The sequence below is a fragment of the Maylandia zebra genome, linkage group LG22 (genome assembly GCF_041146795.1).
Source record: "Maylandia zebra isolate NMK-2024a linkage group LG22, Mzebra_GT3a, whole genome shotgun sequence".
NCBI lineage: Eukaryota > Metazoa > Chordata > Actinopteri > Cichliformes > Cichlidae > Maylandia > Maylandia zebra.
In genome coordinates, this window is record NC_135187.1 from 34,237,829 (window position 1) to 34,366,300 (window position 128,472).

General features: G+C 41.9%; 4 protein-coding genes across 11 annotated transcripts; 3 read left to right on the forward strand and 1 right to left on the reverse strand.

The window, feature by feature from the left end:
- Positions 1-2,075: 2,075 nt before the first annotated feature.
- Positions 2,076-22,296, forward strand: si:dkey-240h12.4 (death-associated protein kinase 2). The gene is made up of 12 exons (XM_004560955.3): positions 2,076-2,440; positions 9,051-9,224; positions 10,671-10,892; positions 11,109-11,247; positions 11,341-11,470; positions 16,744-16,792; positions 17,004-17,030; positions 17,291-17,443; positions 18,681-18,726; positions 18,812-18,901; positions 19,788-19,874; positions 20,794-22,296. The coding sequence occupies exons 2-12, from the start codon at positions 9,163-9,165 to the stop codon at positions 20,872-20,874; spliced, it is 1,086 nt and encodes a 361-aa protein (XP_004561012.1). The 5' UTR covers positions 2,076-2,440; positions 9,051-9,162; the 3' UTR covers positions 20,875-22,296.
- Positions 22,297-32,403: 10,107 nt separating this feature from the next.
- On the forward strand, positions 32,404-57,136 carry asns (asparagine synthetase). 2 transcript variants are annotated; one of them, XM_004560956.5, is made up of 12 exons: positions 32,404-32,545; positions 33,549-33,804; positions 42,057-42,294; positions 42,365-42,550; positions 42,638-42,739; positions 46,390-46,517; positions 46,643-46,769; positions 47,122-47,228; positions 54,276-54,376; positions 54,930-55,011; positions 55,090-55,245; positions 55,768-57,136. In XM_004560956.5, exons 2-12 carry the CDS (start codon positions 33,556-33,558, stop codon positions 55,975-55,977), a joined length of 1,686 nt encoding a protein of 561 aa, XP_004561013.2. In that variant the 5' UTR covers positions 32,404-32,545; positions 33,549-33,555; the 3' UTR covers positions 55,978-57,136. The 2 variants fall into 2 exon arrangements, with proteins under 2 accessions (XP_004561013.2, XP_004561014.2); XM_004560957.3 differs by lacking the exon at positions 32,404-32,545 and adding an exon at positions 32,837-32,856.
- A 117-nt stretch (positions 57,137-57,253) lies between these two features.
- tac1 (tachykinin precursor 1) lies at positions 57,254-61,030 on the reverse strand. 5 transcript variants are annotated; one of them, XM_004560960.3, is made up of 6 exons: positions 60,768-61,030; positions 60,537-60,674; positions 59,715-59,817; positions 59,609-59,632; positions 57,810-57,866; positions 57,254-57,734 (listed from the first exon to the last, which is right to left on the reverse strand). In XM_004560960.3, the coding sequence occupies exons 2-6, from the start codon at positions 60,651-60,653 to the stop codon at positions 57,685-57,687; spliced, it is 351 nt and encodes a 116-aa protein (XP_004561017.1). In that variant the 5' UTR covers positions 60,654-60,674; positions 60,768-61,030; the 3' UTR covers positions 57,254-57,684. The 5 variants fall into 5 exon arrangements, with proteins under 5 accessions (XP_004561017.1, XP_004561018.1, XP_004561016.1 ...); XM_004560961.3 differs by having other exon boundaries at positions 57,254-57,731; positions 60,537-61,030; XM_004560959.3 differs by having other exon boundaries at positions 60,537-61,029.
- A 41,728-nt stretch (positions 61,031-102,758) lies between these two features.
- On the forward strand, positions 102,759-113,471 carry LOC112430268 (interleukin-21 receptor). 3 transcript variants are annotated; one of them, XR_013095257.1, is made up of 3 exons: positions 102,759-103,566; positions 106,676-111,674; positions 111,842-113,471. XR_013095257.1 is itself a non-coding variant. In XM_024798508.2 (2 exons), the coding sequence occupies exon 2, from the start codon at positions 106,700-106,702 to the stop codon at positions 108,092-108,094; it is 1,395 nt and encodes a 464-aa protein (XP_024654276.2). In that variant the 5' UTR covers positions 102,759-106,425; positions 106,676-106,699; the 3' UTR covers positions 108,095-113,471. The 3 variants fall into 3 exon arrangements, 2 of the variants coding, with proteins under 2 accessions (XP_024654276.2, XP_024654275.2); XM_024798508.2 differs by having other exon boundaries at positions 102,759-106,425; positions 106,676-113,471; XM_024798507.2 differs by having other exon boundaries at positions 106,676-113,471.
- The last annotated feature ends 15,001 nt before the right edge of the window (positions 113,472-128,472 follow it).

Consider the following 128,472-nt stretch of genomic DNA (forward strand, 5'->3'; position numbering starts at 1 on the left):
ATTGGGAATGGCATAGGCACCGATCGGTTTTCTGTCGCCCATTTGCTGGGAGTAAGGGCGCCCTCCGTTTGTGAGGTGCACCTGCTGCATGCGGCACAGGGAGGAGAGGGCGGGGCGGCGGGGGAGTCTCAGGCTGGCTGGAGCAGCATCTAATAACCAACCCGCAAAATAAAATAAAAAATAAAAACAAACCAACAAACAGGAAAACACCAGACATCATGATACAGACTTATAATTTGCATCGATGCTTTTTTGAAATTCTATATGCGAAAAGTGAGCACGAGAGCCCTCGGTGCGCCTGCTCGCTGCTGAAGTCAAAGTAAACTTTATTGTCATCTCCGCTACATACAGTCCAGTATATAGAGACGAGACGACGAGGCTCCAGTTACAGCAGTGCAAGTAAACAAACAATAAATATAAGAAGAGTAAGAAAATAAATATACACTTTAGGACTCGGGATAAAGGATCAATAACAATTTAAAATTTATCATTCAGTTTGATGATTTAAAGTCTCACACACAACCCGTCGAAAGGGGAGGGGCCGGCTGCTTCCAGATAGAGCGCATTTCAATCATAATGATGTAAATCCAAGCCCATTATGTATTCATGATTTGAATCCTGGGTTGTGCGATATCCCAGAAATAAACCCTAGACAAAGTGAATCTGTGAACTAAGGTGTAGGTCTGTAATGTTATGTTGTGGTGATCCTCAGGTTGAGGGATGGGTGTTCCTACTGGAGTGCAAAATTAAAACCTATGGAAGATGGACAAGAAAAGTTCAAAGCCATCAGGTACTCAGTTTAGAAAAAAGAAGTAGAGGCGGAGAAATGAGCAAAAGATGCAGGTAAGCAGATGTGTGATTGGATAATGGCAGGTCATCCTGAAACAATCAGAATCAGAATACTTTATTAATCCCCAAGGAATTTATGTGGGTTACAGTTGCTCCAAGAAGAAATGGTAAAAAATTGTAACAGTAACAGACTAAACTCCAAACAATACATTATGTTACAGATTTTACACATTTAAGAAATAGCATTAATATATACAGATCACTCAATTATAAATATCAAGGATTAACAGAGGTGATTACAAGGAAATTGACGAGAATATTCCAGAGTAGAAAAGAGCGTGTGTAAAAAGGATGTAATTGCAGTGTTTACAGTGTGTTAGATGGAGGAGTTGTACAGGGAGATGGCCACAGGCAGGAATGATTTCCTGTGTCATTCAGTGATGCTTTTTGCTAATCTCAGTCTCTAACTGAACGAGCTCCTGTGACTAGCCAGCATGTCATGGAGTGGGTGGGAGGTATTATCCAACATTGTCTTTATCTTGGACAACATCTACCTCTCAGACACCACCCTAACGGAGTCTAGCTCCACCCCCACAACATTACTGGCCTTGTGGATCAGTTAATTTAGTCTGTTGGCATCTGTGACCCTCAACCTGCTGCGCCAGCATGCAACAGCATAGAGGATAGCACTGACCACAACAGAGATACAACAACATAACATTAATTAGTAGGCAGAGGGGGTGTTCTCCCAGGGCGCTAAATAGGCTAGGACCGCAACTGATCTTGTACATTACCGTTTGTACTACTCTGGTCACTATGTTGTATGTTGCACTGCTCTGTCAGTACATTGCGGTGCTAATATGGCACAAGACACATTCCACTCGCACACATTTTCAGACTTTTAATTTCAAATTTCCAGATTGTTTTATTTAATTTACTTAATGTATATAATTCACTACTTACTGTATATGATGTCCTCTTTATGCACAGTCGAGGAGTGTTTCAGGACAGATTTCATTTCAGTTGTACTCCTATAACTATGCATGTGACAAATAAAGAATCTTGAATCTTGACGTTGGCCGCTTACATAGGTTAGGTCCTAGGCTCTATAGAGGTTCCCCAAAGAACTCTAAATCAGTTGAATAAATGATTAAGAAACTAGATGAATGGATTGATATTTCGTTATTACTCTGCCCACTGAATAGTATTATAAAGCTGAAACACCTCAAAACTTAATTTGCAGTTTCCGCCTTTATTTTGAAGGTGTTTTCAAACCGGAAATTTTTCTCTTATTACCTGTTATGTGACGGGTGGACGTGAAATGTAGTTAACAAAAAGCTTTTTACTTTATTGACTCTTAGTAGGTGCCCTGAACGCCTCTCCAGGTCGCTAAACTCGTATTTACGGTAAATCGGACATGACATCAAAGTGTGGATAGTGGTGGTGTTTTCCGCATTCCCCAACTGCCTGCGAGCTTCAGGGCCAAGCACACGGCGAAACGGCATTTATGTTCCAGCCTTTCCAGGATCAGGGCAGGAACACATCCGCGAGATACACCGCTTTTCCTGGGAACGTCTTACCTGGAAGCCGGACGGTGAACCTGGGCAAGGAAGCGCTGTGTTGTTAAGGCTGCTTGCAATACGTGTCGATGGTTAGTGAGCCAACAAATTTCTCAGCTGATTTTTTTTTTCTTTTTTAGTGGCATCTGTCTTCTTTGAAATATTGAAAGCATCTGTAGTTATTTTTAAACTGTGCCATTTCGTGGGACAAGTTGTTTTGTGTTGTTTCCCTCCTTTAGAACGGATGGATTTTAGTCTGTTTTTCTACATAAAACATGTCCCAACAGGCTGAGGTCGTATAGTGCCTTAGGCTGTGCAGTCTACACATTATTTTTATACTGTTACTTGCAAAGAAGTTATTCTGTAAATTAACCAATGGATAGTTTTTATCGGTTAACTTCATACAAAATACATTTTAGTACATTCAAAGGGCGTCAGATCTCTGTACCCACAGCGTTTCAAACTGTTTGGCAGGTATCGGGCGGGTTCTCCAAAACCAGCCTGATCTTATGTATGTTCATTATTTATTGCAGATTCTAGCTTGAAGGGTGGATTTAGGATGAACTAAATAGGATTCTAAATATGTGGCGTTCCCAAAACCACAAAGGGTGTTCCCTTTCTTAAAAAAAAATCTGCTCTGGGGGGAAAAACACTTAAACTTTAAAAAAAAAGGGGGGGGGGGGGGGGGTATACAATTTTTGGCTCTTAGACTGTTTGTCACATTTGGTGACTTTGTTATTGTGGAAAAACTCATAGTGTACCCTTGGGAACGTTTGGACAAATCACATTCCTCGAGCAAAGGAGTCAGAAGTCACATCACTTGAACAAATGACCAGTTGACAGGAAAGAAAGATGTTGAGGAGATTCTTTAGGGATAGCTGTCTTACAGTTAATGTGCGTTGATAGGTTTTTCATACTAGCATGATTTATAGCACCTATGCATTCGTGTAAAGTCATCTTTAATCTGTGGTAGCTGGCTCACCTTAAGAGGTATTTGGGTTTTAGATAAACACTGTACTAACTGTACTTTGTTTGCTTGTATTTGGTGGTGGTGTTTGCCTGCAGTGCACTACAGAACATGACCTCACATCAGTGTACTTCTGGCAGTAGATCAAGAAAATACTGTACATTTTCTTTCTGCGAAGTTGTGGATTATTATTTAGAAAACTGCAGATGTTTATTGCAGATGATGCATGGCGTCACTGTGGGGGAGCAGAGGATCATCTACATAGCGGTTTATCATATTGTTATTACTCCGACTCAGTGTGACAGTTGCCCACACTGTCTCTCTCAGCCACTCTCTGCATTGACTCAATGTCCCAACCTTTGCTCCACTTCACACTCTTTTAGCTAGCCGTAACTACAGGCGATTTGTGTGTATGTGTCAGTTTGCAGTCCGCTTTTGCCTTTGTCGGGATCTCCTGACTGAGGTCCATATCTAAGTCTCTATCTGGGGAACTTTTCCTTTATGTATATCATCTAAGTAATCATCAGTGAATTGTGCTCTGAAAAAAAGGAAAAGAAAACAAATGAAATGATGAAACAATAATAACCACTTTGGTGTTTACCAGCTTGCTGAAATGCGCCGTCATTGTGGGAACTCCTAGAGCTTAACTTGCTGCTAAGTCATGTGCAGAGAGAGAATGACTCAAGCAAATGGTCCAGAATTGCAACGGGTTGGACTAGTTCTGCTTGGTCAGTTTAGGCAAGGCGCAGTGCGACAGAAGCATCACTGACAAATGGCAGTCAGTCTGCTTAGATATCGGCTGAGTACCCAATCTATTTAATACCAAAGCTGTACAGCGTGAAACCGCTTTACTGCTTTGCTATGTTGCATCTGCCGTAGATTGTTTGGAATTATTTACAGATCAGTTAACCAGCTTAATGAACTGAAATGTATGCATGTCTGTTCCTTTTTGCAAAATCGTCACTACATTTTCCAGATCTGCATGTGCTTTTCTGCATCCACTTAAATAAAATAACAAAATTGCTGTCACAGAATTTCTAAGACTGTAGAAAAACAAAACAAGTTACAGCAACTTTCTTTAATTTTAGTTTAATTTTTTCATTTTTTTTTAAATAACATAGAGAATATCACAAAAACGACCATAATTCAGACCCTGCGGATTGAGCCTGTTGGGACCATAAATGTATTTTCTGCAGTGAGTTTTGAATCTTGTGCCTGCAGTGACATTCCTGTAGCTATTACCGTTCTCGTCATGCTTGGTGAAATGACCAGGGTCGGACAACGTTTGAAAGATTGTGATTGTTTCTTTTAGCCAGGAGACATGATGCACAAACTGACATCCACATTTTATTCACCCTTCCCTGTATGTTTCTTTCATTCTGTATCATATGGGGAAGTACATCAAAGTGTGTAGAGAGAAGTTTGCGACATGCATCTGATGTCATGGTTTCTAGTACAGAGAGTTGTGAGAAGAGAATCAATGGAAGTGCCACAAGCAGACGAGAGAAGTCGTTATTATACAGCACCTAATAAGATAAAAATCCTCAAGCCCAGAAATCGAACCTGAAATGAGGAAGTGCCTCACGTGTGACTTGTGCTTCTGTGAAAGCTGGTGATGCCACTAAGAGGCTTTCATTTTCTCCAGTCTTTAATCAGTTTAAGCTTCTACGTACGTAAAGTTATTATGGGAAACTGCTAAATTGTTTCTTGCTGTGCTTCCATTTTATGTTAATACATTTTATTTTCTGAAATATTGTAAACATTTTTTAGAATTGCAAAAAGTATGATGGCAGTGTACTGAATGAACACGTAAAATACTAAAAATATACAGCTGTAACATTAAAACTACCGAGGGTGTGAGGCGAATGTCACTGAGCTCATTCTTCTACAACAATACAAAGAATTGTAATCCTACGAATCCATGGCATCTAGTATACTTGTCAATGTTATCACAACACATTCCACATATACAGATTGGCTCAAAACTGTCAAGAAAAGAGGGAGACACATGAGGTGGTAACTGAGAAAATATGCATATATTTTCTGAAAATGTCAGTAACACAATGGAGAAGTAAAATATTAATGTTTGTATCTTTGTGTAGTTTTGTTGTAGTTTTCTTGTGACAATCCATTATCCCTGAAAAAAATTGTTAATGAGCTTAGAAACGCAGCTTGTTAATATATGAAACTGTATCAATAACAAACAAGCATAGCTGAATTAAAAGGCTTGAGCAGTGCACGACATGGTTAACTGTCTCCACTGGTTTAAATATGTAAATATTAGAGATGGCATGATACCACTTTTTTATGTCTGATACCGATATCATAAATTTGGATATCTGCCGATACCGATATGAATCCAATATAGTGTTTTTAATCAATAAAACTGTTTTTTTAATATCTTGTTCATACTCAAGTTTTAAAAAACAAAACACCAAAGCTATTCTGTTAAACCTGTATGCAAGAAATACACTGCACCCAAAATATTTCATAGTTCAGCAATACTGAGCTAATAAACTTAAACCTGCTCCGTCCTCCCTATTCTGGTATTTTAAAGAGTATTTAGCAGAAATATTAAACAACCTAACTAATAGGGTTGCCAACTCCCAGCAAAAATAATAGGAAACCACCCCCCACCTCATGATGCTTAATTGACGTAATCAACCTTAATTTAATGCATGTGTTTAAAAAAAAAAAAAAAAAAAAAAAAGGACAGAAGTCAATTATTTTTCAAGAAATATTAAATAGATTCAACATCTTTCTTCAACAGAACTGCAGACTGCACAGATGGTTCCCAAAGGAAAAAGTACTATAGCTTACTAGGGTATGTTAGACTTAACAGTTACTATATACAGTAATGGATTTCTACACATTTTACATCAGATTAAAACTTTGGTTGTATTATTCAGATAATTATTTATTAAAAGCTCGACATTTTAACTGAGAATAAGAAAGAAAAGTATGTCTTTGTGCCCCCTTTTCCCTGTTCATGCCCTATCGGCCCCCCTGGCTAAACTTTGCTAGACCCGCTCCTGCACAGTTACCAGCCGTGTAACTGTGTGGACCAAAAACAAGCAAGAGAGACTCGCACAGAAAAGCCGATCAGCTGATCATTAATCAGTTTCACAATTGAAGTAGCAACAGGAGAGGGAGGGAGAGAGGCAGTCGCTCCATATATTGGTTGTTAAGCTTAACGCGGGAATGCTTTACAAACATTCAGAGATGAACTTACACACTTGCTTTACTTCTTTCTTGGATAACTTTCTTGGAGATGAAATGCTGGTTTGGTAGCGAGGCTACAAATGCTCAACTAGACCACCGACAGGTCTCGCACGCCACAGTCGCTCTATGACGAGACGCATACTGCTCCGACAAGCTAAGGTTATGAGCTGAGTTACGCCATGTCGCAAGTTTTGTGAGGTGCTGTTTTGATATTTAATGGATTGGATTACATTTTTTATTTCTCTGATCCAGTCATTTAGGTCAGTATCGGACCGATACCAATACATAATATCGAATCGGTCCATCCCTAGTAAATATGTGTGAAAAATGAAGGCGTCTGGACCAAACAGCTAGTTAAACTTACTAGTGATTTCTCAGATCAGAATCAGAATCAGAATACTTTATTCATCCCGAGGGAAATTAGGGGTTACAGCAGGCAGCACGCTAATGGCGCATGCGCACTCACAAAGGAACCTTCTGACCAACTTTACACAAACATCACATTGGGCAGACATGTCAGAAGGTAGGCTGATAGGAAAAAAACAACAAAAATACACTACATGAGGTAAGAGGAGGAGAAAAAAAACTCCACTCAGACTGAGCTCCTAGTGGGAGAACAGTTTGATAAAAGAAAAAACACCTCAGCACAAAAGCACATGACTATCAATACACCATAGAAACACGAGACAAGCAACAGGGGCGGGTAAAGGGTAAGAGAGAGCCGGCGTAGACAGCGCATCCGGTCCTGCAGCATCTGTGCTGGTCCAGTTGACTGCTATCTTCCCCGGTAGGGCACAAGCATCGAAGGCGTTGGAAAGGGAGGGGGATGAGTGAGTGCTTATCAGTGTAAGTGTGTGTGTGCGCGTGTCCATAGTTTAGCTGAGACAGTGTCCTTCGGCCTATCAGGCTAAGTAAACAGTCCTCCAGCCAATCCAGGTGTCCTTCATGGGGCGGGAAGAATAGTCATCACACAGTCGTTATCAGGGAGTTGTTTTGGTGGGCTCCAGCCTTGGGCCTGCAGCTGGGGCCGTGGTGTCCAAATGTTGAATATTGTTGATTTCTCCTTTGTGAGCAGCTCGAATTCTAGCACTCCGAGGCTGGTCTCTCGATCTCCCGTTGAAGAGCTGCGAGCCTCCCCATGATGGTATCAAACTTCTGTTCCGTGGTGTTGTCAGTCTTTTGATTCTGAGACCTCACAACTGCAGTGATCCGTTCCGCGATGTTTTCCAACTGTCGCTCAAGGGTCTCATTTTGAGCAGGCCTCTCTCTGATGTTTCCCCTCATACGCTCAATGGTGTTGTTTTGAGCCTTCACAGCAGCTGTAAGCGTCTCCAAGGTGTTGACCATATTACGTTCGTTGTGAGAGGTCGCACCTCGTCCCGTCGCTTCGAATCCAGCGGGCAGCCTTGTGGGGGTTTGAACAGCCGGTTCCGCTTTCTTATTTCTCTGATAAACCAGGGCTAAGCCAACGCCGATCAGCATGAACCCTGTTATCATGGTTCCGAATAGGTAGATATCTTCAGCGTCCTCGATCGACAGTCCCGCCAGGCACACGGTCCTCCAGTTCTGCCACCCGTCCATCGTGTAACCGGCAGGGAAAGTCCCTCCAGGGCACTCAGGCTCTCCCGAGCCCTGACTTCTCGTTGAGAAAAGGGTGTCAATAGCACTCAGAGACCAGATATACTAATCTTAATGTGCTGGTTGAGCCTGTGCCTGTTCCACTTGCCTAAGGAATTTATTAAAACTTTTCACACTGCACTCCAGCTTGTATACACGTTTGTCGGGTTGGTTTGTAAGAGGAAATGCTTGCTCGTAATGATCTGTTACGATGATAAATTCCAGAAGCTCATCTACTGGCTAATGCTGATTCTGTTTCCACACAAACTGGGAATCTCAGAACTTTGAATGCAGAGCCAGTGGCAGCATACCTTGCATGCTAATCTCCCATTGGTCTCCCATCAAACACCAGATGTTTATCTGGTCTCTCAGCTTGTCAAGCTTCAGGCATAGTTAACGGGACACAGATATGCTCATGAAATAGAAGCACACAGTTTTCAGTAGGATCCAAGACAAGTAAAGCTTCCAGTAACAAAAGCCAACTGCAGTCAGAAGATGGCAGTAATGTAAAGGATGGGTGGAAGTTTGATGGCAGAACGCTGTTTCAGATTAAAAAAGATCTTTCACATTAATTGTTTCTGATTTCCTGATTTGACCGGGCAGTCGCTGCTTAGTCTGCTTGTCTGTTGGAACACCGCTGCGTTACAGTTTTATTTATGAGTAGATAAAGTATTCATCTTGAACTAGATGACTGGGAAAAGTTCAGCATAAACACATATTGAAGAACCCTGGAGAAATTATTACGTCTGATTTTTTTTTTTTTTTCTTGCTAGCAAAATGTCGGCTGTATGTATCAGATGTATGCACTGTGTTTGTGTAGTTGTCACAGTACAAGACATTGTGTGGTCTTTTGGAGAACATAATTTTCTGTAATATTTTCTCTTACTCAAACTCAGGTCCAGCTTTGATGTTAGAGTTTGGAGGATCATGAACCCCTTGAAGCTCCATATTAAATAGTTGGCAGTAGGCAAACCTATAACCAAGGTGACCAGTGTGAACCAAAGGAACATGGCTGTCTTCAAACCTGAGAATGTGGAAGACTTCTATGAGATTGGGGAAGTTCTGGGAAGGTATGGATGCAACTGTTTTATGCTCTAGTGTGTTCCAATAGGTGCTCCGCAGTACAGTGATGTATGGTGAGGACATGTACAGATTTGTTTCTTTTGAATACCAGCATATTGGATTTGAAATAAGCAGGATTTCAGCCTTAATTTGATGGTGCTGATACCCCAAAAAGCTCTCTGAGTAATAAGGTAAAACAAAGAAGAAACGATAATCCTATGTTAACTCACAGTCATACAAAGTGAACGATTTACATGCATTTAATGCAACCCATACCAGACTATTGCAAAATGACCACAGAAACCTCTGTGCTTGTGGGCTTAACAAACTTCCCATTTTGAGCAATTATACTGCAATTCCACTATAAATTATTAATCACAATAGGAATAAAAGCTCTCAGAGACATCAGTCTCCCAGTCATGCCCAGTATACTGTAACAAGAGCTGTGTCCTCTGCTTTTTTTAATGCCTGCCTACAATAACCTGCAGCCTTGTACCACGTATGGTTGGTCTGAAACCATATTAACGAGGTGATGCGTGTGAAAGTAAAATTCCCTGTTCCCATAGTAGCAATCACGGCAATATCGCACTATGGGATGCAATTCAACTCAGAATCATTTATCTCATTCCACCACTCCTGATTGGCTGGTGATTGCAACAACTACGTCAGGCAGAAACTCCCACCCTTCAGTAGCTTGTGCTATTACATAGCCATTATTGAAACACCTCTTCAAGCTTTGGCGCATATCTCAACCTATATTAGGCTAGCTAGCTATCTTACCTGTCCATAGACAGGAGTGTTTAGCAAACTTCCTGTCGCTGGGTGCTTGATACCTTTTGCTCGTCTCTGCTGAAACCAAGTCTGCACCATAGATTGGGCGTCGTGCTCTCCACTAAGGCGGTTTAGTTAGTACGGTTTACCACACTAGCTAACACTGTTGTCCTTTTCTGCTGAAGTTAGTAAACCAGCTAACTCGTTGTCCTTGTTGTTAGCACCATAGATAGTGAAGGTGGACAGAAACTTGCAGAAACTCCGGGGCTTGACTCTAAGCCCAACACTGTGATGAGGAGGAGGGCATACCAACCTCTCCTGCTCAAAGCATGAATATGCAAAACATGTGCAAATACTCTGTGTGTCGGCTAAATATATCGTGGCTCAGCATCATAACAGAAACCACTGGATCACGTTATGCAGGGAAGAAATTGCCCCTGGCCACCTGAGCGGCAGAGCAGTTACTCAGAGTTTTTCCGAAGCTAATACTCTTGTGTAAGGACCACCTGTTCAGCAGCAGAAGGCTGTGAGGATATGGTGATTAGGCCTGACCCAAATGTCTGGGAAGACTATTTGTTTTTACTTTAGCAAAAAAAAAAAAAAGTCATATTTTTCAGGACACGGGATTTTTGATGCATGCCAGGCTTGGTGTTTTTTGTGAATTCTGTCCTTCCCCTGTACAGTGGGCATTTTGGCCAGGTTCGCCAGGTTCGGGAGCGGACCTCTGGGAACTTTTGGGCAGGCAAATTCCTGAAGATTCGGAAGGTTGCATGCAGCCGTCTTGGCCTGGACAGGAGCAGCGTGGAGCGAGAGGTGGAGATCCTCCAGGCTGTCCAACATCCAAACATTGTGGCTCTCAAAGATGTTTTTGAAAGTCGCGCTGAAGTGGTGCTCATTCTGGAGCTGTGAGTTGACAAATATCTCCATAAAGCGTAAACACTTCACTGTTCTACCTACAAATTTAAACCTGTTTTCTGTTAATGCAAATCCTCCCCCTCCACCATAACATATGGGAAACAAACCATAGTATGAGAAAATATATATTTGCTACCCTATCCTGTTCTGTACAGGGAAAAAATGAAATGTTTAACAAGTGTCTCATTAAAACACTTCCTGCTTAGTGTCAGTGGAGGGGAGCTGTTTGACTTTATTGCTGAGAAAGAGAACCTGTTGGAAACTGAGGCCATTGAATTCATGAAGCAGATACTGGAGGGTCTGAAATTCATACACTGCAAAAACATTGCCCACTTTGACCTCAAGGTAAGTATACTTAGTTACATCTATCTTTTATATTGTGGAACAGAACATTTTCAAAGTCATGGTTTCCAACATAACAATTTTCGCCACATTCAGCCAGAAAATATCATGCTGTCAGACAAAGTGTCAAAACCTCCCAACATCAAACTCATAGACTTTGGCCTGGCTCACTTGTTTCACCCGGGAGAGGAGTACAAGAGCACAAGTGGTACTCCACAGTACATTGGTGAGTATTAAGCTGTATTAAAAAATGGTATTTGGCATTATGTTTTGGTGAAATGTTAATTATCAGTTTAGTTTTATTTTACAATGCATAAAACATGTTTTTATTCTCTGACCAAAGATCATCCAAATCTTTCTTTAGTGTGACTCATGTTTGCTGTCACTGGTCTGGTATAGCCTCACAATTGTTTCAACTTTTGTTGGGTTTTTTGCTTTTTCCCACGTTTTAAGGTTTGTGCCTTTCATGAAACTGCTGTAAAGATGACCAAAATAAACTGTTTTAGTTCAAGTAATGTTATCTTAACCTACTAAGAACTTTCCATGTGTGTTTTTGTGTAAGGCACACTAGATGCTTCCAATCAGTGACAGTCACAAGGTTTAGTTGGTCTTGTTGTTCATGATTACCCTGTCTTTATCCACTGAAATAAATCGTTGTTTGTTCTGATGAGCTTTGGTGCGACTTCCAAACCAGTTCAGCAGTCTGATCACCCAGCATCCCAATATGCTGATGTAGCGACATCCATATCTTAAATATAGGCTGTGGTCAAGCATTGAAGAATTATGTTTAAAATGGACCAAGACTCCATATTCAATTCAATTTTATTTATATAGCGCCAAATCACAACAAAAGTCGCCTCAAGGCGCTTCATAGATACAGAGAAAAACCCAACAATCATATGACCCCCTATGAACAAGCACTTTGGCGACAGTGGGAAGGAAAAACTCCCTTTTAACAGGAAGAAACCTCCGGCAGAACCAGGCTCAGGGAGGGGCGGGGCCATCTGCTGTGATTGGTTGGGGTGAGAGAAGGAAGACAGGATAAAAGACATGCTGTGGAAGAGAGACAGAGGTTAATAACAGATATGATTCAATGCAGAGAGGTCTGTTAATACATAGTGAGCGAGAAAGGTGACTGGAAAGGAAAAACTCAATGCATCATGGGAATCCCCCGGCAGCCTACGTCTATTGCAGCATAACTAAGGGAGGATTCAGGGTCACCTGGTCCAGCCCTAACTATATGCTTTAGCAAAAAGGAAAGTTTGAAGCCTAATCTTGAAAGTAGAAATAGTGTCTGTCTCCTGAATCCAAACTGGAAGCTGGTTCCACAGAAGAGGGGCCTGAAAACTGAAGGCTCTGCCTCCCATTCTACTTTTAAATACTCTAGGAACAACAAGTAGGCCTGCAGAGCGAGAGCGAAGTGCTCTAATAGAGTGATATGGTACTACAAGGTCATTAAGATAAGGTGGGGCCTGATTATTTAAGACCTTGTATGTGAGGAGCAGGATTTTGAATTCTGGATTTAACAGGAAGCCAATGAAGGGAAGCCAAAACAGGAGAAATATGCTCTCTCTTTCTAGTCCCTGTCAGGACTCTTGCTGCAGCATTTTGGATCAGCTGAAGGCTTTTCAGTGAGTTTTTTGGACATCCTGATAACAATGAATTACAGTCGTCCAGCCTGGAAGTAATAAATCCATGAACTAGTTTTTCAGCGTCACTCTGAGACAGGATATTTCTAATTTTAGAGATGTTGCGCAAATGAAAGAACGCAGTCTTACATATTTGTTTAATATGTGCATTGAAGGACATGTCCTGGTCAAAAATGACTCCAAGGTTCCTCACAGTGTTACTGGAGGCCAAGGTAATGCCATCCAGAGTAAGAATCTGGTTAGATGCCATATTTTTAAGCTTTTCAGGGCCGAGTACAATAACCTCAGTTTTATCTGAATTAAGAAGCAGAAAGTTAGCGGCCATCCAGGTCTTTATGTCTTTAAGACATTCCTGGAGTTTAACTAATTGGTGTGTGTTATCTGGCTTCATGGACAGATAGAGCTGGGTGTCATCTGCATAGCAGTGAAAATGTATGCTATGTCTTCTAATGATGCTGCCTAAGGGAAGCATGTATAATGTAATCCAACAACATTCAGTCTGGGACCACACCAATGGACTTTATAATAAATGTAGGCGCTTTACTTTGGCTGCCTTAGTGGAAACAATGCTGGAGGAAAAGGAGGGAAAAGAGCCAGGACCCTCTGAATTCACTGCACCACCCCTTCCTTGGAGCTGAGCCACACCCCACCATATACCCACCTCCGAACTCAGGCCGGGCATTTCCCATTCTGAGAGTTTTTGGCTTATGTAATCAACCCCCTTTTTGAAAAAGCCAAATAAAAGTGTGTGGAATTGGTAAAATCCGTACAGAGTGGAAACTCTGGAGACAAGGGAATATGCCAGTAGCACTTAGTCAAATCCAGTGTCATGAAAAAATGAGCAGTACCAAACCGGTCCAGGAGTTCATTGACCCATGGCATGGAATAAGCGATATGCTGTGACCTCAATCATCTTGCGGTAGTCAACACAGAACCCAATAGACCCACCTTTCTTTACCACCACGGAACTATGGAGGTATACCATTCGCTGTGTGACGGAGAGGAACCGCATTGAGCAACCAGATTTCCCAGGACATTTGTCTGGTACTTGGCCTGGTCCTGGGGCTTCCAAGTTGCTGTCGGTGCACTGTTGTCTGCTCCCGCTCCATGGCAGCCAGCTCTGCGACCGCACCGGCTGCATGGTTCGTGGGTCCGATATCTTGTCCTGGGTAGTTGGGCGCCACTGTAACACACATTTGTGTTATGTTAGGTTCCTGGCGTGCTGCTCAGATAGTGTAGGCGTGATCTGATGATGATCCCCAGCTGTGTTGGCCAGCCTGTCCTGGAACTGCCCTCTGTACCCACTGCACCAACCCTCTCCACAGCTGAGCCGCAGACCACCCTGCGTGCTATAAGAACAGCAAAGCATGCCATACTGGAAAGATTCTACATTTCTTCTGTGACCCTGGTAACACTTTATGGCAGAGGATTCAAAGATAACAGATTATAGGGCTGCTCCTCCACTTTGTGACAACAACCTACACTGTCTAAATTACAATAACATTTTCTGTAAATTTGCAACATATAATACCACCACTACACCAAAAGCCAGTCTTCACCCTGATCAAAAAGAACTGAATCTCAGCGTTGCTAATATCTGTAAAACCCCGAAGAGAGTGAACGCACCAGGCATTCCAAGACGAGAACTGAGAGTGAGTGTGCTGACCCATGGGCAAATGCGTTATGGACATCTGTAACACCTTGCTGGTCTGTCACTATCATTCCAGTGACACAAAATTCACTGTCACTTTTTTTTTAATGACCACTGTCCTGTTACACTAATTCCCATTACGATGCGCTTCGAGAGACTGGTAAAGGACTAACTACATTATCTCCTCACAGCCCCCTGTATTTGAATCATTACAGTTTGCTTTCCAGCTGAACCCCTCCATTGAGGTCTTTTTTTCTTTTCACATGGGCTTGGCACATCTGGAACGGTCACGTGCAAATGCTTTTTGTTGCATTAAAAAAGTGCCTGGATGAATGGGTAAATGAATAGTGCCTTGAGGCAACTGTTGTTTGGCACTGTATAAATGACATTGAATTAAACTAAAATGAAAGTGGGTGAATGAAGCAAGTTGTAAAAAGCGCTTTGAGTGCTCAGAGTAGAAAAGTGCTATATAAGAACCAATCAGTTTACACATTATAAAGACCATAGATCATCACAGGAATCACTGGTTTACATAGTGTAGAGGGTGCCACACTGAAGTTATTTATGTTTTGTGCTTAGATGTAGTTCCATATTGCTGTTTTTCTTTTTTTAGATATAAAACTTTTTGCATTCATTAAATGACAGAAACAAAAATCATAAGCTACACTGTTTTAGAGATGCTTGTGGTGGAGATGTCTGTTCATGACTCATTTTATCAGAATGTTGTTGACTTACAAAAGCAAACTTTTCAGTTTCCTGCTCATCTTTTACATTGCTGGCATGCAGCATTGTTATGAGTTTTTGCAGTAAGTTTCTAAAGATGGAAACACTTAACATCAAGTTGTTGGGAAACTATCCCTGTGATAAGATGATGAAGGCTAGATTCATATATATTTTAAAATCACCTGAGAAATTTTGACTTTTTTTGTGTGATGGACATTAATTATGGTAAATGGCCTGTATTTATATAGCGCTTTACTAGTCCCTAAGGACCCCAAAGCACTTTACACATCCAGTCATCCACCCATTCACACACACATTCACACACTGGCTACATTGTAGCCACAGCCACCCTGGGGCGCACTGACAGAGGCGAGGCTGCCGGACACTGGCGCCACCGGGCCCTCTGACCACCACCACTAGGCAACCGGTGAAGTGTCTTGCCCAAGGACACAACGACCGAGACTCTCGAACCGGCAACCTTCCGATTACAAGGCGAACTCCCAACTCTTGAGCCATGATCGCCCCGTTACTTTCAAATGTTTACATTGGCTATTATTTTGTGATCACAGCCAGTCTGATTTTCAGTGAGGGAGATAAACGTACGTTTTGCAATTTATTAGCAATGTAGATGTATTATTATTATTATTGTTGTTATTGTTGTTGTTGTTGTTGTGATGCATGCACAAGCATCCAGCTAAGAAAATTCCAAAAAGTTGATTCTGTTAATCTGGATGTGGCATACACATACCATTCTAAATTCATATAAAACTGAGTTTCTTGTACTCGACCCCAAAAATCTGAGAAATATGGTAGGTGACCAGTTGCTTAATCTGAATGGCATTACATTGGCTTCCAGTAATACTGCAAGGAATGTTGGAATCATTTTTGACCAGGATCTGTCCTTCAGTGGGCTTATTAAACAAAGGTTAGGACTGCTTTCCTTCATTTGTGCAATATCTCTAAAATGAGAAACATCTTGTCTCGGATGGTTAAAATGCATTAAAATGTGTTGATGATGCACAATCATCCAGGTAAGTAAACCAAAAAAGTTGATTCAGTTCATCTGGACGTAGCGTTTTCAGTGGAAGAAACATTTCGTCAGTCATCCAAGTGACTTCTGTAGTCTCTGCTGACTGGAGGTTTGCCCAACTGTATAAACAGTACATTTGCAAAATGACTGAACCTAACACCATTGATGAACAATGGGCTGTGAGGTCAGATCGTTGACATGCAAATTGTCATGTGAAAATAAACAACAGATTCCTTATAAGGCTATCACACAAACTTAAAAGTGGAGGATAACAGATCCTGTGTTTATATCTGACTTTACGTGCTTAAAAGCTGCCAACAAAAGTGTTTGTTGCAAGTTTAAGGAGCTTTACTTCTGCAAATATTCTACTAAAGTTATTTAGAATCGAATCATCTAAGTTAATAACCAACCCAACACAATTTCTCTATCTTTCTCCACCTCTGCAGCCCCTGAGGTCATCAGCTGCCAGCCTCTGAGTACAGCAGCAGATATGTGGTAAGCATTCAGCTCCAGCGTGTTCAGGCCTGTCGTGAGCATTACTCTCTGCACAATATTTGAGTTGGTCACAGCAGAATAAACACAATTATACAGGATTTAAACAAAACTGAATCACTGTGTTTTTCTTACATGTTGTCATACAGTAGAGTTTTTTTTGTTTTTAATTTACGCTTCATGTCTGCCTGTGCCTTGTTTCATGTTTCTTCAGGAGCATTGGAGTTATTACCTACATATTGTAAGTTGTAAGTGTTTGTATGTTGGGTGGCTTCTAAAGTACATAATTTATGGATTGTATACAAACATCTTTTGATTGTATTTGGGCCTTTAAAAGTAAAGGTAAACTTTTTCAGTTATACTAGATGGGAAATTGAAGAAAAAAAAAAGAAAGAAAGAAAGAAGGAAAAGAAAACTATTAATGTGTTTTAATGCTCAGATGAAGATGTCAGATGTTGACATGTTGTAGTTTCACTACTAAAGTGTATTGTCTTTTCTCAGATTGAGTGGTTTGTCACCATTCCAAGGCGACACTGATGAAGAGACTCTGGGAAACGTCATTGGCATGAAATACGAGTTTAATGAGCACTACTTCAGCCTGACAAGCCCCATGGCGAAAGATTTCATCCAGAAACTGTTGATGAAGAATCCAGAGTATGTCATAAAATACAATATTTTACTTGGGCACATTAGTCTGAAATTTAATGTATTCCTCTGTTCAGTGATTAGGGATGTAATAGTGAACATCAAGATTAGGACTTCATGTCAACTAGTCCCTTCACACTAAGCACCAAGTATCCAGAGTCTAAATGTGGCTGTCCAGCTCGTTGGTGTGCACTGTACACCAACTAATGAGACACAGAATGACAAACGGAACAACGTTTGTCAGAAAGATTGGGGAAAATTTTCTTTAAGCAAACATCCCGGTGTACTTAAGACCCAGCCACACTGTCAGACAAAAACTGGTTCATCCTAAGGACAAAACACAAACTAAACAACGTAGTGCATGCTGTGCAGTGCAGTAAGGAGTGCTCAGACCTCTACATTGGTGAAACCAAACAGCCCATCCATAAACACATGGCACAACATAGAAGAGCCACCTCGACAGTGCAAGGCCTATCTCTCCACCTAAAAGATAAAGATCACTCTTTCGAGGATGCCAATGTTTACAGTTTGGATGCAGAAGACAGATGGTTTTAAAGAGGAGTAAAAGTAATTTTACATTTTTATGACAAGACAAATGCATTCATCTACCAAAGGTCATGTGAAATACACTTAAATCATTGTTATCTTAATATTCTTTAGTTTGTTTGACAGCATCCAAAAATCATGGAATGTTCTGCCAAACTTTGTTTTCCTGCTACTTTAGTTTAGTAGTTTAGGTTGTAGCAAAAATGCTTAAGGATTATTACAATATATTAACTAATAGTCCTTTTCCATTAGTACCTACTCGGATTAGATTGGCGTGACTTAGATTTTTTTTTTGGGGTACCTGGTGCCGGGTACATTATTAGTACCTACCTAAGTGATCCAAGGCAATCCGAAAATGTGACGTCAACAGACTGCATTGGCTAGTCAGTATGGTCACTCTATGAGTCATGCGAGCATCTCGTTTACATAAATCAAAACCGCCGTTTTTGAAACCCGGCAACGAGAGAAATGGCCTGATAAAAAGCCATACATCGAGCAGTAGGTACCGTTGCCTCCATGTCCTCCGTTCATGTTGCATACAAATAACGTCATGGGATGTTCGGCCGTGTTGTACCTCATGCCATTAGGTGAGGTTGTTAGTAATTTAAAACGGATCAGTCTGAGTAGGTACTAAAGGAAAAGGACTATAAAAATAAATAATGATCTCTCATCATTCCTTACACGTCAATGCATATTGCAGAGACAGAATGACAGCTGAGGAGTGTCTGCTTCATCCATGGATTAAGGTTAGCACCAGTCTGTCATTTCTTCTGCACTACTTTTGTTGTTGTGTTACCGTGTTGTCAGCCATACATGTTGTCATTGTTTCAGCCCATCACACCTAAACAGGTTGCCAAAAGAAATCGATCCTCAATTAATATGAAGAACTTTAAGAAGTTCAATGCCCGAAGGAAGTGGAAGGTGAGTCTGGATATTTATGTTAAGAGACATTTTAAAGCATATTTTTGTGCGTTAGACCAGCAGTAAAACCAAATTAATCCATGTATACACTTTTAAAGTTCTGTAGCTGGTGTGGGCGAAGTTAGGATTCAAATTTTATTATATTATATTTATTATAGGATAGCCACCTTTAGCTCTCGCCGAGCAGATTGTAACAAGCAGCCAGGAAAACAGACTGGGTGGGTTACCGTGAGGAGAAAGCGTAGTCCTAAACAGAAGGCCAGGGTACACTACCAACCTGTTCACGTCTCTAACAGTTTTTGCCCAGTCTGGGACACACCCACCGAGAAGAATTCTCTGGTTCCTGGTGATACTGTTTTGAGACACGTGAAGTTAGAGACACAAGCAACCATAAGGAATTGTCTTCCAGAGGCCATTCATTGTTATCAGGATGTTCTAAAATCTAAAACAAAATCTTATTGTCCAGGACCTCTGCTACTCCTAGCGTACCCTCACTATATATTTGTGTGCATTAGCCCTGTCTGGCACCCTCCTTAGCAATGGTTAAATCCTTATGTAATAAAGAGGACATATGTTGTACCGTAAAATACTCCATCATGGTTACATGTTACGAAAAAGTATTAAAAAAAATACCACTTACGAGGACATTATTCTGCTACTTTTGTATCGAAATTTAAAACGAATGAATCAGGTAATTCTTTGTTTTTATATTCATCAGGTCCCAATCAGCCCAAATAGCAAAGAGAAATTAAAAATGCCATGAAAGAGTTTGGGTCTTAGGAGGTTAAAGTTCACATAATGGGTTAAAAATGAACGTTACCTTAGAAGATACTGAGCTGATGTTATTTGTGATGGATGTAAAACATTCTTCCCTGTCACCTTCTAGATGTCTTACAATATGGTGTCGGCATGTAATCGGCTCGTAAATTTGAGACTGCCGCGTAAAGACACCCTGAGTCCAGATCCACTACAGGTGAGACATATTTAACTGAAAAGTGGAGTTAAATTAAATGGAGAATCTAAATGTGAGTGCGAGTGGTTGTCTGTCTCTGTGTTAGTCCTGTGTCAGGCTGGTGACCCGTCCAGCTGTTACCCTGCCTCTCACACTGGTAGCTGGGATAGCCCCCCCCAAACCCTCAGTCAGCCCTGTAGTCCATATGTCAAAGTGTCCTTGGGTGAAGTAATGAACTTTAAAACTGCTCAGATGTCATCAGTGTGTGTATGGTACTGTTGGTACAATAAAATACAGAACAATACACTTTTTCAGTTCATTCCTCTTCCTCAAATTCTTCATCTTCAGGGTCTGAGTTTAACAGTTGGGTGATTTTGGCCCGTAAGCACGTCTCATTATGGGGTCCTTATACACACACCATAATGTTACATTGAAGCAGAGTACGTATGACTCCGCGAGGCTCCTGACTACGGTAGCCGTAATGCTCCAACAAGCGGTGCAGCTGTATAGCTTAGCAAAGTCGTACTAAAACATTTTGACAGATTTGTGAGCGTCGTGTACCACGTAAAGATGTTTCAAGGTCAGTAAGCACAACCAGAGTGTCGATTTCTGAGAAAATTAAAGGATTTTAAGTGTGCCTTATAGTCCGAAAAATACGGTAAGTACTTTATGAATAGGTGTATGTGGCTGTTATTGTTAAGTGCTATTGATAATGTGCATGAATACATTTCTGAGTTACAAAAGGTGGGAGTAGAAAATGTTAATATGTGGATGGAGTCAAAGAAATAACAAAGACTGTTTTAGAAGTGTAACGTCAGAGTAGAAGTTAGGTACATGTTCAAATGATATAATTCAAATCTGCAATACAAGCTTCATGAGGCACAGTCACGTAGATTTGTAAGTGAAAAGTGCTGACAGCTGTAATGATGCTTTTCTGCAGCGGCAATGTGAAAGCGACGTAGAGGACACTGAGAGCAAGCCGGCCTCGCTGCTACGGCGAAGACTCAGCAGCAGTTCATAGAGTTGAGCAGAGGAATGCAGAGCAGTCCAAGCTGAAGATGAAGATGAGGCTCCCTGAAACCAAATGATTTCTGTTACCTTGTTCGAGTGTAATGGGTGACCTAATGTTGTTACACACTCGACATTTCAGAAGTGCCTGGAACAGAAGCGTGTCCTCATTTGAAGTGTGTTTCTTTACGAAAGACATTTTAAAAAAAATCAGTTGGAAACTTTGGGTGGGCTGTGTAATAATGTCTTCAATGATGCTTTATCAGCTGTAATGTATGTGGATGGTTACGGTTCTTGAAATGTCTCTGATAACAAAATGTGGCCAGAAAAGCTTTTTTCTGTGCAGAGCAACCTCAAACTCATGTTATACCCGTGTCTTCCACGCCTTATTCAATGACGGTAATGCTTCATGTCATCAGCCAAATGGAAATGCTCGGCCTGTTTTTAATGTTACCAAGTGATGTCCAACAACTATAGACTACAACATGACTTATACCTGATTTTGGACAGCTCATGGCAGCGCTGGCAAACACAAATACCAATGTTTTCATTACCTGTTTGTTTATGTTGAAACTGCTTCGCTAGTGTTAGGAAAGCATCCCCGTGTCTTTTCTAAAAGACTGCTTCACATAATTAACAAAAATGTGAAAGTTAGAGTTTTTCCTGTTTTAGCAACTGCCTCCATTTTTCCGGCTGTTATATCACAGTTTTACACTCGCTCATAAACAGCTGTTGTTTTTACAGTTTTTCAAAGTAACCACTACTGTCATTTTCATGTTTGTGTAAGGCTGAAAACATTGGAAGGTTTTTAAAAATGTAATTTCTTACATCTCACCAACTACAACTACCCGAGATGAACAGACTTCAATCTACTGCTATTATTGTTAGGTTGTAAGTGTTTAAGATTTTGTACTGCAGATGAAAATATACAATCATACTCTGTTCTTAATAACTTATAAGCACTGCATTACTTCTCTTGTGATGTATCATTTTGAAATGGCTTAATCATACACGTGCATGTCATTACATACAACAATTTGTATTTTTAATGTCATTAAATGTCTGTTTAATGACATGTCTGCTGGCTTCATCCGAGACTTGAACAATTAGTATTTTTAAATACTGCCAAATTTCTCACTTTGTCTTTTTCTCAGCTGTGTCTGCCTATTTAGGAACTTTCTTTTAGCTGCTGACGTTACCATTAATACCGTTTCATGACAGTAATGAGCTATATTTGGCTATGTGACCCTGTCGCACTTCTTTTAACTAAGAATCAGGAAGTTGTCTTCTTCTGCGATGTTGTGTTTACAGACAGCATTTTAATCCTTTTTCTTTTCTGGGTGTAAATGTGACAGGGCTCGGTGCTGGTTCAAACTGTATAAGCTGCTTCAAGCATTATTTGTGAAGAGTCACATTAAATTACTAAAAACATTAACTAATAATGCTGAGATGTATTATTTTAACAAGCCTTAATTATTTTCTAAATAACTGAAAGGAATTAAAATTGAATTTATACTGAATTTACTGATGCATAACCAGAGACCCAGAAGAATTAGTTTTGTTTAGATAAGTAAGAAAAACAATCTTCCCCAAAATTGTTTATTTCTTTTTAAATCTTCTTTCTCTTAAAATGGGCACCAGGTCTTATTTTATCATAAAGTGATAAGATGGCTGAGTGAGACAGAAACACATTTTACTCAGAACTGTGGAAGTGAAATCAGGAGGTGACGTGGGGGAGGACTGTACCAGAATATACGGGTAAAATAAGTACAGAACATGTCACCAAAGGGGGGGAAGAAATGTTTTGAACACGCTTGCTGAAGTGTATTTAATATTTGGTACAAAAGTCTTTGTTGACCGCGTCAAAACACCTACTGTGTGGAGAAACTAGTCAGATGCTCAGGTGTGATTTTAGCCCGTTCTTTGTGGAAGAATGGGCTAAAATCACACTTCTTCTTCTATGAACTATGAGTTTTAGTTCTTTCCATAGATGTTCATTTGGATTGAGGTCAGTTGATTGGCTGGGTCATTCCAGGAGCTTTATTTTCTTATTCTGAAACCAATGGAGAGTTTCCTTGGCTGTGTTTGGGATCATCCACCCTTATTTCATCTTCATCATTCTGGCTGCAGAATTTTGCTGATTTTTCTTCCTTCACTTCCAAACCATGAAGTTCCCACCTCCATTGGTAGAGTGTGTTTTTTGGGGTGATTTGCAGTGACGTGGTGGGTATTATGCCATCCAAGGAGTTCCATTTTGGTTTCATCTGACCAGTTGATATTCTCCCAGTATCTCCCAGGCTTGCGTACCGGCCATGGTAGTTGAGTGCGTGACATACTGTTTGCTTTGAAACATTCGTGCCTGTTGAGGTCTTTCTGTAGCTCTCCCCAGGTGGTCCTTGGACAACTCTGATAATTAGTTTCATTCCTCTGTCTGAAACCTTGCAGCGAGCACCTGGTCGTGGGCGATTTCTGGTGAAATTATGTATTTTCCACTTCCAGATTATGGCCCCAGTAGTAATGTGACACACTGTACTGTACTGTACTCTACTGTATGTGTTGAGAAATCCAGGAAGTCTTTTATGAAGCACTTCTTGAGGTCGAGTGAAATTACTGATGACGTTTCAGAAAGTGGTTTGGGTGCTGGTGTGATTTATGAACATGTAAAGCAACAATGGATTCCTGCAAAATGTGCATATCAGCGTTAGTTTCACCTGTGATACAGAGGAACTTGCTTTTATGGAAACTGCTGAAAGGAGAAGGGTTTCCTACCGTATGACAACACTGTCAACTCATCTCTCTCGATAACATACTACCCATCACTACTATTCACAAGTCTGTTCTTTTTTTTATTCCAAGGTGAAGTTGTAATGTGCCAAGCAACGTGGGTACAACATCATGTGATCTATGGGAATCACTAGGCAGAGGTGCATATAGCCAAGCCTATGCAGGCTTGCTGTGTGATACTCGTGCTTCTCAGCACCATGTGTGAGGCTTTTCTCCAAAGCTGGAGATACTCCCAAATAGAGAAACTGGGTGAGTCGAGCACAGTTGAAATTTCTTTTATTTCTTAATAAAAAGGAATAAATCACACTGGAACTTTTTAAACATAAACCTATCATGTCAAAGGATTTACTTAAACATTGAGTGAAATCTTACTATAAGTGTCAAAAAACCTTCGACATTGATAGACCTTTATTACCATCACTTACACATCAATCACAAAAATTCGATGAAAAAAAAAAATCAAGTTTTGTTTATTACATTTCTATTTGCCCTGTGAATATTGTGGGTCAACTGTAATCAGAGCACCACCTGCTTGGTGGTTGTGGTTGGTTGTTGGCATTGTCCTGTTTTCATGTTTCATTCTAAAAACTCAATTTCAGTTTGGGTGAAATTCAGTTGATAAAGACACTAAACACAGTTTATTCCACGTTAGGAATATATATTGTTAATTACATAAAGGATAAAAGAAGCACTCCAACTATTAGCATGTGAGTTAATTTAACTGAAAAGGTTCCCATCTAGATCCTGTCATACCTTAAAACTTCAGATCCCTGCATTAAAAGGTTCTTCATATTATGGATGGTACGAGCAATCGGTCACACTGTCCCTCCTCAAGCTCCTTTAAAGCTGATATGTGCTCCTCTGAGTTTTCTCTGAGGGACTCCGCTTCCACAGTTCTGCTTCCTGAAGTGTAGACAATGGTTGAAAGTGTGAGGTAGAAAACCCTGCTGCTACAAAGGACAGTGAATAAAAGTTTTGTTCTTGAAGGGATAAAATTCCTGTGCATTTCTGAAATCCTACAAAATCAATGTTAAGACTCTCAAACTGAAGAAATATTATAATTTATAATTGTGGCATCAATAGAAAGCCCAGGAGCGCAGCAGGAGTCATATCAATTGCATAAATTGCTGTTGGAAAATAATAATATGATATAATGTGTATGAGAAATGTATTTTACACAATACATGGGAGCGCACACTCGTGTGTGTTTGTATTTAGAGCCCATTGAAAAGACAAACATGACAAACATGTGACACTGATCCTCTATAATAAGGCACATTTAATCTTTTAACACTTAAGAAAAAAATAAAATAGCCCTTTATTGTTATTATAGATAATAACAATAAAGGGCTATTCAGAAAGAAATTGTCGGTGCTCCACACTGACTGTGCTGGATTCAAGCAAAACACAGAATTCAGAACAGAGGGCGAGAAGATAGGACGGAGAGAAAGAATACCAGATGGAATAGATCAGTGGTTCTCAAATTTTTCACAATAAGTACCACCTCGTAAAATATATGGCTCTTAACCCTTATGACCAACATTAAGGTACAGTAGTATAGGCCTATTTAACACCACATACAGTCTACACGAGAAAACTTTATTTGTTATATGAATGTTATTTATTTTAACTGTCATAAACAGGATGCGACAAGTGATAATAACACCAAGTGTACTGCATTAAAACATTCACAGCAGGTAGGATATCCGGTCTTCAAGTGATGATGTGATAAACCCTGCTTCCTGTTTTTAACACGTTTTAATCTTGTTCTATTTAATCTCAACAAGCCCCTAAAGAAAGTCAGTGATCACTGTCGGCCTCTCTCAGTTTTTATTACAACTATTACAACCATGCAGCAGTATATTAACGACTAACCTCATATTGTGGATGGATTTTCTCAGTTGTTCTCCTGACTGAAGTTTGGTCTGTTTACAGCATCCTGCCATGCGATTACATTTGTCTCTAACCATCAGGAACCCTCACGTTAACTTTTATGCAGTGGAAAAAAGTTAGCGTTCATTGTCCAGCCTGACTGTTTTTGTGTTATGCTAACCATGGCTGTGTAGCTAGCCACCACGTAGCCCATCATTATAGCTGTGTCCCAAAACGTAGGCTGCATCCTTTGGAGGCCGCATTTGTAGACCAATTACGTCACAGCAGCGAGACAAAGGCTGTCCCAATTCGTAGACTCCTCCAAATGCGTCCTCCTTTTCCCCAGATTTGAATGATGGGTCGGGCATATACTTTGTGGCCCACCATATCCCAGGATTCATAGCGCGGCCCAGCCAATTCCAGTTTCCAACAATGGCGGCAGCTGCTTAGTTTTAATATTACTTTTATTACGCTTTCTGGGACACAAAATAAACTTTGAAGATATTTTCAGGCGAGAATGTAGCTGTGCAAACTTCAAATATCTGCTCAGTTTAAATATCTGCTTGGTTTATCAAGACATCACATATTTGCAAAAGTGCTCCGATGTTTTCAGAGACATCTGTCACCCACCAGCTCGACAGCTAGCTGGGGGTTCAAGGGTCACTAGAGCCGGTGAGAACAGCGGACTCCCAGCTTCATCGTTTTCAGACCCCCCCGGTCTTTTGCTACTCAGGTTAAACATGATATATAAGTCACTCAGATAACTTTTGGTTGGTTTTATTTGTTCCGGAGTAAATCGGTTCGACTGAGATCACATTTATTAGATTATTAGAATAAATAAAACTTTATTAATCCCTCGGGTGGGTTCCTCCGGGGTTTTTATACAGCTGAATAAACGTCAAACTGAAAACTGATTAAACAGAAGTTTGAGATGGTTGAGAATTTATGGCAGTGTCCTGTTATATTTTAGATAGCAAGGATCAAGCGGCTGACTTTATTAAACTCCACGGAGACGGCGGTGACACAAATCTGAAGGCTAGACCGTCCCATTTCTTTCTTTTTTCTTTTTTTTGTGTCCCGTTTGGATCTTTAGCCGTCAGAATTGTTGTCTGAAGGCCAAGAAAGATGCCAAGCAGATTTATTTTACCAAGTGGATCATCATGGCCTTGCCATATTGGTCCATTTGATTGACCTTTATTATAATTATGTTAATTATTTGATTTTCGGTTGTTACAGACGGGACAGACATGACTGGGGGATAGGACAGGGAGAAAGAATGAAAGAGAGGGAGAGAAAGAAAAATAGAGGGGAGAAGAGACGGTGAGAAAGGGGGAAGAAAAAAAAAGACAAACAAACAAAACAGCTGGATCACCTGTATGGAGATAAGAAAAAACAGAAGAGAAAACAAACAAGAAAGAGCAACATAATAAATACAACATCATCACAATAAACTAGCTAACAGTAGATAACAGTAGATACTAAATATTACATGGTATTGTGCAGCACGCAAGATTTACAGCGCACAGTGTGCTTTGAGGCAGCAGCCAAGAAAGTTGTAGTTTGTGTCTGTGAACACCTGTGTGGATCAGACCGCTTGTATTCAAAAGGTTTCTCCATGTAACGATCTGCTAGGGAGTGTGGGGAGCCATAGGGCATGAAGCAGGTATGGAGGAGATCCAGGTCCCAGACATCCAGAGGCCCCAGAATACAAGGACCTAAGGAGGACCACCATAGGGGCAACCGTGCCACCCTCCTGGGAAGAGCTGAGGAGAGCCCCAAACGAGAGGTCACCCAGCAGCCACGGAGCAGAAGCCAGAGGGGGTTGCAGTGACGGACACGTGGGCTCTGCCGGCAGCCAGCTGGCCTGAAGGCACCCCACCCCCCGGAAGGGACCCAGCCGAGCCACAGTCGCCAGGCCCCGTACCCGGACCCAGGAGATGTAACCCTTCTCTCTGGGGTGGAGGAAAGCAGACCGCCTCCTTATCTGCAGTAGCAGGGAGGCCCCGCATCCCAGACCCCAGTCTGATGGCCAGCACCTCCTCCCAGCCCCCCAGACGGTTAACAGAACGGGTGTGAGTGAAGACCCCAAACCTCCCTCCACCCGCTCAAATGTAGTGTTGCTGTGTGCTGTTCTAGACCGTCCCATTTCACAGCCTCGCACCAGCCTTCTTGGTCTTTGAAGGACCCGGCCGATGTAGACTGCAAAGGCCGGATCCTCTGAAGGATGCAGCCTAGGTTTTGGGACACAGCTTATATACCAGCTAGCCCAACTTCAGTAACCCTACAAACATCACTGCTGTTTAGTTTTCTGTCTTCATTTATGTTGGAAGTGATATCAGAGCCGTACGTTTGAATTTTTCAGAAATCCCTCAATCAGAAATGGTATATTATTTAGTCTTAAAATTTTTTTGAGACTTCCTGCGTACCACTAGAGGGATCCATGTACCACCAGTGGTACACATACCACAGTTTGAGAATGACTGGAATAGATAACCAGACAGTCAAAGGAAAGAAGTATTTAGACATGTGTTCTTTGCTTATTCACAGGTCATAAATCATATGTGCTATAACAATATTGTCATGTTCTTGCATTAACAATGTTTGATATATTTGAACATTTTTCCAGCCTGCTTTCACACAGTCTGGTAACTAGATGGAGATAATAACTAGATATCTTGTGCTCCACGTAAGCTGCACATATTCTTTCTTATTGTAATTGCCATTTGTTCTGTTCCAGCTGTATGGTGAGTCAGAGTTGTGCAGTTTAAAGGATAATTCAAATAATTTCAACATGCTTCTCTAAAGGCTAGAGTTCAGTTTTACTCCAAAAGTTTTACAACCAAAAGAGTTTTACTCTTCAATATCAAATTCTCCAGCGAGTCCTATACAGTTAATATTTTGTTTGTTTGTTTTTGTTTAAAACATTTTGTTTAGTGCTTGTATGAATTTGCCAGGTGGAAAGGTGATCGCAGCTGTTCCCAGTTATGGTAACATTATATATACTTATATATTTATTTTACAAAACAAACTGCTTATGACAGCTACTGAAGAAACAAACAAACGAAAAAGCCCCCAAGCATAAACATTTACTTGCAGCAAGCATAGAATAAAGCTGTTTGTCTTCACTGTCCACTTTTAACTTTACAACCCATTTTTGTTTTGCTTTCTGTCCCAGCCAGATTTACTTTTTCTTTTCTTTTTTTAGTTTGTGTTTTAGTCATTTGACTTTTTTAATTTGTTTGTTTTAGTTATATTTTATGTATTTTTATTATTAAGCTTAATTGTACAGCACTTTATGTCCGCTTTGGTTGTTTTAAAGTACTTTATAAACAAAGATGCATTGATGGAAAGCGACTGTGGTCTGACGATCTCATCACTATCAGTCCAATGTCGCCACCTGGTGGTATGCAAGGAAATAGAGCCTGAGCACTGCGTTTTTTGAAGCCAGTATTTCTGTACACATTATAAATTCCTTGTACCGATTTATTCACACATCTACAAATTTGATTACACACACGTGACTATGAGTTCAATTCAGTTGAGTTTATTCATATAAACTCCCACCCGACACAGGAACAGTTTCTTTCCCCTCGCCATCTCCCTCCTAAACAGTTGAACTGTCACACTGCTCACGCTGCTAGACTGCACTTCGCGTACATTCAGTGGTATTCATCTCATTTCATTTCTGTAATCCTGTAATCCTGTAATCCTGTATTTTACGTGTATATATATATACATACACACACATTTCATAGAGGCGTTGTGTGCTTTCCAATAGGACACGTAAAAATGGCAGTGGACATTCCAAAGAACATATTTATTGATATTTATTGAATAGTAGGATTTGGTTCATATAACACTAAACATGGCTTGAACAGGATGGCTGCCACTATATTAATGTGACAGACTATAAATCTGTTCTCCACTGTTGGATTTGATGCTGCCACACACCCTTCTCGGTCTGTGCTTCGAGTACTCTGACAATTAGTATGACTCAGCCGTTGTTTCATGTAAACTAACATAATCATTCTGTTGTAAACAGGTTTCTGTAAGGTAGAGTAAATTAGTTTGTTTATCAATTATTAATTCATGTACTACTACTTCAAAGAGAGAGACCTAATGTTTAACAATTCCCATTTCACTGTTTTACTCTTTAGTGCAGTTGTGGAAACTCTTTTCTGTCAGTGGAAAGAAGTTACATATTTCCCTGTTTCTATATATGAGAAAGAAAAAGCTCCATTGACAAAGAAAGAACTCTATCAGCATGAAACTTTGGACTTGAACTGTTAGAAATAAATGTGTAAGATTACATAAAAGCTTCTTGCAGCTCATTGCTCATCAAAACCTTTCCATAGTAGAAAGTGAAAGACAGTTTTCAAAAAAATGTTTCTCGGTCATTTGATTGTTTATTACTTAATTACTTTGTGTAGTATGAATGGTCATATGGGAGGTTTTTAATCAGTAGAAAAAGCTGTAAAACTTTACACTACAGTTAAAAGTCCAAAGTTTCTGCTTGTGCTTGTTTGTGGTGAGCAGCAGATGAAACAAGTTAAGAATTATAAATGGCTACAAGTGCACACTTAGGCCTGTGACACTCACTGAGACACTCTGAGCCATGGCTGTGTGCTACATGCAGACATTTCTGAAAATCTGCCATTCAAAGACACTTTGTATATAGTTTCTTTTTTGTAATACTCAAAACTAAACTGTAAATTTAGTCTTTTTCAAGGGAGCAGTTTTTTGTTCAGTCTTTTCTAAAAAAAAGTATTTTTATGGATTCACTACTAGTGCTGGACAACTTTTATCCTCCACAATGGAAAATGGCTGGAAATAAAAACAGATATCACTTTAACCAGCTCAAAATTGTATGAATTCCACACATTTGTGGGCCTCGTTGCCTCACTGTGACGTAACTGGCCATCAAATATGGCCTTTGAAGGATGCAGCAGCTGAATTGGGACAGCTTCTGTCTCTCCCCCAGGTCCCAGTGTCCTACTGAAATAGGGGAGGTGTGATTAGAAGATGAGTACTGTGTCAAACAACCTCCACCAACACCGCACCCTGAACCCACTGCTTCACCCTTCCCCTGCATCTGAGTCACAAACCACACACCACCAGATACCCCCATCACCCAGGCTTTTCCTGCCTGGCCTAGCCTACCCCCTATGTAAGCCTTTAGTGAAGGGCATCCCAGAAGCTAATAACAATGGGAGTAAACTCCCTGTGGCGGGTCTCACATTCTGATAGTTTCCAGCTTATGTACACCACGGGTCAGCTGACCCCACCTGATGGGACAAGACGGCCCTCAGCCCTCTTTGAGGCATCAGTCTTCAGGATAAAAGAGAGGGAAAAGATCGGCATGTGGCGCAGGGGTTCACCACAGAGGGCCTTCGTCACCTGCACAAACACTGGCTGACACTGCTCCATCCACCGTACCAGATCTAGGGCACCTTTCCAGATGAGATTGGTCAAGGGGCTGGTCAGGTCTGCCAAGTTCAAGTATTAGCCAGCCAGCCCCAGGAGGGTAAGGGTGCAATGACTCACCTGCCTACCTCCCACCGAAGATGCCTACTTGGTGAGGTGTTCCAGGCATGTCCCGCCGGGAGGAGGCCCAGGGTAGACCCAGGACACACTGGAGAGATTGTATCTCTTGGCCAGTCTGGGAACGCCTTGGTGTTCCCCCAGACAAGCTGGAGAAGGTGTCTGGTGAAAGGGAGATCTGGGCTTCTCTGCTAAGGCTGCTGCCCCCCTGCCCCGGCCCCGGATAAGAAGATGATGGATGGATAGGGAGTTTTGGTATTTCATGATATACCCAATGATAGTTGTGCTGGCTATATACAAAAACTGTGCTGAAGATTGACTGATCTTAGAAGTGTTTTTAGTCCCTCAGACTTTCGTGTGAATATAGAAATTAACATAAATGAATATTATTTATTGAGGGTTCCTTTGTCACTTTAATAGTCAAAGTTAATGCTCAATCACTTCCAAGATCTCAAACCTCAAACCGTTTATTCCAATAAAGTGAAGTGCAATTTCAGAGCAGAAGACAGCATCTGTGGTATATTTTAGAGAGGAGCCATTTTACAGCTTCTTTCTCAGAGCTTAATAAAACTTGTCAGGACAAAACCTGCAACAGTATTTGATTATATCACAACACAATTTTCAAGTATGATGCAACTTTGCATGCAGCTGCAGTGTCAAGCTAGAAAGGAACAAATGCACAGGATTTTGAACATGACCTTCAGAATGAAAGCCTTTGGAAAATAAACGCTATAAAAACCAAGACTGTAGTGCGGCTGGTATATGGAAGCAGCGTTTAGCTGCCTGCACTTTCATTACTTTATTAATTAATACATTTTGTTTGTTTTTATGGGTACAAGTGTTCATTATGAATCATACCACACAAGCATTCACAGCATGAGCTAGTTTCCATTGGAAATACATTTACAAAACTAGATCTGCAGGTAGATGGGATCTAAGCGGCGAAAAAGACCAACTTTGCTGCCAAATCAGTTTCCCACCGTTTGTGACAGACTGCACAAGAAGAGAAGCCATGTAGGTGGTGCAGAGCGCAGGTGTGGCTTTAGTGTTGCAGGCGGACACAACTTTGTCAGCTACTTCGTCAAACAACCCGTTGCTAGAAATAAATGAATAGGGAATTTATCAAAGTAAAGCTCAAGATCTCTACCTAGTTTTCACTTTATCATTTTGAAATCGTCTAATTTTATGATTTAATAAATTGCCTACCATGTCTATCATATCTACCAAGCATCCATCCAATTATTATTTTTCTAGTTTGTGCTTTTCATAATACATTCTATTTTTCCACGTTTTTCCAACATCTTGATATCATTGTAGAGCCATTATTGTGCCGTGGCTCTTATTTTGAAGATGCGGTTACTTATCCGGTGAAATGCCTTCGCGGTGTAGCTTTTTTCTCCCTTTTTTCATTGAAACGTTGCGTCATCTTAGCCACAAGTATTCAAACAGTCTATGCCTTTCTTTGCGGAAGTTTTAAGGTGAAAACGGTAAGCTGCATTGCGTTCTTTGTCTTCATCAAAAGCTTGTGCCCAGGAATGAGGCTTTCCACTGGGAAGCGTTCACAGCAAAAACATGCTGGGAAAACTGCCATGTGTAATTTTACTTAGATATATTACAATTTTAAAAGTATATCTCATATGCTATGTGAATGTTGAGCACTGTCCAACTGTGTACAGTGTTAATAAAAATTCAGCGTATCCGAGGCACCCAGCAGACTGGTTGCTATCACCAGTTAATCTGGAACACCGGTCCGACTACAACACCGCAGCTGGACGAATGGTTCAACTGAGCACGCGGCGTACGTTAGAAAGCCACAAATAGTTTCCGGATATTAGTTGTTGTAGCTGAGCATATTTTTAATTGGTAGGATTATGAATAGCGCTTGATGGTAGTTGTATTAACTGAAGACCGTTTCTATCACAGATAGGTCTATTGTTGTCTACTATCTAATTATCCAAAGCCCCCCAGTTGTTTCGTAGTAACTGTTAAAGTTTATATTACAGATTGAGGCAGGAAAGGTGCGTCCGAAGCAACCAGAGACTTCAATTCGTGGCTTATTAACTCAAACGCTCCCAACGCACACACACTGTGTTCAGCAGCACAGTCAGTTGTACAGCGCGATCTTCGTCCACCTCACATGTTTAGTTTAAAACGTGATTGAAGTCAAATTCGAAAATCAGTCTGCTGTGTTCATGGAGCGTGGGAATTCTGTAAAGCATGATAATGTCCTGTTACTTAAAACCCATTGTACTAGGAACAATGAAGGATATTTTGTTAGGGTTACGTTATTGTTAAGTTACTGTTTGGCTGTGTTAGAGATCCGAGAGGTAGACTCTGAGCTTTTTGAAGTTTCATTTTGAAGCTGGTGACCAAATCCTCCAACTCACTGCGTTGTATTTGCATATCGTCTCTTTTATGTAGGCATTTCTAGAAATCTAAACTCTGTGTAATCTCTTTGTAAGCTACATGCCTCTTTGTTTTTGTCCACAGCTGCAAAATGTGTGGTATCTGGGCTTTGTTTGGCAGCGACGAGTCCATGTCAGTTCAGTGCACCTGTGCCATGAAAATTGCTCACAGAGGCCCTGATGCTTTCCGCTTTGAGAATGTTAATGGCTTCACCAACTGTTGGTTTGGCTTCCATCGCCTTGCCATTGTGGACCAGCTGTATGGCATGCAGCCGCTGCGCATCAAGAAGTTTCCTTACATGTGGCTCTGCTACAATGGAGAGATTTACAACCACCAAACAGTAAGACTTCTGCTCCTTTCTGTTCTGAAACTTTAGTGGTTGTTTAAAGAAGTATTTTTCTCGAGCAGGGGATACATCCAGTTATCACATTACTGCAAACTAAAGTCTCTAGTAGAACATAATACGCTCTAATATAAATGATAAAAGGACTGATTCTTATTTAGCGCTTTTCTACTCTACCTGAGCACTGAAAGTGTTTTACACAACATACAAGTACTTTTTTTCCCTATGCTTAAATGCTATCTGTCTGACATTCACACACACTGACAGTCTGATGAATGTACTGGAGAGGAACTTGGGGTTAGTATTTTGCCCAAAGATATTTGGCATGTAGATTGGAGCAGCCTGGGATTAAACCACCAACCTATCCAATTAGTAGATGACCTGCTCTACCTCCTGAGCTACGGCCACTGCATACATGAACATGTCATTTAACAAAGAATTGTCTGGGTGCATTTATAAGATGACACCCACTGTTCAAACCAGGTCCATGTTCATTCAGAAGATCGTGTTCACTAGAGTTTCTTGATTCAACAGCATATTGTCTCCAGATGGTGATAAAGGCCTAGGCTTTCTGTTCTTTAATGTGTCAGAAGTGTCACCCAATCATCAGTGAGAATATAGAAATTCCTTCATGCTTATAATACTTCCAGTTCTTTACGTGTGTGACACATACAACAGGGATTTATATGCTTGATTTTAAATACAAATTTTGCTCCATTTTCAGAAAGCCTGTCTGATAACAGCTGGGTGGTATGGTTGCCACCAATAAATAAAACCAATCTCATCTTTTGTGCATGTTAGGAATGCACTATTGTAACTCCTGTTCTTTCTATAGGCTTTGAGTATACAGTGGAAAAGTATTTGCCTCTTTCCCAGTAGAGCTGGGCCATATCATACCGTTCACGGTAATACCGGTATATAATGTTGGGCAACAATAAGAAAATGAAATTTCACGATCGAATATGGGTAAAACGATCATGCGCAGTGCCTTTGTTTTCATACGCACATGGTGGAAAAAGCATGGCGGCGACGGAGAATGAGAAGGGCGAAAGCAGATCGTTGAGTGAAACGATGAACCAGAACTGGTTTGTAAAAATGCTGCAACTTCAGTGGTGTGGAACTGGTTTGGCTTTCATCTGTCAGATACACAACAAAGCACTATTTTTGGTAGAGCATGCTAGCGGGCCGTCGTTATTACCGTGTTGTTTGGAAAATACGGCGCACTTAAAATCAATCCTTTGATTTTTCTGAAAGTCGACAGTGCCCCTTATAATCCCGTGTGCCTTATGTATGAACTCTGGTTGTGTTTACTGACCTCGAAACGATTTTATGTACACGGCGCTCGAAAATCTGTCAAATGTTTCAGTACGACTTTGCTAAGCTACGAAGCCGCACCGCTTAATGGATTGTCGGAGCATTACGGCTGTCGTAGGCGGAGCCTCGCGGAGTGATACATACTGTGCTTCAACATAATGTTACCGTATTGTGTGTGTATGACCTCTTTTTAAGTTTTGTGGATATTATACATGGTTATGCTGAGGATATGTCGGCCAGTTTCCACTGGAAAGGCCTTTTGGTTAAACTGTCAGCGAGGAATTTGCATTTGCACTGTTACATTTTATATAACTTTAATGCACATAAAAAACAGCTGCTTGTTTAAGTGAAAATACATAAAGTTGTGGAGTTGTAAAGCATTTTGTCTAGTGTCAATTATATCGTCAGTTATATCGTTATCGCAAATTTTCAAATGTATATCGTGATAAATATTTTGGTCATATCGCCCTGCTCCATTTCCCAGTTTATTATTTGTTTTGCATATTTATCAAACTTGCATGTTTCAGATCATTAAACAAATTTTAATACTGGACAAAGAATAGAATGGAATAGTTTTTTATTGTTATTGTAAATGTATAATGAAATTGTGGGTGCTCCACACCAACTGTGCATGGTAAAGAGATAAAGTGTTATATACAGCAAGAATAAATAACAAACAAGAGGAATATATATAAAAACAGGAGAAAGGCACACATTAGAAGACAGGTTGCAAAGTGCTTGAAAGAAGCGCAATGGACTTGGTCTGACTAGAGTCTGTGTGTGAGCGGCTCAGTTATGAGGGTTACTCAGACTATGGCTATGAGTGGGTGTGGGGTTGGATGCAAGGGGTATCCTGCGATGGCCTTGGTTTCAGAGGCCAATGATTTTTTTTTTTTTTTTTTTTTTGGGGGGGGGTGGCAGTTTCAATTGCCCTCTGCGCAGCCTTCCTGTTCTGAGTTGTGGCTGCTGTGTACCAGACACGCAGGCAGTAGCAGAGCACACTCTCCAGTGAGGAGTGGTAGAAGGCCAGGACCAGCTTCTGGTCCAGGTTGTTCCTCCTCAGGACATGGAGGAAGTGCAGCCACTGCTGGACCTTCTTTACCAGGGTGAATGGTGTTGTGGGTCTAGATGAGATCACCAGAGATGTTTGTGCCCAGAAACCTGAAGGTGGTGAAACATTCTCCATTTATAATGAGAGGGGAGTGGACCTGTCTATGCCAGCTACTGTCATGACAAGTTCTTTTGTTTTAAGGATGTTTAGTTTATTTTTGGGGAACCAGAGGTACAAATTCTACAAAGGGCGACCGTGGCTCAGGGGGTTGGGAATCTCATCTGTAACCGGAAGGTCGCCGGTTCGATCCCTGGGCTCTCTGTCCTGGTCGTTGTGTCCTTGGGCAAGACACTTTACCCTACTTGCCTACTTGTGTTGGCCAGAGGGGCCGATGGCGCGATATGGCAGCCTCGCTTCTGTCAGTCTGCCCCAGGGCAGCTGTGGCTACAACTGTAGCTGCCTCCACCAGTGTGTGAATGTGAGAGTGAATGAATAGTGGTATTGTAAAGCGCTTTGGGTGCCTTGAAAAGCGCTATATAAATCCAATCCATTATTATTATTATTATTATTATTATTATTTATAAGCCCAACCACTGTGGTGTCATCAACATACTTGATGATGATGTTGGTTGGGTGAGTTGGTATGCAGTCAGAGGTGTACAGGGCGTACAATAGGGGGCACCCCTGTGGGGATCTGGTGCTGAGTGACAGTGGGGGTGGGGGTGGGGGGTCTGACTGATTGAGGCCGGTTGGTGAGGAAAGCTTTGATCCAGTACCAGGTGGCAGGGGGAATCTGAGGGTGGGCCAGTTTGGTGGTAAGGATGTCTGGAATTAAGGTCTTAAACGCTGATTGATTAAATGATTGGGGAGAAAAAAAAGTTATCCAAAACTATCTGGTCCTATGTGGAAAAACTGTGACCTATTCCTGTTTATGCCATCTTTGGCAGCAAGAATTGTAATCAAGTCTTCGAGATAGTGGGGCATTAAAGTGTTTGCACCCTTACCGATTTCTTATTTTTTTATGTTTGTCACACTTCAATGTTTCAGATCACCAAACAAATTTAAATATTAGACAAAGATAACACAAGTAAACACAAAATGCAGTTTTAAAATGAAGGTGTTTATCATCGAGAGGGAAAAAATCAAAACCTACATGGACCTGTGTGAAAAAGTGATTTTCTCCCCTATAACATAAATAAAGTTGAGTTACATTTCTCCAGCCACACCGAGGCCTGATTACTATCATACCTTCTGAATAAAGAAATCGCTTAAATAGGACCTGCCTGACAAAGTGGAGTAGACCTCAAAAGCCAGACATCATGCCATGAGCTAAGGAAATTCAGGAACAAATGAGAAACAAAGTAATTGAGATCTCTCAGTCTGGAAAAGGTTATAATGCCATTTCTAAAGCTGTGGGACTCCAGCAAATCGCAGTGAGAGACATTATCCACAAATGGCGAAAACAGTGGTGAACCTTCCCAGGAGTGGCAGCCGACCAAAATTACCCCAAGAGTGCAGCATGACTAAGAGGTCACAAAAGACCCCAGAACAACATCCAAAGAACTGCAGCCTTCACTTGCCTCGGTTTATGTCAGTGTTCAGGATTACAATAAGAAACTAAGATAAAAATGGCCTGAATGTCAGAGTCCAAAGACAAAAACCACTGCTGAGCAAAAGGGACATGAAGGCTCATCTTAGTTTTGTCAGAAAACATCTTGAAGATGCCCAAGACTTGGGCATCTGCAACTTCAGATAAATATAAGAAGTTGAAATGTTTGTAAGACGTGTGCCCGATTACATCTCGCGTAAAAGAAAGGCAGCATTTCAGAAAAGGAGCATCACACCATCAATAAAATGTGGTGGTGGTAGTGAGATAGTCTGGAAGACTTGCTGTGCTAAATTCTGCTGTCTATCAAAACATCTGAAAGGAGAATGTCTAGCCATCTGTTCGTGACCCCAAGTTGGTTGTGGGCAGCAGGACGATGGTCCAAAACACACCTGCAAGTCCACCTCTGAATGGCTTAAGAAAAACAAAGACTTTGGAGTTTGGCCCAGTCAAAGTCCTGACCTGAATCAGATTTAGATGCTGTAGCATGACCTTAAAAAGGCGGTTCATGCTCGAAAAACCCTCCAATGTGGCTGCAAAAGATGAGTGGGCCAAAATTCCTCCACAGCGCTGTAAAAGACTCATTGCCAGTTATCGCAAATGCTTGATTGCAGTTGTTGCTGAACAGATTCTGTTCATCTGGACAGAGCGTTGTTACGGCCCTAGCAGGGCCTCCTCCTGAAGGTGCCTGTGTGGGCGTGTCCCACTACCTCTTCTGCCGGAGGTGCCACCTTTCCCTTTTGTGCAGCTGACTCTCATCAGTAATTAAAAGTATTTAAGCCCAGGGAAAGGTGAGCTCTGGGCCAGAGTGCCATTAGTGTGGTTACAGCTAGTGAGCTGAGTGTTTTGGGGTGTTTCCAGCTAGTGAGCTGCGTGTCTGTGTTTGCAGCTAGTGAGCTGCACTCTTTTTGACTTACTTTGTGCTTTATTGACCAACGCCTGAGTTTTGTTTGTTTTCTTAAATGGTGATAGCGGCTCGTCCGTCTCTTTTAGTTAGTATAAATTGAAACTTTAATAAAACTCTTTAATTTACCCTTTTGCCTCCTTGACTCCTTTTTCTGACCCAGTCACTTTTGTTACTTCCCCCTCCCTGCCTAGACCCCTCAGGGGAACGTAACAAGTGGCGGCTCATCCGGGATAGTTGAAAAGGGAGTTTTGAGTTGGAATTGGTATTTGATTATCTTGCTTTTTTTCACCTTTAGAGATTCAACTTCCCAGTTAAGTTAGGTGAGTGTCCAGCTGAGCTTATAAAGTTCTTCCTTCGGGCACTCTTTTGTTATTTTGCCTTTTTTATTTTCGGAGTAATCCTGGGCGGGGATTCGTTCCCTGTTGGGGGTAGGCAATTCAGGGCTCCAGTCGCTGAAGTTTCGCCTTTCAAGTTGCCTCGAGCCCGGCACGCTCCAGAAGATAGGTAAAGTTTGTTGTGCTTAGGAACTGGGTAAGTTGTGTTTGTTTAATGTGTATACTGCAAGAGGTAAGTTGGTCAGTTAAAGTAAGTTGTGTAGTTTTCCATTAATCGGTTAATTATTGGGTAGTCTGAGTGAGTTGGCAGACGGGTGTGGTTGTGTCTAAATTAGGGTGTGTTTTCTAACCCTTCTCCGGCCCCCAAAATGGCTGATGCAGCCATCAGTGCACAGGTGTCTAGAAGCTCGTTTGTAAGCAATAACATCCACCTGGTTCCCGTTTTCTGTGAGTCCAGTGTTGAGAGCTTCTTCAGTGTGTTTGAAAGCATAGCAACTGCATTACAGTGGCCTGAAGACGTGTGGGGGGGTGATGTTGCTGTGTAAATTCACAGGTAAGGCTCAGCAAGCTTGCTCTGGTCTGTCTAGGCAGGGCAGCCTAGTTTATGAAAAGATTAAAAGTGCCGTCCTCCAAGCCTATGAAGTTGTGCCTGAGGCCTATAGGCAGCATTTTCGAGGTTTGGAGTTGGCACAGGGTCAGTTCTATCTTGACTTCGCTAGGGACAATGCGAAGCTCTTTGATAGGTGGTGCTCTGCAAGCCAGGTTAACAGTTTGGGGTTGTTACGTGAGCTCATGCTTGTGGAGGATTTTAAAAACTCTGTTCCTGAGTGTATTGCTCTTTATTTAAGTGAACAGAGGGTTTCCACTTTACAGCAGGCTGCCATACTGGCCGATGAGTTTACCCTAACTCATAAAACAAATGCGGTAGAATGTGACATCCCTTCTCACTATAATACATCTTGGAGAGCTAGGAGGGAGCCAGCTAACGAAGCTGAAAAAGTTGTGGATTCGAGACCCAAAACGAAGCTTTGTTTCTTCTGCCACAAACCTGGACACCTTGTTGCTAACTGTTTGAGACTGAAACTCAAACAGAAAGCACACTCAAAGCAAAAAGGGCCTGCTTTGAGAAAAGTCAGTCGTGGCTCTCAAACCGACAAGGTTGCCAGGCCTATTAAGAGGCTACACTTGGAGCACAATTGCTCAGTAGTGTCATGTAGTCAGTGTAAGAGGTCAACTAACCCTGAGCTGCTGCTGGTTGACAATGTCCCAGTTCCTCAAAATGACCTGCAGGTGGACAGATCATGTATAAAACCACCAGTAAGACCCGCAACCCTGGCTAACAAACATGCCTGTACCGGTGACTTGAGGAATAGTCTGCAAAGTGTTTCAGTAAGGCCCACTAGCTGCCTGCTGGGTTCTCCACATATGATGGTCCAAAGCCCTGGCTATCACATGGGACACTGTTTCGAGGGTCTGGGGCCACTCTCTGTCAATGTTGTGAACCCACTGAGATGGGGTTGGCAGTTTCCGCAGGAAATGCCTAACCGTTGCTATGGGGTTTGGTAGGTGGAAAGCCTGCAATTTGTTGATGCGACGGTTACGGACTTGATTTGTGGTTTTGTTTATCATAATCATTTGACAAACAACGGGTTTGTATTTATGGGGGGGGGGGTGTTACGGCCCTAGCAGGGCCTCCTCAGGGGAACGTAACAGCGTATTCAGAAAAGGCTACATCTAAGTGAACAGAATCAACCTTTTGGGGTTACAAATGATCTTCTTGTGGACAGTGCACTCCTCTGTATTTGTCCTGTGAGACGTCACTGCAGTGTTCCATATTGTTGACCGTAATGTTGTTACAGACATTAGAGGATGCAGGAATTAGACACACTAATACTTACATCCTCTCATATACTCCCATTTATTCATGTAAATGAGGAGTGGTGGAAGCAAAACCGCAACAGTAAGAGGGAATGTTTATGTTTTTGTGAAGCGTAGTTTGGATCTTTTGCTGCTGGTTTGGTCAATATTGTTTGGAGAGAGATAAAACTAACAGCTTTAGAATCAGCGCAAAAAGGGCGTAAACACAAAGTGCGGTCCCGCCGAAACATCAGAATCAGCGACCTGTCGGCTTTCAGCCCCGACCGTGCCGTCGGGTGAGAAAGGCGACATCTCACTGATTCTGATCTGGCGGGTCCGAGCTGTGTGTTTACATTTATGTGCAGAATCCGTGTTTCTGCTCTCATTCACTGTTTTAGCTGTTTGGTGGTTTTTTTTTGTGAGGTTTCACCTGAGTTTCTGGCATTTTGGGCAAAATAAATTTATATTAAAAAATCGATTCAGGATTTTAATGAATCTATATCACGTTATCCGAGCTAGAATAGATTTTAATCGATAAATCGATTATCAAAACCCACCCCTAGTGCCAAGTCATTAAAGAAGCAAGCTTGCTCACTTGCTCACTGTTCACGCTGATTTGGTGCTATATAAACAAAACTGCCTGACTGTATCCTCATTTGAAGTCAGCAGCACTCTATTCCTGCTGACAAAGGTTTGCTTCATGGCCTCACTGTGTTCCTCCAATGCCTGCGTTTTTGCTTCAGCTAGAGCCACATCCGGCTTTGCCTTTTGCCATTAGCTTAATAGGACTCGTACTTCAGTTTAACTGCTCCCTTCGCTTATGGTGTCTTCCATCTTGTTTGGCGATAACTGCCATAACAGGCACCAACCACCTTGTGGCTGCAGCACTGTACTGCAGCTCTGGCAGTGGGGTGCAGAACATGACTCAATGTCCCTAGCCTCACTTGGGATGGAGCTCTGCCAAATCTGGGAATTAAAGATCGGGGCCTCACACTCCCATTGCACCCTCACTGCACAGACCTGGGTGTGCCAGGTACCACAATCCTCCCCCACCTGTTTCTTAACCTAAAGAGACAGAAGCAGTTCTCATGGCCATCTGGGGAAATTCCAGAGTGGTTAAGGGTCCAGCCCTACTAATGAAAGTTAAAATGATCATTTTGTTGCCATTTGTTCTTTCAGCTGAGGAAGCAATTTGAGTTTGATTGCCAGACTAAAATGGATGGTGAGATTCTGCTCCACCTTTATGACCGCTTTGGCATTAAGAAGATGGCTTCTCTCCTGGATGGTGTATTTGCTTTCATTCTTCTGGACACTGCCAACAGAAAAGTGCATGTGGGAAGAGATACGTATGGTGTTAGGCCTTTGTTCAAACTCCTCACAGACGATGGATTCCTTGCATTGTGCTCGGAGGCCAAAGGTAATGGGATGGTTTATATTGAATGTTGCTTCTTTATATGTTTGCATTACTAACCTTATTCTGATCACAGGCTTGATAGACATTACCCATGGCATGGGTACTCCTGCCAGCATTGTCCCCTTCCCCCCTGGGCACTTTGAGGTCTTTGATTTAAAGCCAAGTGGCAAAGTTCAGTCTATTCAGATGGAACAGTTTCACTGCTGCAGACAACAGCCTTCTCATGCCATCTATGATACAGTGGAGAAACTACCTATAAGTAAGAGTCTATTCACCACTTTAAACATCAAGCATTTCTAGTGGTAGATGGTATTTGTGAAGGACATTAAAGAGTTTGTCTCCCTAGGTTTGGATGAGGAACTGGTGAAGAGCAACATCAGAAATCTGTTTGAAAATGCTGTAAGGAAACGTCTCATGGCTCACAGGAGAATTGGTTGTCTTCTGTCAGGTAACATCTGCTATGTGGAGCACAACGTGTGTGTGTGGGTGTGTGTGTGTGTGTGTGTGGGTGTGTGTGTGTGTGTGTGTTAATCTTATGTCCTTTTTGAAAGGGCTTGCATTTTCATTTGGCTTCTGTGCCTTGAGACATGCTATTCTGCTTTAGCGCCTAAGAGTAGGCGTTCATACATAGACATATTCTGTGTGAGTAAGTCGACCTGTCTGACAGTAACATTAACTTCACTTACATGTGATGAGCTTTCTGTTCATTCACAAGTGAAGAAGTGTTTTATTTGCAATTCATCGCAATCCAATTTACATATAGAGTTGTGGTTAAAAGTTAACATACACTGATCATAAGCATTAATGTCATGGTCATTTTGTACATGCAGCTTCTCAGCTGCCCTCTCCAGCTTGCGCACAAACCACACAGCTCTCTCCTCTGGGCCCCGGCAGCTACTGAAATAGGGAAGGTGTAGTAGATGGGATGGATGACAGCTGTGACAGCCTCTTATGGCACTGCCCGCTGAAGTTAGAATCATCCCAGAAAAGTTGATTCTGTTCATCTGGACGTTGCGTTTTCAGTGGGAGAAACGTTTCGTCACTCATCCAAGTGACTGAATGCAGATAAACAGGACATTTGCATAATGACTGAAACTACAGCCAATGGCAAACAGTGAGCTGGGAGGTCAGTTTCTTGATCTTTAATATTCAAATTCTCATGACCATTGATCATCAACCACTGATCAAAGATCATTAATCAATGGCCATAAGTACTATTCACAGAGAGTTGGGGAATGGCTGCAATCACAGCATTGTAAGATGGCGAAAGATGCACCCTTAGGCCCCCTCCTCGATTCAGAGATGGTTCTTCCCTTTTCATGTAAATGACGTCCTTGGCTCCCCGCTCAAACCTGCGTTCCTCCCTGTCCAGGAAGTGGACATCCTCATCAAGAACTGTATAGTATGCTCAACTGCACCAAAGAGTAAAACGGTGAAATGTGGATTTGTAAACATCAGGTCTCTTCCTGCTAGTACACGAGTTTATAATTGATCAACATAGTTTACTTTGCTTTAGAAAAACCTGGATACAGCAGGATGATTGTGATCATTTAAATCAGGGGTGTGAAACATCTGGCCTGTGGGCCAAATACAATTACTTTTGGCTTGTGAGATAATTTCATATGTCAGTTATTAATGGCCCATCTCTAGGTGGGAGCCGAATCTTTTGGTATTTATTTTAATGGGCACACCATGCAGCCAATCACATGCAAAGACAGACTGAGATCGTGCCATTATGTGAAAGAAGGAAGTGGGGCGGACGTTCTGCAGACAGCAAGTGTAGCAGAAAGAAACGAAAACTTAAAGTGAGCAGCATCTGGCTGTATTTCAGTGATACTGGAGACTGCAAAACTGAGTGTGGAATTTCTAAAATTAGGAGCTGGCTAAAGTGATATCAGCTTATATTTTCAGCCATGTTCCATTGTTAATGAAAAAAGGTTTCAAACTTGTCCAGGCCTTAAACCTTATGTGTGTTCTCCCTAGTACTGAATGCATACCACCCCCTCAAAACTGGATTCATTTTATACATTTATTTCTTACAATACAACTCCAAAGAGTTGTTGACAGATTCCTTTCCTTTGTCACAGCAGCTTTATCTGTATCATGTAGAAAAACTGAACTTCTTTACACTGACAGAAAGGTTTCAGTGGTCTGACCCACTTAAGGTCGAAGTGGGCTGAAATGACTTTGACACCCCTGGTTTAAATGAATCGACACCTCTGAGCCATATTGTTAGAATCCTTGGAGCAGCTTCCATTCCATCGTATTAAACAACCAAAGACCAAACAGTTCCCAAACTATTGTGATTTTAGCATCCATGTGGATACTGTAAATCAGCGGTCTCAAACCTTTTTTGCGCCACGGACCGGTTTATGCCCGACAATATTTTCACGGACCGGCCTTTAAGGTGTCGCGGATAAATACAACAAAATAAAACTAGTACCGGTACCGAAAAAAAGATTTATTCATAACACACATGAAAAGACCCAGGAAAACAGAGTTAACGATAAAAACAATAAAAACCCTGGAAACTATACATTTCACACCTGAGCCTCAACTCTCACGGCCCGGTACCAAACGACTCACGGCCCGAGGCCCGGGGGTTGGGGACCGCTGCTGTAAATGACAGCCTCAGAATGGGATTTAAACTGTTATTAAACTCAATGGGCTTCTCTTAAAATGTAAAAAAAAAAAACCCCACTACTTTAATTACACTTTAATCACAGGGATGAACCAATCATGACCTCTGTTTAACTATGCTTAATATTAATTTTCTCCAACTGTACAGAGCAGTAAATTATTTAATTTGGATTATGTTACTGATAATTGAAAGATGAAGGATATTGTATTAAGATAAAGATAAAATTGTGGAGTAAGTCGAAAATCCAAGTCATAAACAAGAAAACAATAATTATTATCAGTACTTCATTTTATATTTAACACATGGCTAAAAATACTGAATAGTTCTTTTACAAATGTAAGCATTTAATCAACTCCATAGAAAAACGATAAATGCTTTAGATGTGTTTCAGTTCACTTTTCTCGTTCAGCAAAAAAGCTAAAGTCTGTTTTGGGCTCCAACTGATTTATCCACCCAGCTCTCTTTAATAAGCTCTCCATCAGAAAACAGTTTGTGTGGGATATGAAACAACTTGCCTTGTCAGCTGCATCCCTGGATGTGTGTAGATTTGTAACAAAAATAAAAATAAATCATTGTTGGCTTTGCAGTGTAGCTAGCAAAGCATCCGACTCCTTGACCCGCAATTCATCAAACAAGTTCTTGTATTTTTCTGCATGTTTGGTCACACAGTGATTTAAATCGTAGTCCTTAAAAAAACTAAGCTCACAGCTTTTTCTTTGACTTCTGTAAGTAAATCATTTTCCAGTCCAAGCCTTGTTAGAAATGCAGCATTTGTTATACAATCTCTTGCTTTTTAGTCTTGTTCTCCAATCGATCTTTTTGAGTTAACTTCACTAATTACTTTCTCCAAACTTTAAAAAACATTTTTTGTGTACAAGTACTGCTCAAAGAAGACCTATTATTAAATAATGCTTCGAGCTTAAATGCAATCAGCTTATCTCTGTTAACGGGCTACATACCACAGGCCTTCAAGCTTGCAGTAATTAAACCACTACATCACTTGATTCATCTTTAATTTTTTCTCAAAAATTCTTGAAAGAGTGGTTATAAAACAGGAATGGTTTAGAACTAATCTCTGCTTGTCCTCCTAATCCTCAACCAGGTATTTGATAGTGTTGACTATCATATTTTATCACAGCGATTAGACCTTCTGTAGGTATTAAAGGTACCGTGTTTGAATCATATCTAGATATGACGTAGATATAGATTCCAATTGTTCCCATAAATGAGGAGTCCTCTTCACACACACAGGTTAATTTTGGAGTTCCACAGGCTTCTGTGCTAGGTCCTTCTGTTTACATTATAGTAGCTTTTCTTAGATGGTATCATTAAAACACACCGCATGCATTTTTTACTTCTATTCAGATGATGCCCAACTTTATCTATCCAATTGTTCTCAGCATAGAACCCTCTGGAACTCCAGATATAGAATATAAACGTATATTACTGTTGTTCAGGTGGTCTGGACTCCAGTTTGGTTGCTGCTACACTTGTAAAACTGGCCAAAGAGGAGAAGCTGCCATATCCCGTTCAGACATTTGCAATCGGATCAGATGACAGTCCAGACATCGTAGCTGCTCGCAAGGTTTGTCCCTCACTTATAAGACCTGTTTCTAACTTATAACTTAAGCTTATAACATTGGCGTGTGTCACGGATCACTTAAAAAAAGGTCTTGGTGTGTTTTTAATCATCAATTGGTGTTTTGTCAGGTGGCCACTCATATTGGTAGTGAACACCATGAGGTGACGTTCACTGTAGAAGAAGGTATTGAAGTTGTGAAGGATGTCATCTTCCACCTGGAGAGCTATGACATCACCACAATACGTGCCTCTGTGGGTGAGTGGAACACAAAGCACTTTATATACAGTGCTGTGAAAACGTTTGTCCCTTCTTGATTTTACTTTCTTGCTTATTTGTCATACTTGTTTTACATTGTCAAATATGTTTTAAAATAGTTTTTTAATTATTTTTTCACTTATTAAGGGAAAAAGTTATCAAAATTTACGTGGCCTTGTATCAGGGCACCACCACATGGGCGTCGGACATGTAGGATATTAACTGTAATGTAATCAAACATAACAGCATTCTAGTTGTATATTATACATTCAGTAGGTTGTGATTTGTTTTTATAAGGGTACATGAGCAGGAATGCACTTGACTCTACACTCTTTTACTATTAACTGTACAGGCATGTACTTGATTTCAAAGTACATCAGACAGAAGACTGACAGTGTGGTGATCTTCTCTGGAGAGGGTTCTGATGAGCTGACGCAGGGATACATTTACTTCCACAAGGTGAGTTTGATGGTTTACCTTTGTTTTTTCAGGCTGATTTATCTTAAATGTAATAGAATTGTGACAACACATAAACTTAGTACAAAAATTAATGAAATTTGTGTAACAGTGCTTCATAAACCTTATACTATGGCCATCTCAAATCTTCTCTGCCAATGCCAAACTGCTTACTGGGCTACTGATAATTGAAGTCTGAAGAATATTGGCAGTTTAAAAATGTATTCATTTAATAGAGAGTTGCTTTAGTAGAATGTAGAAGAGACATGCACAACACCCTGGCACCACCAGCTTGGTCACACACTTCTGTGGGATGGCGTCCCATTCTTTGTCACAAGTAAGCCAGTCTGGTTATGTCGGTCACTGACATGAGCAGCAAACCTAAGCACACCCACAAGTGTTCAGTGGGGTTGAGGTCAGAACTGCAGGCAGGCTACTTTATCGTTTCCACTTCCACATAAACCCTTCTCTGTGGGATCATGTGTTGTCACTGGTCGTAGAATCTTATCTTGATAACTCGACGCATTGATATATCCTCCTCTGGTGAAAAGCATTGTTTTTCCATTGAGGGAAATGCCACCCCATACACTTCATCCTCCACACTTGGACAGCACAGGCTGAATCTAGACTCATCATGTAGCATAACACTCTTTGTGGTCCCGGGGAAAACCAGAGCAACACAAACATGACTCCCATGGTCCCTGCTCCCAAGGAATGACTCCTGCTACCTCAGTTTGCATTCCCAAACAGAATAGTTAATTTATATTCAGAGATAGAAACCATCAGGTGAACACAGTCAAAACAACAAACACAACAATGATGCACTGGTTGTGATATTGTTTCCCCCTCTTAAAAATAAACAGTCCTGATAGCGACTATCACGACCACAACAGGCATAAGACAGGATTGTTTCCAGTGTTACATTTCTTGCAATTTGCAGCAAATCATGTGCCACAGACTTTAAATAATGCAAATGTGAATTACAAATTTTCATCTCCTGAAAGTGAAACTCTTACCAATTCATGAGTCATAAGACCAGCCACAAAAATACTTTGAGTCACAAAACTGATACTGAGCCTCTTTAGTAAACCTAGCAGCCACTTTATTAGGTACACCTGTTTTCACTCTACAGCAGTAAGCTATTTGCTGTATGTCATGAGGTTGCAGACTGAACTACTTTCCAGATCATTTTGATATTGGTTGCCTGATTTCATAATTATTTCTGTTATCTTTCTTTTGCCTGCTGAAGATTGTCAGTTCGAGTACAGCGTGGGGTATTCATCACCTTTACATTTCTTCTCTTTCTCACTTTGTTAGTTTGAACATACAGTAATGGGCATAGGTGGGAAGTAACAAAGTACAAATACTTCCTTATTGAACTTAAGTACAATTTTCAGGCATCTGTACTTTACTTATACTTTATTACGAGTTATTGTTTTGGGTTTTTTATTTTTACCCCCTACATTTTCAAAAAAAATATCTGTATTTTCCACTCCTTACATTTTAAAGCAGGCTCATTAAGACATTTGAGGGAAGTTATTATTTCATGTTACTGCCGCCTTCACACATCAAACTGATTGGAGCGTGAATAGTAATGCATGAAAGGCAGGATGTAGCATAAAAAGAGATCAAAGAGGCACAATTGTGGGCCATTGTCAGTGGTTAAAGTGGATTGTTTTCTTTTTCCTTTCTTTCTTTTTATTCCTGTCACAAAACTGGAACGACTGCAGGTGTCCATAAGTTGCGGTTTGGGCACCTTGGCATCTAGCGTACCCTACAAAAGGGCGAGCATAAAGGGAGTGACATTTTTTTAAGTGACAGGTCATTTCAAATGCAGCGTTTGTATCAGCCCAACAAACATCAAACTGTTTGTGTGCAGTTTGTCGTACAGTGTGTTGCAGCTAAAGGTACAGCTGCTGTTTTTCACAGGGAGAGAAAAGAAAGAGCAAACTTGACTCAGGACCGCAGAGGAGGAAGAGATTGGATTTAAAGACAACGGCTGCTCAGTGGTGTTTGATAAACTAGTTTAAATCTTATATGCAAGTCCTCATGTCTTTAAATAATTTCCACAATTTTTTGTACATGTGCAATGACAAAGGGCTATTCTGTTCCAAGTCAGATATTGGGTCTGTACATGTCACACTGTTTTTTCTTTTTTCTTTTCCATGTTGTTTAATGTGCTGAAAAACTGACTGTTATTTTGAGGCTCAGTAGAAAATCCTATGTAGGTTAGTGTAGGATAAACAGGTTTATTTGCTGTACTGTGATGCACAGTGGCCATCTAGTATTAAGTTAATATAAACAATACTATCAGTGTAGAGGATGGAAATTGGCCAGGACAATTCATAAAACATCTGCTCACATCTGGTTGAATCCAGGTGTATAAATCCACAAAGAGCTGCAGGTCTGCTGATCACAGCCTGCACACTAAGAAAATCTACTGGAGCTCTCAGTAGAAATTGTGAGTTGTGACTCTTTTCCCTGTGCTGAGCCATTAAAACTGACTTTAGGGTTTCCACCACCTGCTGAAAATCACTGTAACTACTTCTGTAGTAATTTTCCTGTTTAGAGGCAAAATCAGTCTCTACAATCTACAGAGAATAGATATTTATTATTATTATTATTATTATGTGGTCGCTCACAGTGGACATTGATGGCTTCTTAGAGGATCATCAGGGGTCCTTTTGTCCCTCTGTGGGGGGATACTCCCACTAGATTTATATCTGGGACTCTCCACCATTTGACCTTAGAACTGAAGAAGCTTCTCGGATGAGAGGTGAAACGTCTTCAAGCAACTTAAAGAAGTCCAGACGCTTTTCTTTGCAAGCTCCTTTGACTACGATGACCTGGATGACTGAGAACCTCCACAGACATATTTATACAATGCTAAATCACAACACCAGTTACCTCAAGGTGCTTTATATTGTAAAGACCCTACAAAAACCCCAACTGTCAGATGACCCCATATGAGAATGCATTTGGCAACAGTAAGAAGGGAAAAGCAGGACAGAGGCTTAGCCTTAACCTTCAGCCTGTCAGACAGATCAGACACTGATGTTGGATGAACAGGTCTGGCTGGCAGTCTCCCCTCTAATTCATCCCAAAGGAATGCTGTCAGCTTGAGGTCAGGACTCGGTAGGTCAGTCAAGTTCTTTCACACCAAACTCACTCATCCATGTCTTCCTTTGTGCACTGGTGCGCAGTCATGTTGGAGCAGGAGGGAGGCATCCCAAAACTCCCACAAACGTGGGAGCATGAAATTGTCCAAAATGTGTTGGTATGCTGAAGCCTTTAGAGGTCCTTTCACAGGAATTAAGTTGCCGAGCCCAACTGCAGTAAAACAACCCCAGACCATAATGCTCCCTTCACCAACCACTTCTGTGGCAGGTAGGAGGCACGACAGGACCACGATCCAGCATTCGGTGACTTTTTACTCTTTATGTAACTCGGCTGCTGTTACAACATGCCTCGGCTGCAGCTCCCTAGATGCCAGCCACAAGAATACACAAACAAAAACATGACGTGACCCAGTTTAGTCTATTAACCTGGCGAGGTGTGATTTTGGATGCCCTGCAGGTGCATTCGCCTATCCTGCTGCTGCACCGATTACCACGCCCCGCCACAACTTGGCACAGTGCAGGCAGACAAGTACTGTTCTCCTGGCAACTGCCAAACTGCTGACCCCGCTCTGATTTTAAACAATCTACCACTTTGTAGATGAGCTGCTATCGTTCACAGTCGCTTCCACTTTTTATAACACCACTAACAGTTGGCTGTGAAATATTTAGTGGCAAGGAAATTTTGCAACTGGACTTGTTGCACTAGGGATGGGTATCAAAAACCGGTTCTTGTTGAGAACCGGTTCCCACTGTTTCAATTCCTTGGAATTGTTTGCCATTTTTGCAAATGATTCCCTTATTGATTCCAGTCGCCCCGAATGACGTCACCACGTTGCGGAGCGTCATTTACCTGGCAGGAAACATGGCGCCTAAGCGGCTCAAACGCTCAAAAATTTGATTATACAGTGGGGCAAAAAAGTATTTAGTCAGCCACCAATTGTGCAAGTTCCCCCACCTAAAATGATGACCAAGGTCAGTAATTTGCACCAGAGGTACACTTCAACTGTGAGAGACAGAATGTGAAAAAAAAATCCATGAATCCACATGGTAGGATTTGTAAATAATTTATTCGTAAATCAGGGTGGAAAATAAGTATTTGGTCAATAACAAAAATACAACTCAATACTTTGTAACATAACCTTTGTTGGCAATAACAGAGGTCAAACGTTTACTATAGGTCTTTACCAGGTTTGCACACACAGTAGCTGGTATTTTGGCCCATTCCTCCATGCAGATCTTCTCGAGAGCAGTGATGTTTTGGGGTTGACGCCGAGCAACACGGACTTTCAACTCCCGCCACAGATTTTCTATGGGGTTGAGGTCTGGAGACTGGCTAGGCCACTCCAGGACTTTCAAATGCTTCTTACAGAGCCACTCCTTTGTTGCCCGGGCGGTGTGTTTTGGATCATTGTCATGTTGGAAGACCAAGCCTCGTTTCATCAAAGTTCTCACTGATGGAAGGAGGTTTTGGCTCAAAATCTCACGATACATGGCCCCATTCATTCTGTCCTTAACACGGATCAGTCGTCCTGTCCCCTTGGCAGAAAAACAGCCCCATAGCATGATGTTTCCACCCCCATGCTTCACAGTAGGTATGGTGTTCTTGGATGCAACTCAGTATTCTTCTTCCTCCAAACACGACGAGTTGAGTTTATACCAAAAAGTTCTACTTTGGTTTCATCTGACCACATGACATTCTCCCAATCCTCTGCTGTATCATCCATGTGCTCTCTGGCAAACTTCAGACGGGCCTGGACATGCACTGGCTTCAGCAGCGGAACACGTCTGGCACTGCGGGATTTGATTCCCTGCCGTTGTAGTGTGTTACTGATGGTGACCTTTGTTACTTTGGTCCCAGCTCTCTGCAGGTCATTCACCAGGTCCCCCCGTGTGGTTCTGGGATCTTTGCTCACCGTTCTCATGATCATTTTGACCCCACGGGATGAGATCTTGCGTGGAGCCCCAGATCGTGGGAGATTATCAGTGGTCTTGTATGTCTTCCATTTTCTGATGATTGCTCCCACAGTTGATTTTTTCACACCAAGCTGCTTGCCTATTGTAGATTCACTCTTCCCAGTCTGGTGCAGGTCTACAATACTTTTCCTGGTGTCCTTCGAAAGCTCTTTGGTCTTGGCCATGGCGGAGTTTGGAGTCTGACTGTTTGAGGCTGTGGACAGGTGTCTTTTATACAGATGATGAGTTCAAACAGGTGCCATTCATACAGGTAACGAGTGGGGGACAGAAAAGCTTCTTACAGAAGACGTTACAGGTCTGTGAGAGCCAGAGATTTTCCTTGTTTGAGGTGACCAAATACTTATTTTCCACCCTAATTTACAAATAAATTCTTTACAGATCCTACCATGTGGATTCATGGATTTTTCTTTTACATTGTGTCTCTCACAGTTGAAGTGTATCTCTGGTGCAAATTACTGACCTCTGTCATCATTTTAAGTGGGGGAACTTGCACAATCGGTGGCTGACTAAATACTTTTTTGCCCCACTGTACTTTACGAGAACAGATGACAACAGGGCAACTTGCAATACTTGCAAAGTAGATATTTCATTTAAGGGAGGAAACACTACGAATATGCAAAAGCATTTGCTCAAAAAAAACCACACGATAACCTCAAATGAATGTCGTGTTTTTAATTCCGCTCCGGACTCGTGAATCTCAACCCAGCAGCAGCGGTAACGTTTGCACGTCCTCTCCCGTTAATGCGGCAGGTAAATAATCAACAACAGTGCATATTATGTTAGCGCGATCTGCCTTATTACAAAACCTGCCATTACTGTGCATTTAGGTGACCATGATGAGACAGACAGAGGCTGGCTCAGATGCTGGCAGTTCTCGCTGCAGTCTACCTTTAGCGTCTCCTTTCAGGCCAGGATAGACGAATGTCACTGAGCAGTGACTCAGTTTGTGGTAAAAGGCTTGCACCCATTTGCCACAGCAGATGCCCCCGATTTTCCGTAAGTGAATGTGTTTAATTGTAGGCAGGGACATTACTGGATATTCTTGTGTAATTGCCACAGAACAATTTATGTTATACTTTGTTATTGCTACAGAAGAATATTTATTTTATTATTTTACATTTACAATTTTTTTTTTTTTCCTGGGGATCCTGTGACACCCTATTGAAGAGCTGTAGGCTGGATCTCTTAAGATCTCACTGTTGGGTTTGTAAGGCCATGTTACTCCTAAATTTCTATCTTGTTCAAAGAGAAGATATAAAACAAAGTTCTAAGCTAATCGACCTTAGTGTTCTCCTTTTTAAAAAAAAAATGAATCGATAAGAGAATCGAATCGTTAAACAGAATCGAAAATGGAATCGGAATCGTGAAAATCTTATCAATACCCATCCCTATGTTGCACAGTTGGAATCTTATTATGGTACCACTATGGAGCTCCTGAGTGCGACCAATTCTTTCACAAATATTTCTAGAAGCAGTCTGCATGCCTAGGTGCTTGATTTTATAGTGACTGGAGCACCTGAATTCATTGATTTGGATGGGTGAATGAATACTTTTGACATGCTTGGATCACTTCTCTGGAATTCCTGTTCTGACTTGCATGTGGCTTCTCAAACTTGTGCAGAAGAAAGACTTCTTTTTTTTTTAAACTGATCTGAATACAGAAATCTTTATGCTTTGGGATGATTATACTTCTCAAAAAATCTGGACAACCTTACAAAGTAGAGCAAATCTAAGTTCATTGCATTTGTTTTTTTCTTTTGACGTTTCATTGCTTTAAATAAAAATGATTTTAAATGATAATTACAGACAAAATATACGAAGCACTTTTGTTAGCCAGAATTGTCAGACTTGTGATCCAGAAATATTACAACGTCTGAAGGAAAACTTCAGACTGAACCTAAAGTTAGAATGCCAATCGAAAAGGATTCATTTAAACATGGCTTTATTTCTCCTCTAGGCTCCAACACCCAAAGCTGCAGCAGAGGACAGCATTCGTCTGATGGAGGAGCTCTACATGTTTGATGTTCTCCGTGCTGATCGGACCACTGCTGCACATGGGTAGCCCTTCTTTGTTACTCACTAGCCCTGCCCGAAGAATTAAGACCGGTAACTGAAAGAATCTAGCAAAAAATAAAAAGGGAACATTGCACTTTGCCTGTTGTTGGCGATAATTTTCTGCTGAAAAAATGTCCTGTAATTACAATTACTTTTTTCAGAATTGGCTGTAATTGTTTGTGCAACAGCTTTTCAGAGCATGTAGTGCTCATGAAGCATCTTTAATTTGACCATAAAAAGGGGGGGAAAAAGGATGGAGGGTAAAGTGGACAGCAGGAATTCAGCTGGAGAGCTTTGGTGGTAAAATAACTAATGCATTCATTTTAACCATTGCCAAAATGTCAGTGATTAACCAATAGTGGTCACCAAATAATGCAACCAACCAATAGGGTGACGCTGACTATTATTCAAATATAGTAATAAAAATTAATGACAGAGTTCTGATTAATAGCATAGACCTATTAGTAACCCTGTCCTGTACTCACACAATTTGATAGAAATTGATTTTGCAATGGACTATTTCAGTTCAGGCTCATTTCGTGTCGCTCTCTTTCAGCCTGGAGCTGAGAGTGCCTTTCCTGGACCACAGATTCACAGCGTACTACCTCTCCTTGCCTGAGGAAATGAGGGTTCCTAGGGTGAGTCTGTACAATATTGGTGTCCACACTATCATGCAACTTTGCTTTGTAATAGTGTATTGTGTCCTGTGAAACCAGGATGGAGTGGAGAAGCACCTTCTGAGGGAGTCCTTCAAAGGTCTCGACTTGATACCTGATGAGATTCTCTGGAGGCGTAAAGAAGCCTTTAGTGATGGCCTGACATCTGTGAAGAAGTCCTGGTACACGTACCTGCAGGAGCATCTGGAGTCAATGGTAATATTTGGTAGAGAAGCCTCTGACTCGGTCCCATTCACAGTAAAGTTTTTATGTTAACATTGATTTCGGCCTTCTCACAATCTAGTAAATCTCGACTGATTTCAGGCAGATTTCAGGTGGTGCAGACACCCAGGTTTGTGAATGCAATAACGCAAGAACAAGGCAACGTAGGAAATTTTCAAATTCATAACACAGGTGCACTTACTAAAAATCAGAATTCCAAGCTCAGTGCAATGGCACCACTTTGACAGAATAAAATATTTACTTTAACTTAAAATTTTGCATTTAAAGTAAATTTAAATTAGAACGGGCCAAGAATCCACAGAAAATTAATCAAATACACTAATCACGACAGCGTTAAAATCTTTAATTAAACCGCAGAGAGAGGTTCAGTAAATTGTAGGTGTTCCTCTTAGCTCTGTATTATGACATTGCTCGTTAGTTGATGTTGATGCTTTGATTGATTGAACAAAGTTTGCGAGTGACCCGTCTGTTTTGTTTTGTTGTTGTTTTTTTTAGGTGAACGATGATGACATGGAGGAAGCTTACAAGAGGTTCCCTCACAATCACCCATGCACTAAAGAGGCCTACTACTATAGACAGGAGTTTGAGAAGCACTACCCAGACCGTGCTCAGTGGCTCTCCCATTACTGGATGCCGCGCTGGATTGATGCCATCGATCCATCAGCCCGTACCTTGTCCATCTATAAACCTGAGAAAGACCAATGATTTGTGTGTTTGAGGGTGTAATTACAGTTAAAATTTCTTCCGCTGAGCTGAGAGAACGAAGACAAAGCTCTTCTGCTTTTAAGATTAGGCTTCAAACTTTCAGATTTTCCTTTCTGATACTGACTAGCTGGAGATGGATCAGGTGAACCTGAACCATCTCTTAGTTACCCTGCTATAAGCTCCAACTGCTAGTGGACTTTCATTGAGCACTTCCTCACTTTCCTGTTTTCACTTGCCTGGTGTTTATATGCCACTGTTGTGCATCAAACTGTCAAACTAGAGCCGCTACTCCACCACGTCGAAAGCAGCCAGTTCTGGTGGTTCGTGGATCCGACTAGAATGCCTCCTTGGTGGGACCCCGGACACGCTGGAGAGATGATATATCTTTCCTGGCCTGGGACCGCTTTATTGTTCTCCAAAAGAGAGGTCTGGGTTTCTCTGCTTAGGCTGCTGCCCCTGCATCCCAGTAGAAGAAAATGGATGGATGGAATTGGATCTTTGGCGTGCATACTGGAGGATCAAACCGCCAACCTTCTGATTAGTAGATGACCTGCTCGACCTCCTGAGCTACAGGGTGTAAGGGTGGTATCATGTTTACACTATAACTGACTGAGGTCAGTAAGTAGTGTTATCATGCTGCTACCTCCCAGCTTTTGACAGCTTTGGTTGATTCTGGTAGTTTGAATTGGTTTGGTTTGCTTTGGTTTCAGTTTGTTTGGCTCTTAATCACCAAGCTAGAACTGCAGCATTGTTGGCGCTAACTAGCATATTATGCAAGTGTTTTGTAAAAGGATATTTTTCATGTTTGGCAGAAGTGAGACATGCGTAAAAGATCTAATCATTTTTTTTCATGCTTGACTATGAATGACTATTCAAACAGTTTGGGAACTAGGAGTTAGACATTTCATATAACTGTCCCACCCATGGTCACATTTGAAAGTGGATTACAGGAAGAGATCACTAATATCTGCAGTCTAATGTAATTTAATAACCATATGCTACAGCAAGGAAATTGTATCCAACCTTAGTTTATTGAATCATGTTTGCACTAGGCAGTATTGCATTTGTATTTCTCTCTTAACTAATCTTTTATCTGTCTCTATTTTTCTGTGTTTTACATTAATTGACGCTAAAATAAAATTTCCTGTTGCAACAGAAACTGTTTACTTCATTTATATTTCATGCAGTACCACTGTTTACCATCAGAGTCTGCCCTAGCACCATCCATCTAGATTAACTGAGTACTGATTTGCACTGTACAAGCTTAAGACTGAACCAGTGATAAAATAATTTTAATACAATTTTTAACATTATTTTAATACATCACAACATATGCAGATGAAGAACAAGGCAGCTTCTATAAGTCACTCGAAAGCCAAAATGAGCACCTGTGCTATTTTGTTGTATTAGCAAAAAACAATCAGTTGTGAGGCACAATGAAGTGAAACTATCAGCACATTGTTCAGAAAACTGGCAGGTGGTGGAAATTAACATTTATAATGACACTTCCTCAAACTCCACTCTTTCTTCTACCGAAACAGATCAAACTGACACAAATACAGAACTGCTATTTCACTACAGTATGAAAAATGCAATCTTTTAAATGAGCTAACAGCTATATGCGGTTTGGAGAAAAACAAAACCAACATCCGGTCCTCGTGCCGTGGCTGAAGAATATTTGATGAGAAGCAGAGAGGTGACAGCTGTTTAGCGGCGCTTGTCATACATCTCTATTGTGTTCCAGTTATAAGACTCTGCTGAAAAAGGGGAAAATGTCATCTTAAGGATTCAGTTTGTTTTTCAGAAAATGAAACCTCGTTAAGTGAACTGACCTGGCTCCTCTTGGCTCCTCTTCCCCATCAGTCCAACGAAGGAGTTCACTTTATGTCCTTCATAGGAAAGACATTGAGATAAGACAACACTGAATGTCTCATTCATCTAACTACAACAAGAAAACTGTAATGTCTCTTGAGCCATCGACAAAACAATGAATTGTGTCTTTCTGGTTTCTTTCTGTTAGTATTAAAGACTTTCTGTTGAAACATGAACAGTTCAACTGAACGGCCACATGTCCACATGATTGTTTTACAGCAGGTCCTGCATAACAGGGATAAATTAGCTGTCTGCTTACTTACGCTGCACTGAGTGCATCACTGAGTAGGTGACTAATTCAGATGAAACGCAAACCATGACAGAGGAAAGAGAAAATCCCCTCCTCCTCATGGCTCTTTATCTTTCCCCTCTTTGTCTCACACAGGCGTCTCCCCTGGACCACCTTCTTTACTCACTAATTAATGAGTTCAAAGAACATTAGGAAAAAAAATCTTTGGTGGGTGTATGTTAATTAAACCCTGGGAAAGTGTGCATTTCTTGCCCACAGACACAAACACGGTGGGCAAGTGGAATTTGTGCTTTTTCTGCTCCATGCTCTGTTTGTGGAACAAAGGCCTTCCACTTTTGTGGAGCGAGCTGATATCTGTAGAGCTGTCACAGCTGTGTACACCTCTCCACCCACTGTCTCCGTACATTTATAAACTCAATGTATTTTCTTTTGCCTTTAGTCTCAGTCAAAATGCACATTATTAGAGAAAAACACACAAGTCCATCTGACCCTTGCACACTTGCCTTTGCTTGTGTGTCTGATATTAAAGAACCTCGTCCCTTCACACACTGAGGAAAGTTCCTGTTAAAGCTTAAACACTGACTCTCCCATAGTTTTCCTGGCAGTAAAAGTGTATCTGGGCTTTTATGGGTTAATGTCCTGAATGCTTTTTAATGCCCTTCCATCCATTTAAAAGGGTTTATTTCATGGATGAGACACGAAGCAGAATCTGTGCGACCTGTATCTACTAAAAGGCTCAGGACGTTACATTTGTAAGGCTTTGCTGTTTACATCACTTGCCATCACTCTGTGGTGGCAAGTGTGGTGTTCTATGCAGGAGTGTTCGGCAGGATGAAAGCTGCTAATGTCAACAAACTGAACAAATTAATCTTAATCAAGACTGATTCTGGGAGTAAAACTTGAAGACTCAGGTAGAGGTGTCTAAGAGGAGAATGCTGAAGAAATCCCTCACCATTATGAGTAATACATCCCACCTGATGTATACGTCTCTGATTGGTCGCCACAGAGCAGTCTCATTTTACCACATGGGAGGATTATTACATTATCACTAGTAATTTATTCTCTATTAAATTAAAAGTGATACTGTAACAGGATTACTTATAATTCACACAAGTGATATGGTGGTAAATTCAAAGTGATTATTTAATTCTTGTTAACTTATCACTGTAATAGATGGTTGTAGCTATTCATCAATTTTATTTGGCAATAATATTCATATTTGCCTATTTCCACTACTGTACATACTGATATTTATATTTGTTTTAAAATCGTAATTTTTTATTTAGCTTTATTTTTACCTGAGCTTTATTTTGTTATGTTAAAATTCATTTTTGCGTTGTGCATGCTGATTTGTGCACAAATGAGCAGCGTACCAGCTTGCGCCAGTCAAAGCTCTGAGGTAACTGGCCACATATCTCGAGCTATTGGCAAAGGGGTTAGGTCTTTTTGTTCCGAGTTTTAATTAAAGAGCAGGAAAATTGCTCTAGCTATAAGGACTTCAGGACTTACTTTTGCGGGTGATCTGTGTGTTTGCTGTGGGAGGATGAAAGTAAAAATGAAAGGTTAGCATAACTGATGCATAGGAGAAGTACTTTTATTAAGAAATAGCTCTTACCCATAGAGCGCCTCCCCATCAGACCGATAAACTGATGTGGCTTTGGCTTTCTTGTCAGTCTCAGCAGGGCTTCTCTGAACGGGTTGTCGGAAATCCAGCCATTCTGAGTGGAGGGAGAGAAGCAATGCTTACACTGAGAGGCAGAGTGGAGTGAGAGTGGATCTTATCTTTATAAAAATTTTGCGTCATCAAACTATACCTCAACTGTGTTAATACCATATCTACCTGCTCGTGTCATTATAACAAGAGAATAAAGCGGAATTCTGCCAGAACCTTATCTTAATCAATATTAGCTGAAAGACCCACCCACCGGTCCACCCACATAAAATACACTGAGTAAAGCAGAATGTATTTGGATCTTTTCTTGCCATTTTCTGTTTCCATCTCAGGATTATATTCGTGCAGTACGCATCATTGTGACTGGCAATATGGATCTTTGCGCTACTAATGTCCCGCACAGAGTGACGATGCCCATTATGACAAAGTGCCGACAGTCGCTCCTAAAGTGTGATTAAGCTAATATATAAGCCTTTATATACACCTGTTCAGTAAATTTGTGTATACATGTAATTTTAATATCTTTTAAAATACAAATATGCAACCTACAGTGTGACGCTGGGGTTTAACATACTTCTGTAAAGGGATGTCTTTGTTCTCACAAAAAGCAAGAAAAAAAACTTAAGTCAAACTAATTTCCTTATGCCTGTTAGGCGGTACATAAATTTATTCTGCTTTCATCCACTGAAGGAGACTAAAAGATGAGCTACTTAAATAGTAGTATTTATGAATTATTAAGGAGAGAGTATAAGTCTGAATAAATACCTGGATTTGATTAGTGCTCGTCCAGTAATCAGTGTCCTCTTTTGGGTCATTTTCTTCGCCGGAAACTTGGGCGGCGGTGATGAGAACCATTAAAACTGCTACAAGCAGAGACTTCATGATCTCGCAGGTTTTCTCTCACTGTACAACAACAAGCACTCTAATGCCCAATGTATCACGATAACAGTTATCAGCAGAAATAAAGCGAGGTGAATGAAACAGGTGTGTGAGCACCAGAAGGAGCTGGAGTGTGCGCTGTTTCTTCCTCAACAAATCAACAGTAGTCCATAGCGCGTAGCCCGTGTCACAGCACTATCTCCAGCGCTGTCTGCGCACTCAGCTTCTGGAGCTGTTTGTTTCGTACGGTCTCCGATCCGTACGCTCCTATATACCAGTGTGAATAGTGTTGCTAAGTAACGCCTTAGCAGTACTATGATTACTTGAGTGAAGTTTCGGTAAGCAGCCTGTTAAGCGCAGTGATCAGAACCTGTTGTGCGTCACCGGACTTCACCGTCACTATTATGAAGAATGGCGGTGACGTCAGAAAGTACTGTTATCCAGCTTTCAGTCACGGTGAAAAGTCCGCTTTTCCTTGTCACAGAGCCAAAAACTTCAAAGTAGCTCCAACATGTCTGGGCCATTTGATTTAACGTTTTTTCATTGTTTGAATACTTTTGATGGAGGCCAGTGTTGCAGGGATATTTCTACCTAATGCTCAGTTTAAGAACATTTGTATTTAACATTTAATTTATCATTTATTCATGAATTTTTATTGCACCAAAGGAGGAGAGTGCGTGAGTGTAGTGCAAAAAGCATCTGCATTATGCAATAGAACTCCTAGCAAGCATCTCCACAGACAGCATGCAAACGCTAAGCTAGCCAAGAAATGGGAGTAATGTAAAAGCTGAGTGTTTGTCAACCCAAGCCCAGCCGCCAGACCCTGAACTTCAGCACGTAACAAATGGATGAACAGACAGACTGCAGCCTCCGTTTCTACAGTACAATCACCGTGGTGATCGTTTGAAGTCTTTCGGGGCTGGTTTTCATCTTTCCCAGAGAGCAAGATGAGATTGAATTAATGTTGATTTTTCATCTGAATCCTCATTATGGCACAAATATACTAAAATCCATATTAAAACAGATGACACATGGCAGTGTAACAGCAATGACAGTGGAATAACATTGATTCAAAGTTGTCGTGTTATAACTGAATGATTATTGATCTGTTTATAGTTGACCAGGGGACAACAAAGGCATTGAAAAGTAATGGATTCATAGTTGACCGGGAAATGAAAACTATTATCAACTGTTCCATTGGACCCCTCTCAAAGTCATTCATCTATGGCTGACTGGGAAATTATATTGAAATTAGGTGAATTTATAGTTGACTGGGAAAATGTATTGAAATGCCATTGACTTACACTTGAAAAGTTGCAAAAAAACCCCAACAAGATGGCAGTGTGTACGGACATATTCAGCAGCACAGCGCACCCAACTACTGTGCACCTTTTGGGGTTTTTGTGTTTTTTATGCCTTTTCACTGCGTCCTCCTGCAATGCACTGAGGACTTTGTATTGTTGCCTCTACTTTTAAGATTAGGCTTAAACTTTCCTTTATGGTAAAGCATATAGCACCAGTCCTGAAGCACATAAGCACAGAGTCCAATTCAGACCTGATCCAGCTCTAGCAGCAGGACCTGGAGACCTTCATTCACTCTGTCCTTTTCTATATTAAGTGCTGTGCAGAGAATGTGACAGTGACTAAAACCATTTGGGTTTTTCCGAAGCGAAAACCTTGGATGATGAGTGAAGTAGAGGCTCTGATCAGTATGTCGGATGTGCCACGCAATGCTCAATTACATTGGTGGGAACTACTGCGTTAGCGCAGTTAGTTCGTTAACGTGTTGACGCCGTCCAGCCCCACGTACGGGGCGATCCGCGGTAGCTCGTTAACGGAGATTTGCATTAACGTCATTTTAATGAGATTAACGCTGACAGCACTAGTGGGAACACAACGAATATGACTGCACATTTACGCCGACATCATCCTAGTGCAAAGACAAGTGGAAGCAGACAAAAACAACATGCATGCTACAAACTTTACCCGAGTCATTTAGACAGCCGTTAGCACAGGATTCTCCTTATGGAGACCTGATATGTTTAATATGCTGCTGAGAATATAGCCCAGAAGAAGCGTATAGTATAGCTTTTATTTTGGAAAGAGCCATTTCTCTGTAATAAACTCTCTTTTCCAAAGATGAGTGATTCCTCAATCAGATACAGGGCTCGCAAAATCGCTAGCCCGACGTCCTGGGGCTAGCGATTTTTCCAGTCAGGCTACCAAAATCTATCTCTGCCCTGCCCGTCGGTGAGTGCATTTTGAATACAAACCTTGAATGACAGAAATTATTACAACCACTGAACTTCAGCTCTTTGGAAAACACCTGCAACACACAGCATGTATACTTAGATAATCAAGAGTGGCATTACAGCTGAGTGAATGCCACCCCCAGCCCAACAGCCACACTCTGAACACTCACTCTCAACATAAAACAAATGGATGATCAATCAGGCTGTTTCTTCCTGTTCATGTTTCTAAAGTAGCGATCACTGTAACAATCACTGTAAGTCTCTTTATGCTAGTTTTCGTCTTTGCTTTGTGCTGTGGGCTTTGTGTAATACCAAGAGAAAGCTCATATGTGTGGCCTCATAAGTACAGGGATAAATTATGAGACAATGCCTTTTAGGTCATTTTATGGCATCACATTAAAGTAATTTAATGAGTAATATAAGGAATTACTTTCTCCTGGGAGTAATTAAGCACTGTGCTGCATTATTTTTGAGAAAAGTGTTCAATGTAATATGTGCAATAATTACTTTTTTGGGTAATGACCCCAACATCCATCACAACAAAGAGTGGAAATACCTCCAACACAGAGTCACTAAATTCTTATCAGTCCTCATCACTAGGTAACTCAAACATAACTCAATTTTAAGACCACTGCCACTTTACTAGGCACACCTGATGAGCCATCACATCATTAGTGAAGCTACAGACTGAATCTGCCAGTAGCAACAATCCCAATGCCATTTCTCTAATTGCATGTTCTACTTTGATTTGTAAAATTTGGTTTACTATGTAAGAAATGCATGTTGGTATACATATGTCAGAAGCAAGATTTTATAAGTTCAGAATGGGTAATAATTTATAATTTACATAAATTACACATTGAGAAGGCAACTGACTGAGTCACATAGGTGTGTATCGCAATTTTTATTTTATGCACCAGTGTTTCACACTTTATTTTTTTAGTTGTTCTTATTTTTGTTGTTCAATATAAGAACCTTGTTCCTTACATTAATATCATAAACTTTTTTTTCAGGAGTGGATCCATTACCAGATCTCTGCATGTTCAGAATAACAGAATCATACACAAAATGTAATATTGAGGACACGCCACTTGTGACCATAATGATGGCCGGGTGCAGGAGGGAAGTGTTCTGTCTTATGAGCTGGTAGCCTTGACCAGAGATGGCAGTATTTAAGACCAGTGCTAACAACTAGTCCTCGCCAGTTTGTCTTCTAACCCATTTTGGATTTTGGCCAACACATTTTAAGTTCCTGTTTTGCCTACCTTGTGTCTCCTTGTATTTTCTCCATTGCTCCAACCTGGCAAGAACCTAACTTGCGTCGACGCTGGTCACTCCTGTGAATCTCACACCACTGGCTCATGCTCTGTTTCCGTTTCTCTTCGTCTGCTTACCCTCTTGCCACATTCACCTTGGATCACTTTATCTCTCAGGCTGGACTTTCACGTCTCATGTTCCCTGAACTTAAGTATTTACCTTGTGTTTGTAAACAAAGCTTTGCTGAAAATCTATTTGTTGTGCCTCCGCCTGAATCTGCATTGGTCCTCTTTTATGCACTGGCCCTTTCCGCTATGATGGTTTTGTGAGGTGTGTCATGTCAGAGGGCAGAGGTCTTCACTTGCAGAGTGCATCATGAAAGGAATAAAGTAGAAAGCAGACACGAGAAGAGTGCCGAAATAAAGCCCACAATAACCGCTGAGTATAGTAGGCTAAGGAATGTTAACTCACTCTGTGGTCTATTCGTTCACCCCACTGCCCTCGCCTCCCTGCATCTCCTGATGCTTACAGATATTTCTTGTCTTGTTGAACTGAAATGCCTCAGTGTACAAAACATTATTGACTGCAAATATGTGCAGATGGAATCTGGTTTGCCTACACTAAAGAAGAGCCATGCGTATTACTGGCAAGTGCAAGGACAACTGCTCATCAGTGGGATGCAGTGGTTGTGTGAGTGTGTGTGTGTGTGTGTGTAGGCACAGGAGAACTACTATGTGCAAAAATTATACACTGATAGACGTGCAAAGACCAATCAGAGAAAAAGCTGATCATTTTTTTTCTGCATATTTATGCCAAGCTACCTGTCTGGCTTATGTAACAAAAAGTGTTTTATTTTATTATAATTTTGATTCATATTTTTTGCATAGTATGCATCTGCATAGTAATATAGTGCATTAGTATAACATTTCCAATGAATTAGAACTATCAATAGAACTCAACTATCAGCACTCAAGTATCAATTGTGCAGTTAGGTTTTGTCAGCTGAGGGGCGGAAACGCTACAATATTGGCCTCAGCTGCAGGCCATGTGGTTTCACTAAACTAATTTTTTAAACCTATGCTGTGTTCTGGTAATTTGACAGCATATATGCAAGCAGTTGTTTATATTGTAGGCATGTGATAAGGCGACGATGTCATCAAAAAGTTTGTTCTATTTTACCTTCAGAATGACTCTCTTCACATGTACTCTCAGTTTGACTATGGCAGGTGTATTCTTAACCTGGTATGCTGGCGTTTGCTCCTGTTTAAATAGAAAAGGTGGGCAGAGCACCTTGCATTTACAACAGCTACTGATTAGAAAGAAATTATATAGCATCAGTGCCATGTCAACCTCTCAGCAATGCATGATTGCTTGGATAGCTCCTTATCACTAAGCGAACCACCATACAGATCAGAGATGAATGTCACTGTAGCTATGTCAAATAAGGCTTTCACGGTGCAGTGGGATTTGTATGAAAAGTACATTTCACTTGGTATGAGTGAATCAGATTGTGTTTGCCACCTCAGCTCTGTACAGTCTAGGATCACCTGGGTATGTTGAGGTGCATAGTGCGCAGAGTTACTTTCGGCAGAGTCAATTGCTACAGACCTCCAAACTTCATATGACCTTTAGATTAGCTCAAGAACAGTGCATAGAGAGCTTCATGGATCCAAGCCTTACATGACCAAGCACAATGCAAAATGTCAGATTATTTAAAGCACACCACCACTGGGCTCTAGAGCAGTGTAGACATTTGGTGGATGGAGATGTTATGGTGTGGGGCTGTTTTTCAGGAGTTGGACTCCGGCTTCTAGTTCCAGTTGAATTCTAAAGGCCTCAGGGTACCAACACATTTTGGACAATTTCTTCAGAACTGCTTTAGAACTGTCTTGTGAAAATTAGCTGTTGCAGTGATGACGATGTAGCATCTTCTTGGTTTGAAACAAAGTGTTTTGTGAAAGCACTGGAAACTACCTAACATGGGTTCTATCAGACTCTATCAGCCTCCAAAACCAATCTTGTGGTTTCTGTATTCCTTAGCAGCCTTAGCATAATCTCCTTAAACATTAGAAAATGTTCTCTAAATCTAGTTTTGCCAAACTGGTGCAGCAGGTCTCTTGGTTGGTACTTATGCATTTCAATTTAACCAAAAGACTACGCTATAGATAGCTAATGAACTGGTTTAGATCAGCGGTCCCCAACCCCCGGGCCTCGGTCCGGTACCAGTCCGTGAGTCGTTTGGTACCGGGCCGCGAGAGTTGAGGCTCAGGTGTGAAATGTATGGTTTTCAGGGTTTTTATCGGTTTTCAGCGTTATTTTGTTATCGTTTTTATCGTTTACTCAGTTTTCCTTGGTCTTTTCACGTGTGTTATGAATAAATTTTCTTTTTTTCGGTACCGGTACTAGTTTTATTTTGTTGTATTTATCCGCGACACTGTAAAGGCTGGTCCATGAAAATATTGTCGGGCATAAACTGGTCCGTGGCGCAAAAAAGGTTGGAGACCGCTGGTTTAGATTATTGCCCATTAAAGTGATCACAGACCATACTTGGACTCCAGAAAGTCTCACACAATATTGTCTCATATTTTATAGGTTTGCTGAGCACACACAAACACACAGTTCCATAATCAACTACTGTGTGTTGCATTTAGTTCTGCTTCCTTTGTATTATTTCCTTTGTTCTTTTTCAGGTCATTTATTAACCTCCTCTTGTGTGCTCCCTTTTCTAAAGAAGTTTGGATTTTGTTGGTTTTTTTCCCCCTCTGTGGATACTTTGCATGCATCTTAATTAAAGGTTAGTTTTCAGTTTGACTGCTGGTTTCTAAGTAGTCACACCCAGGTCTGACTACTGCCACACCTGTTCTCAATAAAGAATTAAAAAAATCACTTTAAAAGGACATGCCTGACAAAGCAGGGTCGACCAAAAGATCCTCAAAAGACAGACATCATGCAGCGAACCAAGGAAATTCAGGAACAAATGAGAAACAAAGTAATTGGGAGCTCTCAGTCTGGAATGTATCATAAAGCCATCTCTAAAGCTATGGGGACTAGTAAAGCGCTATACAAATACAGGCCATTTACCATTTACCATTAGAAATATATTAAGGCAAAGCTGGCCTGCATGTCAGAGTTCCAAGACAAAAACCAGTTCTGAGCAAAAGGAACATAAAGGCTCATCTCAGTTTTGCCAGAAAATATTTTGAAGATACCTAAGACCTTTGGGAAAATACTTTGTGGACTGATGAGACAAAAGGTGAAGTTTTTGGAAGGTGTGTTCCATTACATCTGGTGTAAAAGCAACAGAGCATTTCAGACCATCAGTCTGATGGTCTGGAGCTGTGTTGCTGCCTCAGAACCTGGAAGACTTGGTGTGGTAAATGGAGCCATGAATTCTGCTGCCTACCAAAACATCTTGAAGGAGACTGTCTAGCCATCTTTTCCTGACCAGAAGCTGAAGCACACTTGGGTTCTGCAGCAGGACAATGATCCAAAACAGACTTTGGAGGACCTAGTCAAAGTCCTGACCTGAATCTGATTGAGCATGACCATAAAAAGGCGGTTCATGCTCAAAAACCCTCCAATGTGGCTGAACTAATTGAATAACAAACCCCTTCATTTAGAAGCTGTGTTTTGTGCTTACTTGTTTTAGTTTTGTTTAGTTTTTAAATTTGTTTAAAAACTGTGACAAACATAAAAACATTTTCACACCACTGTATTAATGTGAGCAGGCAGCTGCCGGTATTCTTCCCTAAAATTATCCAAACCTGTTCTCATCTGCATGCTAGTGGCAGACCAGCCAGTTTTGATTGGTACTGAACAGTGAACACAAGTCACACCAAAGGACTGGCATTGTTTGTTCTGTTCTGTCCTGAATTGATGCCTTTCTACAGTCCTATCCTGATTTCCTCATGTCTCTTGTAAAGCCCAACTAATTATGGTACTTTTCTGCAATTTTAGGTCCAATTAATTGTATTATAACAGTGTTTGGCCATATTAGTAGGTCATTTCAATATTTTTCACATGTAACTATATTTAATGTCACAGTGTGTAGTAGGACTCAGGTGCAGAGCGGTGTTCAATGCAAGGAACAACGTTTATAAAGTCACCAGGTGCAGATATATACAGTGGGGAAATAGCGGGGGTCCAAAGTCCAAAGGGAAAGTCTGGGAAGGGACTCCTCCTCACTCCTCTCTTCACACACGTTCACACGTCGGGTCGGTCATGGGTCCAGGGAAAGTGTCTCGCACAATCATCCAGCAATGAGACTGTCTGCGTCCCAGCCTTAAGTGTCCAACCCGTAATTGGAGCCTGATGAGACACAGGTGTGTGCGCGCCGAGGGCAGGAGCCTGCAGTGGGCTCCGCCCTGGCGGGGAGGCAAGAGGAGAACGTACACAAAAACACATGTGGCCTTGTGGGGCTGGCCGGGCAGCCAACGCGAGCCTCCGGCGACCCACCAGACTTACCTGGATGCCTGCGATGAAAGCATGAGAGCACGCCTTTGTCCAGGATAGCTGCCCGAGGCACCCAGGAGCGTTCCTCTAGCCCGTAGCCCTCCCAATCTACCAGGTACTGGAATCCCCTACCCCGGCGTCAGGAGTCCATGATGCGTGAGATGTTGTACACCAGCTGGCCATCCACGAGCCAGGGGGGCCTGGATGGAGGGCACAACGGGCTGGAGAGCACCAGCTTGATCTGCAACACATGAAACACATTGTGAATGCGCATGTTGCGAGGAAGCTTGAGGTGTACAGACACAGGGGTGATGATGGCGTCAATGGCAAAGGGACCAATAAACTGAAGTGACAACTTCTTTGATTCAGTCCATAATGGCACAAAGCGAGTGGACAGCCATATCTGTTGGCCCACAGCATACTCTGGAGCAGGCGTTTGACGGCGAGCCGCACGCATCTTATTCTGTTCTTTGGTGCGGAGCAGAGTCGCCCGCCAAGCCCGCCGGCACCTGCGGAGATGAGCCTGCACAGAGGGGACGGTGTGCTCACCTTCAATGGTGGGAAGCAGAGGCGGTTGGTACCCCAAGGATGCTTCAAAAGGTGAGCTGCTTTGGAGAAACAATTGACAATGGTGAGTATAGTGGTGTGACCTGCAGAGGGTGGCAAACCGGTGATGAAGCCAAGGAGATGTGTAACCACGGCCGAATTGGTGTGGGGAGGGGCTGGAGAAGTCCTGGTGGAGGATCTGAGGACAGACAGCGGAAGGCACAAAAAGGCATCCTGGAGGGCTGGTTCCTGGATCCGGCTCCAATTCCTGTGCCTCATGGATAAGAGATTCTAAGAGACAGCCCCAATCACACAGGCAGCCGGGAGGATGGTCCCGGGGTCCGATTCCCACTCCGAGGTGGAGAACTGCCGTGAAAGGGCGTCTGGCTTCACGTTTTCGGGAGTGTAAGTGATGGTGAAGTTAAAGTGAGTAAAGAATAAAGCCAACCTGGCCTGCTGGGAATTGAGACGCTTGGCCGAACGGAGGTACTCCAGGTTCTTGTGGTCTGTCCACATGATGAATGGCTGTGCTGCCTCCTCCAACCAGTGTCTCCACTCCTCCAGGGAGAGTTTGATAGCCACGAGCTCATGGTCACCGATGTCATAATTGCGCTCTGCAGGAGAGAGACGTCGAGAAAAGACAGCACATGGATGGAGCTTACCCTCCTCCTGCTGGGACAGGACCGCTCCAACCCCGGAGTCCGATGCGTCCACCTCCACAATAAACTGCCAAATGAGATCCATTGATGGAGAATGGGTGCTGTGGAGAACTTGTTTTTGAGCAGAGTGAAAGCACGCTGTGCGGCAGAATCCCACTGAAACGGAACTTTGGGAGAGGTAAGTTTGGTAAGCAGAAGAGCAATCCTACTGAAGTCACGGATGAATCGTCTGTAGAAATTTGCGAAGCCCAGGAAGCGTTGCAACTGCCGACAGTTGGGAGGAACCGGCCATTCCACCACCGCTTGCACCTTCTCCAGGTCGGTCCGTAGGTTCCCCCGCTCGATAATGTAGCCCAAAAACGCCACCGAGGTCACATGGAACTCGCACTTCTCCCCCTTCACAAAGAGCTGGTTCTCCAGAAGACGTTGAAGGACCTGCCGCATACAGCTGATGCTCAGCAAGCGTTTTCGAAAAAATGAGAATGTCATCCAGATAGACAAACACACAACGGTTAACAAAGTCACGGAGCACATCATTAACCATGGGCATCACAAGATATTCAAAGTGGCCCAAGGGAGTGTTAAACGCAGTCTTCCACTCATCTCCCTCCCTAATCCGGAGACAATGCATGTGACAGTTAACACTCTACCCCATCACTTTTCCTTTCTCCCAGTCAATATGCGGGTTATGGAGCACGAGCCAGGGATGACCCAACACGAGCGGCATGAGTGGTGCTTTGAACGTGAAAAAACAAATCCTCTCAGTGTGGTTGCCGGATAGGGAGAGGGAGAGAGGCTCAGACACATGAGTTATGTCGGGCGGGCGTTGACCAGATAGCGCGTGAACACTGAGCGGCGGGGGGGTGTAGATGAAATTTTGCTCTGCACTGGAATCAATAAGCACAGACAGAGGCAGAGACACAGACGGTCCTGAAGCAGCTGCATGATATAAGCAATTTTAGTCCCATCATTAGAAAACGCTTGAGGTTGCTGTCGAAACTGAATTGAGTGAGAAATCCGGCACATTTACCAACTTCTCCAGTAAAGGGTCTAGGAGTGGGAAGGAATCTGTCAAAATGAACTGGTGTGGGTGTGGAGGCTGACACACTTACAGTGGGAGCTGGTTTGGCCGGTGGAGACATGGTGGCAGGTGGAGATGCCGGCAGAGGTGTTAACTGGGCCACGGCTTGTCTAAGGCTTGTAAGCTCACCTCTGATGTGAGCAAACATTTGCTCATGGCGCTCCAAGATTGCTATCAAGGTGGCAAGAGTAGGAGTGGAAGTCGCTGGGTCTGCTGAGTCCATTTCGTGGCTGGATGATTCTGTCATGGTGTGTAGTAGGACTCGGGTGCAGAGCGGAGTTCAATACAAGGAACAACATTTATTTACAAAGTCACCAGGCGCAGATATATACAGTGGGGGAATAGCCCAAAGGGAAAGTCTGGGAAGGGAATCACATTCACTCTCACTCCTCTCTTCACACACGTTCACACGGGGAAAGTGTCTCGCACAATCATCCAGCGATTAGACTGTCTACGTTCTTGCAACAAAGATTATAAATCTTTGTTGCAAGAGAGAGATTAAGAATCTTTTTTGAAAGCGTGTGCATGATCATGACAGGCAGCAATAAACTAGAATATTTTCTGATGACAAAGAATAAGTCAAATTCCCAGAGAAAATCTGTGCAAGCACCAGTAACAAACTACTAACAGACAGAGGCGTGCGGGGTTCAAACCCAAGACATTTCTGTTGTGTGGCAGCTGTGACAACTACAGAGCAACAGTCTTCATGACACCTATTAGAGTCCTTGACTCAGTAGGTCATAACAAAACACACAGTTTTGTTGTGTGCTGTGAATACAAACAGTGGCTTTACTTCAGTAAAATAATTTCTGCAATGCACTTCTTTTCCTTTGTGGCTAAATTGCTTTCAGTGCTGAGTTTGCTTGCATGAACATTGCTGTGACCTTCTGATGGAGATGGTCCCCTGGGCTTCATCTAGATAATGGATGCTCACTTGTGGGCGGGGGAAGATGTGAAAGGAATATTGATAATCCACTGTCTGGGATAAAGAGGAAATGAGCTTCAGCTCAGACACAGAATTTGCTGCATGGACAGTAAATATCAAGTAAATGGTAATATTTTGACTTAATGTGATTTCAATAGGTAAAATTTTTTATGCCAAACTGAAAATATTTGTACAAATGTATATTGTTTTGCAGATTAGCACAACAGAATATAATCCTGCCATTAGAAACAATTAGAAAACCATCAATGAGTGATTGTTTAATAGCATTTTTAATTTGGGAGTGTTGTGCTGAGTTAAACTGACCATTCAAAGTGTTTATATCACCCATTTTTGTCTCTGCTCTCACAGATGTTGATTGTCCTGTTATTACAAATATTAAGGCTTTGCAGGATACTACTCTGGATACTTTGGCTCCTCCTAAACAGAAAGCCTCAAATCTGAAGTGCTCGACTCCCTCGCATAACTTTAAAACGGACATCTTATAGCAGATAAGCTGTAAGCTGGAGAGGAAATGGCATCTTAACCAATTTAGATGATCTTCATTTAGCTTAGAAAAAGCACTCGATAGAGCTAGGACATCTTACGATCCCTTTTCAGCACTGTAGCCATAACCAGCTATGACTTCATTAATCTATCGACAAATAAAATTTTAACCAGAGGAAAAAATAATCCATATTGTATGTGACTGCTTTCAGTACTGCTGACATTTATTTATGCTTTTCCTCTCTGATTGCTCTATTCTGGGTTGCTTCCTCCAAACCATCAGCACATCTATTCATCAGCGACTCCATTCCTACAAAACTGCTCAGAGAAGCCATACCATTGATTAATGCTTCAATCAATGATTAATCTAACCCTATTAGTACTTCAAGGTGGCAGTAATTAAGCCAATACTTTGAAAGCCATCACTTGACCCAGCTGTCTTAGACAATTAGAGACCAATCTCCAACCTTCCTTTTATTAAAAAAAAAAAAAAGAGCAGCTGTAAAGCAGCTAGCAGATCATCTGCAGAGGAATGGCTTATTTGAGGAGTTTTAGTCAGGTGTCAGAGCTCATCACAGTATAGAAGCAGCTTCAGTGAAGGTTACAAATGATCTTTCTATGGCATTTGAAAGTGGACTCTGTGCTTGTCCTGTTAGATCTCAGCTCAGCATTTAATAAAGTTGACCACAATATTTTATTGTAGTGTTTATAGCATGTGGTAGGTATTAAAGGTACTGCGCTGCAGTGGTTTGAATCATATCTAACACTCTCAATTCCATTTTATTTACAAGGCACCAAATCACAATCGCCTCAAAACGCTTTAGATTGTAAGGTAGACCCTACAATAATACATACAAAGAAAAACCCAACCCAGTGGGAAGGAAAACCTTTTAACAGGAAGAAACCTCTAGCTGAACCAGGCTCAAGGAGGGATGGCCATATGTTGCAAATGGTTGGGGAGAGAGAAGGAAGACAGGATAAAGACATGCTGTGGAAGAGAATGCTGAGCTGAGGTCTAGCAGGACAAGCACAGCGTCCACCATCAGAGGCCATAAAAAGATTTTTTGTAACCAATGTTCCCTCTAAGCTGCGCGCGTGCGCAATTGAGCACTGCTGGCACGAAAATCTGCGTTGCGCACAGAAAAAAAATCTAACCTGAATTGAAATTAAAATTAATACTTTAACAAATCTGTTTTGCAGTGTCAGTCAGTGAGTGACTGGCTGCTCCCGTATGGGATCAGAACGATGCCACCTTATCCCATAGTCCAGCCAATAATGCAATTCACATTCGTATATACGCAGCTAATCAACGTGGTTGACAGGCTATGACAGCGTCCTTATGTGCCGACACCGGTGGCTGTAGCTCAGGTGGCAGAGCAGGTCAGCCACTAATCAGAAGGTCGGTGGTTGGATCCCAGGCTGCCTCCTGGCTGCATACCAAATATCCTTGGGCAAGATACTAACCCCCCGTTTGCCTACTGGTGGTGGTCAGAGGGCCCGGTGGCGCCAGTGTCCGGCAGCCTCGCCTCTGTCAGTGCACCCCAGGGCAGCTGTGGCTACAATGTAGCTGCCATCACCAGTTTGTGAATGTGTGTGTGGATGGGTGAATGACTGAATGTAGTGTGAAGCACTTTGGGGTCCTTAGGGACTAGAAAAGCAGGCCATTTACCATTTACCATTTTAGCTGCTGTGGAGTGAAGCCACGTTAATGACAACGTGTACGACCATTGGAGATGTGAGCAGGACAGATGGAACAACTGACAGAAAAAGTGTGGACTTTATACCAGTTTTTAAATTGTGTTGATAGGCCACGTAAAACCAGAGCTATGATAAAAATATCTGCAGTGTTTGGTTTTCTTCCTGAATACTGTCGTTGTTTATATTTACTGCCGGAAGAAACAGTAAAAACGGCGTTTTATAAGGAAAACGCTTCAAAGCTCCGCCTGTGAGCAAAAACAAAACCAAATATACCCCCACCCTTTCCTATTGGTCGAAAAATGTATCATGTGGACCAATCAAAAAATGATATGGCAACATGGCATTTAGTTGTTTAGGACGGGGGGAAGGTTTAGGTGACGGCGGTGTTTTGAGATTTGAGAGATTTTCAACATTTAGTGCAAATCTTGTGTAGTTAGTGTGTAGTTAGTGTGTAATGTAGTCAATAGTTTTGTTGTGTGTGTCAGAACAATGAGGCGACTGCTGAGTGTTACAGGTGTTACAGCAGTGACACATCTGCTGCTGTCAGGCCTGCAGGTATCAGGCTGTTGTTCTCCTTCATCTCATAGTGGACAGAAATAATTTTTTGGAGTTGCACAAATAATTTGTGTGGCATCAGATTTGATGCAGAACAGCTGATTGTTCTGTAAATAGTTTGAAATGTTTATTTAAAAAAACGCCTTGGCTGCATTTTTAGGTAAACAGCTGCAAAAAACTTTGTTGTTTGCAAAACTCAGTTACTTTTTTGAAGAAGTAACTATATAATTAATTGCCCAACATTGGTCATTATATACTGTATTTTGCAGACAGAGTTACAGGACTCTCTCCCAGACCACAGACTCATAATACAAGTCAGAGCTTTATTTAAAAAAAAAGAAGAAAAAAGAAAGTTGTTTTCAAAATTGCACAAAATTTTTTAATTTTCATTGTAAGTGGGCTAAAGCAGTTAATTAAAAGTAGTCTAACATAAATTTAAATGGTGTAATTTGATTACTTTAATAAACATGTAACTTGGATGGATTGGATGCTGGTGTGACCACAGTGCACGTCTGCTGTTGCTCACAGTGGTCCAAGGGACGCTCAGGGAGTTTGTGTGTTCGCTCAGACACATGAAACATTAGAGGGAACATTGGTTGTAACCTTCACTAAAGCTGTTTCTATACTGTGATGAGCTCTGACACCTCCTCCGGATAGGAGGAGCCTGGGGCTCGCTCGGGCCACTTCGGAGGTGGCCACTTCGGGCCACCTCCGAAGTCACTCAGGCGCAGCTGGCTGCCGGTGGAGCTCACAGGCACGTCACTGAAACTCCCCCTGGCTTCTGCTCCGCGGCTGCTGAGTGAGCCCTCATCTGGGACTCTCCTCAGCTCTTTCTGGGACAGTGGCGCGGCTGCCCCTCTGTTGGTCTTCCTTGGTCTCTTGTGTTCTGGGGGCCTCTGGATGTCTGGAGTTTTGATCTCCTCCATACCTGCTTCATGCCCTGGAGGACGGGGCTGTGGCCCCCCCCCCCCCCCCCCCCCCCCCCACCCTCTAGCAGATCATTACATGAAGGAACCTTTTAAAAAAAACAAGCGCGTCCATGCTCACAGGTGTACACACGGGTGATCACACCCACAAACTACACCCTTTTTGGCTCCTACCTCAAAGCACACTGTGTTCTGTTGATCTTATGTGCTGCACAATAATGTTTAACATTTAGTATTTACTGTCATATTCCCATATATCATTGTGATGTTGTTTATTCTATTACTCTTGTTCTCTTCTGCTTGCTTTCTTTTTTCTTTCTCAGCAGGTGATCCAGGTGATTGATATATGCATTTTTTTTTCTGCTCATTCTGTTGGTTTTTGTTTTTTGCCCTTCTCCCCCGTCCCTATTCTCAGCTGTTTCTCTTTCCCTCTTTCTTTCTCCCCTTCTTCCCCCCAGTCAAGTCTGTCCCGTATTCAGTAAGTGAAAATAAAATAAACAATAAAAGGTGAATCAAATGGACCATTATGGCAAGGCTGGGATGGTCAATTTGGTAAAGTAAATCCGTTGGGCATCTTTGTTTGCCTTTAGACAACAATTCTGATGCAAAAGAGCCAAACGGGACAGGCCAAAAAAAAAAAAAAAAAAAAAGGAACAGTGTTGGTTAAGTTACTTGAAAAAAGTAATCAGTAACGAATTACTGTAATAAGGTAATAAAGCAATAAATCTTTCAGCCCAATTCTACTTTTTCTGCATAATCCATAATATAAAATGTAATCAAATGAAAAAGTCTTCATGCACTTTATGCACATTGCATCAAGCAAAAATTGAATTATATGCAACAGTCTTTAACTTGAAGAAATTGCTGAACATTTAAACCTATCTTCTGCATATTCCAGCACAGAAAATAAAATATTTTATTTGTGTTTACACTCACTCTTTCAAATAGATGCAAGTAAAACACAGCAGAAAATAAATCAAATCAAAAACTCAGCAGCACTAAGTCCTGTAGCTCTTAAATCTGTTTAGCGGGAGTGGGGTGGGTGGAGGTTTGCCCGGTGCCACAGTGGTCATGTCAGTGGGAGATCCGGGGGTTTCTCTGTGAATTTCACATTCCCGTGGCAGCGTGATAGGTACTTGCTCAGAAGTTTAGGGTTTTTTTTTTCGCTGTTAAAAGAAGTTTCCTTCCCACGCACTGTACAGAGGACGCTAATGTTTTGTCACTTTTTACGGAATCAAACTCAAAGTAATGTGAGTACTTCCACGCTTTAAATGCTGCACGGTCATGCTCTCTCCCACACTCGATGTTGTTGATCTGCACAAGTCTGTTACCATGAACGTCGCACTTGCTTATGTCATTGTCATAAGACAGTCTCACAAACAAAATCACGGTTTTGTAACGCAGTAAAGCAGCGTGCTTACGGGAAAGTAAGTGTAATCTTATTACTTTTTCTGCAACAGCAATCCCTTACTTTACTCGTTAGTTGAAAAAAGTAATCAGATTAACGCGTTACTGCCCATATCTGCTCAGGAAGACAGGGTCCATTACATGAAGCTAAATTATATCAGGTAAATGCAATTCAAACAATGAGATCATATTTCTTTCAAAGCCAGTAATGTAGGGACAGAACAAGTGAAGTAGTAGTAAGTGCTTCACAACAATGTTTCTGAACTGGCACTTCAGTTTATACTGTTTATAACCATTTATTGTCATTAACCCTGGTTTTGGACCTGAATTCAGACTCAATACACACAGTGAACTATTTATAAGACTTTTATTTGCACAGGCGAGAGTAGAAAACGTGGCTAGAGCCAGAGTGAAAAGCAAAGGGAACAATGGAACGGGAATTCTGCAACAGAGGGAGAAGAGGTTACTGAATGGGTAAGGGAGTTTGAGGCTAAGGTGAATACGTTTGAGGTGGTGTTTGCTTACTTCCAGGTCGGGGTATCCATGGAAGTGTGAGGAGTGAAACAGCGAGAGGGAATGTTTTCTGCATTTCCAGAAGCATTGTGACAGGCAGGAGGCAGAATGATGAGCCTAGTAGGAAACAGACCATGGAAGTGGAATCAGAGAACCAGCGCTAGAGAGATTACGACAGGAGGTCAGCCCAGAAGATTGTAACGAGGAGATCTAGACACAGGGAAGGAACAAGCAGGAGTGGAATACAGGTGAACCCTAGTTACCACTAAAGGAAAAACTGGTGAGAAGTAGCAGGCAGCGCTGGTTGAAGAAGCCCTCCTGCTGATTGTTTGCAGATGAGGCCCAGGTGAGATGCTAGAAACTCCACCCCAATGGGTGGACACAAGACGTTCCGGACACCAGGTGGAAAAACTCTCAGACACTCCCACGGAACTGACTTTCTGAATGATGAAGTTTTTTTCATTCCAAGACTGGAATGTTTTTCACCCATTTTCAGTTCAGTTCAATCAAATTAAAAAACATTATTTTTTGTCTTGGTTTTGTTAGTTTCTTTGGTGAGCCTTTAAACACTGATGTATAAATCATTCAAAAAAATGAGCCAAAGTTGGGTCTGGACGAAGCAAAAAACCAATTTTGAATTCTAGTTTTAGGCAATTTGTTACTAACAGCCTGTCACAAGAAGACATATTTTTAAGCCATATCTCCCAAAGAAAACAGAATCTGACGTTTTAAGCCAGGAGCTTGGCATGTTTTAGTATGTGATGGTGTACACAGTGTCCCTTAAAAACAGTCAAAAGGAGAAGTGAAAGACAAAAGAAGCTAGCTATATTTTACTTTCATATCTCACTATATGCACTGTGGAGGACTATTAAGATCTTGTTATGAAAAAACCAAACAAGGCGCAGACTCCCTCCATCAGCAAAGAGACCCCATCTGCTAAGAGAAGCTGGCCTGAAGACTCCCAGAACTGCTGCTTCATATAGCAGCAACATGCTGGACATTTTGGGGTCCACTGTCCAATTTTCATGCATGCCTGTCTCTGTTAGAAATCCTCCATAAAGACTTTCAGGCTTTGTGGGAATAAGTAGAGTACAACCAAACAGTGGAAACACTCACTGCAGAAAAAAAAAGAAAGAAAACAAAGCCCCCAGAGAGTCAATAAAATCCCTGAACGAGGGAATGAACTGGCAAGAAAATAAAAAAATAAATAAAAAATCTAAGAAATTCCTATTGAGCAGAAGGCCTGCAGCATAAGAGAAAACCTAGTTTTTACAGGAATACCAGAGAAAGCAGAGGAAGACTCTGTGAAAAACAGTGAGATAATTTATTCAGACTCACCGGAGGACACAGTAAAAGCCATCTGCTTCCATTGTGTCCACCGCTTGGGAGGAAAGCAAAGGATGCAAACCCAGACCAATCGTGACCAAATTTGAACACTTCAAGCAAAAAGAACTGGAGATGCACTCAGTTGAATTGAGTGGAACAGACTTCAGATTGAACAAGAAGATCCTAGAGCGAAGCAAGGTCTTGTTCCTGATCTGAAACATATCATCCAAGAAGCTGTCATCACGATCGATAAGTTGCATGTCAATGGGCCGCTCTATCGCAACCAGAACATGGCTTTAGTGATCTTGAGGTGATCTGTATCCACACAAACATCTTTTCCTGATTCTTTCTTCTCACTCTCCTTTTCCAATGCGTCAATAAACAATGAATTTTAATTAATTATAAATATTAATCCCGGTCTAATCATTATAGTGTGTTTCATGTTAATAAAGGTGGGATTGAAAGAGATTGAAATCTCCCCAATTTACCCCTCATTACACATGAGAGGGTAAAGGTCTTAACATCCAGCCCTTTTCTGCTAATAGTAAATCATCTTTATTCTTAATCAAAGATGTATTTAAAGTATCCATCCATCCATCCATCCATCTTCATCCGCTTTATCCGAGGCCGGGTCGCGGGGGCAGGAGCCTAAGCAAAGAGGCCCAGACCTCCCTCTCTACAGCCACCTCCAAGGCGTTCCCAGGCCAGCCGAGAGATAGATTTGGAGGTGCTGATCCTCATTCCCGCTGCTTCACACTCGACTGCGAACCGTTCCAGTACGAGCTGGAGGCCCTCACCCGATGAAGCCAACAGAACCACATCATCTGCAAAAATCAGAGATGAGATTCTGAGGCCACCAAAGCGAAAGCCCTCCGCCACTTGGCTGCGCCTAGAAATTCTGTCCATAAAAATTATGAACAGAACCGGAGACAAAGGGCAGCCCTGGCGGAGCCCATCACCCACCGGGAACGAGTCCGACTTATTGCCGGCAATGCGAACCAAGCTCTTGCAACGGTTGTATAGGGATCGAATGGGCCATAGCAATGGGCCAGACACCCCATACTCCCGCAACACTTGATTAGACTTATTCAAAGTATAAGTCTAATTAATATGATGAATGAGAAATGCAGTTTGAGTAATGAAATTTATTGTGATGTTGTGTGTGTGTGTGTGTGTGTGTGCGTGCGCACGTGTGTGTCTGTCTGTATGTGCGTGTGTGTCCTGGGGTTGTTGTACCAGCAGGGAATGTAAAGATGGTGGACAGCCTGGAGCTGTCCGGATGTCTGTGGTCTGTAGTGCTTGGTCAGAATGACTAAGTGATTTGAAAGTTTAAACTATGCTTTAAATCATGTTGAAGCAAGGTCACAAAGAGAGAGAGAGAGAGAGAGAGAGAGAGGTGTAGCTGGACATCAGGTGATTAAATATGACTGGATGTCACAGTTGTTGACATTTAATCGTCATCAACAGGAAATACAGAGATAAGTGCATCTTTATGCCTGGATATGCCCGTTAACTTCTCCAACCTCTGTCCTCTCAAAAAATTTGGTTAAAACAGCATCAAACACACAAATTACATAAAATAATGTAAACACAAAGCACGGTTCACCCGAAGGCATGTGTGTGGACAAGTAACACCTCTAACACCATCTTCCACAATGCACCTTTCTCCTGTTTTACAGAAATAGTCTCAAAGACTATTTTTGCTGTGCATGTGTGTGAGTAATTCTTTAAAAAAAGATAATAAAAAAACAAGTATTTTAGGCATGTAAATAAAGTTAGATAATTTCTATTGCTCAGTATCTAAGAAATTTCAACTCTCACAGACTGTGATGAGATTTGCCAAATTGTGTCAAATTTTAGAACGCCTGGCTATGTCTTCACTAAAACCTTACTAACTTTGGACTGTTTCACTTCAGCAGAATCAGTCTTTGTTGTCATTATGGTGATTCATGACTTTCTGAAGTATATTGTCTACCACAGCATATTTTCAAAGGGGTTATATGCTATAAAATACAAAAAAATTAGATGAGAACAAATTATATTTTTTTAAGTTCCATCCTCAGTTACTTTGACACAATAGCATCTCCATTCAAGCTGTGCACCGCCTACTGGGTATTACTCATAGGATCAGAGAGTGCACGATTTACTGTAATCAGGCCCCATGTTATCTTAATGACCTCATAATGCAGCCTACACCTATTGGAGCATAACTAAGAGGAGGATTCAGCCTCACCTAATGCAGCCCTAACTATAAACCTTACTGAAACTCTTCAAATAAACCATTACTCTGCAGATGATCAGTTAGCTGTTTTACAACTACTCTTTAAGAATTTTTAAAATAAAACCAAGGTTAGTCTCAGTTGGGGTTGGCTGCCCGCTGCCTCTGATCCCCTGGCACTCCTGCCCTTGACTGTGGGAGCTCCATCCGGGGCTTAAATCTTCCCTCTGCTGGGGTGGGCACATAGTTGTAATCGACCGCCTCTCAATTAGTTTTGTTTAAGTCCAGAATTGAATTCAAAATCCTGCTCCTCACATACAAGGTCTTAAATAATCAGGCCCCATCTTATCTTAATGACCTTGTAGTACCATATCACCCATTAGAGCACTTCGCTCTCGCTCTGCAAGCCTACTTGTTGTTCCTAGAGTATTTAAAAGTAGAATGGGAGGGAGAGCCTTCAGTTTTCAGGCCCCTCTTCTGTGGAACCAGCTTCCAGTTTGGATTCAGGAGACAGACACTATCTCTACTTTAAGATTAGGCTTAAAACTTTCCTTTTTGCTAAAGCATATAGTTAGGGCTGGACCAGGTGACCCTGAATCCTCCCTTAGCTATGCTGCAATAGACGTAGGCTGCCGGGGGATTCCCATGATGCATTGAGTGTTTCTTCTTCAGTCACCTTTCTCACTCACTATGTATTAATAGACCTCTCTGAATTCAATCAAACTTGTTATTAACCTCTGTCTCTCTTCCACAGCATGTCTTTTATCCTGTCTTCCTTCTCTCACCCGCCCCGCCCCTCCCTGAGCCTGGTTCTGCCGGAGGTTTCTCCCTAAAGGGAGTTTTTCCTTCCCACTGTCGCCAAAGTGCTTGCTCATAGGGGTCATGTGATTGTTGGGTTTTTCTTTGTATGTATTTTTGTAGTGTCTACCTTACAATACAAAGCACCTTGAGTCGACTGTTGGTGTGATTTGGTGCTGTATAAATAAAATTGAATTGAAGCGTAGTTAAAAGAAAAACCCAAAACAACAACAAAGTGTGCTCTTCAGTTTTAGATACTGAGACACCATTTAACCTGCAGATGGAGGCAGCTTGGGGATATGGTAATCAAAAAATGTGGAGGAGGATAATTTCTACTTTGAGCACCTTCTTTTAAAGGGTAAACAAAACTGATTTCAATTTCTTCAGTCTACAGACCATGTGTTGTATGTAGTAAACAGTATTCAAGGAAACAAAGTAGTTAAACTGACATCTGTTACTTCTGACTTAGCTCGTTTTGCACATGTACAGTCCAGAAAAACACCCATCTTGTTGCTAACACTGAACCTACTTTTTTTTATTTGCTGCTAATTTTCACAGTTCCTTTGGGCCCCGAATCTCTGGCAGCCTATAAATTATTTTCATTCTTGCTTCCCTTCCTTCATTTTTATGCATCATAACAGCTCTTATGACTCACATTTTCTTTAAACAACGACTCACTTCCACCTATCTCAGTTCTGTATACCTAAATTGAGGTGGGAAAAAAAGACTCACTCAGGTAATGTATTTCTGTAAGCACAGTGACACTCTCTCAAAGTGGATATAATTTTAAACATTTGGACACAGTTAGACATTTTGTGTAAAGAAAGCAGTTTACTGGTAATAAACACTATTATTATATTATTATAAGGTGATGTAAAGTTTACCTGTAAGGATTATGGAGGGAGGGCCATTCTCTCAGATCTTGGCATTTCATGGCATTCTGCCTAAGAATAACAGGAAGGAGAACCTTTTGTCTCCACTGTAGGCTGTAAATGTGATCGACTGCTCTCCACCCATGGGAATTTATACACTAATACTTTTCCCAAACAGCAGAAAACATCCACAAGCCATAGCTTTTGTTAGCATGAAATGCTGTAAAGTGAAGTACTTGGCCATTAGGGACCAGGTGTGAGGTTTATGTCCATAGTGAGAGGCGTTTGAACAAATCTGTGCACAGTTGTCATCTGTACTTCACACTGTCAACTTCAGTTAGCTATTGTTACCTGATAAATGTCAAGTACACAATACAATGAACCTGTCATTGGGCAAAAAAAAAGAAAAAAAAAGATGTGGGTCCCACTGGAACAGATAAAACATTTTTTAAACATCTCCCATAAGTGGACACACACAGTGTGTGTTGTACACACTTATCCATTCATGTTTGAAGGTTGTTGAGGTTTTAATTTTCTTGGATGCTACAACAATGAATCACACGATGTGACATCTGCAGGAGTTCAGTTTGTACTCCCTCGTATGCCCTTCCAAATACGGGATACAAAAGAATTACTCATTTTGGAAGTTATTTGGGGATTCAAAAATAACTGTCATTCATTCAAAATAACTGAAGGTTCTCTTTAAAAGGAATTTCAATCAGTATGGTCCAGGTAGGACATGCCAGCTGTGACTGTCAGCTGCCGCAAATCTCTTTAAGTCAGGGGTCTCAAAGTTAAATGAGCTGTGGGCCACTGCTGGCACTGTCATCTCACTGGAGGGGAACTTTAGTGTTTTTACTAGTGCAAAAAACCCAACAATAGCAAACAAACAAGAAAACAGAGATAGTTACAAAAATGTAGTGTTTTGTTTGTTTTTTCAAGTATTGGATAACAAGACAAAACTGCAAACATAAATGCAATTTCTTCCCCTCACTCTTAACTAACTGAAGCCTTTCATTGAACTACCAAATAAACACACTGGTCCTCTCTTTCTGGTATGTGGCAGCACTTCTGCTTTCACCTTGTTCATATTTAACAAAATAAAAATGCAGACATAACCGTACACATTAGTTTCTGACTCTCTCACTGCACTAACACAGCCAATCCTCAACATGTTTGTACTCTCTGCTCATGTTGCCTTCATATTAAATAAAGAACTTATTTTATAATTGCACTCAACAATAAACAAATCCTCCCTAACAAAAAAGTAACTTCAAGGGCCAAATTGCATTATATTTCTTCATGTGGGCCGCAAGTGGCCTTCAGGCCACGAGTTTGAGACCCCTGCTTTAAGTGTACTGATAAATCCAGAGAAATGCTCCCAAGACTATAAACTTGTAAACATGCACTGCTGTATTTTTCATGCCTTTGCCTTTCCATGCCCAACAATCAAAGAGGACAGAGCAAAAACAGCACAGGGGGCAATCACTTTTGAGTGTTGATTTGCGCTTTACTTTAAATTTGTACTCAGAGTTGAAACTACCACTTTCCGTTGTCAGTATGACATTTGATTGTATCAATATGATTGATGCTTCTTTTTTGTCTTAATGACTTTCTCTTCATTGTTGGAGGAATCAAAACAATTAAAAAGAGTAAAAATCAAGGCTTGAAAGAAGAAGAAAAAAATCAACATTACAAAACTGGATCGCATCACAAGACAATAGTAACCATAGTATAAACATGAATAAAAAAAATTAACAAAACAATAATCAAAAACTAGAACACCAAAGCAACTTAAAACCCTGGGACAAGACCATTGACCATGACAACCAAGGTAGGACAACCCAAGTTACAAACCAAACAGTCTCTTCACATTTGCAATATAAAGACAGTAATAAGCTTATAGATGAAAAGAAACAAAACCAAAAAACCTTTGTTGGCAAGGCTACTCATTTTTTTTACATACCAGGGCAAACAGGGAAGAGACCTGCACATCAAGGGAGTCAGGCTGGGTGAATCTCCTCACCCACATCAGCTCTAGAACCCTGCATTATCTTCTGGATAATGCAGGGTTCTTCTCAGCAGATAAGACTTCTTCTCAGTCTTATCTGCTGGATAAGACTGATAGGATCAGGGGTTAAGACACTTTTTTTTTTTAAAAATCAGAGAGCTGAAATCAACGTCCTGTGTAGGAGTTTTGTGGGGCTACCAAGCATCAGGGACAGGCCAAACACTTTTGCTGTATCCAGTTTGAGGTGTCCTTTCTCTACAATGTAACCAGGGAAAGAAATAGTGTCAACATAGAATTCACATTTAACAAACTGTTTATTCTCAAGGAGGTGCTGCAGGTCTTGCCTAACATGAAACTCATGTTCTTAGAGTGACCGTGAGAAGATCAGGATGTCGTCTAAGTCGACGAACACAAAGTGGCTAATGACATCCCAGAGGACGTCATTTACCAGGTCTTGAAAGACAGCAGAAGCTATTGTTAGCCCAAAGGGAAGTACCAGACACTCGAAGATGGCCGAATGATGCCTGCAACCAGTGAGTCAGTTATCGATGGCCTTACGTTCGCTCTTAAAGAAACTGTATAATCTGCTGGTCGGGAAAGGTGCACTGGTGAGGACAGTAACACAATTGTAAGGTCTAAAGGGAGGAGGAGACAAAGCCAGACACTCATGGAAAACCTCAGCCTCATGATACACAGGAGATCTGTAGATGTGGGCGGAGCATCTGAAGGTGAGCAATGTTTTGTTTTGTTTTGTTTTTTTATCTTAAGTAGTGTTAGTAACATTGTGGAATTCACCCTTAAATGCAATTTTCATCCCAACCAATACATTGGTTACGAAATGATAACCAGGGGTGACCTTGGACCAAATGCTTTGAACACGTAGAAACAGATGTCCTCAGTGTGGTTGCTAGAGAGAATGAGAGAGACAGATTGAGTCTTATGTGTGATGTCGGGGAATCTTTTCCCATCTAGGCTTCTGACTTGTAAAACCTTGGAGAGAGGGATCTCTAATGTTTAAGATAGGGAGGGATCAATGAAGCTTTATTCGGCTCCTGAGTCAGCTAATGCTTGGAGTAAATGATAGTGGGAGTTTAAAGACATTTCAGCAGGGCTCATGAGAAGTGGTAGAGAGGAAGCTTTTTTGTTCTCACCCATCTGTACCCCTATCATTACTGAGAAATGTTGTCCTTTGGCCAGACAGGACATAAATCAGTGAAATAGCTCTTGTGGCCGCAGAAAAGACACTCAACCACTGGTAGCCTTCTTTTGTGCCAGGAGAGGCAGAGGAGAGCGTGACTTGCATGGGTTGAAGTCCATTCAATTCATGGCCTGCAGCCATTTCTGTCAGGCACTGTCGCTGGAGGAGAAAGTGAGAGAGCTAGGGACATTCTTGGAGACTGAGTATAAGTTTTTCCTGTGTTTATAGATATCAAGTGCAGGACTCAGGAGATCACAGTTCAGTGTGCTTAGTTACAGTGAATTGATATGTTTACAACAACCACAATGACACAAGGTAAATAGTGCTCCAGGGGGGTCTAGGGAGGAAGGAAATCCACACATCCTATATTTACCGATCACACTCTCTCTCAGGTCAGGGTTAGGCTTACCACACCAGGGAAGGGTCTCCAGGGATTTGTGCACAGAAAACACCCAGTCGAAATCAAAGTTGTCAGGTGCAGCGCAAAACACACAGAGCCACAAGAGCCAGGGTTTCAACTAACTGAGCAGCTCAACAATCCAGCAAAGAACAATCCTTAGCTATTACCTTAAGTAGTGGTTTCTTGACGAGATCGTCAGGAACAAGTGGTTGATTAACTCAGGTGTGTTTGGGCAGAGGAGGAAATGAGGTTGGATGTAGCTCAGGTAGTAGAGCAGGTCACCTACTAATCGGAAGGTTGGGTTTAATCCCCATCTGCTCCTTGCCAAAAATCCAGCCAAGTTGCTTTTCAATGCCTCAATCAAAGTATGAATGCATGTGAATGTTAGGTAAAAAGCATTTCCATAGAAAAAGCGTGTAGGTGTGAATGAGGCAAGTTGTGTAGAGCGCTTTGAAGAGCTCAGAAAGAGTAGAAAAGACCATGATAGTTCAACTATCTTTTTTTAGATTATATAAAAATGATACAGTGAGAAGTACTTTTCTACCTTCTTATTTCAAATTATACACTGATATAGACAATCAAAGTTTTCCAGGCATAGATTCATATGAGTGTTTAATAATGTAAGTTGAGTTGTAGTGAATCAGAAGAGTCAGAAGCCATTGAGCGAGAGCCAGCTCCTCACTTAATTTCCTTTCACTGCTCAGCTCTCACACAGTGGCTCAGCTATGCTCCAATCCCTCCATATTGTGGCCAATCACATGCAAGGATATAGGGTAATATCATTATGTGAAAAACAGAGAGGGTGAGAGACGCAACAGTCAGGTGGAGCGTGCGTCTGTCCTCTCAGTAAGTTAGTGAAACAGTAGACAGCGGTGAGGAGGGCTGTGCGAGTGCATCGCAAAAACACATAAATATGCCCGACACCTGTAAATGAAGCAGCATCTGGCTGCAGTTTAAAAACTTTTATTGTTTTTTGTCTTGGTCTCCGTCTCCGTCTCGTCTCGACTTTGTCTTGGTCTTGACTCGGTCTGTCTTGGGCTTGGTCTTGTCATGGTCTTGGTTTAGACAATCTTGACTACAAGTCTAGTCATCTCCCCTCACGATGTATATGGCTCAACTCCTTTTTAACAGTCTCACCATACACAAGCACAGGTAAATAAAGGGCAGGAAGTAAAACATCCTCACTAAATAAGGACACATAATCTTCACATAGGATATCCCTACAGTTAAACACTACAGCCAATTACCTCCCCCACATAGATGTAGGCCGGGGAATAGAAGTAACTAGTAATGTAACTAAGTTACTAATTTAAAGTAACTTACCCAACACTGCTGATTATACATAATCATTTTCTCCATCTGCAATGGTTCTGTAGATTGCCAGAACCATTGCAGATGACAGATGTAGATGACAGAAAAAGCTACTTGCTGTACATAATATGAAACTTTTTGGCAGTTTTGAAGACAGTATATGGTTGAGACTGCGACTAGAAGGGAAGGCATACCACTTAATAATAATAATAATAATAATAATAATGGATTGGATTTATATAGCGCTATTCAAGGCACCCAAAGCGCTTTACAATGCCACTATTCACTCACTCTTGCATTCACACACTGGTGGAGGCAGCTACAGTTGTAGCCACAGCTGCCCTGGGGCAGACTGACAGAAGTGAGGCTGCCATATCGCGCCATCGGCCCCTCTGGCCAACACCAGTAGGCGGTAGGTGAAGTGTCTTGCCCAAGGACACAACGACCAGGACAGAGAGCCCAGGGATCCCCCCTGAGCCACGGTTGCCAAAGCACTTAGCTTTGCTTAACAAAAAAAAGCAAATGCTTCAGTTAAAATGACGCACTGAGTAAAAAAACCCACTAAACTGACTAAACTTTGTGGCGGCATTGTCTATTGCAATGTCGTCACATCAGACAGGTAGAACTAGCAGTTCAGTGATAATGTGATTTAATATTCAATATAGAAACATAAAAGTTATTGTAAATATTTGGTTTAATTATATGTTAGAGCTTCAAGTAATTAAGGGTAAAGAGAAATTTTTTACTTCACCTTTAAAATTGTCAACTTACAAGCTGATATTAGTATTGTATCGTTGTTGCTGCCCTCTGTGGTTCTTCTCATGATCCAGTCTATGACGATCAGGAAGATTGTCGGCGACAGCATGCAATTCAATTCAATTCAATTCAATTTTATTTATATAGCGCCAAATCACAACAAAAGTCGCCTCAAGGCGCTTCATAGATACAGAGATAAACCCAACAATCATATGACCCACTATGAACAAGCACTTTGGCGACAGTGGGAAGGAAAAACTCCCTTTTAACAGGAAGAAACCTCCGGCAGAACCAGGCTCGGGGAGGGGCGGGGCCATCTGGTGTGATTGGTTGGGGTGAGAGAAGGAAGACAGGATAAAGACATGCTGTGGAAGAGAGACAGAGGTTAATAACAGATATGATTCAATGCAGAGAGGTCTGTTAATACATAGTGAGTGAGAAAGGTGACTGGAAAGGAAAAACTCAATGCATCATGGGAATCCCCCGGCAGCCTACGTCTATTGCAGCATAACTAAGGGAGGATTCAGGGTCACCTGGTCCAGCCCTAACTATATGCTTTAGCAAAAAGGAAAGTTTTAAGCCTAATCTTAAAAGTAGAGATAGTGTCTGTCTCCTGAATCCAAACTGGAAGCTGGTTCCACAGAAGAGGGGCCTGAAAACTGAAGGCTCTGCCTCCCATTCTACTTTTAAATACTCTAGGAACAACAAGTAGGCCTGCAGAGCGAGAGCGAAGTGCTCTAATAGAGTGATATGGTACTACAAGGTCATTAAGATAAGATGGGGCCTGATTATTTAAGACCTTGTATGTGAGGAGCAGGATTTCGAATTCAATTCTGGATTTAACAGGAAGCCAATGAAGGGAAGCCAAAACAGGAGAAATATGCTCTCTCTTTCTAGTCCCTGTCAGGACTCTTGCTGCAGCATTTTGGATTAGCTGAAGGCTTTTCAGTGAGTTTTTTGGACTTCCTGATAATAATGAATTACAGTCGTCCAGCCTGGAAGTAATAAATGCATGAACTAGTTTTTCAGCGTCACTCTGAGACAGGATATTTCTAATTTTAGAGATGTTGCGCAAATGGAAGAACGCAGTCTTACATATTTGTTTAATATGTGCATTGAAGGACATGTCCTGGTCAATAATGACTCCAAGGTTCCTCACAGCGTTACTGGAGGCCAAGGTAATGCCATCCAGAGTAAGAATCTGGTTAGATACCATACTTCTAAGCTTTTCAGGGCCGAGTACAATAACCTCAGTTTTATCTGAATTAAGAAGCAGAAAGTTAGCGGCCATCCAGGTCTTTATGTCTTTAAGACATTCCTGCAGTTTAACTCATTGGTGTGTGTTATCTGGCTTCATGGACAGATAGAGCTGGGTGTCATCTGCATAGCAGTGAAAATGTATGCTATGTCTTCTAATGATGCTGCCTAAGGGAAGCATGTATAATGTAAACAGAATTGGTCCTAGCACTGAACCCTGTGGAACTCCATAATTAACCTCAGTGTGTGAAGAGGACTCTCCATTTACATGCACAAATTGGAGTCTATTAGATAGATATGATACTGCAGTGCAGTACCTGTAATACCTACAGCATGTTCTAATCGCTCTAATAGGATATTATGGTCGACAGTATCGAACGCTGCACTGAGGTCTAGCAGGACAAGCACAGAGATGAGTCCACTGTCAGAGGCCATAAGAAGATCATTTGTAACCCTCACTAAAGCTGTTTCTGTGCTGTGATGAGCTCTGAAACCTGACTGAAACTCTTCAAATAAACCATTCCTCTGCAGATGATCTGTTAGCTGTTTGACAACTACTCTTTCAAGGATTTTTGATATGAAAGGAAGGTTGGAGATTGGCCTATAATTAGCTAAGACTGCTGGGTCTAGAGATGCTTTTTGAGTAAAGGTTTAACTACAGCCAGCTTGAAGGCCTGTGGTACATAGCCGATTATTAGAGATAGGTTGATCGTATTTAAGATCGAAGAATTAATTAATGGCAGGACTTCTTTGAGCAGTTTTGTAGGAATGGGGTCTAAAAGACACGTTGATGGTTTGGAGGAAGTAATTATTGAAGTTAACTCAGAAAGATCAATTGGAGAAAAAGAGTCTAACTTAACATCGATGGTACTAAGAGTAGCTGTAGATAATATTACATCTGTGGGATGATTACTGGTAATTTTTTCTCTAATGATAAAAATTTTATTTGTGAAGAAGTCCATGAAGTCATTACTAGTTAACGTTAAAGGGATTGTTGGCTCAACAGAGCTCTGACTTTTTGTCAGCCTGGCTACAGAGCTGAAGAGAAACCTGGGGTTGTTCTTATTTTCTTCAATCAGTGATGAATAGTAAGATGTTCTGGCTTTGCGGAGGGCTTTCTTATAAAGCAGCAAACTTTTTCTCCAGGCTAAATGATGATCCTCTAAATTTGTGACATGCCATTTCCTCTCCAGATTACGAGTCATCTGCTTTAGGGTACGTGCAGCCTTGACTCACTCCGGTTTTCACTGCAAAGAGGTTGGTCGGTCAGTTTTCTATTGTGGATGATCTGGCAGGACGAGTCTTCATAAAGCTGTTGGATGATGAGCTTCTACGGAATTCCATAGTGCTGCATCAGTTTCCACATGGTCTCCCTGTCAACGCTGTCGAAGGTTTTTTCAAAGTCGACGAAGATTGTGTACAAGGGAGACTGCCATTCAATAGACTGCTCAATGATGATGCGCAGAGTGGCGATGTGGTCTGTACATGATCTATCTTGTCTAAATCCTGCCTGCTCTGATCTCAGTCTATTGTCCAATGCCTCCTTCAGTCTCTCTAAGATGATTCTGGTCAACACCTTGCTTGGTATGGACAGCAGCATAATTCCTCGCCAGTTGCCACACTGGGATAGGTCGCCTTTCTTGGGGAGCTTCACCAGGTACCCACACTGCTTCATTAGTCTGCACCAATTCAAAAGTAACAAGTTAAACAGAATGTGAACTAAGTCAGAAATGGAAAAATGTGTGAAATAAAACAGCTACATGTTCAGCTCCCATCTCCTCACAAAGTGGTGTAACAGTCACGCTTTAAGGGGTCTTTTTTAAATGAAATTCACCATGATGGCAACAACGTCGGTTAACAGTGTTGAGTTCAGGGTTAATCTGCCTCAATGTGTATGCAGTGCGTCCATTGCACATTTGGTGAGACTCTCTTGAGAAGTGCCTGCAACCCCTTCTTTCTCTGCCATAGTTTGTGCACCATCCGTACAAATTCTTACACAATTCTCCCATTTAAGGCCACGTTCTGTAAGATAACAGTCAAGAAACATAAAGAGCTCATCAGCGTCGCTCTTCTTGGGACACGTACAAAACAACAAATCGTCACACAGAGACTCTGACATGAAGAAGCACACATAAGCAATTAACAACAGTCTTTATTGCTGTCCACAGCCCGTCAATTAGTTATTCTTCGATGTCACTTGAAATATCACATATCCAGCTTGCAACTGCATCATCAGAGAGAGGTACGGCCTTTATTTTGCAGCACTTGTCTAATTGAGCGTAGTTGACACCATATCTAAAGCTGCGGGGAGTATTAGCTCCTCAGCTATCGTGTGTGGTTTCTTGCTCTGAGCAATTCTGTATGCAAAATTTTTGTGTTATTTATCATGCTCTTATGTGAAGTGTCTGATGTATTTTTGTCTCATAGGCGATCAAGGTGCGCTTTTCCTCAATGATGGACAATAAAGAAGCTCTCCTGGCTGCAGTCACTTTGCCTAAATTTAAGTTACGCTGGACCAGAGAAGAAGAGAAAAAAAGACATGGTTAGGGCAATGCTTACTACAGAGGGTTGTCTCTTGAAGACCAACAACCTGCTCAGGATCACAAGAACCCTGCTGACTCCACTGATGACTTTTTTTCATTTGAGGAGGACAACTGTACCTACTCTGCTGAAACAGAGGTGATGGAATATTTGAAATCTGCTGGGTCTGAGCTGGGTGTTCTTAGCCAGTTTCCCAGGATTAAGACCATTTCACTGAGGTACAACAGAGCCACACCATCAAGCGCACCAGTCGAAAGGCTTTTTAGCCTCAGCAATCTTGTGCTTACACCCAGAAGGAACAGACTGTCAAGTGAACGCTTTGAGAGACTTACATTAATGAGATACAACAACATTTTCAAAAACAAGACAGGTAAGTAGTACAACAAGGTTTTGGAAAACATGAGTGCATACAGCATGCAGGAAATATGGTGCTCATTGGTTTGAGAAAGTTTCAGAGGAATTCTGTTTGTTAACCAAATGTCAGAGTTAACTTCACTTTGTTGAAACACATGACATGATTACATACATTATGTATGAATATGTTACTCATTGCTTGAAAATGTAAAAATTTTAATGTTTACAGCGTGATACATGTCATATTTAACATTTCTTAGGCTAAGCTTTTTTGTTATTCAGATATGTTGCAGAAAAATATTTTTGTTATTCAGGAATTGTGTTTCTTAGCCAAAGAAAGTTACATTTCTTACTAAAAAATGTAATTATTAAAGAATGTTTTTTTATAGAATGTAATAAAGATGATTCAGAAAGCTAAAAGGCTAAACTATTTCATGTTGACTCGTATGTTTTTTTAAATTATTTATTATTTAAAGAGTTTAATTTCTATTGTTTGTCCAAGGTTTATAGGGATTTTAAGAAGTATTTAGTTAAATTACTTATTGAGTAATTAAGTTACTTTTCAGACACAGTAATTAGATAAGTATTTTAAATACAATATTGATTAAGTAATTAGTAATTAATTACTTTTTTAAAAGTAACTTACCAACACTGATTATGATGTCTGTTTTAATAAAGAAAAAAAATCAAATACTTCAGAATAGCACGGTGTCTATAGTTTGAAAACTTAGCAGTCTATCCTAGCTACCACTGTGAACTCCGTCAGCTAACTTTGTGAATTGGCTGCGTTAGCCTGTTAGCTGTTAGCTTATTAACAGTTAGCTAATGGTACCACTGAATGAGAATTCCTGACCATCTAAAATGGCTTGGGGGAAAAAAAGAGAAAGATTTAAAGAAAATTAGAATACTTACCGTGATGCAAACAATGCTGGTCAACAGCAATTAATTCAGAGCTACCTTACTGCTGGTGTTTCTGGCTTTTCAGTCTTCAATCAAATAAGACAATTAATTTAATTAGTAATTAAATAATTTAATTATTATAAAGATATCAAAGATAATTTAAAAAAAAAACCAAATTAACAACTTAAATTAAAAATGTCCAGTTGATTGTTTTAAAAGCTTGTAGTTAAGGCAGATTTTTTAAAAGGCCCAATAAATTTATTTCAGTAATTTTCAAGTTAAATTGTTTTTTAAATGTTTCAAAAAGAAATAAAAGCAACAAAAAAAAAATAACAAAGAAAAAAAATAAAAATTATTAGTGAAAGAACCAGTGAGCAACTGATAACAGACAAGGACTCCATTGAGTTAGTAGGGTAGTTTTAAAAAAATAAGTTTACATTACTTAACTGATTTAAGTACTTTGAGCGTTTGGGTTTGCAGCTTAGATCTTCGTCATCATTTATATTAACCGTATGTTTGATAACGTGGCCTCTATCAGTATCAAGAGGAAATAGCTTTTCAGTAGATAAATTGGTAGTCATACGTGAGTGGCTCTTCAATGGGAGCTCTACAAAGACAGTTGTCAAATATTATGTAGACCTGTAACTCCTGGGGTATATTCTCCTGTATGTTGACATTAAAAAAACTTAATTTCCTCATTGAATGTTGATTTTATCAGAAGGCACCAGCACATGTATACTAATCAAACCCAGGCTTACGTTACAGTTTAGTCTGCAAATGATCTCTTAAAGAGGTGAAGGAGCTCTAGGTGGGAGGGCGGTGGAGGTGACGGCATTGTGACAGCTTTTATTACCCATAAAAGTTTATCACCTAACAACGGAAATTATTATTCTCGTCAGTCGTGTATTTATCATTTTGTGGGTCGTTATGATGGCCGTCAGATCATTTGGTCTATGTGACTTTGAGTTATATGTAGTGTCTCTAAGCACTGACCGTAAAGAAAATACATACACCTAATTAGTTAGATAGGCTATGCACAGTTTGTCAATTAAAAATACATTCATAAGAGACATCTCTTTTTGAATTCAGAATCCACATGTATGTCTTTTAAAAGAAGCTCATGAGTAAGATGAATACTAACACTCACGTCACATTCACCACCATCGATCACTAAAAACTCTGTCATACACTTCTTTAAATTGAATAAATGTAACATACACATTTAAAGCTAGCAGTATGGAGGTGATGTCACCAAAACAAGTGTTCAGCAGTGTGCTCACTTTTCCACTTCACAAACCACTAAACTCAGTTTGAGCAGAAGAAATGTTAGCTACAAACCTCACACTAAACATGGGCACTTTCTTTGTGTAAAACAAAATAAACTAGACTAGACTAAGAAAACCATCTTTCAGAGACATGTGTAAATCAAGTGTACAGGACATCAGTCTATGCCACATGTGTATTCATGATAACAGCAAGTACAAATGGTCATGATCTCAGCGAGTTATCATCTGTTTTCTAACCACGAGCCTTACAGCTCTTAAATGGATTGCTGTTTTCAATAATCATCTTTAGAGAGACAATATATGAAAACCTCATTAAATCATATCCTCCTACAGGAATTCACATCAAAATACTTTTAGGCCTATTTGTGTAGTTCTGGCATGCAGTATGGTAATGCTTTTAATCTAGTGTTTCTTGACAAAGAGAGACCATTAAAGTACTTAATGTCATTAAAATTAAAGTGTGGTATTTTTGGGATACAGCATCTTTAGCCTCAAACTGGCAGTGTAATTTCTGCCACTATCACGATTATATCAAGCATATATAAACCACTTTAAGCCTTTCCATCACATTGTCAGACCAGCCTTTATCTTTTAGTAAAAAACAACCTGTTGCTGGTCAGAGTACACAGTATAGTATCACTTAATGCATGTGACACTTTTGTGCTTCATTTTGCTTTGCATCACATTTTGTAAAGCTGTCTTAGCTGTCAGGTGTAATCTGGCTCTTTAGTTTTTGATAAGACAGAAATAATAAATTTCTATCTGTGAGATTTTCACTCCGGCTTGATGTTGTTTCATCAGTTCAACATCATTTCAAAGGTCCTAAAGTGTTAGCATTTTCCCTGTGTCAGGTCTCCTATGATTATGGTTAATGGGTGCTGCACATTCAACCTGCTCCTGAACATGTACAGAGGTTCAGTGTAAGTTTGTTTCAACTGGGAGCATCGCTTTAGCATTTTTTTTATTAGTGATGTGCTTTTTAACATATTCAACCTGTTTCCCAGATGCTAGTAAACACAGAATGAAGCTGTGTTGTAAAACACAAAAAAGCCCATCTACAATAAAATGGAGGATAATGTGTTATGATAATGTACTTTTCAAAAATTAATCGATGCTAAAGTGATACTCCCAGTACCAAACCTCTCATAGAATGTTACTAACAGAAGTATGGGAAAACTCCAGAATCCATTCTTGCTGACTTCTGGTGATATAGCAGTGTTTACATCCGAGGTCAGGGTTTATATCAGGGAGCTAGATCACTGAAACTCCCCTTTCTATCAGTGTAAAGGAGCTAAACAACATTTAATCCCTGATAAATCCTGTCTGATTCTGCCCCCCAGGGCTTGTGTTTTGAAACCCCTGGTTTACAGGTAAGGAGAATAAATGGACACACACATTTATACAGTGATTTTAATAAGTCAGTGAGTAAGCACTCAGAAATGTTAATGTGTGTTAATACCTATGTTCATGTAACGATGTGTTTTACTGTTATCGTAGTGCTAGCCTAAAGTTACTGCACAAAGGTAATAGAGTGGTTACTATTTCAATGATGATATGACACAAATTTTAGCTTCTGTCATCGCTCATTGAGTTACTAGTTATTTAGGTTACTGCTGTAACTAGTAGTGCAGCAGCCACAGATTTCCAATAACAGTCCCAATTAGCTTCAATGCATCAATTTTTAATATCTGCAAATACCAGGGATTCATTTAAACTGAATCATGTTTATATTGACCCAGCGTTAGGGTAAAAGTAAAATAAAATTCCAGCTGTCTGAATAAAGTCTGGCCTCTGATCCTGCATGAGAAGTGTCTGGATACCCTTTGGGCCCTCTTTTCTGTGGGCACACTTGGCACCCCTAAGAGCAAGCAAGCGTTAAAGTTACATTAACATTTATATTATCTACTTCCAGAGCCAGGGGAGCAGGCAGACTGTTACAGCAGCTCCTACTCAATACTGAGTTTCAATTTTTAATTAATTTATTTTTTTTGGACATACTGTGCATTTCTGTTTCTTCTGGTTTGCTTGTACACACACTGGAGTGGAGCTTTTTCTGAATCTGGACCACTTTGTTTTTGTTTTCTTTTTTATGGTCCTTGTACTCAGACACCGTGTGAGCAGCCATGCTTCAGTTGTTTACACCAGAGATCAGCTGGTAGCTCTCCGTGCTGCATGTTTCCTTGGGTAGAAAGAGACGTGGGACCCACGTCTGTCACAGGGCGGCCCGGAGGCTGGCATGAGGGAAAGGACCCAAAAGCAGATTCAGTAAACTCAGCAATGACTTCACGGTAAGAAAAGAGGAGGGTATCTCCAAACACAGCATGCCCAGGCCCTTTTCTGATCTCTGGGAATTTGAATCATGTCTCTGCCACACCAAATACAATAAAATGCTGGACTTAATACATGCCAAGACCAAGGAGGCATACAGTTCATCACCTCTAACTCCCCCTGGGGACTCAGATCACGGATGATCTGATATCCTCGTGTTGGTGTTGTTCCCAGACCATCATGAAAATGTTGTTCCAGGTTCAACATTGCAAGTGACCAACCACATTGTTGTGACGTTATTTTTTTGCGCGCCAAGCCATTCGTGCATTTATGAAATTCCAATGTTGCAAGGACAATATCAATTCTGCTTACTGTTTATTAAAGGGTTACGGTTAGGGTCAGGGTCAGTTGATCGGCGGACAGAGGCGGTTTCACGCAGCTTTAGTACAGTTTTTTGTTTTACGCCGGTTTTTCCCGAAGTCGCAAAAGTATGACGTCACAACATTCTGATTGGTCACTTGCAATGTTGATCCTGGAACAACATTTAGTATGATGATCTGGGAACAACACCAACACGAGGATATCAGATCAACCTCAGATCACAACCTGCTTCATCCCCAGCCAATGTATACACCCCTTGTACGCAGAGAACCAGCTGTGACATGCAAAGTGAAGAGATGGTCTGAAGAGACTGAAGAAGCTCCGAGGGACTGCTTCAGCTCCACTGTGTGGAAAGAGCTTTGTGCTCCTCACGGGCAAGGACATTCACAGTATAACAGATTGCATCCATGGCTACATTAACTTCATTAACACTGTGCCCCTCTGCAGTAACAAGCACTGGATTAGCCATGAAAAAAGACGAAGAGAGTCTTTAGATCAGGAAATAAGGAGGAGCCAAGAGCTCTGCAGAAGAAACCAAGAAGAAGATCGGGGACGGAACTAAAAAGATCTACAGGAAGAAGATGGAGGACCAACTGCTGCAGAACAACATCAGTGGGATTTTGAAGAGGCTTAAAAAGACTCCATCCTACAGGCCCGCTCCCTCACCATCATCCTGTCCCTTTCAACACGTGAGGTTGGAATGATCAAGGTGTGAAAGGGTGCAGGTCCAGATGGCATCAGCTCCAGGCTCCTGAGATGCTGCACAGATACATGTTCAACATGTTCAACATGGTCCTGAAGCTGGGGAAAGACCTCCTGTGTGGTACCTGTACCAAAGTCTACATATCCAAAGGACCTGCACAGCTACAGGCTGATGTCTGATGAAGACCCTCGAGAGGCTGGTCCTAAATCATCTCCGCTCCCTGTTGAGGTCTTCGTTGGATTCGTTGTAGTTCGCCTACCAGCCTGGCATCAGGGTGGATGATGACATCATCTACCTCCTGTACCAAGGTCTGACCCACCTGGAGAAGCCTGGAAGCACTGTGAGGATCATGTTCTTTGACTTCTCCAGTTCTTTAACACTATCCAGCCTGGACTTCTGAGGGACAAGCTAGAGCTGTTAGGAGTGCCTTGAGGCAACCATTGTTATGATTTGGCACTGTATAAATGACACAGGGCTGTGGCTCTGACAGGCTGGAGTGCAGTACAGGGGCCCAGCAGGGAACTGTGCTCATAGCTTTCCTGTTCACCCTAAACAGTGCAGACTTACACAGGTGAGGACGACTCAGAGGACAAAGAGTGGATTCAGGACTTTGTGGACTGGTACCAGCGGAACCGTCTCATGATCTCCATCATCCTGGGAAAACCAAGAAGCTGGTGGTGGATTTCTGCTGGTGCAGACCCACCACACCAACACCAGTGAACATCAAGGCACCTGACACTGAGATAGTGAACTCTTATAAGCACCTCAGTGTTCACCTGAACATTAAGCTGGATTGGAGTCACAACACTGATGCTTTTAAGAGAGGTCAGAGCAGACTCTACCTGCTGAAGAGACTGAGATATTTTAGAGTGCAGGGGCGCTCCTAACGACCTTATTTGACTCTGTGGTGACGTCAGCCATCTTCTATGGTGTTTTATGTTGGAACACCAGCTTATCTACAGCTGAGAGAAAGTGATTCTATAAGCTCATCAGGAAGGCCAGCTCTGTTTTAGGATGCCTCCTCAACCCGGTGCAGGTGGTAGGAAAGAGAAGAACTCTGGCAATACATCACTCTTGGACAATGTCTCCCACCCCATGCACAAAGCTGTTGCAGACTGCTGGATCCTAGGTTCATAAAGGAGCGTTATCGCAGGTCCTTCCTCCAAGCAGCTGTTAGACTTTATAACCATCACTGCTTCCAACAAACACAATAAGTTGTTTACATCCCTGCTGTTGCACAGTTTTTCCAGTTTTCTGTAAATAGCTTGTCATTGTTGTTTTGAAGCACAAATATACAGCACTTTTTGTACATCTTTTTTAATGATCTCACTCAGCTCATTTCTTTGAATCTGAGTAGGTTATTTTTAATAAATGCACCGGGGTTTTTTTTCTTATGTTGTAAAGTTGCCCTGCAGAGTCTATTATTTTTTTGTGTTTTATTTTTTCTTTACTTTTGTGTGAATCTGCATGCCCCATCTGTCTGTCACTTTGCTGCTGTAACACCTGAATTTCCTCACTAAAGAACAATAAAGGATGTTCTATTCTATTCTATTCTATTCTATTCTATTCTATTCTATTCTATTCTATTCTAGCAAAAGACTGCCAGACTCTTGGAAATACTGTAAATGATCAGTGACTTAGTTAACAATGATAATTAACAGTCCTCAACTTTAAACACTACCTCTCTGTCTGTGTGTCTATGCTGAACCATTTATAGTCAGTGTAGCACTGCCTACGCTATGGGAGCAACCAATATGATACCACAGATGCAGTGTTTGCTTTCAACAAACAATGCTCTACTGAACACACTTTGACAGATGATTGTTTTTCAGCTTCTTCTCTAGAATGTACTTAAAGGAAGGCAAGTGTTTGTCCTTTTGTGTCCTGGTTTGCCCTTAGGTACAGTGAATGATATTAAAGGCATTAAATGTTGTCATTTGGGGAAGACAAGAAGCAGAAGTACTTTCAAGAGGTTAAAAGCACCTTAACCCTGCAATCAGAGAACTCAGAGTTTGTTTTTTTAAAAAGCATCTGAAACCGCTCAAGTTTAGAAAGAAGCTTTACATGCTAGGTGTTATAAATAACTAGTATTCAAATAGTTCAGTGGCTTTTATACCAACCCTGAGATAAATTGGCACCATGAGCAGGATGCACTGTGCCTTTGGCCTGTGGCAGCTGGGATAGCTTCCAACCCCCCAATGCGACCCTGAATTGAATAAGCAGAAGACAGATTCAGTTAAAGTCAATTAAATTTTATTTACTGTATATACTTTATTTACTGTATATATCACAACAACACAGAAGAAAGAAAAAAAACCAATAATCAGATGACCAAGCGCTATGACCAAGTGCTTATGTTAATAATAACTGTAAGCTGTAACACCTGCAAACTGTAACTTTAGGCAAAGCTAAAATGCCACTAAGTTGGACACCAAATCTTTTCAAAACATAATTTAAAATGAAGGCTATAAAAGCAGTTTTCTCTCTCATATGCACAATTTGTGCACAAAAACTCCCCACCCCCCACTTGCTCTCATACACACTCCAGCTCTTTGCACTCCCTACATCAGGGGCGTCACACTTAAATGAGCCGTGGGCCACTGCTGACACTGTCATCTCATGTGAGGGCCACTTTAGTGTTCAAGTAGTACAAAAAAAACCCAAACAAACAAGAAAACACCCACAAATATTTCCAAAAATGTCGTGTTTTGTTTGTTTTTTAAAATTTCAAATATTGTATAGCAAGACAAAACCGCAAATGTGAATGCAAATTATTTTTCTCACTCTTAGCTAACTGAAGCCTTTCATTGAACTACCAAATAAACACATTGGTCCTCTCTTTCTGACACATGGCAGCACTTCTGCTATCACTGTATTCATATTTAACAAAATAAAAATGCAGACATAAGTGTGCACGTTAGTTTTTGACTCTCTTACTGAACGAACACAGCCAATCCCTCAGCATGTTTGTACTCTATGCTCAGCAGCCTAAGCAGAGAAGCCCAGACCTCCCTCTCCCCAGCCACCTCCTCCAGCTTATCTGGGGGAATACCAAGGCGTTCCCAGGCCAGCCGAGTGATATAATCTCTCCAGCGTGTCCTGGGTCTGCCCCGGGGCCTCCTCCTGGTGGGACATGCCTGGAACACCTCACCCAGGAGGCGCCCAGGGGGCATCCTTGTCAGATGCCCGAACCACCTCAGCTGGCTCCTTTCGATGTGGAGCTGCAGCGGCTCTACTCTGAGCCCCTCCCGGATGGCTGAACTTCTCACCCTATCTCTAAGGGAGAGGCCAGCCACCCTTCGGAGGAAGCTCATTTCCTCCGCTTGTATCCGCGATCTCGTTCTTTCGGTCACTACCCACAGCTCGTGGCCATAGGTGAGGGTAGGGACGTAGATCGACCGGTAAATTGAGAGCTTCGCTTTTACACTCAGCTCCCTCTTCACCACGACGGACCGGTAAAGTGTCCGCATCACTGCAGCCGCAGCCCCAATCCGTCTGTCGATCTCCGGCTCCCTTCTCCCATCACTTGCGAACAAGACCCCAAGATACTTGAACTCCTCCACTTGGGGCAGGAACTCATCCCCGACCTGGAGTGGGCACTCCACCCTTTTCCGGCTGAGAATCATGGCCTCAGATTTGGAGGTGCTGATCCTCATTCCTGCTGCTTCACACTCGGCTGCGAACCATTCCAGTGTGAGCTGGAGGCCCTCACCCGATGAAGCCAACAGAACCACATCCTCCGCGAAAAGCAGAGATCAGATTCTGAGGCCACCGAAGTGAAAGCCCTCCACCACTTGGCTGCGCCTAGAAATCCTGTCCATAAAAATTATGAACGGACCTCATCAACAACAGGGGCTCTGCCACCAAGGAGTTGTTTAACTGCCTCAGTGACCTCGCCTCCGGAAATTGGCGGGTCATTCCCCTCATCCCCAGACTCTGCTTCCTCCTCGGAAGACGTGTCAGTGGGATTAAGGAGGTCCTCGAAGTATTCCTTCCACCGCCTGACAATTTTCTCAGTCGAAGTCATCAGCTCTCTGCCAGCACTATACACAGTGCAGGTAGACCACTGCTTTCCCCTCCCGAGATGCCTGACGGTTTACCAGTCTTTTTTTTTTGCAAGTCTTTTTCCATGGCCTCTCCGAACTCCTCCCACATCCGAGTTTTTGCTTCTGCCACTGCCCGAGCCGCATTCGGCTTAGCCTGTCGATACCTGTCAGCTGCCTCCAGAGTCCCACAGGCTAACCAAGCCCGATAGGACTCCTTCTTCAGCCTGGTGGTTCCCTTCACCTCTGGTGTCCACTATTTGGTTCGGGGGTTACCACCACGGCAGGCACCAAACACCTTGCGGCCGCAGCTCAATGCAGCAGCTTCGGCAATGGAGACGCTGAACATGGTCCATTCGGACTCAATGTCCCCAGTCTCCCTCGGAATGCTGTTGAAGCTCTGCCGGAGGTGTGCGTTGAAGATCTCGCGGACTGGGGCCTCTGTTAGATGTTCCCAGCACACCCTCACTACATGTTTAGGTGCACCAGGTCTGTCCAGCGTCCTCCCCCGCCACCTGGTCCAACTCACCACAGGTGGTGATCAGTTGACAGCTCAGCCCCTCTCTTTACCCGAGTGTCCAGAACATATGGTCGCAGGTCTGGTGATATGATTACAAAATTGATCATTGACCTGCGGCCTAGAGCGTCCTGGTGCCACGTGCACTTATGGACACTCTTATGTTCGAACAAGGTGTTTGTTATGGCTGTGACCAGGAGATATTTTATTTTGTATTCTTATGATCACAGTTATAATCAGAAGTATCAATCATTAATCATTTACCATTGTTGAACCAGTTGACAGAATAATCTTTGAACCATATCTAGGTTAACATTAATCTACACAGATTATCAGTACTCTAATCAGTCTATTGTTGTTCTGTACTACTCATGTTATTTGCTTAAAGCTGTTTCACAGTTCTGTAATCACTCAGAAGCCTGTGGGGCCTGCTGGACCCTGCCTTGGTTCTATGTTCCGTTCTGCACGTACACAGGCCTTGAAAGTACATGCACGCTCTTATACAACACATGAATGTGTACACACACCCTTAGTAAGAATAGGAGGGTTGTCTGAGGACAGTTTTCTGACAGATATACTTTCACAAAAGGCACGAATGTAATACACACTTGTTTTCTCTAACAACTAGCAGTTGATGTCCATATTAGGTAAACTCTCTGAACAGGCCCAAAACTGTTATCATTTCCAGTAAGGTCTGACTGTGTTACGTCATCATGGGATCATGGGTTATATAAGGATGGGGAGCGGTCCACTCTTTGGAGATCTGTGGCTGTACGCTTGTCTTCCCATGCTTCTGTCTTAGAAGTGTGCAATAAAATCACTATGTTTGTCACCTACACGGACTCGGCTGTTTTTCCGTCTTACCCAAACCGAACCAGACGTAACAACTTGGTGCCGAAACTCCGGTTGGAGAGGAGGGGAGCTTGCAGCTATCGTGTGGGTGACAAACAGGGGCGGAGGCCAGCAGCCTGTCTGAGTGACGCCAGGCGTCATAAGAAAAGGTGAGTGCCACCTGTTGATTTTTATCCAAAGGCGCTATATTGGAAGTTAAAACTAAATTTAATTAAATAATATTCACTCAGTCTGGGCTTCTGGCGTTGGTCCATAGTGATCTTGACTAATTAGTTGTAAAATAGGGCATAGTAGTCTGACTAAATTCATTGTTGTTCATTTTGGGGGTGAATTTTGAGTTAAGAAGTTATGTGTTTAAGTTAATACGGTTTAAGGTGTGTGGAAATAAATAAATACGGTTTAAGAGGTTAAATGTGGGTTGACTGGGAATGCCAGCCAGTCAATCGGTAGTGTAGGGTTAATTTGGTTTTGATTGAGTAGCAAAAACGCGGTTTTGGGTCTCAGGTAATTAAACTGGAGGGCAGGGTACCCACAGTGAGGCTTTTAAAATAAGTAAATTTGATTAGGACTGGGGCGCGGCCCCTAGGAATGCAGTTGTTCAGCGTTTTGGCAGACGCCACATGCAACGGACGCGTTGTTATGGTTAAGCTCGGTTTGGTCTACCGGGGGCACTTGGGACGCCCTTAATGGCCAGGTAATCTATGAGTGATTGCCTTCTACTGCATTAATTGGCAGGTAGAGTCGCGGACCGGCTGCCTCCTATTTAAACGTCAGGAGCTTGTGAACTTTAAGTAAAGCCAAAAGCGTGATCTGGGATATTCACGCCGCTGGTGGAGATCCGGGTGTCCGGGCGGGGAAGCAGTTTTAAAGTACTAGAACTTAGTAATGAGGCCGTTTTCAAGGCGGCGTACTTGAGACGGGTAATTGATCAGCAAGAGCGAGGCTCTGGGCTGAAAGATGCTTTTAAATTAGTCAAAAATTTAGCAACACCAGCAGAGAAATAGAGAAGTGAGATAAAGTTGTTCTGGCATATGGTGTTTTCTTAGGAATTTGAGCGCTATCGGGAGGGCGTTCCCGAGGCGTGTATTGACCAGCAAGGCGAGGCCTGGGCTATAGGTGCTTTTAAATTAGTCAAAAAAGATAGGAGTAATCTCTTCTGGTATGACGTCTATGCGGGCCCGTGTGTATATAGATTATAAATTACCGGTGTGTGTAAATAAGTTGTATAAATCTGTTAGATCTGAAACTCCTGCTAAAAAACTTCCTCTCTACAACTCTTTTCTCTTCTCTCCCTCTTTCTCTCAGTTGAGATTCTGTGTGTGTATGTGTGCTGGAAATAAAAAAAAGGAAAAGGGTCTCTCTCTCTGTCTCTGTGAGAGAAAAAAGGTGGGGGCCGAGTGAGCCCGCGGGGCCGAGCGGGTCCGCGGGAGCGAGCGTGTATGCTGTATGAGGAAGAAGGGAGTGAGAGGGCGCGAGTGAAAAGAGTAACCGAGTATTTGGTGATTTTTTATTATTTCAGAGGCACTGGGTAAGAGTTTTGACTTTAGCTGTGAGAGTTGTGAAAAGAGCAGGTTTTTCTTTTGTTGTAGACTGTGAGTAATCGGTGTTTTTCTGCCTATTGTGCTGCGTGGAAGACACAGAAGTGTAGAAATGTTTGTGGTTTATCTTTGTTTGACGTTTTATATAGAGTTGGTTGAATTAGGGTGATTTCTCCCGTTTAAGGGAGGAGTTGCATTGTGGTTATGTTAAAGCTTTGCTGTAGGGGTATGTGTGTGATTTTGTGCTGGCTTCGCATGTTTAAATGGATGCATAGAAGTTTGTCAGTGAGAAATTGTTATGGTGGGGTTTAAAGTTAGTAAAGAGTCAAACAACGCCCACTGTTTTAAAAAGGCCCAAAACATCATAAAAGACACCTCACATCCTGGCCACTCCCTGTTCGAACTGTTGCCCTAAGACAGACGGTACAGGGCAATCAGAGTAAGGACTAATAGACTCAAACACAGCTGTTATCCAACTGCAATAACACATCTGAATACTACAAAAATGTCCACCATGCCACTCTTGTGTTAATCTATGCACGGTCTGGAGCATGATTGTGGGAATACTTAGTATGTTAAGTATTCTATCTATTTTATTTATTGAATTTTATTGTTTTGTTTATATTTTTATATTGCTAGGGATGATGCAATGATCGGGGACCATTCTTAATTTCGTTGGTCTCATGACAATGACAATAAAGTTTTTGATTTTGATTCTGATTCTGAAATCCACCCTCCTCAAGAGTTCAATAATTTAGGCAGTTATGTTTATACAAATACTAAATGTATGTTTAGTGTCTTCATACAGGTGTTTTTTCTTAACCTGGAAACCTGAGTACGGCAGCAGAAGACAGGCCAAGCTTTGGCTAAAATTCACGGCTGGACACCAGAGTTGTCCTCACCCCTCCCGGAAAAACAAAAAAAGAGAGAATGTAGTTTTAGGCAGGTTAAAGACACTCCGTCGCTTGTTTTCGCAACAACTGCCAGTGCGACGCCTGTCAAAATGTAGCTGTGATACTCCTCTGAGGGGAGCATGCACAAACATAAAAAATAATACAAAAAAACAAAACAAAACAACCTCGCGGTGATGTTTTGTTTTTGTTGTGAACAGATCTGGATTTCATGGCATCTGTTTCAAGTTTTTGAAAATACAAGAAAACTTAGGTGTGCTCGGGTGACAGATTTTGGGGATTTTTTTTTTTACTAAACATTCCTCCTGGATGTTCCTCCAACAGTTTTGTATCACGGGAAAAAAAAAACTTTAAAGAACCGGATAATCTTCAGAGACTGAACAGTTTTATTAGTACAATGAAACTAAATCAAAAGCACGTGCCCAAACCAAGAAGGCAAGAGGGGAAAAAAAACCCAATGACGTAAAAAAAAGACTTCCTGTGATGTGATTGATAAGTTTAAACCTCAGCTCTATGTCTCATTCACCGTCTGAGACATCAGTGGCACCACAGAGCTGAGGTAATGGCACATTTACTAAAATATCACTGAACTCATGTCAGCTGGTGAATTTATTCATTATGAAAAGTTATAAACTTGATGCATTTTATTTGTTATTTTCCTATGACAAGTGTAGTTTACGAAAAGATAAATTCTAATCAATTGTAATATAGATGAAATGGTACAAATTTCATAATACTGAAGAAGTAGATACATTGTAATGCAAAATTCAAAGAGGCTTTAAACATATATGTTTTATTCATATCCACAGAACGATACCTGTGTTCAAAAAGACATGAAGTGCTGGCAGCTCCTGTTTGGGCTTTGGTGCTGCGGCATCCTTGCAGTGACCAGCGGGATCGAAGCTGATGTACCGTCATGGATGTGTGTGACTGACTATATACACAACATTACTTGTGTCTTCAACAACATCACTGCTATTCCATTGGGAAAGAACAAAACGAACTACAGCCTATATTTCAAGGAGAACTCCGAACACAACCCTTCTTGTCCACTTGTGGTGATGAATCACAGTTACTACTGTGAATGTCAACTCAACAATAAGCTTTGGGCGGATTATAATTCCTATGAAATTGACATTTGTGATGAATCTCAATGCATCAATTTAGAAAATGAATTTAATTTAGCAAATCACATTCAGCTGAAACCTCCGCCTGAGCTTGTGGTCCAAGAAACAACAGAGACTCTCAACATTACATTTAAAAGTCGATATGATAACCATTTATACCTTGGTGGTTACCTCATGTATGAAATATTACTTCAAACACCTGAAAGCAGTGAGAACAAAACTTTTACGGTTCCACCCCAAAAGAAGTTTGAATCTATTAATCGGAAATTGCACCTGAAAAATAGTGAATATTGCATTAAAGCAAGATATAGACCTCAAACATATAGTGAAACTTGGAGTGAATGGAGTCAACCAACATGCTGGGAAAACAAAGCAGAAGAAGAACCAGAAACTTTATTATTATTATTGGCCAAATATCTGTTCCCACTGTGTCTGGTTTTGGGAGCTCTGCTGTTTGTATTCTACAGTCCAGCTGCAAGGATGAAGATAAAAACTCTGTCCCACACGCCATCCCCGGCTCCTTTCTTTCAGCCTCTGTATCAGCAACATAAAGGTGATCTCCAGGAATGGCTTTCTCCGAAAGGTAAAAATGTACTAATGCACAAAGCCGATGAGGGCATGATAAGTGATAGAGTGGCTGTTGTGCCAAAACCCAACACGAAGGACCCAGAAGAGACCCAGACCTTCCTAAACCCTCCAGTGATTCAGCTGGCATTCCCTCAGTGCCAGACCTCCTACGTTGGCCTGCCTGGGATGGATATGGCTCCTGCTCCTATAGCTATGGTCTGTCCAGCTAACACCTCTTATACTCAGCTCCCCTGCTCCGTCTGGGAGAGGGGCAGGGAGGCAGAGATTGCCTCCTCTCCACCTGAAGATGTCCTGGATATCAGCTGTGTTGACTCTGGCTGCAGCTTTGAGGATGTGACACAAAGCCCAGAGTGCAGTTTACCAAGCAGTCCTGTTGTTGAGACTCTAGCACCATGTTACTGTAGTGATTACTGCATTCTTAACAAAACAGCTGAAGGTGTTGTTCCTGTTTTACTGTCTAAAGAGAGCAATGTAAAAGTTTCATCTGATTCCCAGCATGAGCGCGAGAGTTAAAGCAGGAAATGGTTCTGTCAGTTTGTTTGGAGCCAGAAAAATTCATAAGAGTGGTGGCACTGACAGCCACGGCTGTAGACCACATGGCAGGAGAGATTCCATGAAGTGGCTTGAAGCTGGCCAGTTCACTTGTTGCAAGTTGCTGTGTGTTCTTGATAGCAGCGGGTTTGTGCTTGAACTTCATACAACATTTACATCTGTTCAAATGTATGTGATTATCATTTTTTATGACAAAAACATAAAAAACACCATATAACACATAGAGTAGGCTTCTGCTTTGGCTGATTTGCATATGTTAACACTTGACGCATTCTGACTGCAGAATGTTAAGACGTGAATGTTTGTGAATTCCACTAGAGCTTTGGATGATATGATTTTCTGTAGCTGTATGGGGAAAGTGTTTTGTTCCGTTTTTTTTTTTTAATTTAATCTACCTTATTTGCAATATGTTTATACTTTGCATTTAGCTTTTACTAAGAAATCAACAATAAAAGAGATAAAGATCCATATCTATGCTTAAATCAGTAACTTTGTTCTTGTTTTACTGACTTATGAGAGATGTGTTTGGATCTTTCCTGGATCATTATCCATCTCCAAGTTGTTGTGCAGGTGATGCAAATATTCAGTGGAAACGATTGTTTTGAAATTTTCCTAAGGGAACAATAAAGTGTAACCTCAAAAAAAAAAAAAAAAAAAAAAAAAAAAAAAAAAAAAGGGGGGAGAGGACCAGCTAACACAGCACAGCCAACACAACATCATTTTCCTGTTCGCCTGTTTTGTTTTGTTTTTGTTTTTTCTGAAAGCCGAAGCTGACCTGGACTCCTACCCTCCCCTCTACCATCGACCATCTTTGACCCTTTGACCCCTGAAGGCCACAGCAGCTGGACTCACAACAACAACTTGAGGATGTCAACAGTGCTGCAAAAGAGCGATCTCATGCAGCAGAGACGGAGAGCACTAAACCTAACGCCCGTTTCACTACACGGGGGAAATTCCCAGGCTGCGTCAGCTGACAGAGCTGTGACGAGACGCGCATTAAGCCCGGAGGAAAAGGGAGGGTGAGCAAAAGAATGCTGACCTCTGAGAAGAGCCGAACGGAAGAGCTGCAGAAGGCCGTGGAGCAGAGTAAGGACAACATAAACAAACTCCAATCTGACGTGGAAGGAAAAGACTCTGAGGTGTTTGCCCTCAGTAAGAGCTCAAGGCATCAGAACAGAAATTGAGCATGGCTCCGGAGGAGCTGGCTGCTAATTGAACTCATCAGTCAGACTTGGAGTTTCACGTACAGGACTTGTAATCAGGCGGAAGCTTGCTGGAGCAGGAGGTCGTCAGACTTGACGCAAAGCTCCAACAGCAGGAGTAAACCCTGAAAGACCATACAGAAGCAAAAGGGTCAAGTTACAAGGAGAAGATGCAGGCAGCTGCAACAACGGATGAAAACAGACCCAAAGAGGAGGGGAGGACCCTAGGCCATGCGTCAGGCCGCTGGTTTACCTAAACTACAGAACAGGAAGGTGATGAACACAAACATACACCAACACACGAATACACACTTCTGCATGCGCCGACTTAGAATGAAGAGAAACACACACATGAACACTTATGCACTCGCTAAGGGAGTAAAAACTGATACATACCCATGCACTAAAATCAAAATGTTGATTTAATTTACTAAGAAGTGACACACAATGCTCCAGCTGCTGCAATGAAGAATGCTTTACTGACAAAGGCTCAATGCTGCACACGACAACGTCAAATACAGAATTTGCTATAATAATAAGCCCAGAGGGCATTTGTGTGGTCTGGGGAGCAGAGTCCGGAGCGGTTTGGTTATGAAGACGATGCCCGTGCGAGATATCTGGGGCTTAAGGCCTCGACTTAATTGTTTACTGTACACTAAAAAGAAAAGAAAACACTCTGAGCAGTGGTGCAGAGTGAAAACGAGGAATTAACAGTGTGAGTTTTATTTCAGAGCGCCACGTCATTGTGATGGAGATTTAATAAAGGAGGAACACACGGACAAAGAAGAAGAGAAGGGGGGACAGCCCTTGAGCACGATTGCCTGAGGCATTAAAGTTCTGTACTAAATTCGGGTTTCCAGTGGGAAAAAAGTCACGCAGTGCCAGTAGTAGAGCTAGGTTGAGTGATGATTCTAAATTACTGTAAGGAAATCATCGTACACCCGTTCGAGTTTCATGATAACGGGGATCTAGACTTTGTTGAACCCTAGGCAATTTGAACAGGTAAAATTCGAGTGACCAAGTAGCAGTTGAATAAAAGTCATTGAATAAGTGTTGAAATAAACTGGCAGAATTAAGAGAATTAAAACATTTCAAGAGCTCAAATTACTTAATGGTTCAATTTTGTTTCACGAACGCAAAACATATAGGTTTATGAATATGAAAAGGTTGCAGTGGTGTTGATTTGACTCTGTGTAGGTTTAGGTTTGGTATTTTTATTGATGGGAAGAATATTCAGTGACAAGTCCTAAGACCCGGGCGTCTGCATTTTGTTTTTGTTATTTTTCATTTTATTTTGTTTTATATTTTGAACAGTGCACTGATTTTTGTTTGTGAATCTTTTCTTTAAGCAGATCTGCACATCGGAAATTACAAGCATTACACGTCGGCGAGAAAATTGTTGTAAGTGAGTTTCTCCGCATTGAAATGGGTTCTGGAGGAAACACTTGTGGGGACAATTAGAAACGAGAGTCCCTGTTTAAAAAAGGATTCAGCGAGGTAATCCAAATTCAAGTTCTTGTTTTCTTTTTGAGATGACGTCATTTTGCTGAGTGTGGAAACTAAATGCGACGACAGGTTTCACTATCAGCAAAGAAAGAAAGAATGGATGAAAGACTGGAAATAAAAACAAACGGACTGACTGGTAAAAGATGACAAGACTTGACCATGACTCAAGGTTAACCACCTCCACCTAGATAGGATAAAAGGGTGGATGAATTTATGTGTGTTTCTTTTACAGGAGTAGAAGGATGACAAAATATTCGAGGATGAGTGAACCTGTAAATGCCATTTTTGTGTCTTGTGTTGCTTACAGAGGTAACTGCGCAGCGTTACCATTTACATTTTCTTCCCTACAGGGTTACAGTTTTAATGTTTTTCTATTACAGGATTTCTGGGCGGATGTGTGAAGAAACGGTGTTTATGGGTTAGGAGTGGGGGATGTTATTACACTGTATTCTGGTGAGAGTGTTGGGGGAGACACACCCTGTCTTGAAAACTGTGATTCTTTTACAGGAAATGTTTTTATAGCACCTATGGAATGAGGATGGCTGACTACGGTCAATGTGCTGCTGATGTTTGCTTTGCTTTGGTGAGAGGGGTGCAGTAGAAAACAGACAAGTGACATGAAAACAAGTAATAATAACAAATAACAAATTTGGGGACAGGTTAACCTAGAGCCCACTAACTGGCCATTAGGGGCTCTCTCTCTCTTGGAATAACATTGCCCAAAGGGTGAATAAAGCAAATTCTGGCAATAATAGTGGTTTAATGATTGGAGAAATCCTGAACATGATACTTGTCTGTTGTGCTGAATCGTTTATTACTCTTATGATTTGCAGGTGGTTGTAAATAAGCTGTTTACTTTAACAGGTTTGCTTTTTAGCTGAATTGCAAAATACAACTAGAACGATTGATTGAGACTAATCGCTACTAACCTGAAACTGAGGAGGTTCTATATAAGGAGGAATTAAAACAGGTATAAAATGCATCTGATCTTTAATTGCAGGTGGGACCATGAAGATTTTTTGGTACAGATTGCAGGTTGTTGCTCATTATTGAAGTGTGCTCATAAAGGTAAAAGCTATATAGGGGGTCTATCATTTGGTCTGTGTTTTAATAATTTAGGTATGGCAAAATTAAAGGTTTCTAGACAATTTAGGGAACGAGTGAGAAGCATAATTAGATGATCAGAAACTGAGTACTACACTCATGTTAGAATTGAGAATGCCCAATTTGTTTGAGGTCTGTTGTTCGTTTTTATACACACCTTGCAAATGTGCTTATAAGGAGCTGGCACGTAGTCTGGGAAGGTCAAAAGCTTCATCCGACAACGGATCGGATTGATATATTGGTGCTATTGACTTCACGTGCAGAGGGTTAAATGCATGCACGCTTACACACATAAGCATGGCATAGGATTGGAATAAACAAAGTCAACGACATTAGGTTAGGAGAGCCAGCGCAGGAGAGGTGTTGGCTTTCTGTCTCTTGCAGAGAAGGGAACAAACACCAGACGGGGACACGGAGATATGGGGACCCTTCACAGCAACTGGGGTCAAGTGTCATGGCCTTGGGGCTCCTTGATAAGATGGATCCCATAACCACAAGCGATAACCAGGAAGGGGTTGGCGAAACCTAGGAACACCAGAGACCAACGTGGTTCGAGAGGCTTTTGGCAAAAAGGGGGACACGGCGGTCACAACGGACAACAAACACACAGATTTGTGTAGCGACTGAAGGGTGGTCTAACCCCGGAAGTCGAAGAAAGAAGAATCCGAGGGCGTTTCTTCACTCCAAGAGGAGGTGGTAAAGGGGCCTGAAGCGTGTCAGGCTGAAACTCGAGTCCGAAGCTAAAAGAACAGCTGGGTTGTGGGAAATTTGGAAAACAACGGAGGTGTTGGGATTGATAAGTGTCATAACGTGTTTGTTTGGTTTGGTAATAAATCCTGGTGTGAGTTGGGCTGGCAAGCCAGCCCAAAGAGGAGGAATGTGACCAGGAGATATTTTATTTTGTATTCTTATGATCACAGTTATAATCAGAAGTATCAATCATTAATCATTTACCATTGTTGAACCAGTTGACAGAATAATCTTTGAACCATATCTAGGTTAACATTAATCTACACAGATTATCAGTACTCTAATCAGTCTATTGTTGTTCTGTACTACTCATGTTATTTGCTTAAAGCTGTTTCACAGTTCTGTAATCACTCAGAAGCCTGTGGGGCCTGCTGGACCCTGCCTTGGTTCTATGTTCCGTTCTGCACGTACACAGGCCTTGAAAGTACATGCACGCTCTTATACAACACATGAATGTGTACACACACCCTTAGTAAGAATAGGAGGGTTGTCTGAGGACAGTTTTCTGACAGATATACTTTCACAAAAGGCACGAATGTAATACACACTTGTTTTCTCTAACAACTAGCAGTTGATGTCCATATTAGGTAAACTCTCTGAACAGGCCCAAAACTGTTATCATTTCCAGTAAGGTCTGACTGTGTTACGTCATCATGGGATCATGGGTTATATAAGGATGGGGAGCGGTCCACTCTTTGGAGATCTGTGGCTGTACGCTTGTCTTCCCATGCTTCTGTCTTAGAAGTGTGCAATAAAATCACTATGTTTGTCACCTACACGGACTCGGCTGTTTTTCCGTCTTACCCAAACCGAACCAGACGTAACATGGCCAAACTGTGGCCCGAACCTAAGGCGCAGGGAACAAACCCTCTCATTCACCGGGAAAAACCCCAACGTACCGGCAGCAAGCCGAGGGCATATTAGAATACCCAACCCAGCCTGCCGCCTCTCACCAGGGGCAACTCCAGACTGAGACAGAGTCCAGCCCCTCTCCAGGAGACTGGTTCCAGAGCCCAAGCCATGCATAGAGGTGAGCCCGATTATATCTAGCCGGTACCTCTCAACCTCACGCACTAACTCAGGCTCCTTCCCCACCAGAGAGGTGACATTCCATGTCCCAATTGCCAGTCTTGGCAGCTGGGGATAAGTCCGCCAGGGCCTCCGCCCCTGGCCGCCGGCACCTCCTGCGGGTGGTGGGCCTGCAGGAGGATGGGCCCATGTCCCCTTTTCGGGCTGTGCCCGGCCGGGCCCCATGGACTAAGGCCCGACCACCAGACGCTCGCCCTCAGGTACCCTCCCCGGGCCTGGCTCCAGGGCGGGGCCCCGGTAACCCTATCCCGGGCAGGGTAAACTGTTCCCTCGATGTTTTTCACATAAGGGTCTTCTGAATCGCTCTTTGTCTGGTCCCTCACCCAGGACCAATTTGCCATAGGAGACCCTGCCAGGGGCAAAAGCCCCCAGACAACATAGCCCCTGGGATCCCTGGGACACACAAACCCCTCCACCACGATAAGGTAGCGATTCACGGAGAGGTATTAAATAATGTTTTACTTTTTAAAGAACGTATTTTAACACTGAATTCAACAACAAACAAATCCTTCCTAACAAAAAAGTCACTTCAATGACCAAATTGCATTATATTTCTTTACATCGATATTTGGGCCACAAGTAGAGTCGATCTCCCACCTCTGACTTATCTCCCTGAATCGCTAATTCTGCCTCCTCCCCCTCCAGTCCTGCACCAGCTGCTGCAGAGCTTGTGGTGGCAAACATATAGGTAAGTTTTGTGCATTTCACTGAATCCACCTAAAGGCCTTTTTACCTTTTTTCATTGAGCTTTCCTGCACCCTCATTTGGATTGTCCATAACCACTCCTGTCCAACTCTGGTCAGCTCAAGTGGCAAAATTTGATAACCTTAGTTAAAAAGGGGAGGGGGGACGAGCCGAAGAGGGCTGAGAGATTTCATTGGATTAGCCCAATGTCCTTCAAGAAAATCAACCAGGCCAAGGCCAGTCCAGCCCTGTTGTAGTAGAATTGTCTTGGTGTTCCAGCAGTAGGCCTGTGCTACACAGACCTATCAATACTGTTATTTACTGTAATGACATGTATTCTCTACTGTTGTAAAATTGGGAAATGATCAAACAAAAAAAGGTTTTCAGGGAATACTGTTAAACGTTCAGTTTGTATGCTGTCTGTCGGAACAAAACCCAGAGTGTAATGAAGGTGAGGGTTGGCTTTTTTACATTTGGAGAGAATCCAAGTGAGTCTAATAAGAGATTACATCCAGTGTTGAGGTTGTCATTTTCAGCAACTACATGGATGTTAAAAGCATAATTATTTTGTCTGAGCTGATCACTAAATCAGACAAAGTCTGAGAAATCAGAGATTTCGGCAAGGCTTAGAGTTAGGCTTTTAAATGAATAAAAATTCTGTCTGGGTCTAAGGTTGAGTGCCACTCCCCGCCCACGGCCTGTCCTTCCAGGATAATGAAAGTTAGTTTAAATTAATCATCACCTGCAAGTCACATTAACATGATCATCCTGCTGTAACCAGCTGTCTTTAAGTAAAAGTAAGTCAATATGTTGATCAATTATTAAATCACTATCAACAGAGATTTTCAAGAGAGAGACAGTCACATTTTCAAGGGCTTTAATTAGTAATTAATCAATCAGTAATCAACTCACCTGTTTGTCATTTGGTGCTCAGCTGGCACACTTTAAATACAGAGGATGCTCCTACAGTCATGGCTTTAGTGTTAAACTGGTTATGGTTAATATTCACCTCTGTCTGCTTACATGTTTTTTTGTTGTTCCCTTTCTGCTCCCTCATTCTCTCTTCCATCCAGGAGCCTGATCCGTTTGTCTCGTGAAGGATTCTGTTGAGAGAGTTTGGAAAGGAGTCTGTTTCATGGTTGTGCTTTGAGAATAACTCTACAAGACCACCTGTTTGCATTATTGTATATAGAGGCTCTGGATTGTTTTCCCTATTTGATAGACACTGTAAATAGTACCTGCACTTCACTGTAAATAAATTCACTGAACTGGCAAGCTGAGTCTCACCTTTGAGTCCTGCTCAGTGGTTATGACGCCTTTCTTATTGTTACTTGGAGCTGGACTGGTTTAAACAAGTTCACTTTTAACTAGCTTATTAGTTGCACAGACGTTGTAAAGGTGCTAAGACAAAGTATTCAGCAGCCAAACATCACAGGACAGCAAATTCCAACACAGATTCAGGAACAAGCATGACCCAAGCATTACTTAGGCTCACTGCTGGGTTTGCCAGCTGAATTCAAAAGGTATAACCAGGTGTTGTATGAGATGTTTGATTGATTTCCCAAAACTTGGTTTCTATAAAGTTGGTATAAAAGCTGGAATTCAGTGAGTCAATCTAACCAACATCATCATACCCATTATGAACTTCCCTTGTTTTCTATGTAAATTGCATGCACAGATAATTATGTCATTAATTAAGCAAAAATATGCCATATGATTCTTGTTTTCAGCACTTTTGACTGAGAGGCAGTTAATGAAGAGTGGTCAGGCTTTAAAAACTTTGCAACCCTTAAATAAATGAAGGACTCAATCTAAAATGTTTCTTCTTTTAGTCAGTTGAATTATAAAAAGATTGCAAAAGGATCTAATTTTACATTTACTTAGGTTCTATTTACATTTTATGAAATATTTGAATGTAATACACCAAAATAAATCAGAAAGGAAGAAATCAGTTAATACAACACTTTAGTCATTGTTTAGTGTATCTTAAAATGCAACGGCATTTATAGGATAGATGTGATCATGACACAGGTGGAAAATATGCTACTTAAGTCATCCTTCCACCCATATAATACCTTCTGGAGCCATAATGCCTGTTGAAGGAAGCTGCCGGAGCTGCTCAGAGGAATTACAGAGCCCTTCAAAGGGGTGCAGCTAACAATCAAACAATGCATTCATAAATATTTTCACAACATGGAGTCTGAATAGTAGTGTGGTTTTTTTTGTTTGCTCGTTTGTTTGTTGGGGGGGGGGGGGGGGGGGGGGGGGGGGGTTGTTTTTAATTGCACAAGTCTTGAACAATTTAGACGTTGGCTAATCAAAACTGCTTACTCTGACAGGAGCTCATATTTGTTGGTATAAACATGTAACATTAATAGAAAAACAAAGTATTTTCTATTTCCTGTGACTTTCATCTGTAAAGCATACAGTTTATTGCATGCAATAGCTACTGTTTTATAAAATAAATCTGATTAGTAACATCGAATGTTGCTACTGTAGGTCGTTTAACACAGTGGGTTTTGAAGTTTGCCAATTCATGGTTTTCATCAGTTTTTGGTCTACTGTTGCATATTTTCAGGTACTTTGACACATTGGCATCTGCTGTGATGCTCACACCTATGACTAAGTCTTACAGGTGTTAGCTTTATTTTGACACCAAGATAGTTTACAGAGTTTAATTGCAGAGAAATAATCAATTCATTTTAACCTCCTAGGACCTGCCGTCCACATATGTGGACATCACATTTTGGGACGTCTAGACCAAAATACTTAATTTTTCTCTACAAGCTCCTGATATTCACTTACGAGGACATTATACTGCCACTGTTCTATCAAAAGTTGAAACAAATGTCCTCATATGTGGATCTCATTTTTTTCATAAACAAAAATTAGTTTAAAAAAAAAAAGGTAATTCTTTGTTTTTACACTCTTTAGGTCCCAATCAACCCAAATAGCAAAGAAAAATTAAAAATGAATGCCATGAAAGAGTTTGGGTCTTAGGAGGTTAAGCATGTCTTTTTTTTCAAGCAGAAAACCCATGGGTTTAAGAGGTTAACAAGAACATGCTGCTAAACATGTCCTTCCGGGTCTGATTGGGGATGAGACCTGAGAAAACTACAGTCTGGCATTGTTTTGACAATACCGATCGAGTTTAAATTTTTGTGACCTCCATATGACGTAACCAGATGTCATTACTGCTAATGTGAATTATTATTAGTGGCGATGTCATTGCTGCAGATCCTAGTGGTGTGGATTAGTGAGTCAATGTCTTGTTCAGTCCTGGCATACACCCTGATGTCATCCATGCAGAGGGGGTGGCTTATAATTGCACCATTTCCGTAGTCGGTATAGGTAGGCAGTCTTGTTAATGATCTGCCTGACGGGGTTAAGGTCTATGTAGAATTTTCATTTTACAAAATCTACATTTATCCTTCGATAGCATACTGATGGTATCTGAGATTAACAACCACTTTCATTAGGTAGATAACTCACCAGTTTTATTAAACCATCGTTTTGTGCACACTGTATTTGCTTAGCGCCCTCGTCTTGGGTCCACTTACTCTGCTTGTCCACCACTTTTATATCCATCACGAGTTTGTCCATCTATATCTAGAAGTCCCACAGTATCTTAGCTCAGGCATTCTCAACCCTGGAGGGCTTATCCCATTTTGACATCAGCGCTTCATCAACACAGATGATGTGCTAGTCATCATCTTTGACTAGCACAGATCTTCCTGCACACTACGCCAGCCACTTGGTTAAGGCGTCCCATGTATGCCCTGTCTGCTGCATCTTGCACCCTGTCTCTATTGATTTTGTGGTTACAGCTCATTCCTGGTGGCCATGATTGGTGCCTATGTGCTGTCTATCAGTCCAGCTTTGTGCACCCATTGGTAGGATTTCTCGATGTAAGCCACTTCTTCTATCTGCCAGTGGTGCATACTGTGTTGGCGCCTGTGCTTCCATGATTGCTCTTCTTCTTTCTCAGGTTTCTGCTGTCTGAGGTATTCACTAAGGACATGATCAGTTGGGGCCATCTTCCCAATGTTCTCATGGATCTTTGTTTCATCCTCAATAGGGGTTCTGACACTCATTAGCCCCAGCCTCCTTCCTTGTGCTTAGCATACAGTCTTGGTATGCTTTGGTGTGATTTGGAGTGATGCACTCCATGCATGGTAGGGAACTTCCTTGTCTTGATGTCAGGGGCTTCCATCTCCTCCTTTGGCCAGCTTAGTATCCAGGCAGATCTTGTTCATCCCATTCACCTGACTCCTCAGGACTTCCCTTACCCTCTCCAGATATTTGGTGGTTGCAGCTTTGCCTCTTCATAGTCCCATTTGCCTGTGGGGTTTCCAGTCACTTGTAGCTGTCCTCAATATCTGCAATGTTGCCTTCTGGCAGTGCAATCCCCCCACTTCTGACTACCTTCCCTCTCTTTGTTAACATCCAACTACACTCCTCTAGTCCGAATGACATTCCAAAGTCTTTGCTGTAGATCCTAGTACTGTGGATCAGTGAGTTGATGTCTTGTTCACTCCTGGCATACAACTTGATGTCATCCATAGCCACTCTTGTTAATGACCTAGCTTCTCCATCATCAAATCCCGAAGTTGATGGGAACTTGTGGAACTGGCTTGAAGCTGGCCTCTAGTGTTGCTTGCCACATCTCCATTGGATTCCTGATTAAATGAAGGCTCTTAGGGTCTGTGTTGTCTTCGTATAGCTTTGAATAATTACACAGTATCCACTTGTGTTTTGCGAGCGTCTGCTCCAAACATTTTATTATTTCATTCACAAGTCAGTCTTCTTTTATAGAGGCATTCATGAGCCCTCTCAAATACAGCGCCCCCTACTGGCAAAACCCCATTGGCACATGAACACCCACACATCACCACATCTCCTTTTCTCTGACAACATAGGTCCCACGAATCAACATATACACATATTTGTATTACAACAATATTTTTTTTTCTCTCAACACCATCAGAATATAAGATAAAAACAAATCCAGTCATAGCTTTACAGATTAAGCCATATTTTTCCTCCTGAAATGTCTCTTTAGTCTTCAGCAAGTTACGACGGTTCCTTCTGAACACATGACCTTCTTCAGTTCTTACGTCATATGATCTCGGACCTGCTTCCTGAAGAACAACGGCTTTCCTGCTCCATGCATTCTGATCTTGGATTCTCACTACATCATCCTTTGCAAGCAATCCAAGTGCTCTTGTTCCCTTGTCGTATTGCAGTTTTTGCTTCCATTTCAGATGCTCTTGCTTTTTTATAATTTCTTCACTCTGCTTGCTTTCTGCATAGCAGGGCAAAGTTGTGTGTAGCTTACGATTCATCAGCAATTCTGCAGGGGATAAACCACAGTCAAGAGGAGCAGTCCTGTAGCTCAGCATAGCTAAATAAGGATCTGATCGACTGTCTGTAGCCTTCTTCAGAAGCTGCTTGATGATATGCACTCCTTTTTCAGCCTTGCCATTTGCCTGTGGATGTTGAGGACTTGATGTGACATGTTTAAAGCCGTATTCTCTTGCGAAATTCTGCCATTCTTTGCAATTATAGCAAGGACCATTGTCACTAATGACAGTTTCAGGTATTCCATGCCTGGAAAAGATAGACTTCACATGTGTGATCACATTATTAGCAGTTGTACTTGTAAGCAGAGCAATCTCAGGAAAGTTAGAGTAATAATCTATCACCAACAGATAGTCTTTCCCATTAAAATGAAATAAATCTGTTCCGACTTTCCTCCAAGGCGCTGTAGGAAGTTCAGGAATCATCATGGGTTCTCTTGCCTGTCTGCTCTGAAACTTGTTACATGTTTCACACTTTCCGACCATGGTCTCAATGTCTTTATTAATGCCAGGCCAGTACACAGTGTCTCTAGCCCTCCTTTTACACTTTTCTATTCCCAGATGTCCCTCATGTATTCTTTGAAGTATCAGCTGTCTCAGACTATGTGGTATCACAATCCTATTGCCTCTCAACAGCAGTCCATTTACCACATTGAGCTCCGATCTAACATGATAATACTTTGAACAAGACCCTTTGGGCCAGTCCCCTTGGATATTTTCGATCACCGTTTGCAGCTCCCTGTCTGCAGCTGTCTCCTCACATATTTGTTTTATCTTTGCGTCAGACACTGGCAGAGACTCCACTATCATATTAACATGATCGTCTACTTCTTTCTCAGTGGAGCTTGCGTGACACACCTCTGATGCTCGCGACAGTGCATCCGCTAAAGCTAAATGCTTTCCTGGTGTGTATATCAAGTCAAAGCTGTACCTTTGCAGTTTCATCATGAGACGTTGAATCCTCGGTGACATCTCATCTATTCGAGAGTGGAGCTGCTGGCACTAAGAACAAAGGGACAGACCGGCATGCGACACAACATCCCGGCCGAGCTAAAGAGGAGCTACAGAGGCTGCAAAGCTGGAGCGAGGAGAGCGGATCACCGGAGGCGATTCAAACCATCAATCCCGACAGTGATCATGGGCAACGTGAACTCGTTACAGAATAAGATTGACGAACTGTGCGCTCTGAACAACCACAGACTATACCGTGAGTGCAGCTTGTTTATCTTCACGGAGACGTGGCTAACCGAGCTAACGCCGCAGGCTAACGTAGACCTATGTGGTTTCACATCCGTGAGAGCCGATAGGGACACGCAGGCCAGCGGAAAAAGCAGAGGTGGGGGACTCATTGTCTACGTTAACAACAGATATTGTAACCCTGGACACGTCTCCGTTAAAGTTTCGGTATGCCGTCCGGACCTGGAGCTGCTAGCTGTTAGCTTGCGGCCATATTATCTACCTCGGGAGTTCAGTCATGTGATCTGTGTGTGTGTTTACATCCCTCCGAGGGCCGACACAACAGCTGCCTGTGAGAAAATACACACAGTCACAGCAAGACTTCAGACACAAAACCCCGAGGCTTTCATTATTATATCTGGAGACTTTAACCATGCCACACTGGACTCTACTCTGGCTGCTTTTCACCAGTTTGTGAATTGTCCCACAAGGAGCAACAGGACAATTGACCTACTGTATGCTAATGTGAGAGATGCATACAGAGCCACCCCCCTCCCCCCACTAGGGAAGTCAGACCACAACCTGGTTTACCTACAGCCACAATACACACCCCTCGTCCAAAGGCAGCCTGTCACAACGCGCTCCATCCGGAGATGGACCCCAGAAAAGGAGGATGCTCTGAGAGACTGCTATGACACCACAGACTGGGATGTGCTCCTGAGCCCACATGGTGAGGACATAGAGGGGGCGACACACTGTCTTACAGACTACCTCAACTTTTGTGTGGACACAGTCGCCCCTGCTAAGACGGTACGGTGTTATCCTAATAACAAACCGTGGGTAACACAGGAAGTCAAAGCTGTCCTCAACATGAAGAAGAAGGCTTTCAGGAGCAAAGTGAAGGAGGAGATGAAAGCAGCACAGCGGGAGGTGAAAGGCTGCCTGAGGGAAGCAAAGGACACCTACAGGAGGAAGGTGGAGCAGAAGTTGGAGAGGAACAATATGAGGGAGGTCTGGAATGGTGTGAAAACCATCACAGGCCACAACACCAAGAAAAGCACAGTGGGGGGGACTGTGGAGAAGGCAAACGAACTCAACAACTTCTTCAACAGGTTTGACCGGCCCACAACCCCCCCACCCTCACCCTCACCTTCACTACAGAGTCCTCTCCCCACTCTCCTGCCTCCCTCGCTTCCCCCCCTTCCTGACACCATGACACCCCCCTCCTCCAATCCCTCTCTCAGCAGCAAGACATCTCCCCCCCTCCCCTCCTCCCAAACATCTCCCAGTGTCACAGTGGATCAGGTCAGGAGGCAACTGAGGAAGCTTCGCCCCAGAAAGGCAGCAGGCCCAGACAAGGTGTGTCCTAGGATGCTTAAGGCGTGTGCTGCTGAACTTGGGGAGCCGCTACAACGAGTCTTCAACCTCAGTCTGCGACTGGGGAGAGTGCCCGCCCTATGGAAGACATCCTGCATCGTCCCGGTCCCCAAAAAGAACCGGCCCAATGAGCTGAATGACTTCCGACCGGTGGCACTGACGTCACATCTTATGAAGACTCTAGAGCGGCTCTTCCTCAACCTCCTCCGACCACAGGTACAACATGCCCAGGACCCACTACAGTTTGCATACAAGGCGGGTGTCGGAGTGGAGGATGCCATCCTGTACCTCCTACACAGAGCCCACTCACACCTGGATGGGGGAAAAGGCACGGTCAGGATCCTGTTTCTTGACTTTTCCAGTGCCTTTAATACCATCCAGCCCTGTATGCTTCAGGAAAAACTGAACAGGATGGAGGTGGACCCCTGCCTGGTGGCCTGGATCTCCGACTACCTCACCGACAGACCACAGTACGTCAGGCTGAAGGACATCACGTCTGACACTGTGGTCAGCAGCACAGGAGCACCACAGGGAACTGTGCTGTCCCCTCTTCTCTTCACCCTGTACACCTCTGACTTCTGCTACAACTCTGAATTATGCCACATTCAGAAGTTTGCAGACGACACAGCCATCATGGGGTGTATCTGGGATGATCAGGAAGAGGAGTACAGAAGTCTGGTGAGGAACTTTGTCGCATGGAGTCACACAAACCACCTGCAACTCAACACCTCAAAGACTAAGGAACTGGTTGTGGACTTCGGGAGGTCCAGAGAAGGTCCACTGCCGGTTCAGATAGAGGGGGAGGAGGTGGAGGTGGTCAACAAGTACAAGTACCTCGGGCTGTGGGTGGACAATAAACTGGACTGGTCATGCAACACAGAGCACCTGTATAAAAAAGCCCAAAGCCGACTGTACTTCCTCAGGAGGCTGAGGTCTTTTAACATCTGCAGGAAGCTCCTGAGGATGTTTTACCAGTGGGTGGTTGCTGGAGTACTTTTCTATGCTGTGGTGTGCTGGGGGAGCAGCACAGCAAAGAAGGACTCATCCAGGCTGGAGAAACTGATCAGGAGGGCTAACTCTGTGGTCGGCATGAAGCTGGACACTCTGGTGACAGTGGCAGAGAAAAGGACACTAAAGAAACTGATGGACATTATGAACAATGCTGGGCATCCTCTGCACACGGCCATAAACAACCAGAAGAGTCTGTTCAGTGACAGGTTGCTTCTCCCCAAGACAAGAACTAACAGACTTAAAAACTCCTTTGTCCCACACGCCATCAGACTGTTTAACTCCTCCCTGGAGGGGAGAGGGAGGGGAAACAGGAGGACAAAGGAGGGGGGAACAACTAAGCTGTAGTGCCTCTTCACCTCACTGTACAATACCTTGTGCAATACTCTTTGTAAATAGTCAACAGTGCAATAGACTCAATACTTGAAATGTGCAATTCACTTGTATTTTTATTTTTTATTTTTTATTCCTATTTATTCTATTTATCCCCTTCGTATATTTTATTTATATTTGTCTCTGTATTTATATATATATATATATGTGTGTGTGTGTGTGTGTGTGTGTGTGTGTGTGTGTGTGTGTGTGTGTGTGTGTGTGTGTGTGTGTGTGTGTGTATATATATATATAACAATTCTGTAACTGTAACTTCGGTTGTTCCTGTGCTTTTTTTGGAAATCGAATTTCCCAGAGGAACCCACCCGAGGGATTAATAAAGTTCTATCTTATCTTATCTCGTTCAGATGTTTCTTAATGATTGACACCAAAGGACGATGATCTGTCTCAACTGTAAAGGTAGGAAGACCATAAACATAACAGTGAAAAATATCAAGTCCATATGCCAGTCCGAGACATTCTTTCTCAATCTGAGCATATCTGGTTTCAGACTTAGTCATGGATCTAGAAGCATAAGCAACTGGTTTCCAACTCCCTTCTTCAGCCTGAAGTAAAACAGCTCCAAGCCCATCCTTTGAGGCATCTGTTGAGATTTTCAGACTCTTAGTTGGATCATAATATGCAAGCACTGGGCGCGTTGTCAGTGTGGTTTTTAAATCATTCCATTCTTGTTCATGCCTCGCTGACCATTTAAATTCTATGGAATCACGAAGTAACTCCCTTAGTGCTGATGTTCTCACTGACAAGTTAGGTATGAATTTTCCTACAAAGTTTATCATTCCCTCACCCTGAGCACACCTCTCTTATCTGTCGGGCGTGGCATTGTTGCAATGGCTTTTACTTTTCTTTCATCTGGCTCAATACCTCCAGCAGAGAATTTGTCTCCCAGAAATGTTATTTCCTTCACACCAAAATGACACTTGTCACGATTTAGCTTTAATCCATTCTCCCTCATCCGCTGCAGCACCTTCACCAGTCTTTCATTATGTTCTTGTAGGGTGGAGCCCCATATAACCACATCATCAACATAACAGCGAACACCTTGTAAACCCTCTAACATGTTGTCCATGGCACGATGAAAAATCTCAGATGCTGAGATTATGCCAAATGGCATTCTGAGGAATCTATACCTGCCAAAAGGTGTATTGAAAGTACAGTATTTTGAACTTTTCTCATCCAGCTTTATTTGCCAAAAACCCTGAGCTGCATCTAGCTTTGAGAAGTATTTGGCGCCCGCCATTTCACTTGCAACCTCTTCACGCTTTGGTATCTGGTAGTGCTCACGTTTTATGGCTTGATTTAAATCGCCAGGGTCCATGCATATTCTCAAATCATTGTTTTTATTCCTTTTATCCACACACACCATTGAGTTTACCCACGCAGTCGGTTCTTCCACTTTTGTAATGACCTGCAACTGTAACATCCTGTTAAGTTCTTTCTTCAAACGGTCCTTCAGTGGAGCGGGGACTCTACGTGGTGCATGGATCACTGGCTTTGCATCCTCTTTCAGCTGGATACTGTAATTGCATGGTAGACATCCCAAACCTTTGAAGATATCCTCATAATGCTGTACAATGGAGTCAACTGCTCCTCGCTGTCCACTTTCTGTTTCTGGACAGCTGATGTGATACACTCTTTCTACTAGGTTCAATCTTTTGGATGTCACGCCACCCAGCAGTGATTCACGACCTTCTGGAACAACATTAAACAATACATCATAATCTTTATGTTTTATTGTCACTTTAAGCCTGCATTGACCACTGCTCTCAATATACAGTGGGGCAAAAAAAGTATTTAGTCAGCCACCGATTGTGCAAGTTCCCCCACCTAAAATGATGACAGAGGTCAGTAATTTGCACCAGAGGTACACTTCAACTGTGAGAGACAGAATGTGAAAAAAAAAATCCATGAATCCACATGGTAGGATTTGTAAAGAATTTATTTGTAAATCAGGGTGGAAAATAAGTATTTGGTCAATAACAAAAATACAACTCAATACTTTGTAACATAACCTTTGTTGGCAATAACAGAGGTCAAACGTTTACTATAGGTCTTTACCAGGTTTGCACACACAGTAGCTGGTATTTTGGCCCATTCCTCCATGCAGATCTTCTCGAGAGCAGTGATGTTTTGGGGCTGTCGCCGAGCAACACGGACTTTCAACTCCCGCCACAGATTTTCTATGGGGTTGAGGTCTGGAGACTGGCTAGGCCACTCCAGGACTTTCAAATGCTTCTTACGGAGCCACTCCTTTGTTGCCCGGGCGGTGTGTTTTGGATCATTGTCATGTTGGAAGACCCAGCCTCGTTTCATCTTCAAAGTTCTCACTGATGGAAGGAGGTTTTGGCTTAAAATCTCACGATACATGGCCCCATTCATTCTGTCCTTAACACGGATCAGTCGTCCTGTCCCCTTGGCAGAAAAACAGCCCCATAGCATGATGTTTCCACCCCCATGCTTCACAGTAGGTATGGTGTTCTTGGGATGCAACTCAGTATTCTTCTTCCTCCAAACACGACGAGTTGAGTTTATACCAAAAAGTTTTACTTTGGTTTCATCTGACCACATGACATTCTCCCAATCCTCTGCTGTATCATCCATGTGCTCTCTGGCAAACTTCAGACGGGCCTGGACATGCACTGGCTTCAGCAGCGGAACACGTCTGGCACTGCGGGATTTGATTCCCTGCCGTTGTAGTGTGTTACTGATGGTGACCTTTGTTACTTTGGTCCCAGCTCTCTGCAGGTCATTCACCAGGTTCCCCCGTGTGGTTCTGGGATCTTTGCTCACCGTTCTCATGATCATTTTGACCCCACGGGATGAGATCTTGCGTGGCGCCCCAGATCGAGGGAGATTATCAGTGGTCTTGTATGTCTTCCATTTTCTGATGATTGCTCCCACAGTTGATTTTTTCACACCAAGCTGCTTGCCTATTGTAGATTCACTCTTCCCAGTCTGGTGATGGTCTACAATACTTTTCCTGGTGTCCTTCGAAAGCTCTTTGGTCTTGGCCATGGCGGAGTTTGGAGTCTGACTGTTTGAGGCTGTGGACAGGTGTCTTTTATACAGATGATGAGTTCAAACAGGTGCCATTCATACAGGTAACGAGTGGGGGACAGAAAAGCTTCTTACAGAAGACGTTACAGGTCTGTGAGAGCCAGAGATTTTCCTTGTTTGAGGTGACCAAATACTTATTTTCCACCCTAATTTACGAATAAATTCTTTACAAATCCTACCATGTGGATTCATGGATTTTTTTTTCACATTGTGTCTCTCACAGTTGAAGTGTACCTCTGGTGCAAATTACTGACCTCTGTCATCATTTTAAGTGGGGGAACTTGCACAATCGGTGGCTGACTAAATACTTTTTTGCCCCACTGTACTTTCCATTGTAGTCTTTTAGAGGTACTCTTTTCTTTATTATTTTGGGCTTTGGTTTCATGGCATGGATCTCTGTCATGCTGATTAGGTTCGCCTGCGCACCTGTATCAATCCTTAGTGCCACCAAAGCTCCTTGTATTGGGAGTGAAACAATCCACGTGTCTTCATAATCTGAGCATCGCTCACTGTCCTCTGCTTCGTTATGCTCACTTTTTACATCCTCAAGTGACACTATGCCCACAAAGAAAGTCTCGCTTAAGTCAGTCTCTTCAACTACATGCACTGATTTGGGTTTGGCTTCCGACAGACATTGTTTGGCAAAATGATTTTTTCCATCGCACTTCAAACATCTTTTGCCATAAGCTGGACACTGTCTAGGTTCATGTCTGCTACCACATCGCTTACAGGAGTACACTGTATCCTCTTTGCTGGGCTTCTGCGACATATTCTTCCTCATTTTTTTTTAACCACAGCTATTCTTGCACCATCATGTACTGCAGCGACGCTCGTCTCATTAAATGTCTTTGCATGCTGCAGGGCTAACTCACTTGCATGACACAGTCTTTCTGCTTCATCCAGAGTCAACTTGGAATCTCTGAGCAGCCGTTCTCTAGTCCGTTTATCATGGATCCCATACACAATTTGATCACGAACCATAGAATCTTTCAGCTCTCCAAAATCACATGACTGTGCCTTCAGCTTCAAATCAGTCACAAAGCAATCAAAAGTCTCTTCTGGTTGCTGCATCCGAGATTGGAAAACATACCTTTCATATACTGTGTTCTTCTGTGGTGAACAGTGTGCATCAAACTTTTCAACCACTCTGTCATACTTATTCCTGTCACCAACTTCCTCAAACTCAAACGTGTTGAAGACTGCAATGGCTTGAGGACCAGCTACCGTGAGCAGCAATGCAATTTTCCTGGCATCGGGTTTAGAGTCCAGTCCCATGGCAGCCATGTACAGCTCAAACTGCTGCTTAAAACACCGCCAGTTGCTGTCCACATTCCCCACCAGTTTCAGTCCTTCCGGAGGCTTCAAACTTTCCATCTCAAACAGAACTTTGAGCTGCTATTGCTTCCGCTCTCCCACTTTTACTCCTGGTACCATGTGTTGTCTTCGTATAGCTTTGAATAATTACACAGTATCCACTTGTGTTTTGCGAGCGTCTGCTCCAAACATTTTATATCTCATTCACAAGTCAGTCTTCTTTTATAGAGGCATTCATGAGCCCTCTCAAATACAGCGCCCCCTACTGGCAAAACCCCATTGGCACATGAACACCCACACATCACCACAGGGTCTTGTA

Coding starts and splice junctions, on each gene's coding strand:
- si:dkey-240h12.4 (XM_004560955.3), top strand. CDS start 9,163: ATGGCTGTCTTCAAACCTGAGAATGTGGAAGACTTCTATGAGATTGGG. Junction 17,031..17,290: donor GGAGTTATTACCTACATATT/GTAAGTTGTAAG, acceptor GTCTTTTCTCAG/ATTGAGTGGTTTGTCACCAT. Junction 19,875..20,793: donor TGAGTCCAGATCCACTACAG/GTGAGACATATT, acceptor GCTTTTCTGCAG/CGGCAATGTGAAAGCGACGT.
- LOC112430268 (XM_024798508.2), top strand. CDS start 106,700: ATGAAGTGCTGGCAGCTCCTGTTTGGGCTTTGGTGCTGCGGCATCCTT.
- asns (XM_004560956.5), top strand. CDS start 33,556: ATGTGTGGTATCTGGGCTTTGTTTGGCAGCGACGAGTCCATGTCAGTT. Junction 42,295..42,364: donor ATTGTGCTCGGAGGCCAAAG/GTAATGGGATGG, acceptor TTCTGATCACAG/GCTTGATAGACATTACCCAT. Junction 54,377..54,929: donor CGGACCACTGCTGCACATGG/GTAGCCCTTCTT, acceptor GCTCTCTTTCAG/CCTGGAGCTGAGAGTGCCTT.
- tac1 (XM_004560960.3), bottom strand. CDS start 60,653: ATGAAGTCTCTGCTTGTAGCAGTTTTAATGGTTCTCATCACCGCCGCC. Junction 59,818..60,536: donor CGAGCACTAATCAAATCCAG/GTATTTATTCAG, acceptor CCCTCCACTCAG/AATGGCTGGATTTCCGACAA. Junction 57,867..59,608: donor CACACAGATCACCCGCAAAA/GTAAGTCCTGAA, acceptor TTTCCTATGAAG/GACATAAAGTGAACTCCTTC.